The sequence below is a fragment of the Staurois parvus genome, unplaced genomic scaffold (assembly GCF_062004578.1).
Source record: "Staurois parvus isolate SC_StPar_1 unplaced genomic scaffold, SC_StPar_1.0 ptg000011l, whole genome shotgun sequence".
Lineage (NCBI taxonomy): Eukaryota > Metazoa > Chordata > Amphibia > Anura > Ranidae > Staurois > Staurois parvus.
In genome coordinates this window covers 19,245,791-19,354,312 of record NW_028317807.1, presented here as the reverse complement: position 1 = coordinate 19,354,312, position 108,522 = coordinate 19,245,791, and the positions used below count along the sequence as shown (strand labels likewise).

The 108,522-nt window shown below is 41.4% G+C and overlaps 1 protein-coding gene across 1 annotated transcript; it reads right to left on the bottom strand.

Moving 5' to 3' along the window:
- Positions 1–15,327: 15,327 nt before the first annotated feature.
- Positions 15,328–97,832, bottom strand: LOC149473822 (carboxypeptidase O-like). Its single transcript, XM_089671542.1, has 11 exons — positions 97,569–97,832; positions 76,441–76,516; positions 73,642–73,766; positions 71,074–71,188; positions 66,303–66,404; positions 65,327–65,431; positions 46,075–46,185; positions 43,848–43,938; positions 32,250–32,452; positions 26,393–26,477; positions 15,328–16,024 (listed from the first exon to the last, which is right to left on the bottom strand). Exons 1-11 carry the CDS (start codon positions 97,718–97,720, stop codon positions 15,753–15,755), a joined length of 1,437 nt encoding a protein of 478 aa, XP_089527668.1. The 5' UTR covers positions 97,721–97,832; the 3' UTR covers positions 15,328–15,752.
- Positions 97,833–108,522: the final 10,690 nt, after the last annotated feature.

The window sequence follows — 108,522 nt, the reverse complement described above, 5'->3', positions numbered from 1 at the left end:
GTCTTATACGCCGGTGCGAGCCGGGTGCCCCCCCTCCTCCTCCAACGGACACTAAGCACAGGGGTGGGCAGAGGGGCTGCTGTACCTTACCTGGCTCTGGTCCCACGACGATCCGGTCCAGGAAGCGCGGCTGCTCCTTCTTTCAGTTCGGCCGCTCGATGGTCACGCGGCCGCTCAGCTCCGCCTCCTCACCGGTGAGGAGGCAGAGCCGAGCGGCCCCGCGAAAATCGAGCGGCCGAACTGGAAGAAGGAGCAGCCGCTCCTCTCCCCCACTGACACTAACGATGGGGCACTATTCCTCCTCCACACTGACACCAACGATGAGGCACTGTTCCTTCTCCACTGACACCAACGATGAGGCACTGTTCCTCCCACTGATACCAATGATGGGGCACTACTTCTCCTCCCCACTGACACCAACGATGGGGCACTACTTCTCCTCCCCACTGACACCAACGATGGGTCAATATTCTCCCCACTGATACCAATGATGGGGCGCAATTCCTCCCACTGACACCAATGATGGGGCGCAATTCCTCCCACTGACACCAATGATGGGGCGCAATTCCTGCCACTGATACCAATGATGGGGCGCTATTCCTCCCACTGACACCAATGATGGGGCGCAATTCCTGCCACTGATACCAATGATGGGGAGCTATTCCTTGAACTGACACCAATGATGGGGTGCTATTCCTCCCACTGACACCAATGATGGGGTGCTATTCCTCCCACTGATACCAACGATGGGGAACTATTCCTCCTCCCCACTGACACCAACGATGGGTCAATATTCTCCCCACTGATACCAATGATGGGGCGCAATTCCTCCCACTGACACCAATGATGGGGCGCAATTCCTCCCACTGACACCAATGATGGGGCGCAATTCCTGCCACTGATACCAATGATGGGGCGCTATTCCTCCCACTGACACCAATGATGGGGCGCAATTCCTGCCACTGATACCAATGATGGGGAGCTATTCCTTGAACTGACACCAATGATGGGGTGCTATTCCTCCCACTGACACCAATGATGGGGTGCTATTCCTCCCACTGATACCAACGATGGGGAACTATTCCTCCTCCCCACTGACACCAACGATGGGTCAATATTCTCCCCACTGATACCAATGATGGGGCGCAATTCCTCCCACTGACACCAATGATGGGGCGCAATTCCTCCCACTGACACCAATGATGGGGCGCAATTCCTGCCACTGATACCAATGATGGGGCGCTATTCCTCCCACTGACACCAATTATGGGGCGCAATTCCTGCCACTGATACCAATGATGGGGAGCTATTCCTTGAACTGACACCAATGATGGGGTGCTATTCCTCCCACTGACACCAATGATGGGGTGCTATTCCTCCCACTGATACCAATGATGGGGTGCTATTCCTCCCACTGATACCAATGATGGGCCGCTATTCCTCCCACTGACACCAATGATGGAGCACTGTTCCTCCCACTGACACCAATGATGGGACACTATTCCTCCCACTGACACTAATGATGGGACACTATTCCTCCCACTGACACCAATGATGGGGCACGATTCTTCCCACTGACACCAATGATGGGGCACGATTCTTCCCACTGACACCAATGATGGGGCACTATTCCTCCCACTGACTAATGATGGGGCACTATTCCTCCCACTGACTAATGATGGGGCACTATTCCTCACACACTGACACTAATGATGGGGCACCATCATTGGTGTCAGTGGGAGGAATAGTGTCCCATCATTGGTATCAGTGGGAGGAATAGTGCCCCATCATTGGTGTCAGTGGATGAAATAGTGCCCCATCATTGGTGTCAGTGGGAGGAGTAGTGCCCCATCATTGGTGTCAGTGGGAGGAATAGCACCCCATCATTGGAATACCATACTGAAATAGCATACCATATTGAAATCAAATCTGATGTTTTTTCATTTTTATTTGGTCTGCGTTGGAAGAGGGGTAGTCTTATACGGCGAGTATAGCTCAAACCCTATATTTTAACAGGAAAAGTAGGGGGTCGTCTTATACGCCCAGTCGTCTTATACGCCGGAAAATACGGTATTTCAAAATATATATATCAATACGCACACACACACACACATATATATATATTCTGCATGTTGAAATGTGTTTTTTATATATTACAAAATGTATGAAAACTATTTTTAAAAATATATATTTTTTAAATATATTCTTCAGATTTTTCCAACATATAAAAAAGTAATTTTAACATATATTTTTACATATATTTGTAAACGCATTCCAAAAATGTAGATTAAATGTATTTTTAAAGACATACAGTATATTTAAAAATGTATTTTTAAAAATATTGTCATATATTTTGAAAGAAAATTGCATTTCAACATACAGTATATATATATATATATATATATATATATATATATATATATATATATATATATTTGTTGAATATATATTTTTAAATATATTGATTACTGCCAAAATGGTGGTATTTCAAATATATGTCAATATATTTGGGAAGAATATTTTTAAATTATATTAAAAATATATTTTTCATCGATGTGGGTATGGAAAGGCGAGTATAAATTAATTTGTGTCCTTTTACACCCGCCTACTTCCAAGTCTGTCCAGGTCCAAAAAAAATTATTCTTTCCCTACATCCTGATGTATACAGACAGCGGAGTTTTTTTTACATCTGACCCATGATAACATAGAGTTATCATGGGTCTGCAAATGTCTACTGTACTCAAACTGCACAAGCTTTGATTCAGCAGGGGATTGCTCATGGATCCCCTGTTGATTGGAGTAGACACCGCACTATATGAAAGAACCCTTAAGTTTAATTTTCAATTATGGTGCCAAACTGTACTTTCAGGCTAATTTGAAGCTGTGGCTAGTGTAAATGTCCAATCATGTGCAAGGAAACAAAAATGCATTTTTGCTTGCACCTGATTCATGATTGAAGGGATCATAGCTTCACTTTATTAATTACACTAAGTCCATATTCACATCCAAAGAAAGCATACTTATTGGAAATAGCCATTTACTTGAAAAATCTATAATTCTTTAGTAAAGCAGTCCCTGTATGTCTGTGTTCTTCATCTGCAATGTAAAACCACACCTAAATAACCTGTACTGTTATCATAAAATGGACAAGTTAAGTGTTTTGCTATTGTTAATGTTTTTATTAATATTCATATTTATATTATTTTGCATGTAAAAAATGTTTTAACTTACAAAAAAGTTCATAATTATTAATCACATTACCGAGTGTTTTTTGTTTTATAATATAGCCACAAAGAGAAGATACTTTTTTTTATATTACTAATGCTAAATCCAGACAGTATTTTAAATGCTACATTAGCAGGCACGGCAGGGAAGGTTTGGGTTTACAGCATCAAGCCCTCCAGCAGAAATATCAACTGTCAGTGACAATGTACTGTATTTGTGCCTGGGAGTCAGTTTCTGCTGCAATATCTGGGAACTGCTCTATTGGGACTAGAGCCATTCGCATTTTATTGAAGCTACTTTTTCTCTTTACATTATCTTGTTATTAAAAAAATATTTTTTTTTGACAGTCATATTAAATATATACTGTCATATAGGCAGAATTTTAAAATTGTGCTTATTACCCCAGGATTCTCTAGATCAGCTGTGGTTCTAAAGTTGCAAGACTTTTTTTTTCGATGGACACGTTTTTAGCTATGTGCCAATGTAATCAATAACATTCTTATGTCTTTATATTTGTATAAAGAATACCTAACAAGTTCAAATATAAATCAATATTCTGAATATAGCATTTGAGCATGCTGCATATCAATTAACAAACATTTATTTATACAATTTATAAAACTTGAGCATACAAAAATACAAACAATATGTTCTAGCTCATTAAACATTTAAAAACAAATCTAATTGTAAATCAAAATGGAATACTCACAGTAAACAGTATCCTGGCTCTGTAATATATACATTGATGAAAACAACAGACTTTTTTCACAGATGTCTGTGAAGAACCAAGTCTTAGGGCAAAACAATATCAAAATTAATAAATAAACTAGTACTCACTTTCAGGCTCAATAATGTGTAACAGTAAAATATGTAATGAATAAAGGGACTATCAGAGCTGAACTAAAGAGAAAGTATACATGTATTGGCTAGTGCAAAGTTAATGCAAACCCCAGGGAGGCTAAAGAAGGATTAGCTAGTCAAAGAGGTGGTTAAACCAACAAACTCATGTTCCATGTGTGTCATGTCATAAGCACTTTGTCAGGAGAAGCTGGGCTGCCCAGTAGATGTATTACAGAGGCAGGTTACTGTTTTCCGTTGGTTCTCTATTATAGTTTACAAGTGGGTTTTTTGGTTTGTTGTTAGGCAATCTGTGAGAAGTGATATCAGATGAACTAATTTGTTGGAATATGTGCCCTATAAATATTCTTCAGACATAATCCAATATTTGCCACTGCATACATATTGAAGAGCAAAACAGGCCCAAATGCTCAGCAAAGTATAAGATATGTATAATCCAAAAGATAAGGTGGCATTTACATGGCTTGAAAGGTAAACACTCAGTGATAATGTTTATTTCAATAATCTTCAAGTATATTTCTTTGAGATTTCAGCTCAGTGCATTAGACTCTACTATGAGTTTCCGATAAAGGAGTTGATTTCGACGTGATAAAGGAGTAGAGACTTTTGACTTTGTAGAGTGAATGTTCAATTTCACTTGTGCAGGATTAGGTGATCAAAGTAAATACAACATTATATGTGTGTGTCTCTCTCTCTCTCTCCCTATATATATATATATATATATATATATATATATATATATACACAAACAGTATAATATGTACACAGTGTATATACACACCGCTCAAAAAAATTAAAGGAACACTTTGAAAACACATATGGATTGGGTAATGTGTTAGGAACGTAAGGATGCCCCATTGTTTGATGTAAATGAAAATGATCAACCTACAGAGGACTGAATTCAAAGATACCCTGAAAATCAAAGTGAAAAAATGATGCAGCAGGCTAGTCCATTTTGCTAAAATTTCATTGCAGCAACTCGAAATGGTACTCAGTAGTTTGTGTGGCCCCCCACGTGCTGGTATGCATGCCTCACAATGTCAGGGCATGCTCCAAATGAGACAACAGATGGTGTCCTGGGGTATTTCCTCCCAGATCTGAACCAGGGCATCACTGAGCTCCTGGACAGTCTGAGGTACAACCTGGCGGTGTTGGAGGGACTGAAACATGATATCCCAGAGGTGTTCTATTGGATTTAGATCAGGCGGGCCATTCAATGGTTTTAATTCCTTCATCCTCCAGGAACTGCCTGCATACTCTCGTCACATGAGGCTGGGCATTGTCATGCACCAGGAGGAACCCAGGATCCACTGCACCAGCATAGGGTCTGACAATGAGTCCAAGGATTTCATCCCCATACCTAATGGTAGTCAGGGTGCCATTGTCTAGCCTGTAGAGGTCTGTGGGTCCCTCCAAGGATATGCCTTCCTGGATCATCACTGGCCCACCACCAAAACGGTCATGCTGAACAATGTTACAGGCAGCATAACATTCTCCGCAGCTTCTCCAGATCCTTTCATGTCGGTCACATGTGCTTAGGGTGAACCTGCTCTCATCTGTGAAAAGCACAGGGCGCCAGTGGCAGACCTGCCAATTTTGGTGTTCAATGGCAAATGCCAATCGAGCTGTCAGGAAATGCCTGCCAGTAGTCCAGGTCAAGCTCCGCGGCACACAAATATGCGCATGCGCAGGGTTCTGGTGAGCCGAACAGATGTGGGGGCGACTGCACAGAGTCACGTGTGGCTGCGCTCGTGCATGCGCACTCGCACACGCGGATGCGCACCTGTCACTAATACTGGCGCCAAGAGGGCTATTTAAACTGGCTGCTGTGGTTATCTCGTTGCCGTATGGTCTTTTCCCCTGCTCTTGTTCCTGACCTTCTGTGATTGTTTCCTGTTGCCAAAACCAGCCTGTTTCCTGACTTCTGATTGATTGCCTCCTGCCCTGACTACCGGCCTGTCCTTGGATTGCTCTTCTGCCTGCTTCCACTTGATTGATCTCCTGTTATTGAACCTGGCCTGTGACCCGACTATTCTCCTGCCTGCCGTCTAAGCCTGATCTGTCTTATCTAATACCGAACCCGGCTCGTCTGACTCTGCTTCTCTACACGGTGCTTCCGCATCCATCCGGCATGGATACATCTGCACCCTGCTCTGGTCTGCTACTCATCAGTCCAACTACTATCTCCGGAAAGATCTCAGGCCCTCATACCCCACCGTGCTCCAGTGACCACTGTCCCACTCTCAGCAGTCCTTGAGCCGGGGTTGTACGAGAAGTCTGCCTCTTCACGTCAGGCTCACTACCCAGGTACGTGACATGAGCTCTGTAGTTCAGGCAGTGAGCATAGGCCCACAAGAGGATTTTGGGCCCTCTGGCCACCTTCATGAAGTCTGTTTCTGATTGATTTTTCAGAGACATTCACACCAGTGGTCTGCTGGAGGTCATTTTGTAGGGTTCTGGCAGTGCTCATCCTGTTCCTCCTTGCACAAAGGAGCAGATACCAGTCCTGCTGATGGGTTAAGGACTTCTACAGCCCTTTCCAGCTCTTAGAGTACCTGCCGGTCTCCTGGAATCTCCTCCATGCTCTTGAGACTGTGCTGGGAGACACAGCAAACCTTCTGGCAATGGCACATATTGATGTGCCATCCTGGGATGAGTCAGCCACACAGGGCTGGGTCAGGTCCTGCCCTGCTTCTTCTTCAGATAGAGTAGACACATACAGTACCTGTCTTTATGGGAGAAACTCCACCATCTTGTGTCACTCACTTTTCTGGCCTGAGGCCCACCTCTGCACAAATGCCCAGCCTGAAGTCAGTTACCCATGTAGTGCTACCCCCGATGTCTCAGTTTCCCTTTACTTTGCCCCGCAGGCAGGCACAGTGTCTTCCTTCAGCTAAACACACATAAACTTCTGCTCGGTCAATGACCAGTCCAGGGGATGTTTTGTTTTTGGGGTTTATTGTAGAACTGGGGATAGGGATGGGGAATTGTAGTAGGATACTCCAAAATCAGAACTCCCCACACTGAGGACATCTATCTGATCTCTTCATTGAACACTTATAAAGTCTTGCCTGTCAGAAGATAGCATTCTTTCCTTTGTCACATAGAGGAGCAAGTAGTTTAGGAGTGAGCAAAGTCCCTTTAGTAGTAGTTACAGGGCTGAGCTCCTCAGGTATAAGCCAGTTACGACAGACTGTGACAGCCCAAAGGTAATGTAGCTATTCAAAGTCATTTTTGGTAGCAACACTCGGACAAGCTCTTCAGAACACTAGCCAGTGTTCCCTTTTTCCAGACCCATGCTGACTATCAAACCCCAGGGGAGGTAGCAAGCACACAGCATCCTCAAGTTCCTCAATGTCAGTACTCACAAGGCCCAAAGATAAAATGGTTGCCTCCCTCCAATCTTCCAAGCGAAACCCTCCAGTGATACCAGACAGAGCTTTGACAGGCAACTCCCCTCAGTTAGCTTCCTGCAAAACCAGGGACACTCTCTTTAATTTCAGGCCCTCAGGTCAACCCACCTGAGGCCACATGGCAGCAAGTGCCAGGTCAGGCAGCCTGCCTCCAACCTTAGCTGGTGCAATCCACACCCGGGAAAGACACTGATCCCATGTGCTCTCAGAATATAAGTACCACTCCCAGCATGCAATGGGAGTGCCTTCCCCTGCAATTGGCCAGGACTGTATGCATATTCATGTGGTTCATTTGCCTAGACTCTACCCATGTTCTGGAAGGCTCCCATTACTTCGTGAAGGCGGGCAGAGCTCAGACAAACTCCAACAGCATGAGCAGATCTGACTAATCAATCACAGCGCTCTGTTAAGCAGAATACCACACTGAATTTACCTGACAGCCTCTCTGGTAAGCAGGGAAACCCAGTTATGCTTAACTTAACTATACACCTCCTAACACCTAACTAGGAGGGTGCTATACCCAGAATAAAGATGGTCGAGTCCAAATGAATTTTTAATGCTTTACTGCATTAAGTCAGGTTCAAATGGCAACATATCTTCTTCATGGCATACAGTCACAGTACAAGACACTTGGTAAAGTATACAGTACCATAGCAACCAGCCATCTTTCTAGATGTTACCAGTCAGTCCCCACAGGTGGTTCCACACATAGGGTGGTCCACAAACCTAGGCCTAGAGGCCAACCTGATGCAAGCCACAGGATCTGCTATACGAAGGTCTGGGGTGAAAAGGTTCCTCCACCTTCTTCATATGTGCCCATTTCTAAAAAGGGCCATCTCACTTTCACCACAGGACACAAACCTACATGGTGTTGGTCAGGGATATCCTGTTCTCATACCCGAGCTGCAAGGACCCACCCACAACTGCTAATAAAAAGGTCATAGACTCCACCCTCTACATCACCAGAGGAGGGGCAACAATTAAAGGGCCCTAAAACTGCCGACATGTAGAATATACTATGGACATACCAATACCCCAGCTCTGAGACTATACAATAAATTAAAATCGCACCTGTCTGCACACTGCTTCTGCATATACTAAACACTTCTTAGTAAAACAATGGCTTTAACTTGGTCTCCTAGACATGAGAGAACCCCACTAACATGTTTCACCCAGTAGGGGCTTAATTGTACAGGCCATATAACATATTACAACGTAGAATTTGTTACTGTATAATTTGTTAACCATTGCTATTTGGTTATTTCCATTTTATCAGTGTTTTGCTTTTATGCGTTAACTGGGAATGTATCTCCTAAACCTTCATTCTGTGGTCTGCTCTTTTGAACAAGCCTAATACAGAGGGGTTACTAAAGAATCGTGCCTCTTTTATTATTGTTTTATACTATTGAATAATGCCTGAACCCAGAGTGTCAGCGGTGTTGGGAGTCTTGCAAGGTTAGGACAACCACTGGGGGCAAGCATTATCAAGCGGCCCATGCAGGGGTAGCGGTACATATTGTAGAGATAAACTGAACATGTTTTTTTTTTTTTTGTCCATTCATACACTTTGTAGGAACCAAAAAGCCCTCCACTAAACCAATATGAAACATTCATGAAAATAATGTGTCAATGCTGTAAAAAAGCCCCATGATTAAGCTCCAAGGGGCAGAGCGAAACGCGTTGGTGGCTTTGCCTGGCTGGAGACCGGGTTGAGACTGCCATTCATTGCACATCATGCACATGGATCTGCCTTAAATGTGCGGCTTATGTATCTTTCCTTCTTTAAAAAAAGTTTTTACTTGATAAACATCCCTAAAAACAGACGCATCCAATGTAGTAGACAAAAATTGAGTATTATATAAACAAAAAAAGGAGACAAAGGGGCAAGAAATGCAACATTACAATGAACCTGGTATTACTGTATACCGGGCTACTACTGATAAGAACCTTACAGATAAGATATACAATCCAGATTACAGTGGACCTTTTAAAGCGAGTATGCTGAACCGTGTGAAAAAACCCATCATTATATCTAATCAGTGTAATTTATCTAAACAGTGCATCTTGTAGTAAAAATCAATGTATTTTACTTTCATTTGAGTCTCACATGATTCCCCTTCTAGACGCTGCAGCTCACAGTGAGAGGTTTTTAGCAACAGGGCCCTTCTCTTGTCTAGTCCAGAAAGCAATGGGGAGATGAAGGTGGGGCTTTCCGCAACATTTTTTCACCCTAATTTAGTGTAAGCCGGCACATCCTACATGAAAGTGGCAACTCTGAATTCAGGAGCAGTGCAGCATTGTTGTTGCACCATCACATGAAACTGCATTAGACAGGCTTCACTAGTAGGATCAACAGGTATTTTTGGGATTTGCAGGGGATCTAAGAGAAAACTGCATGTACCAATGCACTTCTAAATAAGTTCTGCAGCACATATTTTTTTTTTATGGAGGCCATAATTCTATTTTGTTAATGTGTGACACAGTGAGGCTGATTTAGTAAAAGTGGAACAAAAACAAGTACAGAAGAATACTTGCTTAATTTACCAAATAAAATGGAAGATAACACTTATTTGCCTGACTTGATAAGATGGCAATTTTGTCTGTATGTCTTGTAACGTGTCTGTAGGCCGAGTTGATGAGAGGGCTTTCCTTGCAGCTCTGGTGCGAGCCCCCCTGAATGTGGTGACAGAGGTACAAGGCTCAAAGAAGCACTGGTGCTGGTAGCTTGATAGCAGGTGACTGCCATGGTCAGGGACATAGTCAAGGTGAGCCAGGGTCATACACAGTGAGACAGCAGCATGGTCAGGAAGCAGGCTGAGGTCTGTACTTGGTTAACCAGCAGGGCGAGGTCCAGTAGCACGCTGAGGTCAGCACCAGGAGATCAGGCAGAGAATAGTCAAAGGCAAGCTGTGGTCAGCACCAGGAGATCAGGCAGAGAGTTGTCTAAGGCAAGCCAAGGTCAGAATCCAGAATCCACAGAACAAGGTCAAGAACAAACTGGGTCAGAAACAGAAGATCAGTCAGTACAAACAGGAACACAGGAGCACAGATCGCACATCAGAATTAGCATTAACTGAAGAAGAATTAGCATTAGCTGTACTACTTTCCTGACACTGTTTTTCTTGCCTCCAGAATTAATGAATTACTCTCATTATATGCTAACTACTTGTTTGAGTGCCCCTGTGGACTCCTAAATATGGGCAATGTTTGGCCAACATTGCCACAGTTTTCTAACGCCTTGTTCACACATACTGCAGTGACCTGAATTTTACTGCACTGGAAGGATGCAAGCCATCACAAGGAAACAATTGTTTTCTATGTGTCCACTTCACACCACAATGCTGGTGTCATGTGCAGTGTGGTGAATTGTGTTAAAATTCTACATGTATGCATTTTAATGTAATGCACGTAAATGCTCATCAATGTAACATAAGTCTACTGAGAAAAAAAAAAGAAGCATTTTATTATTTTGTCCATTAAAAGGACCCATATGGCAGGCATTATAGAAGGGAAGTAGAGAGTGTGCAGTGGAAAGCTGGCTAGTTGGGTGTCTCAATGACTGGGTTTATAGAAATAGATGAGTGACATTGTAAATCCTGGTATAAGATCCAAAACTGCAATTTACTCTCACATTTTGCGAGCAATGGATGCACTCAGTAGTGCCATTTGGCAGTCTCCATATCTGCCTCCCCCCTCCTCCTCAATATAGCTAGCACCATCACAATGATTAGGGCTGTTACCCTAGACATCCTATTAGCTAATGTCAAAAATTTCTTTGCCTCTCTCTATATATATATTTTCTCCCTCACTCTTTCACTCCTTACAACAACTACACCATCTTTTTCCAGAGCAGCCTGTATTTCTTTTGAGGTTGCCTGTTGGTTTTTCTTTGTATCCCGAGGATAGTATTAATTGTATAAGAATTATCGAACGACAAAGCCTTTTTTTTTGTTTGATGCAGCAACATTGTAGTGTAGATTATTGTTGTTTATTTTTTCTGATCATGCGCAGCCTTTCCTATCTGATTCTTCTTGTACGAAAACAGTACACATTAAATGAAAAACGTTAGTTCTGTTCATGTATGAGAACATTTTAAAGTATGTCCCTTCAGAAATGTTTGTTTGGAAAGTCTGAATTAGATGTCGAAAGTGTACACACTAAATGAAAATCGAACAATCATTGTACAGAATTTTTCTTTAGAATTTCTGATATCATGTACCCAGCTTAAAACTGTGCTGTCATGTCCAGGTTATACACAGCTGTATCTGAGATTTGATTAATTAAATTAGCCAGCGGCAGGACATCTGTGAGAACAGGGACAGCCTCAGTAAAACTCCTGCCCCACTCTATTCACTGGTGAAAGCAGCACTATTACCAACTAATGAAAAATCATGTGTTTGCAAAAACTACCTGAAAAAAACCCTTTTTTTCTAAACCTAAATGAATCACATTGGGCACTGCTGCATCTAATCAAAACTATTTTTAAAATGCAAAAGAATAGCTCCAGAGTAAAGTATGTGCTGCAATGCTATGTTGTACCACTGAAGCTATCGGTGAAAATCATGCTTCTGTAGGTGATCATGTATTTGAAAATTTCGGGGCAGCCATTGCTGCTAGCTGCGGGGCTGGTTTTGCTATGAATACGTTTTAGGTCACAGACAAACATGCTATAAATAAGAGTCAGAAGAGCGTCAGAGCTCCTTTTTGTCTATACACGTTCAAGTCAGCTACTTTGACAGCACTGAAGCCAAAGTATTTGCATGGCAGCAAGACATCCCAAACCTGTAAATTAAAGGATATGTATATTGTATATGTCACCCTTTCAGCCAATGAAAATAATCCTCTCTCTGCTGTAAGGTACTTAAAAAAATTATATTGGTACAAGTTGCTTATGGCAGTGCCTAGGTTCCTGTGCCTTTTTGACAATAGCTTAGCTATTAGCCGTGCAAGGGGCAACAGGAGCATTTAACCCCCATAGACTTCTATGAAATGTTTGACAAAGTTTGGATTATCTGAAATTTTAGCAGGGTTCAGCAAGCCCTCAGCAAACCTGGACAGATTCACTCATTGCTAGTAGTCAATAGTATAGTTGACAAAAGAGTGACTTTACATATCTAGTGTACACAGATGTATAACAGAAGAAAAAGTATGTAATTTTGTGTGGTTCAGATTGAGTATTACTATCTGCTCATTATTTTTGCTTGAATAATGTGCTGCCTGTCATGGGCTACCATTTTTTCATTCACTTTGGTACTTTACCTTGGAAATTTAGTGCCAGTTAGCACCAGTATAGCCAACATATTGATAAGTGTATTTGGGCATGCATATAAGTCCAAAGCATAAAATATATTTCTTAGTTTCTGTCAGCAGCATAGCTAGAACCTTCAGGGCCCTGGTGCAAGAAACAATGAAGGGTCCCCCTGACTCCCAAACAGGGCCCTTCCCATTGAGACCAAGGCCCTTCCCTGCAAGCTCAGTGGCGGAACTCCAGGGCCCAAAGGCAAGTGTGACCTTAGAGCCTCTGGTAGTTCAGTTACTGTTATCAGTAGTTTTTTTTATTTTTATAATTTTCTTTTTTTTTTTTTTCCATTTTATTTTATTTTATTTTTTTATTATTATTTTTTGCAATTTTGTATGAGCCCATTTGGGGTGCTTTGGTGAAATACCAGGGGTCTAAACCCCTTGAGGCAGAGAAAAAAGATTGAGTGTACAGTCCTCAATTTCCATCTCTGCAGCTTCAGCAGCACAGAATGAAAGGACAGGAATAGCTCTGTACAGAGCTTCTCGTTTACAATTTAAATATTTGGCAGAACACCACGGATCTTCAAGTTGAGTGCTTTATTGAAGTGTGATCACATCACAAACAAGAGTGTGCAATGTTTCGGAGTCACGCAGGAATCTTTTGTCAGGCATGTGATGAATGAACTTCCTGTTAATTCCTACAATTTGCTATGCTTTAGTTATGAATGGATGGAGCCAGTGATATGTACTGACCATTCACTCTGTCCATTCAGAAAAGGAAGGGGCCAGTAAATGACATATTTACTGGCCCCTGACTCGGGGAGCCGGGATTTAGGCAGAGCTGTGGGGGGATGAGGAGGGGCCAGGAGAGCACACAGGGGCCTGGGGACAGCATACCTGGACAGGAGGGGTGGCGTGGGCAGCATATGAAGGAACCAATCCCCTCCAACTGCCAGTCGCTGAATGCCTGTGGGAGGGAGAGGAAGAGAATCAGGCTTTCACCGGCTGCAGGAAGACAATGGAGGGGATCGGTTCCTCTATATGCCACCCTTTCTGCCCCTCTTGTCCAGGTGTACAGGGGAGCTGCATGGGCCTCATAGAGCATGAGCCCGGGTGGCAATTGGGACCCCTGTAGTTACGGCCCCTGGTTTCTGTGCCTCATTGTATTACAGATATACCATTGGTTTACATGGGTAATCCTCTGACACCCAAAGATGGTCTGTCTGTACATAAACTTGCACATATACAGTATGAAAACCAAGTTATGGACTCACTCGCATGCACAAGATCAAAACATTTTAAAAGTTTGGTCAGTACAGCAGCTTGTACTACTTAGTAGTCTACAGTACTTAACGGAAACTACTGATAGAGATATGTAAGCTGCCAATGCTGGCCTTTCCTTCTGAAAATGCTTGTTGCCTGCAGGGATGCACTGGATGCCTTTACTGCCATTGTGCGCTTGCTGGTAGTCACGTACATCTCTGTGCCTTTAAGGAGAGATGGGCTCCCTCCAGGCATACCTGCTCTTAATCTATCCATTCTTATATGTGCTCCTACTATGGAGGATCTGAAAATTTAGAGGTAGGACCACAGTAAATACAGAGGTCCCTTGACATGGGACTGTGGCTTACACATATATTTCCAAATGCGTGCAAACAAAATCCTCAGTTTTTAATGCAAACAGTTAGACAGAGCCACTTTGGTTGTTTTTGCAGGCTGGTTGGTAAGCGTCCTGGGAAATCCTTTGTTTGTGTTGTGTATTGCCCTTCCATGTGCACCTTGCTATAAAGGCCAGTTATAGGTTGGGTGGTTGTCAATTTTTTGTACAGCTGGCTGCCATTCTAGCCCAGTAACAAAAATATGTTCATGTCTTCAGTGCAAATCCTTTGCATGCAACCCTCCCTCAGTCTCCCTCAGTTACCAGGGCTTAGAGTATTTCTCTTTTTGCATAAGGTTTGGAAAGCACCACCGTTACCCAATGTTTTCAATCCTAGTGTTGAAACGATTAACAAAGCTATGCCCTTATGTCATTATCAATACTTCTCTGTTGTACTGTTCTCAGATCTGAAACAATAAAGCTTTTGTAAAAGACAGTATTAAGGCCATACGTGCTTACTTAAAAGCAACAAAACAAAAATGTGAGGTTGGAAAGTGTATCTGGAGACTGGAATTATAATTTTATGAGGTGCTATAACAGAATTCTGTCAGTACACATTTACTAACTAGATGAGCTGATATATTACATTTATGTCATAAAATAAAATGTTCTATTTAGACTCCATGTGCGCTCTGGGCAAGTATAGGTGCAAAAATTCAAACACACATCTTCACAGACACAGTTTGATACTTGTGCTCAGAAAGTCTTCAGAGGTGCATGAGGTTTAGTATGGTAGCCCACTTTCTCCTGAATTGTGGATATAGGCACTAAGGCAATATGAATACGCTCTACCTGCTATCTCCACCTGCTATGATATGCACTGATCTTGACTATGCATGCATTCCAACCTGCCTTTAATATAGCGGACAACTGGGGCTACATATCAAGGATTGTTTTTTTCACATCACATTCACAGAGGATGTAGCAGAGTAGTACAGAAATGTATACTTTATTATAGATGTTCACCAATGGTTCAGTGAATTATTTCACAAGTGTATCATTAACTTAAGCCACAATTTTATGTTTCATTTAGGCATCACTAAATAATTAGACCCATTGTTATCAGTAGGATCACATTCAATGCATATCATACATCGATGTTATGTGGTGTGGGGTAGACATCATTGATTGCTTCTTTATTTGCAGGCACCAGTACACACCACTTGTGGTAAATTTGCTGAACAAAATAATGTATGTTCATGTGATATTTGAGATTAATTCAGCAAATGCACAGTGTTCGATGCTCACTGATAGTTGCAACCAGGACCGACATCAGCAATGCCTCATCTTGCATAAAGCCACTTTATAAATAGTGAGCTCAGAGACTGAGGGAGTAGTGTGTACTATGCCTAAGGTATTTAATAATTTATTGTATAGTATATGCAAATGACTGAAATAAACATATTGATCCAGACAGCAGTCACAGCTACACATCTGTTTTCAAGATAAGTGTCATGAACATATTCAACCATGGCCATTATTGCAGTGGTGGCTTCTTCACACGTAGGTTTAATTTGATCCTCTGGAAGCTGAAATCCATAGGTACCATTGTCTCTTAGTTCAATGGTATAAGAAAATGTTATTCCAATATCTGTTGCCCAATCACCAGATGAACCAGAATCATAATACCCTATAAGAATACAACAAAAAGCACATGGAATAAATAATTAGTGTGTGGCCATACACTACATCAGTCATCCTCAATCTAAAGCCCACAGTCTGGATATGGCCCCCTCCAATACTTTCTCTGGAACTCGAGTACATTAATGAGGCTGAAATAATAAACCTTACCATTACTGATGCCATCCCACTATTCATTCATCCTACTGGGTTCCAAAAAAAATCAGAAGCCTGCAATGGACTAATGCTACAACCCAACGCTATACTGCTAACTGTTGCTGCAGGTGTTCTACATCTCATTCTTCTAGTGTCCAGCTGTGACAGCAATCCAATATGGTTCAAATTAGACACAATTGTGACGTGTGCTGTAGGCCAGGGACCCTTAAGTCCATGGTTGATTAGGGGAGATGTCAGTAAAAGTTTCTGTATGCTAATAGGTCAACCTGCATATAAACAGGTTATTATTTATTTCAGGTACTTATATAGCACCATCAATTTATGCAGCACTTTACATATATATATATATTGTACATTCACATCAGTCCCTAACCCTCAAGGGGCATACAGTCTAGGGTCCCTAACTTACGTTCATACTAGGGCCAATTTAGACTGGATCCAATCAACCTACCAACATGTCTTTGGAGTGTAGGGGGAAACCGGAGTACTGAAGGAAACCCATGCAGACAAAGGGAAAAACATGCAAACTCTAGGCAGGTGGTGCTGTGGTCGGGATTCAAACCAATGACCCTTGTAGTGCCAGGTGGAAATGCTAACTATTTAGCCACTGTGCTGCCCCTGGTAACATTAACATATTATACAGGGAAAACTGCAAATTTTGTAGGCAAGCTGTGTGTAGGCCAGGAACGCTGACAAGTCCTAGGTTACTTCCGGAACATTCTACAAAGCCGTCTGATGAATGTACTATGAATGTACTGAAATGACAGTTCAATCACTACAATACCGGGCACTTTTACCCCCTTCCTGCCCAGGCCATTTTTCAGGTTTCAGCGCTCTCACACTTTGAATGACAATTGCGCGTTCCTGCAACGCTGTACCCAAACTAACCTTTTATCATTTTGTTCACACAACTAGAGCTTTCTTTTGGTGGTATTTAATCACCACTGGGGCTTTTATTTTTTGCTACATTAACAAAAAAAGACTGAAAATGTTGAAAAAAACCCCACTGTTCTTTGTTTCTGTTATAAAAGTTTATAACAAATAAATAATTGGTCTTCTTAACTTTAGGCCAAAATGTATTCTGCTACATTTCTTTGGTGTGAATAACCCAAATCAGTGTTTATTATTTAGTTTGTAGGAAAGTTATAGAGTTCACAAACTATGGTATATATCTGAAAATTGATCAATCCTGAAGTACTGACAGCCAATCTAATTTCTTGAGGCCCAAAAACAGTACAGATATCCCCAAATAACCCCTTTTTGCAAAGTAGACAGTCCGACGTACTTCATAAGAGGCATGGCGATCTGGGAAGGAGGCCATATGATACCCTAATGTAGGAATGAGAGTTTTGCCCAGCCGTCATTTTACTATATTCTGGGCGGTAAGTGGTTAAAGGATAAGTTCACCATTGGGAATATGTTCCATCCATATTTAGGGTGGAATATGTAACATGTTCCCACTCCTGCAGTCGCTCCCTGATCCCCCCCTCTAGAGATGAGCGAATCGAACTTGGCGAAGTGGAATTCGTTTCGAATATTAGGAAAATTTCGATTCGCGCCGAATCGGAAAATTAGCAGACTTTGGATGCGCGAATCGAAATTTTTCCAAAAATGGCAGCGACATGTGCGGCGACGGAGCGGGGATCTGTGGGAAGGCGCGCAGACAAGGCGCGCTGACCCATAATGCATTCATTCATGACATGTGATCGCATTAGCCAATCAGCAGCCAGCCAGCCAGCACTGTGTAATGGTCGAGCTATAAATTGCGGCCATTTTAGAATTCTCCATTAGCCTCCAGTCATTCAAGAGAGACAGACCACCTGTCTGTATTGAGGGAAAGAGTTAGGGCCACAGAATCATTACTTAGGGACACAGAACCGTTACTTAGGGACACAGAACCGTTACTTAGGGACACAGAACCGTTACTTAGGGACACAGAACTGTTATTTAGGGACACACAATCGTTACTTAGGGACACAGAACCGTTACTTAGGGACACAGAACCGTTACTTAGGGACACAAAATTGTTACTCAGGGACAGACACAGAATTGTTACTCAGGGACAGACACAGAATTGTTACTCAGGGACAGACACAGAATTGTTACTCAGGGACACAGAATTGTTACTCAGGGACAGACACAGAATTGTTACTGAGGGACACAGAATTGTTACTGAGGGACACAGAATTGTTACTGAGGGACACAGAATTGTTACTCAGGACACAGAATTGTTACTCAGGGACACAGAATTGTTACTCAGGGACAGACACAGAATTGTTACTGAGGGACACAGAATTGTTACTCAGGGACACAGAATTGTTACTCAGGGACAGACACAGAATTGTTACTGAGGGACACAGAATTGTTACTGAGGGACACAGAATTGTTACTGAGGGACACAGAATTGTTACTCAGGGACACAGAATTGTTACTCTGGGACACAGAATTGTTACTCAGGGACAGACACAGAATTGTTACTCAGGGACAGACACAGAATTGTTACTGAGGGACACAGAATTGTTACTGAGGGACACAGAATTGTTACTCAGGGACACAGAATTGTTACTGAGGGACACAGAATTGTTACTGAGGGACACAGAATTGTTACTCAGGGACACAGAATTGTTACTCAGGGACAGACACAGAATTGTTACTGAGGGACACAGAATTGTTACTGAGGGACACAGAATTGTTACTGAGGGACACAGAATTGTTACTCAGGGACACAGAATTGTTACTCAGGGACAGACACAGAATTGTTACTGAGGGACACAGAATTGTTACTGAGGGACACAGAATTGTTACTGAGGGACACAGAATTGTTACTCAGGGACACAGAATTGTTACTCAGGGACACAAAATTGTTACTCAGGGACAGACACAGAATTGTTACTGATTGACACAGAATTGTTACTCAGGGACACAGAATTGTTACTCAGGGACAGACACAGAACTGTTACTGAGGGACACAGAATTGTTACTGAGGGACACAGAATTGTTACTGAGGGACACACACAGAATTGTTACTCAGGGACACAGAATTGTTACTCAGGGACACAGAATTATTACTCAGGGACACAGAATTGTTACTCAGGGACACAGAATTGTTACTCAGGGACAGACAGAGAATTGTTACTGAGGGACACAGAATTGTTACTGAGGGACACAGAATTGTTACTCAGGGACACAGAATTGTTACTGAGGGACAGACACAGAATTGTTACTCAGGGACAGACACAGAATTGTTACTGAGGGACACAGAATTGTTACTGAGGGACACAGAATTGTTACTCAGGGACACAGAATTGTTACTCAGGGACAGACACAGAATTGTTACTGAGGGACACAGAATTGTTACTGAGGGACACAGAATTGTTACTCAGGGACAGACAGAATTGTTACTGAGGGACACAGAATTCTTACTGAGGGACACAGAATTCTTACTGAGGGACACAGAATTGTTACTCAGGGACACAGAATTGTTACTGAGGGACACAGAATTGTTACTCAGGGACACAGAATTGTTACTCAGGGACAGACACAGAATTGTTACTGAGGGACACAGAATTGTTACTGAGGGACACAGAATTGTTACTCAGGGACACAGAATTGTTACTCAGGGACACAGAATTGTTACTCAGGGACAGACACAGAATTGTTACTGAGGGACACAGAATTGTTACTGAGGGACACAGAATTGTTACTCAGGGACACAGAATTGTTACTCAGGGACAGACACAGAATTGTTACTGAGGGACACAGAATTGTTACTGAGGGACACAGAATTGTTACTGAGGGACACATAATTGTTACTGAGGGACACAGAATTGTTACTCAGGGACAGACACAGAATTGTTACTGAGGGACACAGAATTGTTACTCAGGGACACAGAATTGTTACTGAGGGACACAGAATTGTTACTCAGGGACACATAATTGTTACTCAGGGACACATAATTGTTACTGAGGGACACAGAATTGTTACTGAGGGACACAGAATTGTTACTCAGGGACAGACACAGAATTGTTACTGAGGGACACAGAATTGTTACTGAGGGACACAGAATTGTTACTCAGGGACACAGAATTGTTACTCAGGGACACAGAATTGTTACTCAGGGACAGACACAGAATTGTTACTGAGGGACACAGAATTGTTACTGAGGGACACAGAATTGTTACAGAGGGACACAGAATTGTTACTCAGGGACACAGAATTGTTACTCAGGGACAGACACAGAATTGTTACTGAGGGACACAGAATTGTTACTCAGGGACACAGAATCGTAGAATTAAAGAGTATGTCAGACAACACGCAGAGGAGTGGCAGAGGAGGCAATGTTTTAGGAGCGAGCAGACGTGGCAGCAGAGGAAGGGGTCGAGGCAGCACTAGTCGCAGCCAGAGGCCAGTGCTCCCGGTGTCATCCAGCGGTCGTGTCTCCACCGACAACCCTGCCGTCATCGATTGGTTGGCTCGGTCGTCTTCCTCTTCCCAGGTCACCTCTGACACCTACAGCCAACGGTCGGTGGGTACGTCAGACACAACCGTTAGTTGGCATGGCCCGGGAGCAAGCCCACTGAAATCACGTGTCCTCTACCTGCCCCTGTCCTTTGGTGTTCCCTCACCAAGCGAAGTATCGCATGCTGTGGGCTCAGCCCCACTGTACAGTGAGGAAGAGCTAACAGAGGGCGGTCAGGAACGGGGGGAGACATCCGCCTCTTCAGCAGCCAGGCGAAGAAGTACTGGCGAGGAGAGTGGCTCGGTAGCCGGTCTAGAGACAGGTCTGTCTCCTGACCCACACGCAGCCGAGGGGGCTAGTAGTGAGGCGGAGACCCTAATTGATGATGATGAGGCTGATCGCACTTGGCAGCCTCGTCGTCATCAGGCTATTGCTTCCGCATCATCAGGAGAAGAGGGTGCCAGCTTGGCAGCGAGCAAAACAGTCGGTGGGTTGCCCAGGAGGCAGCAGGGTCGCAGCAGTGTCAGTGGAGGCAAACGGCCACGGAGTACAGCACCAGCTCCACTGCAGCCTACAACCATGGCCAGTAGTGGTGCCGGTGTGCACGGAGGAAGTAGCAGTCAGCCAGTGAGGAGTAGCGGGGGCAAAGTTTCCTACTCGGCGGTGTGGCAACTTTTTGTCAAGCCGCCCGAGGAAGTAAACGTAGCCATATGTCGACTATGTGGCCAGAAAGTCAAGCGTGGCCAGGGGGCCCATGTTGGAACTACAGCGTTGCGTCAGCATATGCAGCGTCGCCATTTGGTGGCCTGGGAAACCCGTGATAAAGATACGGCGGTTCTGCCTGCCTCCTCATGCTGCTGCCAGGTCCAGAGTCTCTCATGGGTCCCTGTACGGCCTCCCATTGCTGCTGTCTCCATCGCCACACTCTGCCATGTGCCACTTTCAGGTCTCCTCACACTGCTGGTGTGTTCCATTTTGTCATAGGGTGCTGGCAGATTACGGGCCTCCCATTGCTGCTGCCAGGCCCGTAATGTGCCATGGGCCCCTGTACCGCCTCCTCATGCTGCTGCCAGGTCCAGAGTCTCTCATGGGTCCCTGTACGGCCTCCCATTGCTGCTGTCTCCATCGCCACACTCTGCCATGTGCCACTTTCAGGTCTCCTCACACTGCTGGTGTGTTCCATTTTGTCATAGGGTGCTGGCAGATTACAGGCCTCCCATTGCTGCTGCCAGGCCCGTAATCTGCCATGGGCCCCTGTACCGCCTCCTCATGCTGCTGCCAGGTCCAGAGTCTCTCATGGGTCCCTGTACGGCCTCCCATTGCTGCTGTCTCCATCGCCACACTCTGCCATGTGCCACTTTCAGGTCTCCTCACACTGCTGGTGGGTTCCATTTTGTCATAGGGTGCTGGCAGATTACGGGCCTCCCATTGCTGCTGCCAGGCCCGTAATCTGCCATGGGCCCCCGTACCGCCTCCTCATGCTGCTGCCAGGTCCAGAGTCTCTCATGGGTCCCTGTACGGCCTCCCATTGCTGCTGTCTCCATCGCCACACTCTGCCATGTGCCACTTTCAGGTCTCCTCACACTGCTGGTGTGTTCCATTTTGTCATAGGGTGCTGGCAGATTACGGGCATCCCATTGCTGCTGCCAGGCCCGTAATCTGCCATGGGCCCCTGTACCGCCTCCTCATGCTGCTGCCAGGTCCAGAGTCTCTCATGGGTCCCTGTACGGCCTCCCATTGCTGCTGTCTCCATCGCCACACTCTGCCATGTGCCACTTTCAGGTCTCCTCACACTGCTGGTGGGTTCCATTTTGTCATAGGGTGCTGGCAGATTACGGGCCTCCCATTGCTGCTGCCAGGCCCGTAATCTGCCATGGGCCCCTGTACCGCCTCCTCATGCTGCTGCCAGGTCCAGAGTCTCTCATGGGTCCCTGTACGGCCTCCCATTGCTGCTCTCTCCATCGCCACACTCTGCAATGTGCCACTTTCAGGTCTCCTCACACTGCTGGTGGGTTCCATTTTGTCATAGGGTGCTGGCAGATTACGGGCCTCCCATTGGTGCTGCCAGGCCCGTAATCTGCCATGGGCCCCCGTACCGCCTCCTCATGCTGCTGCCAGGTCCAGAGTCTCTCATGGGTCCCTGTACGGCCTCCCATTGCTGCTGTCTCCATCGCCACACTCTGCCATGTGCCACTTTCAGGTCTCCTCACACTGCTGGTGTGTTCCATTTTGTCATAGGGTGCTGGCAGATTACGGGCCTCCCATTGCTGCTGCCAGGCCCGTAATGTGCCATGGGCCCCTGTACCGCCTCCTCATGCTGCTGCCAGGTCCAGAGTCTCTCATGGGTCCCTGTACGGCCTCCCATTGCTGCTGTCTCCATCGCCACACTCTGCCATGTGCCACTTTCAGGTCTCCTCACACTGCTGGTGGGTTCCATTTTGTCATAGGGTGCTGGCAGATTACGGGCCTCCCATTGCTGCTGCCAGGCCCGTAATCTGCCATGGGCCCCCGTACCGCCTCCTCATGCTGCTGCCAGGTCCAGAGTCTCTCATGTGTCCCTGTACGGCCTCCCATTGCTGCTGTCTCCATCGCCACACTCTGCCATGTGCCACTTTCAGGTCTCCTCACACTGCTGGTGTGTTCCATTTTGTCATAGGGTGCTGGCAGATTACGGGCCTCCCATTGCTGCTGCCAGGCCCGTAATGTGCCATGGGCCCCTGTACCGCCTCCTCATGCTGCTGCCAGGTCCAGAGTCTCTCATGGGTCCCTGTACGGCCTCCCATTGCTGCTGTCTCCATCGCCACACTCTGCCATGTGCCACTTTCAGGTCTCCTCCCACTGCTGGTGGGTTCCATTTTGTCATAGGGTGCTGTATGGCCTCCCATTGCTGCTGCCTCCACCGCCACACTGTGGCTCCACACTCTGGTTTTGGCCCCGTGACTGCCCAAATGAGTGAAGTGCGCGGTGATTCTAAGATCGACGGCACTCATCTGCATGTCATACTGACTGACAGTATTATTTCTCTTCCCCAGCAGACTCCAAGGGCATTTAAATTAAAGGTACAGTGTTCTGCACTAATATAAAGGCTCTCTGAAGCCTAGAAACACCCTTTTTATAAGTTAAATTCGCAGCGAATATATTCGCATCGAATCGAATTTATTCCTCGAATTCGCCGAATCAGCCGAATCGAATTTTTGAATACTTCGCTCATCTCTACCCCCCTCCATGTGAAAGTGGGCTGGGGATCTTTTCCCTACACCCGCTGTCATTATCATGGAAAAGAATGTGGATGTGCGGGGCTCCATCCACATGGCCTCATCATTCATTCACAGAGTTCTGTAAATGAATTACCTGCAAGTACCGACAGCCTTTGCTGCTGATGTCTTGTAGTTGTCAATGAACTACCAGGGCGCTATGGAGCACTCTATTAGTTCATTGATTCCTCCTGTATAACTGCTTCCCCTTAGGGGCAGACAGCTTACACTGACAGTCTGCAAGAGCCCTGCATTGCACTGCTTTCCAGGCTCCTACAAAAAACAAAGTAAATGCATTTTTGTTTTACCTGAAAAAAGTGCATTTATTTTTTTTTAAAAAGGTGAATTTATCCTTTAATATGGAAGTAAATTAATTAAGACTAACGGGCAAGGGATTGTTAAACAAATGGCATGGGAAGCTGGACACTGCCCTGTAGGGCACTTCAAGTGAACCTGTATTTCCCCTCCAGTTCCCTTCTAAGTTTAATTCCAACTCTCCATCCTGTGACATGCTCTCTACCTCTTCTCAAAATTAGGGATGAGCCTAACTGACCTTGATTTGGTTCGTAAGTTCCGTCGTCAGTCTGAAACCCACTGAAATCAATGGAGCCAAAGCTTAAAAATCAGTTCTGGTAAGACTAATGGGCAAGGGATTGTCAAAAAAATAGCATGGGAAACTGGACACTGCCCTGGAGGACAAAAAATGTTTTAAAAACTAGTTTTCATCAGGGAGAGGGTATTTTTAGAAGGCCTAAATGGCAACATTGTAAATACTCAAATTATTCAAATTACTTTCTTGAGTGATGCCTACATAATTTTACATGGTTTTACGAAACATTTCAATCCTCTGGGAGAGGGGCCTCCAAACTATGGCCCTCCAGCTGTTGAAGTAGTACGAGTCCCAACAGGCCTCTGCCTCTGGGTGTCTTGGCTGTGGCTGTCAGAGTCTTACAAGACCTCATGGGACTTGCAGTTGCTAAACACCTGGAGGGCAATAGTTTGTAGACTCCTGCTCTGGGATATCATCAGCGATACCATAATCTGGCATTGAAAAATTGATATTATGTAATAATAAAGTTTATAGCAGCAGCAACCCACTACTATTGATTATGCCTCCCAAATAAACATATTTATTAGGTACTTTTTGCAAATCATGCTGATGGTGATGGGGAAGGGATGGCCTTCCAGGTGAAAAAAATGGTGGCTGGGAAGGCCACTGTCATTCATAGTTACATAGTTAGTCTGGCTGAAAAAAAGACAAACGTCCATCCAGTTCAATCAAAAAAAAAAAAAAAAAAATTATAATCCTATACCCACAGTTGATCCAGAGGAAGGCAAAAAAAAACTCAAAGCATGATCCAATTTGCTCCTGCAGGGGAGAAAATTTCTTCCTGATTTCCCAAGAGGCAATCGGATATTCCCTGGACCAATTTTACCTATAAATGTTAGTAACTAGTTGTATTCTGTGTTATATTCTGTCATACAGCACAGGCCTCAAAGTCATGGAAGGGGACAGACTCCATCAGCTAGAATGGCAGTAGCTAGTAGCCAGTGATTATGCCACGTTGGCATTTAGATGCTAACAAAGTTATTAATAAGCTGCCGCAGCAAGTACATCATTGCCAGTTGGTTCTCCCTGCCTGTTGTTACATCCTTCTATGATACCACTGCTCTCCTCATCATCCTTAGATGCAATCCATTGCTGTGCATCCTCTTGTAGGAAGTGACTGACTCTCAAATAATTCTGTCAAACAGTCCATGCCAAATTTCAGGGTATCAGCTGCATTAACTGTGGATGAGAAGAACGAACTGGCACTTTTGTAGTTGTAGATGACATTGCACTATTCTGTGTCTGGGGGAAAAAAGTAAGGGGAAGGCTTGGTTAGGTAGGTCACTCTACCATTTCTTTCATGTTCTTTGTGGCTAGATAGCATGCCCATTGTCAGGAAAGAAAGACCTACCTGCCCTGCCTCTTGATGCTGCACCCTGACCACCACTTTGGCCTATGTAGACCCAATGTGCCTGTCCCCAGGAGCTGCATGGCAACAACCTCTGCCTCTTTCTTTAGACCTTCCGGGCATGATGATAATGGGTGAAGCCCTAGTTTCATTAAAAGCTATGGCAAGAGCTCAATGGGGGATATAGTACTCTGCTGCACTTTACACTTTGGTGCCTTTGTGGACTATATTGCACCACAATAGTATACCATGGTCTGCTGCGGAGAAAGGAAAGATTTTGTGGTGTCATTGACAAGACATTCCCTGACTGGCAGAAATAAAAGGGCAGTCAGATCAAGATTTCAACCTCAGTCAATTAGGGAAATTGTTGTATGTATAGATAAAAATAGAAGGCTGTTCCTGAAAGTCCGAGATACTGTACACTTGTCTCTCTTTCTTTCCACCAGCAGAGGGGAAGTCACCAATACACATGCAGGTTCCTGTGAAACATACAAAATGTAATAATAACTTGCACATTACATTTACTCACCAATTACCGAAACTGAAGCTCCAGCTGCATATTCGTTGTTGTTTTTTTCCTTCATTTTTGCATTAGCTTTTCTTGCGACACTCATCTACAAAGATAATTAAAGATGTCGCTGATTTGCATCTTGCAAAAAATATGAGTTTTTCAAACATTTCTGCAAAGTAATGTTCTCACTGTACACAGAGGAAGATTTTTTATGTTTTAAACAATGTTCTAAAGTAGATATGTACGGAACAAAAAAAATTGTTTAGTTTCATTTCGATTAGTTATTTAAATAATTTTGTTTAGTTAAATTCATTTAATTTGTTTTCGGAAATTGTTTCGTTTTATTTTCAAATTCAATTCTATTCAAACTCAATTTGATTGAATTTGAATTGGCATCCGAATTCTAATTCATTTTATTTGAAATTCGAACTTTGGAAGATGGTTATATTCTTTAAATTGTATTCTATTCCCTTTTAATGTTCTTTCTATTCTGTTCTAAGCTATTCAAATTTGAATTTTTCTAATTAAAATTCAAATTTCAGAAGACAGTTTTATTCTTTCTATTTTATTCTATTGTTCTTTCTATTCTATTCTTTTGTAGTTCTCAGTTCTATTCAAATTCAAATTTATTCTAATTTGACTTTCAGAAAACAGTTATATTCTTTCTAGTCTATTCTACTCTATTGTTATTCTTTTCTATTCTTTTTTTATTTAAATTTATTCTATTTGAAATTCGAATTTTGGAAGACAGTTCCATTCTATTTTATTCTATTCTATTGTTTTTTTCTATTCTGTTCTAATCTATTCAGAATTGAATTTATTCTATTTGAAATTCGAATTTCGGAAAACAGTTATATTATTTCTATTTTATTCGATTCTATTCTGCTATTTTTCTATTCTATTCTTTTCTATTTTCTATTTTTTTCTATTCTGTTCTAATCTATTCTATTCTTTTATATTGTATTCTATTGTATTGTTTTTCTTTTATTCTCTAATCTATTCTATTCTAATCATTTCTATTCAAATTCATATTTATTCTATTCAAATTTTGGAAGACAGTTATATTATTTCTATTTTATTCTATTCTATTTTTTTTTCTATTTTATTCTATTCTATTCAAAATTGAATTTGTATTTATTCTAGTCGACATTCGAATTTTGGAAGACAGTTATAATCTTTCTATTTTATTCTATTCTATTGTTTTTTCTATTCTATTATTTTCTAATATGTTCTAATCTATTTAAATTTGAATTTATTCATTTTGAAATTTGAATTTCAAAAAATATATTCTTTAAATTTTTTTGTTTTTTTCTATTCCATTCTTTTCTATTTTATTTTAAATTCGAATTTTGGAAGACAGTTATATACTTTCTAGTTTATTCTATTGTTTTTTCAATTCTGTTTTATTTTATTCTATTCATTTCTATTCTACAGTATTCTATTCTTTTCTACTATATTCAATTCTTTTCTAATCTATTTTATTATTTTATATTGTATTCTATTCTTTTATATTGTATTCTATTGTTTTTCTATTCTATTCTATTATTTTATACTGTATTCATTTAAATTCTTTTATATTTTATTCTATTCTATTGTTTTTCTATTCTATTAATTTCAATTAAATTCTATTTTATTATCTATTCTATTATTTTCTATTCTAATATTTTCAATTTTAATATATTCTATTCTTTTCTATTCTATTCTAATCTATTCTATTCAATTCAAATTGATTCTATTTGAAATTCAAATTTCAGAAGACAGTTACAGTCTATTTTATTTAATTATGTTCTATTATTTTCTTTTCTATTCTAATCTATTCTATTCAAGTTTATTCTATTTAAAATTCAATTTTGAAAGACAGTTATTTTTTTTCTATTTGTTTTATTCCACTGTTTTATGAAATTTGAAATTGAGTCAAAAAAGTCAATTTGAATTCAAATTTCATCTAAATTTTGTTTAGTTATTTCAAATTCCTTACTATTGTAATTTGGAAATTCTGAGACTTTCGAATGTCCGAATAAAGAAAAATGTATTCGAATTCAAATGACACAAACCGCAAATGTCTATCCTAAAATATTTTTTTAAAATAGGTTTGGAAACCCATTATCATAAATTATAGGTTGAGATCAATCATGTTAAAATATTGTTCAAAAATGAGATATGCAAATAAGTGCTTGTAAATGGAAATGGCTGTTTTACTCATCAGAATAGATAATGCATTGTGATATTTAATATTTTATTTTTTCATTGGTTGTATTATGGTGATTCTGTTGAATACATTCAAATAAAATCTTATCACCTTGCGTTCATCATAAAAGCATAAAATCCCTACAACCTTAGGTTAATCATAGACGCATAAACCTTTTAACCTTAAGTTCATCATAGAATCCTAATACGTCAGGATGAAAAATGAGCAAGGTCCATCATGTGCAAACTATTCTGACATGTTTGATTGCAAAGAAGGAAAAACAAAATGACAGAAATCATATGCTAATTAAACTTTATAATGAATAAAATAAATCCTTCTTGGTGAACTTATTGGGTCAACAACTTATACATTTTGTAGCATACAATATATGTATACTATATATGAGAGGTGAAAATTGTACAAAACTGCAGTTTTTCCTTGTTTTTGACATATGCTGCAGCTCATTGCTAGCTAAATTAAGGTTTCCTCCATCTCAAATTCAGGAGGGTTAACAATGCACAAAGCCACGTGATGATCTGAACCACAGAACAAGAGTGCTGACTAAACAGCAGGGAGCGCTGGAGAGATGTTAGAGGAGCCTGTGGTGTGAGTCTGGAAAGTCTGTTAGGACTTCGGCTGAGAGCGCTGAAGCACTGCGAGATGGAGCCTGGAAGGGAAAGCCTGGCAATTTTCTCTGCCTATGATTGACAAAGGAGCATGCCGGTCCTTGGATTCTGCGCATGCTCAGAAACTCGCCGCATGCTTATGGCATCACATGCCATCGCCACTGCTCTGGAGTGCAGAGAAAATTGCTAGGCTTTCCCTTCCAGGTTCCATCTCGCAGTGCTTCAGTGCTCCTCTAACATCTCTCCAGCAGTCCAGTCGAAGTCCTAACAGACTTTCCAGGCTCACACCACTGGCTCCTCTAACATCTCTCCAGCACTCCCTGCTGTCTAGCCGTAGTCCTAACAGACTTTCCAGGCGCACACCACCGGCTCCTCTAACATCTTTCCAGCACTCCCTGCTGTCCAGTTGAAGTCCTAACAGACTTTCCAGACTCACACCACCGGCTCCTCTAACATCTCTCCAGCACTCCCTGCTGTTCAGCCGAAGTTCTAACAGACTTTCCAGGCGCACACCACCGGCTCCTCTAACATCTCCCCAGCACTCCCTGCTGTCCAGACAGCACTCTTGTTCTCTGATTCAGATCATCACCTGGTTTTGTGCATTGTTAACCCCTTATCAGCCTTATCTTTACCATCTACATGTGAGTGGTTTTAATCATGTTCACCATTAAATACAAATTTTAACAGTCTACACTCAGAGGTGCTGTTTTTCTCTTTTTACCTAACAAGCATGCAGCCTGTCTTCTACATGGATACCAAATTATAAAATGTCAGAGCTGGTAGGCAAATTTTCCAAAACTATTATACAATAACCACCTCCAATTATTGTGACTCCCCTACAACACAAATCAACACCCTTCCCTAAAGGTGTACCAAATTATATCAATGAAAATGTTTTCATTGATATAAATTTTCCAAAACCACTATATTCTTACCTACAACTCTTTCACAGGGTGCTAGTGCTCTGTCATATGGGACATGTCATTCAGGAGACACTGCTTTGTATCTGAAATGAATCTGACATCTATAAATCTGCAGAGGTCATATATTCATCATTTGTCTATAGAGACACTGGTCATACCACTTGGCATCTGTCTCCATTACTAACCCTATCACATTTCAATACCAGCAGATGAAATGCTAGCATATTTGGTTTTGGATTTGTTGCATTTGTTTTGCACTACAACTAACACATATTTAAAGTTGAACTCTGGGATCTATATAAAAAAATACCCTTGCATTGGGGCATGTGAAGTCTAGAGGTAGAGGAATTAGCTCTTATTTCTTAGCTTACTCCTTACTATGGCAGGCTCTGGTGCTCTCCTTTTCTGCCCCACACTCCAAGTTGTGGGCCAACTTCATGTACAGTGCAGGATTGCTAGTCCTGCATAGTGTATGATGTCATCAAATTGTGACTACTATCCAGAGCGCCTTAGAGAAGAGACTTTGGGTGACCTGACACAGGTGTGGAAGAATCCTGCCAAAGTGAGGAACAAAGTAAATATAGAGCTTGATAAAGGAGCACATCCCCTGGTTGGGGCTCATGCTCCGAAACATCATCACGTCACTTCCGGTGACGCAGTTACGCCATACGCTGCGCACCATCTGCGTTCCACCATTGCACACAGCGGTCTTCCGGTCCCATTTTCTGACAGCCTGCTTCTAGTCTTAGGAATTGGACGCCCTAACTCGCAGCAGATGCCAACCATTCCCGGATGCCATTGTATTGGACTATAGATGTGCATTATTTTGTCCTTCACAATGTGAGTGTTCATTCACACTAGTTTTCACAATTAAAGTATTAACGATCTGTACTCAGTGACCCCTTTTTTTATTCCTTTTTTACATATGACATTGGCGATGTATGTATGCTTTGCTTTGGAGGCTGCCTTGAGGTATTAACTGTTCCTTGGTCCCTCGTGGTCTTTCTTCTGAATCCAACAAGTGGTCCCTGTCCCCTCTTCCTCTCCCCCCACTTGTATTTTTTCCACCCCCCTTCCCCCTGTGGGACTCTGGGCCTAATTATGGACAACTAACTTTGCACCAACTCATCCCATGTATACAAAGTAAATATTGCAGCTTATTCCTCTACCCCTAAACATCACACTTGCATTACGGGAGCCCGGCAAATGCATTTTTAACATTTTGCACAATGGACATTTCATATGTAACACAGAAAGCCAAATTTAGCTCTTTTCCATCTGAAATGACTTACTGACTTTCCAGAAGGTTTTCAATGTATAGAAATACAGTAGCAGTAACCACTCTGCATTATTGCTGAATACAAAAATACAATACTTGAACAAATTCAACTTGGCTCTTGGGCAGCTCTCAGTCTGTATACATTTTTACATTCTGAAGTAAGAAGAGTTAGAGAAAAGTTGTGCCACTTCCCTTGTCCTCAGACAAAATGGCTCATTATTTTGCCAGTACTCAATTCACATAATAGAGATGAGTGAAGAAAGTGAACACTGAAGCTTTCATCTTTGCTCTTCTCAGTCTTGCTATTGTCCTCCAAATGGCATCAACTCATAGGGGCACATTCATAAAGTAGTGAATGTGACTTTCACCAAACATTCACTAGTGGTGAATGAATCACTGTAATTTGAATAGCATGCTACAGAAATATTCACCTGCAGTGAATGTTCTAACATTCACATTGGTTTGTAAATTTGCCCCATCGTGGTTTTTTTGTTTTATTGTGATCTATCATGGGGGTGCAAGACTAGTAAATTGAGGTTTGGCATATTTTACAGCAACATTTCTTTAATTAGAAAAAAAAAAGCAGTGATTTATTAAATCTTAGCAGGGAGAGTAGGTAGTGTTTTAGAAAGCAGTCAAATTACAGCTGTAACCTTTTCACATATTTTTATATCTATATGTATACCATGAAATACAAATACTATATACAAGGATAATTTATTTTATTGCCTAATAAATAATATCAAATATAAAAAAACAGACTTATTTTACTTATACAACATATGGCAGTATTGTGTAATTTTGTTACTTGATGAGGTAGCTGCTAATGAAGCTTGCTTAAACAAATGCTCTTACTCACCAGTAATTCATGGTCTTTGGAAACCTCGTCTTTGTAACCATATGGGAGAAGGATCATTTGCCCATAGGAATGCATAGTGAGATAAAACAAAATATCAGATTTGATGGGTTCTATAAGACCTGCTAATGCTTTGGTTTCTGGTTCTGAGACTGCAGATGGTCCACAAAAGGTATTGCTGGAACAGTTTTTTGAAGCACCAATAGCTGGACAAAAGTAAAAATAATATATCAAATGATACAGTGGGGCTGAAACACGTGATTAAGTATTCTTTGCAAAGTTAATATCATAATCATACAGTACAGGGAAGGTGATAGCTTTACTGGGAACACCCTCAGTGCATCCTCATATAAACTCACCCACTCAGTGGGACTCCAGTATTTTGCTAGTATCTTTAGATCATTGACCTTTTCTTTTTATGGCACAGTCTTCTAAACCATTGTTTTTAAATTTTTTTTCACTACTTTCATTGACGCTTCTATCAAAATCTAACTGATGATTGACTCAGTATCAGTTTTGAGACCAGATACTCTGCATGTATGTATTGGGAACTGTACTCGGGCTCGGCCTGTAATGTTTGCTTTGGGCAATAGATCCTGCACCTTAGCACATGGTTGTATTATCCAGTTCCTTCAAACTTTTGGTCAGCTAATCAACTTCAAGAAGCCTGCACTCCAGCTTTCACATCACCTGGAATACCTGAGGCAGATCCTGGACACAGCTCAGGCAACAAATTTCTTTCAGGAAAAGATTGCCTCTCTGAGATCTCACTGTCGTGTTCTCCAGACAACCAGGCATCCTTCAACCCCTTTCTACATGAGGGTAATGGGTCTCATATTAGCCTCATTCAAGACCATTCTCTCTGATCAGTTCCACTCAAGACCATTGCAGCCCAACATTCTCAAGATGTGAGACAAGCAGGTCCTTTCTATGATTCACCCAATACTACCGTCCAGCCAGGTAAAAATTTTCCTGGCATAGTGGATTGTCAACTCAGCTCTAGAATCTGCGAAAATGTTCCTTCCCCTTCCCTGAAAGGTAGTAAAGATTGATATAAGCCTGAGGGGCTGGGACAGAGTCTACAACTTCCTGACTATCCAGGGAATCTGGTTCCAACAGGAGTCCAGGCTTCCCATCAACATTCTGGTACTGAGACCATAAAACTGATTTTTCTACTCTAGACCCCTATTCTACATGGTCACATAGGATGCATTCCAGTCAGACAATGTAAAAGCTGTGGACAACATAAGCCATCAAGGGGGTACCAGAAGTCAGAAAGTCATGAACAAAGCAAGCCTATTTTTCTACTGGGCAGAGAGCCATATTCCACCTCTTTCCAATAACTACAAGCCAGGAGTAGATAATTGGCAAGCAGACATTCTGAGTCACTAATGCCTTGTCTCAGGGCAGTGATCACTTCACTCTGAAATCTTCCTTATGCTCTGTCAGAAATGAGTATAGTACTCTCTAATTTAGTTTGAATTTTTGTGTTTAGTTAGAGGCTTGCTAGAAGCCTGGGTATGAGTCAGCCTGGGAGTGGTACTTTCTAGAAGAGGGGTGGAGGAGGCTTGGATTTGCATGTTTGAGGGGATTTGGTCAATCCCCAGGCAGCAGGCTAGGCATCGTGGCTAGGACAACCCTTAACTATGGGAGAGCCTGATCAGCAGGAGAGTTGGAGCAGGGTGGAATATGGAATGAAAGTGCTGCTGGGAGGGGGCTCCAGAGAAGGGTGGCCTGCCTACAGGTTGAAGCTGGACAGAAGGACCTTCAGTGTCTCACCATCTACCTAGGAAAGACAGCCTGTGAGCAAGTAAGAAGCCATCCCAGAGAAAGGCCCGAAAGCAGCTGCAACCCATTAAGCTATAGGAACAGGACAGTGTGAGCACTTCAACACCCCTTAGGCAAAAGAAGGGAGAGGGCGGTCAGGTGCAATACCCAACTAGTTCTCCCTGGAATTACTTAATTTGTTCATCTCGGAATCATCCAGCCGAGTGGATGAGATTTTCATCTGGGGTCTGAGGAGGTTCACCAAGGGGACCAAGTGCTGCTTGCAAAGACTGTGTGCTGATTTTCGTCCTTTTTTTAACGAAGTTTGTCCTCCAAAAGTGTACAGTTCCTTTGGGCATCCCATGTACCCCTAGATCCTATCCAAGTTGTTAACCCCTAATAAAGCAAAAAAAAAAAAACAAGCTCCAGGACTGTTTTACTGACTTTGGATGAAAGCGTGGAAAATGCGCATTGCCTGGCTGTGCAGAGCTTGGAAGAACCCAAAAACTCAGCGGCCCTTCAGGGGGTAGCACTACATGGGGAACACCAGATGTGTGCATCATGGCCTCCAAATTCAACAAGGAGTTGGACAGGTTTTTGGCCAGGTCTAGGGAGCCCCTGGCTTTTGCGGTGGATGCCCTGGTTATTTCTTGGTCACAGTTCAGACTTTGGTATGCATTCCCTCCAGTGAAGATTCTCACCCAACTGCTTTGCAATATAGAGGAATAACAATTTGATTCAATTTGATCCTCATCACTCCAAATTAGCCCAGGAAAATTTTGTGGACGGACATACACAGACTCCTGGCAGATAAGCCTTGGACACAAACAGGCCAGATCTCCTCTTAGAGGGCCCTTTGTTCCAACCCCCTTCTTAGTTGCCAGCTTTAATGGTATGGCTGTAAAAACCCAGGTCTTAAATTTTTTCTAAATATTTAAAATTTTTTAAATTAACAAACATGCTATATTTACCTGCTCTGCTCGATGGTTTTGGCACTCTTCTTGAGACCCTCATTGGCTCTCCTGGTGCCTCCCCCTGTGAGTGCCCCCATAGTATGTAACTCCAGAGCTGGCTCTGTGTGTACATTGACACACAGAGTGTGGCTCAGCCCCCCCCCCCCCCTCTCTCCTCAGTGGCTGTAATTGACAGGAGATAACAGCTCCCACTGCTGCTTTTCTGTCTGACCATTGCACCTGGACACCCTACTTTGACTGCAGGAATACTGTATTCTGTATCCTGGTCTTCCTCCAGTCTGGCCTGGATCAGTAGCTTGCTCTTAGTACTCTAACAAGGCAGGTTTCTGCCTTATCCATATGTAACACCCTCCTAGTTAGCTAGGGTCTAGCTTCAATTGTTAGACAGAGGCTGAGCAGCAGCCCAGGTGCAAATGTCAGAAGGAGGTTAAATTTGGGTCAGAGCTGAGAGGCTCTGCAGGCCAGCCCTCTGGAATTTCCCCCTGCTCTAGAACTTTTGAGAAAGGTCTAGAAGCAGTGATTGGATCTGAGAAGTGCCTGGCTTGTACTCTTAAGGGATCCTGGATCCCAGATGGGAGAGGCGCTCACCTACAAGTGGAAGAGCTGGACAGGAAGAAAGCTTTCACCCTCACAGGCACCCTGAGAGAGGAACACCTGAGCAGCAGAGGAGGAGCGTCCCAGCTGGAAGGCCCATATTTGAGGTCTGGAGAGGTGCACTGGGAAATGCTGGCTAGCTCTACAACAGAATCCCTTTTTGCACTCCCTGAAGGACCCAAGAAGGGATATTCTTCCTTTTCCACCATTGTTAGGTGACTCCAGCTGCCCATTTCCATAGCTTTTGCCCTCAAAGAATGGATTCCTTCCTTCCCAATTAGGGCCCATTCCACCAGATCTTGTATCTTGGGATTTTCAGCAAGTATCTGTTTTACAAGGTTTATAAGGCTGCTACATAGCTGCCTCTTCATTCCTTTTCAAAATTTTACCAGGTGGATGTTCAGGCCTCTGCTGAGCTTTGGGCTGCAATGTTCTTCAAGCCTTCATCTGAATGCTCTGAGTCTGTTGACCCTTTCATTTTGTGGACCAATTTCCTGCTGTTTGCTATGTTATTGGCCACTCCTCCTTTATTTCTTGGAGATGGACAATGGTCTATGATGTTGTTCTGTGTTGTTGTTCTATGTCCTGTACTTTATTTATTTTTTATTTAAATCTTATTGAATTTTTCATTACAAAAAAAGGAAAACTTAACAATATAACATAATCATCCAAAAGACAAACGTTTCACCTGAATTTTCTTCCCCCCTCTTTCTTTGGAACATTAATATTCAAGATCTCTGATTTTGAGGTGTTTATTTTCAGGTTTGAAAGCTCTCCGTATCGTTTTAGTAATCCCATTAAGTTGGGTAACGTTAATTCAGGGTTCACAATATAAAACAGCATGTCATCTGCGTATGCCTCTACCTTATGATCTATCTCTCCTTTCTTAATTCCTCTGATATCTACACTCTTTCTTACTGGTGCCAACAGAGGTTTCAGGGATATAACAAATAACAATGGGGATAATGGACATCCCTGTCCAGTGCCGTTGTACATCATAAGAAACCTTGAAAGGGACCCATTTACCTTAACTGCCACTGACGGACTATTATAAAGCTCCTTTATCCACTTTAACATCTTAATCCCTATTCTCAAGACCTCTAGAGTATTTATCATAAAACCCCAGTCTACCTTGTCAAAGGTTTTTTCGGCATCAATCGACAATATAATTGTCGGTAACTTTTCTCTCTTCGCTTTGTGAAGAAGAAGCAGTGTTCTTCACCTCCCTAGCGGTTTTTTGTTTGATTATACTATTTAATTAAATTTATTATTATTATATTATTATTTTTTATGATTTTTTATTAAATTATAATTTATGATTTCGTGTTTCAAATTTTAACATCCCCGGGGTGTTTACTAGACTCTTGCTCGGACAGATTTCAGTAAGTTATTCCTAAAAATTACAGGCCTACAATATAAAAAAATACATATTTTCATGCAAAAAATTTACTTATTTTGAGCACAGAAATATGGACATAATCAGACCACTAGGGAGGTTAAACCACTATCCCTCCTTTTTCTTCCTGGGACAAATCCAACTTGATCTAAATGTATCGATTTCGGCATCAACTCTTTTAACCTAGTAGCTAGCACTTTAGCAAACAGTTTTGTATCTGTATTTAATAATGATATAGGTCTATAACTAGCGCATTGTGAACTATCCTTTCCTTCTTTGAAAATAATTGTTATATACGCTTGTAGTGATTCTTCTTCTTTTATTCCCATTCCCTCTCCTAAGGCATTCATATATGTACCGCATAATTACAAGCTCCAGCGCCTTACTATCAAATCTGCTGCCATCCGGGCAGCAGTGAGCCATCGGCGGGCATCGGAGGTCTCCTCGACCCTGCCCGCACCTGGAGGAGGGGAGCGGAGCAACTTTGGCCCCTCTCCGTGGCTGCAGCCGTACCCGGCCTGGCGGGGCCTACTGCGGCCTGCCAAAATCTCTTCTCCAGATCAAAATCCACGTTTTTTGAAAACCTGATGTAGCCCTCTTTATTGGTGAGTCTGCGTAATACCAAGTTGGATAGTGCCTCGAGTATAATTTAACATTAGTATCATATGATAAATGTGTCTCTTGTAAAAACACTACATCAGTGGAAAGTTGGTAAACTTCCCTAAGTATCTTATGTCTATTAGTAGGAGAATCGAAACCTTTCACATTATATGTTGTAAGATTAATCAGGCTCATAACTATCTATTATTTCTCTTCTCTTTCTGTTCAAAGGAAGAGAGATATAGACTACTCAACTCGTGGACCTTCTCCCTTCCAAACCCCTCCCATATCCCCTCCCTACCACTACTCCCCCACCCCCATCCCATCAGTTTTTTTCATATTCTTTCTTTGTCCTCATAATGATGGAATTGAACAATCACGTCTCTTGGGATGTCTGATGTTAATCCTGGCAGGGGTCTTAATCTATGTATTCTCTCAATCTTTAAAGGATCTATGGCTAGTCTACCTATCATGGGATTGAACACTATTTATTTTTTTTCCATAGGTCCTCATCATGTGTATCTTCTGGCAGGCCCCAAGCCCTTAGATTATTTCTTCTCTCACTGTTTTCTTGGTCCTCCAAATTAAATGAGAGCTTCCTCTGTTCTCTTCGCATCTCCTCCATCTGCATCTTCAAGTTAGTTATCTACTGGGCCTGTGTCTCCATTTTCTCCTCCACTTCTTCCACCCTTGTTAACATTCGTCCAAGATCTTTATGGATCACCGCCATTTCATATTTCAGAGAGAGTTCTAATTTTGCAAACATTTCTGCCATCTCTATTTTTGTAGAAATCTGTGATGTTCCTTTCTGTTGTTCTGAGGCCTTTTGGTCATTGACGCTATCGACGTTTATAGCTTTATTGGTCTCATTCCCTTCCCGTGTCCCAAACAACAATTTGGACTACTCACTATCATAGTTTCTACTTCCTTTCTGTTGTTTCTCCATACTTTGTATCTCTGGGCTTTTTTTTCTTCTAATGGCATATATTTCTTTATTGTGCTGGTATTTATATTAGGTTGCAGGATTTTTATACCCCCACCTTTCGCGGGTCTGTTCTTTATATTGACTAAACTTAGCCGCTGATTTTCTACTCAATAATCAGAAACTTTATTATCACACCTGGGAAAAGTCCATCCTTCTTATACTTCTGCAATAGCTTTTTCAGACCCAGATGGCTTTGGCACACTTTTACATTACATACGTAACACTTGACCTCTGGGATCCCCCCACTCCTTGGTCTTCTGACAGCCGAGCTCCACAACTTAGGTACATTTACTAGCAAATTTACTAGCAACAGAGACAGTAATAATTTAAATCTCCATCACCCTCCGACCTAGGGTTCTGGGTAGCTCCTTTGTCCCGGACAGGGTCTCAAATCCTGATTTGCGGGATCTCCTGAGGGGGGTCTGGGTGGGTGCTCAAGATGTCCTGTGGTTTCAAATGTTTCTGGGTCTCAAAGTCTTCACTGTATGCTGCTTCTCCCAGGTCATTGGGGCATCTAGCCACTGAATTCGCTCAGCCCCATATGGACTTTCCCTCCCAGGGTCCCTCCAACACCTCCATCTTCTGCCTCTCTCAGGGGAGCCCTGCACTCTAGGGAGCACCTCCGTCAGCCAACGTTGATCCCTCTGAGGCTCTGGGATCTGAGCCCTGGTCCGCAGCAGCACACTCCATCTCCCTATGCACACCCCTCCGCCAGCCGCCACGTGATCCCAGCACACTGGGGTGCAACACAGGGCTCCAGGCAGGGCCATCAGCGGGGTCAAACAAGCTCTCAGGGGTCAGGCCTTAGCAGTTTCCACATAGCGGGTAAAAGGAGCTCCCTCTCTCAGCAGTCTCCCAATGCCATGGTCAGGCCCCCCCCCGTGTCCTGTACTTTATGATTAGGATAATAGAAATTTTAATTTAGCATTAAATTCAATTTTGTGGAGTACAATACAGGACACTCTACTTCCTTCTGTCCTCTGTTTATCACTTTTTCTTGCTACAAAACTTGTGGGTAGGGTTATATGAGGGAACATTCTCAGCAAAGCTTTTGCAGGTATCCAGTAACTTGAAGGTAACAGCATATAACCCTCAGGACCCTCAGGACTTGCTGTCCTGTATCCTATACTGTACTTCGAGCTATGGAACTTTATAGTCAACATTCCCATTTTTCATATTGTTTTGCCTAGGGTCAGTATATTCAAAATCATCTTTTTCAATCCTGTGAATTTTTTCTTTGAGATGTGCTGTTAAACTGAACCTACAATGGAATTGATTGATTATTATTTATTTTTTTCTAATTTATAAGGTTTTTTTTTTTAATGAAACTCCAGGAAATAAAATGCATCTTTAATTTCAGAGAAGATATTTCTAATGTTGTGTATGCTACATGCAAATATCAACTGGAGATGCTAAAAATTACAGATTTTCAATGATGGATACTACTGTCATCTGTTAGCTTTTGGGCCCACAGTTTTGACTAGTGTACAGTGAAATATCAAGTAGCATGCTCTCCCCCTTCCCCTCCGCTCATTCTTTCACCAAAAGCATTGTGTTTCTTTGTCTGAATACAAGGTGTTCTGTGATTGCATTAAGGGAGAATGGAGAGAGATAGTGGGAACTCAATCCTTCACTGTACACTAGCCAGAACAATCAGTTTCAGAGTTGGAATAAGAATGCTGACAGTAGTATTCAGCATAATAAAACTACAATTTTTAGCATCCTCAGCTGCCAACTGGACAAATTATTCACAGCATTAGAGATAACTTCCCTTGCCCAACCAAATTTTAAAAAGCACTTTACTTCACAGAGTTCCCAGATTACTTTAACACTTTTTATATATACACAAAATCTTTGTTTAACAAGTAAATATTTGATACATGACCAAGGATTCCCAGAGCACTATGGGTTTATAAGATAGCATAGCAGAGGCTGTCTGCCATCAGGCTTATTTGGTCTCACTGGAACCATTGATTGAGCCCTGTGGAGTGAAGTGGATAAATCACTATTTTGACTCATTCTCTTGTGTGTAATTGTAAGCTTTTTTTTTTTTTTTTACAACAAACAAGGTAATGAGACCCAGGAAAACACAAAAAGAGCCAAGAACACTATTTGCTGTCTAAATAAAAACTGATAGATATGTATATGTACTATTTCACATTTACCTAACTAGAAGAAAAGAAAAAAAATAAAGACGTTCTAATGGATAAAGAAAATATACACACACCACTACACACTCCCATTAAAAGAACAATGGATATTTTCAGTTCTACTTTTCCTAGGACATATTAGCCTTTATCCTTCTGCAAACGTATTAGCAAAACAGTTGTACATATAGCAAAAGCAGCTGTGCCTAGACAAGTTCCTAAAATACATATACAGTATGTTGTATAAATTGCCAAGGGTCTACAGCCGCAGAATTTAGACGTGGACAACAACAGTTGTGTCCTTTTGTAATTTCCTTTTTATTCAGCCTTTTGGCCTGTACACACAATAACAACATTGTAGGAAAACTTCTGTACGAGGAACAATCAGCCGATTATCTCATAGTTAGTAAAGTGCTTTCAACAAAAACTGAGGGTGAAAGCTACTAGTTTTTTTATCATACGTGAACACAACATCTGATTTTCTATTAATGTGTATAGTAATCATACGGAAATAACTGAGTAGAAAAAATGGATATGATCAGAATCATAGGACAACCCTAGACTTCCTCTTCTACTACTTTAGTACATGGCTATGTTTTTTTTCGCACTGGTCAATACCATTATGACTACATCATGGTATGCACTTTTGTGGCAGATTGATTTTCTCATAGTGCATACTGGGCTTTACACTAGAGATGCTTGCCTACAAATCTCGCAGCTATCAAGTAAGGAGGCAATCAAGTTACACATGTAAGCCTAGTTAATCAACACTGTACTAGGAAGAAGTAGAAAGAAGTCCACTCTCTGGGTATACATATATACATGGTGACATTTGCATAGTGGCATATCTAAACCCGAATGAGTCCCAGTGAACTTTCAGGACTGGAAATTTACCTTTGATATGGTCATTGATTACCTCCAGGCTGTATTCACTGCCTCCTCCTCCCTACTTTTCTGCCAAGACTTGCTAGTAAAGCATACAGCAATGCAAAGTACAATAGGATGTTTCATCAAAAAAAAAAGAAAATTGTTTGGATTGTTGGATTTAGATTTACACTAACAAATTGAAGCCTCACTCTGGCTAATACTTTCTAATCAGTTATAGCAAACAGGTTTTTTTTTCCTTTTGGGATAAAGGTTTTGCATGAATTAATAAAAACTGATAATTTTAGGCACCCCTGCCAGTGCTAATGGTGTGTCTCAACCTTGTAACTGCAAGTAAGCTTGTTCTGATAAAACACAACAGACTTACTGGCAAGATCACCAAAATTAAACTAATGCAGCCATCACAAATTGCTAAATCAGTAAGCTGCACTTACTGGGTTTAACACTTCTTGAGTTTAAATAGAGATTCAGTGTTTCTCAGTACTGTATGAACTGCATGTAACTACATACAGTATACAACGCTGTTTGCTGGCAGAGGAACGGGAACTTTCGGTGCCAGACCTGGAACAAAATTGAGTAGGGCTTACCACTGATCAGACATTTACAGGAAGCTTTGCATTTTCTGAATGAATACAAAGCTTCCTCTGATTGTCTAAGGCAGAGAGGGGTGGGCAATAATATTACATCCAGAATTCAGTACGACTCCATTTTGTTCTGGGTGTGGGACAGGAAGTTCCCATCCCACAGTGCTGACCGTTGCTCTATCTCTTTAATTAAAAAAAAAGGAAATCTTTTTAAACTTCACAAAAACGGTAGATGATCTTTAAATTAATTTAGAGACCACGGGTGATATACTGTATATGTAAAACTGGTTATCAGCAGAACTATTTTAATGAACAAGGCTAGGTCCAAATTTACTAGAGATAAGAAGCACAGGTTGGGTTTTACTAAAAGAATTAAGAAACTGCAGTCCCCCATCCCCTCCCTCCAACACTTATCTTCCCTCTTCTCCTATCTCCCTCCCCTTCTTTGTTCCCTCTCCTCCTATTTTTTCTTCCTTTTTTTCTGGTGGTTTCTGGTGATTCAGATTCTCTTAGTGATCATGCCACTGCCTTTTATCTTTTTATTCTGGATGTTTGTGGGTGCTGTCAGATTTTCTTATGTAACATTTAAAATGATTTTCAGATGACAAGGCATTTTCACCCATGAATGTGCTGCAATTGTAGTTATGAAAAACCTGTAAATAAAAAATGTACAAAAAAAAATATTGCAGAGGATACAGCAATGAAAAACTGACAAGCAGCAGGATAGATTTAATTAGGGAAAGTAGGTCATAAATATGAGTGATGCAATGTTGGGTGGTTTTTCAGCTATCAACCTAAAGTATGAATGAAACTCACAAAAGCCCCCTTATTTGACTTTATAAATCTCCTGGCCATGGTTCAAGGCAAATGCAATGCATTATGGTTTAAAAAAATTCTCCTGGGCGATTCTGCACATTCATTTTCTGGGATAGCAAATCTTGCATTTTCCACGATGACACCCATGGTAGCGCTGATCCCTAACCTCATCCCTGGTGCTTGGGAATCTGACTCCATTGTGATGGTAAGATACTATATTCTTGTGTTTATGTGTGCAACAGGCTTGCAAATCCAACTCAGAAAATCCTGCAGTTTCATGCATGAACCTGCGCAGTTATAAGGAAAGTTTAATTAATTTTGCTCTATTTTAAATTAGATTTTAATCATTCAAATTTCTAATATGAAAACCCAGCATTGTCTCCATGTTTGTTGGCAACCTGGGTAAAACTGATTAATCCAGATCTTTCTGTCCCCTATAAAGAGAGAAAGTGAGTGTGTCTCCACTCTGAGTCATTATCCCCACCTAGCTGTAAATTATCTACAAATCTGGAGCAAATGTGACAATATCCTGCTGATAAAATAATTTATTAAATCCCAGAGTCCATTTTATATTATTCCTTCCTATTATATCCCTCTAAACTAAATATTCATTATATCCTTACGCAGACTTAACAAAAGGAAATCAAGCCATGTATGACTACCTTTAGTAATATGAATGTTCAGTTAACTTAGTAAATATGGTGAAGCTGTGTTCACTGTGAACTAAACTTTAAGAAGTGAACATGATTCATTCCTTTAGTGAATCAATATAGGAAACCCTCAACTGTTGTTATACAGTAAACCCTACTACTATAAACTTAACCTAGCCAGGCATTTGAATTAAATCACTTACTGCACCACTGGGCATCAAAATTGCGATTTAGATCCACCCCATAGCAGGTTCCATTATTGAATGGCGCACGATTTTTTCTCCAAAGACGTTCCTGACGTTGAAACATTACACTTTTTATGTAATCTATTTTGTGTTAATATAAAATGCTGCTTAAACGTATAATAATTTGTGTCACCATTTAAAGTTAAACTTCACTTTTGTTAAAAAAAAATATTAAAACATAAATAGATTTTATCCAAGCCATTTTGAAATTTCATATTTAAAAATTACCCTATAATTTTGACTAGCTATGATTTCATATTATTGCCAAAAAAAAGGACCCTTCTTTTTCAACATGGCAGTTGGTGATATTTTGGATGTATAGACCTCCCCCTGAAATGTAACTTCCTACTCTTTGAATTGCACACTGACTTCCCCAGAATTTGATTTTCAATGACAACCCTGCTACTGATCAAACCACTATAGCAGACAGACCTTCCCACTCAGAACAGAAGACATAAGAAATTAATAGAATAAAATAAAATGGCTAAATGCTTTGTAATATATGATGTTTATTTAAACAATTTTGCCAATAAAATACAGTATGCCCTAAAAAAAGGGTTTTTTTTTTTTGGTAGGCAAAATTGGTCGTAGAGTTTTAGTCAACTTGACCAAGGCAGAAATTACATAAATCCAGTATGGCAATCTATAATCGTTGCAATCTAAGACTGCTTAAAGCAGAACACCAACCAAACATGGTTTTATTAAAATGTGCTTTGTAAAAAAAGTTAACTCTCATGAGGTGTATGTCACCTGCAAGATTGTTTCCCTTTCTTTATAACTACAGTTTCAAAAATACATTAAAGAATACAGGAAATGGACTTTTGAGTTACCCAAGGAATACAACCAAATTCATAGAAAAATATAAACATCTTTTTTTTAATCAATATTACTTTGTAAAACACAAAAACAGGATTGCATTCACAGAACCAGATCGCTTGTGGTATGTAGGTGTCCAGACTCATTTTCACTAAATACTTCATGTCATCTTGAAACTGTCAATTCACTATACCTTTCTGTGGTATTTACCACAAAACACTCAGTAAACACAGCAAGAACAGATGTTAAACTCAATTCACAGAAATAAATAAATAATTAAATGCATGCAGTAATTAAGTAGTGTTTGAGGCATGTGGCATTTAAGGAATGTGTACTGGTTGCTATGGAGTGGGTGGCCGCTGGCGTCCTTAACAACCAGTTACTGTCATGGTTGTTAAGGAGCATGCGGCTGCCATGTCAATAACAACCATGACAGTTTCTGTTTGTTAAAGATGCCAGCACTTCCTGCTTCTCAACAACACGGTATGTTTTCACTACTAAGACACCACATGACTTCATAAAATAACTCATGCGGTACAGGTATTTTAGTAGTGCTTTAGTGAAAAACACTTTTTGAAAAACACTGTGCAGTATCTTGCCGCATACTTGTGGTAAAATACTGCTTTGTGAATGGTGCCCACAGTTATCAGAATGTCTCCCTCACATAAGTGTCCAATATGCATTCAAATTTAGTAAGTCAATCCAAAACATCCACATTTATACAAGTCCAGGATCCTTATTCAATTTATATGTTACAAATATTTGATGTTTAATGTCTGCTACACACTCAAAGACTGTAGATTCCAGTGCAATTGATTGCTAAACAAATTCCAAGGGGTGAGTGCAGGGACATCATAGAGAACACCCAACCTGGGGGGGGGATGGGGGAGGTCACAGGGGAGTCACAGGACATAAAAAGAACCTACTAAAAAGACTATCATACTTAAAAAAATACTACAGTTAGTTTTGAACGTTCCTCCTGCTAGTCTGAGGTTATGTCCCTGTGTTCTTGATCTCAGCATATTAAAAATACTGTCCTGACAGTGAGGAAAGGGGGAAGGTGAAAACACTACGGATTCTGTGTAGGAGAGCTGAAGTTTTCTTAGCTGCTGTGGGCAAGAAGAAAAGAGACAGCTATTGCATACATCCTGGCATGAATGAAACTGGAAATATTAAACAAATATAGAAAGGGCAGCAATTGAAAGATACAGCAATACAGAAAGGAAAGGGGCATGCACCTCATGAGATTCCCTTTTACATAGCACATTTTAGAGAGGAATGTTTACCTGGAATTCTGCTATAAATGCTGTTTTCTACTTACCCAGGTCCACTTGGATTTACCAATTTTTTTTTTATTTCTTCAGCTTACCGTTGTCCACGAGTAAATATATCCATCAATATTAAACACAGGTACAATGTAGAAATCAACTTCTTTTAGGACTTTGGCAAGAATAGCATCAGTTTTATGAGTTGAAACAAGCTGTGAAATGGAATATAGCATATGTGAAAATTGATAATTATTGGCATTAAATTATACTTTGCTTTAAAGTACTTACATTATTAAATTTTTCTTGTTGGCATAATGTAATACATATGCTAGTGTGGATGTCTCTGAAAATAGGATTCTTGAATGTTAAAAAAAAAACTCAAGACAATTAAACTGAGTAAGGCCCCTTTCACATGGCTTTTCTGATCGGGTCCGCCTGCCTGTTTTTTAATAGGAACCTCCATTCTCCTCTATGGAACGGCGGGTGTAAACGGACATTCACGGGTGTCCATTTACACAAACTGGTACAATTAAGAAATATGTGTCACAAGGAAATGTTACCCCAGAAAGAACTCAGGGAATAAATGAAAAAAGTGAATTGGATATAAGTGTGGATAATAGTCCGAGACTTTCCCTGGGCCCAGTTTATAACAATCAAATGGAAGGTATTGAACCAAGAGAGTTGGAAAGAGATATGCAAATACCTAACAAAAAAGAAATGGTGGAGATGTTTAAAGGTTTGGAAAACTCAATAAAGCAAGAGATGGGGATGATCCGGGAAGATCTGGGACAACTGTTAACTAGGGTGGAGGAAGTGGAGGAGAAGGTACAAGCCCAGGCTCAGAATATCCTAAAATTAGAGAAATGGATAATTGAAGATAAAAAAGAATACAAGAGATTGCTTTATAGGATGGAAGAACAAGAAAATAGAGAAAGGAGAAATAATATCAGAGTAAGAGGAATCCCGGAACTGACAAAGGGGGAAGATTTAAAAGAATTATCTGGCAAAATCTTGAACTTCATAATGGACAACTCGGATGAGGAGATGTTCAAACTGGATGAAGTATACAGGATTGGGAAGTACCAACAAGGAAAAGGGGTAGAAAAACCGAGAGATATAATTGTTAAATTTCATAATTATGGAGATAGAGAAGAGATATGGAAAAAGATCAAAGGAAAAACAAATATTACATATGGAGGGAAAAATATCCAAATTTTTGCAGATCTGACAGCAGAGACTCTGAGAAGGAAGAGATCACTGAAACCCCTATTAGAAGAGATGAAAAAACAAAATGTGAAATACAGATGGGGTCGTGACTTAAGTTTAATTGGGTGGAGGGATGGAACTACAGCTATTTTAAAATTCCCGGAAGACATGGAGGAATTTTGTGACAAACTTGGACTGCAGAGACAAACGATACCTGGTTGGGAAGTGGAGGAGGGAGAGTTGGATTTTTGTGGGTCAGGAAAGTGGCAGCTGGTCAAAAGAGGAAATAGAGAATTAACAGATAAGGGGATATTGGGGAGGAGGGGGAGGTAAGCGGTCATGGGCAGAGTCAAACCCCCATAGAGGGATCAAAGGTGGAATATGATCCAAAGGCATGGGAAGCCTGGGGGGGGTGGGGAGGCGGGAGGGAGGGGGGGGGGGGAGCTGGCAGGGGGGGAGGGTTAGGAAGGGTAGGGGTTGGGGAGAGTTGAGGGAGGGAGGGAGGGAAAAGAATAATAAAGGAAATACTCTGCAGGATAGAGAGAGGTATAAAAAGCAAGGGTAAGGAGAAGGAGGATAGTTATGTGATCTCTAAAAAAAAAAAAAAAAAAAGATGGAAGATTTACAAGTTATCACTTATAATGTAAAGGGATTAAATTGTCCTGGGAAGAGATTTAGGTTATTTAAGGAATTACATCATCAAGCAGTTTCGGTGGTCTTTTTGCAGGAGACACATCTTGAGATAGAATCTAAGGTGAAGCTGAAATCTAGAGATTACCCAATATGGTATTTTGCAGATTCCCCAATTAAGAGAGCTAAAGGGGTGGCAATAGGGTTCAGAAAAAATATAAGATTTGAATTAAAGGACAGAAAAGTAGACCCAGAGGGGAGATATCTGTTTTTGAAGGGTAAAATACAAGGGGTGGAGTGCACAGTAGCTAATATATATTGTCCAAATAAAAAACCAGAGGAGTACTTGAAGGGTGTGTTAAAAAAGTTGATGGATTTTAAAGAGGGTTGTATAATAGTGGCGGGAGATTTTAATTTTTGTATGGATCCACAAATTGATACAAATTCTAAGGTACAAAGAGAGGGGAGTAGATCTCTAAGACTATTAAAGAAGGTGATCCATGGATGCCAATTGGTAGATTCATGGAGAATCTTGCATATGAAAGATAGAGACTACACATTTTTCTCAAATGCACATCAGATATACTCAAGGTTGGACTATATATTGATAGAACATCACTTTATAGACTCAATGGTTAAAGCAGATATAGGAGTAATGACGCTCTCGGATCATGCCCCTGTTGTATTGAGGATGGGATGGGGGAGGAGAACAGAAGGGGTAGGTTGGAGGTTGAATGAAGCACTTCTCATGGACAAGGATAATGCACAGAGGATTGGGAAGGAAATTGAGAGATTCTTTAAAGAGAACGAGACAGAGGATGTGTCTAAAGCAACAGTATGGGAGGCTCATAAGGCATATATAAGAGGAGTTCTGATTGCAATTGGGGCAAGAAAAAAAAGAGAAAGAAGAGAAAAAATTAGTGGGTTCTTAAAAGATATATCGGAGTTAGAACAACTATATAAAAATAAAATGCTAAAAGAAATTAAGCAGAAGATAATAAAAAAGAAAGAGGAACTGGAAACCCTGATGGAAGAGGAGAGAAGGAGAGTGTATAATAAAGTGTTAAGCGAAAACTATAAATGGGGAGATAGGCCAGGAAAATATTTAATGAGAACCTTAAGGAAAAAAAAAAATAGGAATTATATAGATAAAATAAAAAGCCCTAAGGGAGAAATGGTCCACTCAAATAAAGAAATTGCAAAGACGTTCGCGGACTATTACAGGAAGTTGTATAATATCACTCCATATGATGAAGTAAATAATATGGATAAGGAAAAAAAGAAAAAAAAAAGGAAGATTTATCTAAAAAATGCAGGATTACCAAAAATAAAAGAAGACCAACTAAACTCCCTTGAAGCAGAGATTACACAAGAAGAGATAAGGATAGTAGTAAAAAGTATGGAGATGGGGAAGAGCCCAGGCCCAGATGGTTATACAGTAGGGTATTATAAAAAATTTAGTGAAATATTAAACCCCAAACTGGAAAAATATATGAATGCCCTGGGAGGAGAGATGGACATGAGGGGAGAATCTTTGCAGGCTCATGTGGTACTGTTACATAAAGAAGGGAAAGACGTCTCGCAATGTTCAAGTTATAGGCCCATTTCACTGTTGAATTTGGACACCAAGATATATGCAAAGGTCCTAGCGAATAGGTTGAAGGAGTTTATGCCTACATGGATACATGGAGATCAGGTGGGCTTTGTCCCAGGAAGAGAGGGCAGGGACAATGGGTTGAGATCCCTGATGCTGATTCAGAGAAGTAAAAATGGGGAGGTACCAGCGGTGGCCCTTTCAATTGATGCAGAAAAGGCCTTCGATAGAGTAGACTGGGGCTTCATGATGGATACCTTAGAAGATCTAGGAATAGGAGGTAGAATGAGGGAATGGATTGGAAAACTGTATAGTAAACCCTCGGCAGTGGTAATAGTAAATGGGGAAAAAACAGAACCCATTGGGATGTCAAATGGAACGAGGCAGGGCTGCCCTTTGTCTCCCTTATTATATGTTTTGTCATTAGAGCCTCTTTTATCAACAATAAGGAAAAATGGAGACATAAAGGGAATTCAGATAGGAAGTGTAGAACATAAAGTGGCAGCTTTCGCTGATGATCTGCTGTTTTATGTGGGGAGCCCCAGGATCACACTCCCAAATCTAATGAAATTGTTGAAGGAATATGGAGAATTATCAAATTTAAAAATCAATCCAACAAAAACTGAGATCTTAAACATAAATATCCCAAAAAGTGAACAGGAAAAAATACAAGAAGAGTTTCCCTTTATTTGGAAAGAAAGTGATATAAAGTACTTGGGTGTAAGGCTCAGCACGTCGTATAAAAACTTGTATAAGCTAAACTATATTTCACTATTGAATGAAGTAAAAGGGGAATTAAAAGCGTTAGAGAGAGGAACCCCATCGTGGTTAGGACGTATAAACTTGGTAAAAATGATAATCGTACCAAAAATTTTATACAGATTCCAAATGATACCAATTAAACTCCCGGAAGCTTTTTTTAAAGTGATAAAAAAAATGATAACGGGATATATCTGGAGGAAGAAAAAACCGAGGGTGTCCCATGAGGTATTAAGTAGAGATAAAGAGCAGGGTGGCCTGGGAGTTCCAGATATAAAGAGATATTATAAAGCAGTAATATTAGGAAGAATCTTTGATTGGACGTTCAATGTAGAGGGGAAAAGCTGGGTAAAAATTGAGAATACACTTAGTGGAACTAAACTGAATAGTATAATATGGTTACCGACACAATATAGAGGACTGAAGGAGGATTTAAGTTTGTACACTGTAAATGTATTAAGGGAATGGGATAAAATGCACAAATATATGAGATGGGAATTTAACTCTATACTTATGCCACTAAGAAATACAGAATTTTTTCCACCAGGTAGAGAAGAAATAGCAGGTAGATGGTTTACAAAGGAGGACGTCCAACTCAGAGATATAATGGGGGATGGGAAATTGAAGACCTTTAAAGAGCTGGAAAAGGAAAAGGGAAATATTTTCACTAGGCTGGATGAGTGGCGATACTATCAATTAAAACGTTTTTGGGGAAATCTAAAAAAACCCCTGAGAATGAAAGAGGATTGGAATTTGTTTGAAAGGTTGCTGGACACACGGGGTGATGGGAAACATGGAATAGCCAAAGTATATAGAATCCTCACAGATTTAGGCACAAATATTAAACCACTGCACATAGTGAATTGGGAAAGAGACATGGGGGTGGTACTAGATGAAGGAAAACAGAAGAAAATAAATAGATTAGTTCACGGAAATGTAAGTTTGAGGGATGTGGAATTAAATTATAAATGTCTGACAAGATGGCACATTGTTCCGAGTGTGGAGGGAAAGATAAGTGCGGAGAAATCACAGTGGTGTTGGCGAGAGTGTGGGGAAGTGGGGACAGTTTATCATATTTGGTGGGAATGTCCAAAGATTCAAATATTCTGGAAAAAAATAATATATTTAATAGAGAACATCATTGAAATGAATATCGGGTTAGACCCTGGGATATGCCTGTTACATAGTTCAGAAATACCAATTAGTAAATATAAGAAATTAGGTTTAGGGTACTATTTGAACGCAGCAAAAAGCCTGATCCCCAAATATTGGAAGAAAAGAGAAATACCGAAAGAGGAGGAATGGATAGAGAGAGTAAACTGGACTAGGGAGATGGAGAGGATATTTTATATACAGGAAGATAAGATGGAGATACATCTCGCAAGATGGGAAAAATGGGAAAATTTTGTAACAAGTAGGAGAAATTGAAAAATAGAACGTCATAGAGAACAAACTAGTAGGATACGCTTGCTTTGGATACAAGACAAGGGAATGCAGAGCGGGGGGGGGGGGGAGGGGTCAAGGTTTTAAGAGGGGGGGTTATTGAAAACATAAGAAATAATTGTATATTTATGAGGATAGAGTTGAAAATGTCTTTTTGTTATTTTTTTTCTATTGTTATTTCTGTGCAAATACTAATAAATATTTAAATAAAAAAAAAAAAGACAATTAAACTGAGTAAGGCCCCTTTCACATGGCTTTTCTGATCGGGTCCGCCTGCCTGTTTTTTAATAGGAACCTCCATTCTCCTCTATGGAACGGCGGGTGTAAACGGACATTCACGGGTGTCCATTTACACCCGCCGACATCCAATTCGTTCCGATCTGCAAAAAAGAGATGGATGGGGATCCAATTCCCCTTCCGTCAGTTGGATCGGGTCGGATGGAAACAGACAGGCGGTCCGTTTCCATCCCACCGCCCATTGAGGACAGCGATCTGCTCTACGTTCACTCTGCAGCAGCACAGCGCACATAGACCTATCATCTGGTTGCTTAGCAGGGATCAACGGAGAGTTCCCCCACTGAGCAAGCAGGTACGCAAAACAGGTCTGTCCCGTGTGAAAGAACCCTAACAGCTGTTTGCAGCATCTCCAATTTCTGCGTTCTGCAAGTTTTTATAACTGTTACATAAAACTATTTCAAAGATAACTACATACTAAACATTATGCAAATTGAAGTAGATTTTTTTTGTTATAAGGATATGGAGGATCGACTGGAAAGAATCAACATACATTAAAAGAAATAAAGGGCAAGAGGATGAGGATTGTTTTTTCAACCTGTGTTATTTATTCAATGCAGTGTTTTACTAGGACGTTATGTTTATTATAGTACAGCATTTAATTTAGTTTATCATTTGTTTTATTTGAATTCATATTATTGTATATATTAATTTGTTGCCAGTGGTAATTTATGTTATGTTTATTATTGTGTTTTAGTTTTGTTTGTTATTGTGTTTTGCTTTGTTTTTCTTTGAGTTCAATTGTATCTTAAAGTATTCTGAATCTGAATTAAGCTTTTGCTAATAATGAACAGCAGTCATTTAGCTAACCTACATTTATTATCCATTTTATATTTACTATATTTGTTGTTTTTTTGTTGTATAATGTATATACAACTGACACAAACTAAGATAACAGGTATTTCAATAACAGTTGGAACAGGATGTCAAGCTGAAGTGTGGATTGGATTGTGATGGAACTCTTACACATCTTCAGTAATCTGGAATAGATTTATTACACATATTGTATTGTGTGTCTATTCTCTTGCAATTGCAATAATGACACCATAATTTTGGGTCCACCAACTAGCTATATAAAAAAGAAATCCCTTACAGTTTTTTTTTTTTTTAGAACAGCTATTATAGTGATTATGGATGGGGTGAATATACCTAGGTTTAGTTTGAGGCAGGCTCTGTGAACATTACTGAAGTATGGTTGTCAAAACCAAACCCCAATGAAGTCAACGGGAACTGAATGCATTATCGGCTATCATCTTGCAGTCATCAATGAACTGAGAGTGCCGTGGTAGTTCATTGAGTCTTCCTGTCAGCAAGTATGGGATGTATGAGCAAGTAGATACACTGACAGTGTACAGGAGACCTGCATGGCATCAGTGATCTGCTAATCACTGGTGCAATGCTTTCCAGGTTCCTAACACAAAAAATAATAAATGCACATTTTTTACCTGCAAAAAAATTAGCATTTATTATTTTTTGTGGAAAGGTGAACTTATCCTTTAATGAGCATTTTCTAAGCGAATGAACAAGGAATTTTACCCCACTGGGCACTGTAGTGAGGAACACGTACCAAGGCAAAACAATTTCTTTTAAAATTCTGCTTGATGAGGAGCAGTAATTTTTTTTATTAATGCTTAGAGTGAAACATTAAAAATGCTAAATTTCTTAAAATACATGCCAGGGGCTGCCCTTAATCCGCTTGTGAAGTGGCACATTGGTATAATATATGTAACCTACTACAGCAAAACTTTCACTGACAAAGTAAAAAAATACCATTTACAGTTGCAAGAAAAAGTATGTGAACCCCTTGGGATTATGTGGAGTTTTGCATGAATTGGGCATAAAATGTGCTCTGAACATCATCTAAGTCACAACAATAGAAGAACACAGTCTGCTGAACATAATACTACACAAACATTAGATGTTGCCATGGTTTAATTGCACATAACATGTAAACATTCACAGTGCAGGGAGGAAAAAGTATGTGAGGCCCTAGCTTAATGACTTCTCCCAGAGCTAATTGGAGCCAGGAGTGAGCAAACCTTGACTCCAATCAGTGTGATGATATTGGATGTGTTGCTGACAGCTGTCCTGCCCTTAAAAAACACACACCTGTTTTGGGTTTACTGGTTTCAAGAAGCACTGTCTGATGTGAACCATGCCTCGCAGAAAAGAGCTCTCAGAAGACCTACGATCAAGAATTGTTGACTTGCATGAAGCTGGAAAGGGTTACAAAAGTATCTCTAAAAGCCTTGATGTTCATGTATCCACGGTAAGACAGACTGTCTACAAGTGGAGAAAGTTTAGCACTGTTGCTACTCTCCCTAGACATGGTAGTCCTGTAAAAATGACTGCAAGAGCACAGCGCAGAATGCTGCATGAGGTAAAGAAGAATCCCAGAGTGTCAGCTAAAGACCTACAGAAATCTCTGGCACATGCTAACATTTTTGTTGACACATCTACAATAAGGAAAACATTAAACAAGAATGGAGTACATGGGAGGACACCACGGAGGAAGCCATTGCTGTCCAAAAAGAATATTGCAGCACGTTTGAAGTTTGCAAAAGAGCACCTGGATGTTCCACAGCACTACTGGCAAAATATACTGTGGACAGATGAAACCAAGATTGAGTTGTTGGGGAAGAACACACAACACTATGTGTGGAGAAAAAAAGGCACAGCACACCAACATCAAAACCTCATCCCCACTGTAAAACATGGCGGATGGAGCAGCATGGTTTGGGGCTGCTTTGCTGCCTCAGGGCCTGGATGGATTGTTGTCATTGATGGGAAAATGAATTCCAGAGTTTATCAAGACATTTTGCAGGAAAATGTATGACCATCTGTCCGCCAACTGAAGCTCCGCAGAGGATGGGTGATGTAACAGGACAATGACCCAAAGCATACAAGTAATTCAACAAAACAATGGCTGCAACAGCACAGAATACGCCTTCTGGAGTGGCCCAGTCAGAGTCCTGACCTCAACCCGATTGAAATGCTGTGGCATGACCTTAAGAAAGTGATTCACACCAGACATCCCAAGAATATTGCTACACTGAAACAGTTTTGTGAAGAGGAGTGGTCCAAAATTACTCCAGATCGTTGTGCAGGTCTGATCTGCAACTACAGGAAACGTTTGGTTGAGGTTATTGCTGCCAAAGGAGGGTCAACCAGTTATTAAGTCCAAAGGTTCACATACTTTTTCCTCCCTGCACTGTGAATGTTTACATGTTATGTGCAATTAAACCATGGCAACATCTAATGTTTGTGTAGTATTATGTTCAGCAGACTGTGTTCTTCTATTGTTGTGACTTAGATGACGTTCAGAGCACATTTTATGCCCAATTCATGCAAAACTCCACGTAATCCCAAGGGGTTCACATACTTTTTCTTGCAACTGTAAGCTGCTGGCAAATAACAGTTCCTAGGGGACCCCACACATGAAAAAGGTATTTGTTCCCATAAAATTGCATAAAAAAACCTTTATTAAGGGTAAGGGTCTGGCCCTTAGTTTTGATGAGGGTCTGGTATGGATGTCAAGGGGACCCCACACAAAAAAAAAGCTAAAAAAGGTGTGAGGTCTCCCTCCACCCAATTAAATGCCAGACAATTGCAATATGGTATGGAGGGAGCTCCATACAGACAAAAATTGACGTACCCCAAAATCCATACCAAACCCTCATTCAAACATACAGCCTGGCAAGCCAGGAAAGGGGGGTGAATGTGTATCCCCCTCCTAAATCATATTATGCAACATACCCTCAACATAGGGGAACCTTGCCACGGGAGCCCCCCATGTCGGCCAGCTGGCTGGACAGCCGAATAAAGCCAGAATGGGCTTTGATCGGTTCTTCTTTATAGTAAACCAACATCACATCCAGTTTACTCAGAAACATTTGGCTTCATTTTTAAAAATCTGAAAGCATTCAAAAACACAGATCTTGGTGTTTTGAATGCTTTCAAGTGCAGAGAAGGAATTCAAAAGTGTGTCATGTTTGGTATCTATTTACTCAGAGTAGCATCACCTTTTATATTTTATGAAAAAAATGGGTCATGTATTGTGTTTTTTTGCAATAAAATTTAAAAAAGTGTATTTTTTTCCAAAAATTGTTTGAAAATGCCATTGCACAAATACTGTGTGACATAAAAAAAAATGAAAAAACCAACAATTTATTCTCTAGGGCCTCTGCTTTAAAAAAAAGTAATGTTTGGGGGTTCTAAGACATTTTCTAGCAAAAATACTTTAAAATGTAAACAAAAATTTAAAAAAATGGCTTGGGGCTGAAGTGATATAGGAAAGCTTGTGCACCCATGTGGACAATGTGGAGGAAACCTAGCAAGACTCAAGGAGAGAGCCAGAATGCACAAACAGATGCCAAAGAAGCACAAGAAATGAGTCAGAGGGATGAGTGACAGCTAGTTCTTGCTCGCCTAACAAAAGGCATGTAAAGAGTTAGACTTGCTGGGCTTGCTTACATTGCAGCCATACAACTGACCTCATTATTGGTGTTTAAACTGAGGTCAAGGCGTTCAGCCTGCACCTGATCAATGGTCTTGTTAGTCTGTAACCTGCCCAACTATCCTGTAGTTGAACTGTTTTTTAGATTTCAACCCTGAAGTATATTTTTTTACTATTCCTTGACCTTCCTTGACCATTTGCCTATCTTACCATACTCTTGTTTTATTATTTAATTCTACACTTGATTTGCCTGCTAGTTGGCTATTATTATCTAGGAATTCCCATTTCTTCTGCTTTGGTGTGGTAACAGTGTAACATTCACACAATCAGTGGCTTTAGTAAAGACTAAATAGGGTTGCTATTTGGAGAGAGTATGCATCCTACTGATCACTTGGAGGATCCCCTTAAAATTGACTCATACTGTACCTCCATATAGATGACTGCTAACCTGGATGATTGCTTGGGTGACTGCCCCTAATCTTTATTAAATAGATTCATATTATTTCAAAATGGATAGTGATTTCACAGTATTCTGGGAGTTCTTCACATGGGTGATGAACCACAGAGTGATGAAGTTTATGATCAAGAATTTTCATTTTCAATGAGGGAGGCAGTCATTTGCATACAGCACAGAACAGCAGGGGAGAGCACAGCATAGGGAGTAAATCTGCTGCAATGTAAAGCTGAGGTGACCTGAGTGAATGTATTTTTGCATGCAAATTAAAAAGAAAAATGCACTATAGCCTCAGATTGTATCTGCATGCTCTAATTTGTATTTTGTTGCACAATTTCAGCCTAACAGTGTGTTACAGTAGAAAAAGTCTACACACCCCTGTTAAAATGTCAGGTTTCTGTGAAAAATTAGACAAAGATAAATCATTTCAGAACTTTTCCACCTTTAATGTAACCTATAAACTGTACAACTCAATTGAAAAACAAACTGAAATCTTTTAGGGGGAGAAGTAAACATAAAAGAATACAATAATTTAGTTAAATAAGTGTGCACAACCTCTTATAACTGGGGATGTATCTGTGTTCATAATTAAGCAATCATATTCAAAATCATGTTAAATAGGAGACAGTATTGCTATAATTTATAGTGACTCTGATTAACCCCAAATAAAGTTCAACTGTTTTAGTTGGTCTTTCCTGACATTTTCTTAGTTGCATCCTACAACAAAAGCCATGGTCCGCAGAGAGCTTCCAAAGCATCCAAGTTATTATTGTTAAAAGGCAACAGTCAGGAGAAGAGTACAAAAGAATTTCCAAGGCATTGGATATACCATGGAACACAGTGAAGACAGTCATCATCAAGTGGAGAAAATATGGCGCAACAGGGAAATTACCAAGAACTGGACGTCCCTCCAGAATTGATGGAAAGATGAAAAGAAAACTGGTCTGGGAGGCTGCCAAGAGGCCTACAGCAACATTAAAGGAGCTGCAGGAATATCTGGCAAGTACTGTGGTACATGTGACAACAATCTCCTGTATTCTTCATATGTCTGAGCTATGGGGTAGAGTGGCAAGACGGAAACCTTTTCTTATGAAGAAAAACTTCCAAGCCTGGCTAAATTTTGCAAAAACACATTTGAAGTCTCCCAAAAGCATGTGGAAACAATGTGTTATGGTCTGATGGTCATAATTCCAAAAGATATGTTTGTTGCAAAAACAACACTGCACATCACCAAATAAACACCATACCCACAGTGAAGCATGGTGGTGGCAGCATCATGCTTCAAGGCTGTTTTTCTTTAGTTGGAACTGGGGCCTTAGTCAAGGTAGAGGGAATTATGAATAGTTCAAAAAAACAGTCAATATTGGCACAAAACCTTCAGACTTCTGCTAGAAAGCTGAACATGAAGAGGAATGTCATCTTGCAGCATGACAACGACCCAAAGCATACATCCAAATCAACAAAGGAATGGCTTCACCAGAAGAAGATTAAAATTTTGGAATGTCCCAGCCAGAGCCCAGACCTGAATCCGTTCTAAAATGTGTGGGGTGTTCTGAAGAGGGCTGTGCACAGGAGATGCCCTCACAATCTGGCAGATTTGGAATGTTTTTGCAAGGAGGAGTGGGCAAATATTGCCAAGTCAAGAAGTACCATGCTGATATCCAGGAAGACTGAGAGCTTTAATACAATCAAAAGGTGCTTCAACAAAGTATTAGTTTACTTATACAACCATATTATTTTAGTTTTTTATTTTTACTTCCCTCCACCTAAAAGATTTTGTTGTTCAACTAAGTTAAACAGTTTATAGGTTACATTAAAGATGGAAAAAAAGTTCTGAAATAATTTATCTTTGTCTCATAATTTTACATGACAGAAACCTGATATTTTAACAGGAGTGTGTAGACTTTTTGTATCCACTGTATATCAGTACTAAAAGATTGGTTTATTTTTATTTTTTGTTTTTGTTGTTTGCTTTTCGGGTCAGGTTTCTTATATTGTAACACCTTGTGTGCATAATGGTTTATATGTTTTGTTGCATATTATGATAAGGCATCCCAAGAAAAGCACCTGCACTACTTTTGGCAAGACAGTACACCACAATGTAGAATGCGCCTGCAGGTTGTTGCACGCTTTGGCGCAGGTACATTTGTCTTTACTGTATATGTGTGTTGGAATGCCAGTACCATTACAAAAAAGTAACTCCATTTTTGTTGAGAAAAAAAATTCCTTTCATTGAAAGGATTTTAACAAACAGTGTTGCAGATTCCTACCTTTTGCTATTCTGAAGAAATAGGTGTATGTTTGTCTGTGTCCATGTGCAAAATGAATGTGAATGGGATTGTGATTTTATAATTATCAATTAGATGCTGCACTTGCAGGGTTATAATAAGGAAAGTTGCAGGGTCTGCATCCCTTTAGACGTGATTTCCCTTTGTATCTCACCAAAAATAAAATTTTTTGCAGGGGATGTCCAAATTCTGACTTATATCTTACTGAAAACTTCTGGGAAAATCTGTAAGCCAATCATACAAGCAGGAAATGACATTGCTGGGGGGCATTCTGTACACTATCTGTATACAGAATGCCTCCAGGTTGCCATATTGCATTGCATTTTACAGAAATCTACAGCACTGCAGATTGAAAAAGAAAGGTCATTTTTAATAACATTAATTTACAATATGCCACAACTGTATATGATATGTAACAACCACCTAGTTCAGCTAGAGGGAGCTAGATCTTCATGGTTAGACAGGAGCTGGTTAGCAGCTCAGGTGTAATAGCCAGAGGGGTCAAATTGTGGTCAGGGCTGCCCCTCTGGAATTTCCCCCTGCTCTAAAGCTTTTGGAGGAGGGCCTTGAAGGCAGTGGATGGATCTAAGGAGAGGCTTGCTTCTCTCGAGGGACCTCAGCCAATCCCCAACAGAAGGCTTGACAAGGGGCTAAACCCCCTTAAAGTGTAGGAGCCTGCTCAGTAGGAGGGGTGTGTGGAGAGTTGGGTGGAAGAAGGAATAGGAAGTTATGAGGCTGGAGGAGAGATGCTGCCAGGAGGCCTAGTGGAATGGGGCTTGCCTGCGAGCCTGGAGCTGGAGAAATGGAAATCGTAGAGCTCACTGGCCCCCTGAGCAAGGACCACCTGTATAGCAGGGTTGGAGCAGCCCAGCTGATAAGCCTGGTAACAGCAGGCAGCCCACAAGTGGTAGAGGAGAGGATCTGAGTGAGTACACATGCACCTCCTGGGCGGATAGAGGAAGGAGCACTCTGGTGGGAAACCAGATAAGCCTCATACTAGTGACTGTTCACCTCATTTAAAGGGACAGGAGCCAGATCACCTCCTCAGGAAAGTCTGCAGATTTCTGGGTGAAGAAGAGTTCATCTAGGGTCTGGGATGGTACATCAAGGAGATGCTGGCTAGCGCTCCAACAGAGTCTGTGTTGCAGAAGACAAGCTTGTGAATAGCTTCAGGAAGTTTGTCCTCAGTTATTGGTTCCCTTGGGAATTCTATACTCCCCTTACCCTATCCCAGTTAAATCCCCTCAATAAACAAAACAAAAGCTCAAGGACTGATTTTTTACTTTAAATGGAAGCTTGTGTGGAGAGTGCGGATTACCTGACTGTGCAGGACTATAGGGGGACCAATTCATCAGCAACCCTTAAGGGTACAGCTATACTATTTTTTAATTTGCTATATTTTTCCCACAAAAGTGGAGTTAAACGTTAAGAATAAATTGTAGTGCACCACAATGCACTTTTCCGTATTTTGTGTTAACACTTAATAAAATGTGGATTTTAATGTGTGTTATATCATGTTTTCATGTGTCATTTTAATGTAGGTTTTAATGTGCATTACTATAACTGCAAAGCTCAAAAAGAGAAAGTAAAAAGAGATATGTTTAGAACATGGCAAGGTTCCTACAAAGACAGCAATCAATTTGCCAGTTTAAAGTCAACCATGTAAGAGGCTCTGAGAGAGTACTAGATCATCACATTACTGCAATTTGACAATACCATCCACTACAATCTTGGAAAGAACTTGACTAAAGTGGATGCACTGACTTAAAGTCCACTTGACAATCTTGAGACCACACTGAATGAGAACCATAAAGAAAATAAGACTCAATGTCTTTTCTTATTTCAATAATAATCATACATATCAATAAAAAATAACACGTGAAGAATAGAAAAGAAAAATTAAAAACAGAGTTGTATTGCAGTAAAAATAATCCTTCAGATGGTAGAGGCTTCCAAACTAGAAAGAGTTTGGTTGATTCCCCAAGATAGTATCTCGTTGGCAATAGGGCCAATGAAAGATAACAGATGCTACAGTTGCTGAATACTAAAGCTACCTTGGAAGTCTTGTGAAGTTCTTTAACAATATTATTTTTGAAATATCTAAACACCATTTAAAGTAGGTGTAACACTTAACTGAAAGACATTTAGGTTTTTTAAAGCACCACAAGACATAAATAGTCGTCCTATCTTTTATTATAAAAATAAATATATTGTCGTGCTAAAATAAATTGGGATAAAGTGACCTGAACTGAATCATGTGTTAAAAATCATAAACTAATACAAAGAAATAAACAGTGCATACATGAATATATAAAAAAAATAAATAATTGTAAGATCTGAATCATAAGTATAAAAAGTTCTATATGAAAGTTCCAGTGATGATGTGCAACATAGTACAAAGGTCTTTGTGTAGCCACACCTCTTCCAACCACCAAAGTGCACCACCACCGTATATATATAATGGACTCTTATCAGAGCGTGTGGACTATTTTGGGGCAAACAAAGAGTCAGAAAGGCATGTATTTAAATCATCTATACTTGATCTTGCAACTCCTCCACCTCTCCATATATAGCCATCAACAATAAATTTCCTGTTTTAAATCTCCTCCACTACTCTCTTCAAAATCAATAAAGTACCACCTCCAATAATATTAGATGTCATCCATGTCATGAAAAGAAAGGAAGCGTACATAGTGTAAGACCATCGATACAAGTTTATTTAAAATATGTGGATTTTAATGTGTGTTATATCATGTTTTCATGTGTCATTTTAATGTAGGTTTTAATGTGCATTACTATAACTGCAAAGCTCAAAAAGAGAAAGTAAAAAGAGATATGTTTAGAACATGGCAAGGTTCCTACAAAGACAACAATCAATTTGCCAATTTAAACTCAACCATGTAAGAGGCTCTGAGAGAGTACTAGATCACCACATTACTGCAATTTGACAATACCATCCACTACAATCTTGGAAAGAACTTGACTAAAGTGGATGTACTGACTTAAAGTCCACTTGACTTATATCCACTCACATGTCATTTGATTACAAAGTGCCTATCAACATAAATACTGGTCCAGGATCTGATCTGGACTTTTTCCGTATACCAACCAGCATGATGATGTCATGAGAACAAAATCCGTCCTACGCGTTTCATCACAAGTGACATTGTCGGGAGCACACCGATGTATTATGCAATTCTTGTTTTCTATTTCTTTTTCATCTTTTATTGCATCTTAGTGCTGCTGTTCTTATGCAGCTTTTTTGCAGAATTTTCCTGTCTACATTAATGCTTTCCATTAATGGATGCATGCCATTTTTCAGGGTGGGTTTCCTGATGGTGATGATACTGGACCATTAATGTGCAATATGTGTTGAAACAGTTCTGTTTAGTCTCCATTGCAATCTTTTGTGACAGGGCATGTTAGCATGCTGTTTTTACATACAGATGTAACAGCCATTCTAATAATATACTGTGATGAGTAACTCTGCCTCTAGGTGGTAGTATCATGATTAATGATTGTATAATCTAATGTTCTTCCTAGTGGAATTACATGATGAATTTCCTGTCCCTTTGTTCCTGTTGTTTTCCAATAAATGAAATCAGGGCTCAGCCATATATCCAGCACTATCTTGGCTTGCAAAAGATCTGCATCATCTTTTCAACAGGGTGAAAAAGCAGGAGCATAATTATTAAACAGCTACAGAGTGCTGTCACCCTATAACAGGAAGTTTCTGAACAAGGACATTCAGGAAAAGCTCACTAGGTGTTATTTTAATTAAATGTACTGATTTTAAAATATATATTTTAAATAAAATAACATGCTATAGCTTTTTTGAGAGTTTAGTTACTGAGTTCACTTATATCATAAGGTTAAGTAGGCCCTTTCAAGGAGAACAATTAATGTGATAGTATCATTAGTGCCCACAACCGGGATAGAAAGAAGGTGATGCATACATAGAAATGGAGGTTTAAATTCTTAAATGAAGAAGTTATGCAAAAACAAACACACATACTCACCCCTATGCTGCAGCTGTCCCACATCGGCTCTAAGACCGAGAACTGAGTGATCACATGACCACTGATCACTCTGTCTTCTCGGAGTGCAGAGCAGTCACTGTCAATCAGGCAGCTGTGTAGATCCTGATAATATGGTTTGTGGATCAGCCGGGTATAGCATGCTATAAACTGACTCTGGGTCACAGGAGTGCAAAAGCGCATTAAAAATTTTTTGGGAAATAATAAGGCTGATTTATTAAAGAAGTTATTCACATTAATTATTCAATCACATGAAACTACCTGTTTACTTTTTTCATCTGCATATGAATGGATATTGGAAGTGAGAAGGAATTTACTTGTAACAGGATAATTGAAGTGAATATTTACACAATTTATTGTGTGAAGATTCTCAACTCTTAATAAATCAGCTCAATTTAGTTTTGGTGTGTAATGATCACTGTACTAAGACTCCACAGCCCAGTTGCTTAGAGCCCAAATGATTTATGTTGTAGGTATTATTAGATTAGGGTCAAATTTAGTATTGCATTTAGTGAAACAGTTGTGCAAGATAAATGGAATTAAAGCTGATGAGCCACTTCTTCATGACATTATCATTCCACTGCAGAATTCTGGAATCTGAGAGGACCCTGCCATTGGACAGCCAATATGAAGTGTCCACTTCACTCAGGCAGAGTTTTAAGAAAGACCCTTCTTTTCTGTAGGAAATCCTTCGTGTGACCACAGGTTTAGGTAAGTAAAAAAAAGTCTTAGCATAGGTCTTTTTTTAACTAACTCAGTGAGTTAGTTGGGGGGATAGCAAATGGTAAGTGGATTTGAGCTTCAAAGAGAAACTATAATGGTTTGTGGTCTTATTTTAATGGTCTTATCTAGTCTTATATTAATGGCTTCTAGTTTTATTTTTTCAGTTTAAACTGTTGTTTATATTTATGAAAAATCTAAGCTGCACATCATAACAGCTCTTCTTTCTGCATTTAATTTGTCAAAAAACACACCATATATTGGTGCCTTCACCTGACACCAACCTTCCTTGATGTGTTTTTCCACTTCTGGCTTTCTCACAAGGATAGGGAAGAACTAATGACTTCATAAGTCAGCGGTGGTGAAATGCATCAAGGAAGGTTTGTTTTGGATGAAGACATCGATGTATGCAGTCTATTTTTTTAACAAATTAAACACAGAAAGAAGAGATATGTTCTGGAGTGTGGCTTATAGTTTTCAGACTTTTGATTGAGAGTGGAGACAGGCTGTGGTAGCAAGCACCTGGTTGTCCATGTGGAATGAAAGGATTAAGTCTGGAGTTGAGCCATGGATTTGGGTATGTTCTTGTTGTTTATATTTGTTTACTGAATTTCACACATAAATATTTACTACAAGACAGATAATTCTCAGAGCACTATTAGTTAGCTAAAAAGAAACAAAGCCATAAAAATCTTCTTTCAGGCAGATTGGCTGTCTTTAAAAACCTAGCCATCCGGTAGCCTAAAGCTCAACCTGGTGGCTAAAAGAGAGCACAATTTTTAATAATCAAAGTAATAGTAAACAATGCTTCTCTGCCCTCACCTCCTTCCCAAAATAAGTTGTCAGCACTCTAATTTTTGTATGATGCAAGCACACTGGCAGAAGCTGTCAGTGTTAGCCAGCAAAGCTGAAAGGATAGGCAACTTTTCATGTGAGTCTCGTTTTACATTTTTTTTTAAATTAAAGTTGCTTAAACAGAAAGGATGAATTGGGTGACCAAAGGTGCCACTGGATTAAAATTTTGACATGTTTGATTGTGTTTATTGTGTTTGTGGAATGACATTCTAAAAACACAGGAAGACACTTGGTTTAGACTTGTGACATATAATAAGTGTGCAAGGGAATATATACTGTATGAAGATGGGGATTCGATTACTATGATTGACTCTTCATAGCTCCAGCTCTGATTGTCAACTGCACTTTATTGACTTGACTTTTTATTTTTTATGTTGACATTTTCTGAACATATGCTTTATATATATATATATATATATATATATATATTTAGTGCTAGGTGGTTAAAAAAAATTGAGAAGCTGGGACATGATTTTTAAAATTGTATTTACAGCAATAGCAGCCTTTCCTTCTTCTCCTCTTGCTTTCTTCCTACTTGAAAACCCCTGGTTATTTATGGTAACAGAATCTCATTAATAACAATTTAATGTAATTTAAAAATTACATTTCCTGTTCACCTCTTTTACGAACCACTGACAGAAAGCTACAGAGATCCATTCTCTAGCATGAATTCCACAATCAATAAAAATGATTTTTTTCTTCTTTTCAGATGGCCATCCAACCTGTGAAAAAAAATACTAGAGTATTTAATACATGCACACAAACACACACAACCTACAATTATGAAGGTGTAGTAATCAAAATGATGGACATCAGATTGGTATTGTGAATGCTAAGAAACAGGAACTTTAGCTAGATTGCTTTTAAGATGGACATTAGGGCATCTCGCCATTCCCCGAACATACCTTTACGGTTGAATCCCAGTGCCCTAGAATTCCACTTTATATCCAAACTGTCCCTATGGGCATCTAGGGGTGTGCATTATTTGGTCCACATATGTGAGAATGGCACTTTGAAGAAGTATTGATGCACTGAAGCAACATTCCATAAGATTTGGGATATATGGCTTGAATCCAAAATGATAACTGTAGGACATTCTGGGTCTGATAGCAACTGAATACTGTATGCCCTATGGGTATTTTCTCATGTTTTTTTTTAGTTCTTTCCTAATGAGGAGAAATCTTTTACACTGTCTTTTGTGTCTCATGGGGTGTGCCACTACATGGCTTTTACATATTTCCTGCAAATGATTGGGATGGCTATGATTTTTCTTTTGTTTTTTCTCCTCACTTACATACCTTGGTGAATCTGAAAACGTTACTTAACACTCTATGAGCGGTAATTAGGCTTTGTTTAAAAAGTTTTAATTGCTTTACTATTTTATTGTGTATTGTAAGTGCCTTTAACCTGGGTATGCCCAGAATGCTCTGTTTTGTAAACTTTCTTAATAATTTGCAATAAAAAGAAGAAAAAAAAAAAGAGATGGACATATGGGTGAGCCACTAGATTGTCCTATGAGGGCATTATAGATTCTTCAATACAGCTAGAATATCCTATCAGAACAGTGGTGGAATTAACATTTTTTGAACTTACCCTAAAATAGTATATAGATCGATGTTCATAGCTTTGTCCTAAATACAGTTTAGTCACCAAGTCATGGTAGTTTTCTTGAATCTGTTCCATCCAGTCACTGATCTATAATAAAAATATGCTAGACTTTCAATTTGAAAAAATAATTTAGCTAACACAAACTCAAAATATATTAACAATGGTACTTTTACATTTCCATTCACACTTGTGTGTTGCAGCAACATTCCCATTGTGTGTGTCAATAGACACAGACAGCAAGGCTTGTGAGCGAGCCCGTATGAATGTCCCCATAGAAAGGAGCTTTGCTAAAAGCAGGTAAGTATAGATATGCTTGTTATTTTTTTTTTTTAAAAAAAGAAGAATTTACAATCACTTTAACCTCATTCATGTGACTCAAGGGAAAATTCCCTTTCGAAGTGTAACTTCCCTTTCAAACTGAGCAACATTTTTGTCTTTAGTGAAACAACACCCTATTGCACAAATGAGCATGAAAACAGGAACGTGCAAAAGGGGTTATGCGCTTTGCAGACCTTGATGTAAAATGAGACATACATGGGAACTTACAAAACAGAATCTCTTTTGGCCCTTAGATCACCTCTTTAAAGATTTACGATACGCCTGAAACATATTTCCTTCTTTAAAATCCCTGGTAGATTTACATTTGCTCTGGCTATGATGAAACAGCCTCAGTATGCGCTACACCAATTTCAGTTTTAGTTTCATGGTGTACATCCTGACTTTACTTGCTGTCCGAAAAACAGAATTTTGTTTGTCTAAAAGCTTGGAAGGTTTGTTAATTCACCATTTCCCACCCCGTACTACTTGTGAATTATTTGCTTTTCACCATAAAATGTTTTCTACCTAATGCTATTACCAACCTATTGAGGCTGTTATTGTGAATCTACCACTCCTTTCTACTTCAAGACACAACCAGTAATGGAAAAAGCATGGCTGACATTTGGGAGTGACCCAATGTTGAGTTCCAAACATTTCAAACAGCAATTCTTCCTGCTTAATAGACATGCTTAATGATTGATCCAGATGTCTTCTTCATGAAATAGTAAAGGATTACCAGGAAATTTACTAAACAGTTGTATGTGTGTGATTACTAACATTGGCTTTATAAAAAAAAGTCATGAAATGCAAAATAAGATAAAGCTGCACAATATTTAGCATTTATCATACAGTATATGCTTACTTTAAAAGGAGGTAGCTAAATGATTAATTCTGCTCATTGACCAAGGGTCCAGAATATGCAGTTACTTTTTACCTTTTCTGTATGAGTGAAGTAAGACTATTTCCAGCTTTAATTTTCAGTATAATTGCATAAACATCTCATATAGGCAAAAAATAAGTTTAGTCACTCAGGAGTGTTTATTTTTAAATTGCATCTATAGCTAACACCAATTTTATTTTCTATGCAATCTAGTGACAAAAAAAAATGTAACAAAACTGAAAATATTTTCTTCTAATTTGATAAATATTAGTTTTCTAAAAATGAATATTGCGCTAAAAAATTATTTATTTGTTTATATATTTTGTCTCCTTTTATAACGACACTAAAATTACAATTCTGTTTGCATTGTTATTTATAAATTAAATATGTCTTTTTAATTTGCCAATTTTGAATGCAACACTAAAAAAGATGAACAAAGTGGATAAAAAGGATAGTGGAAAGATTAAGAACTACCAACCCCCCCAAAAAACACAGAGAACTCTCCTGTTCTATGAGCATAGGAAATATAATCCTACAATGTTGGCCACATCATTTCTGTCATACAACATAAGTTTGACAACTCCCCAAGTAGGTCATCTGATGATCCTTTATAATATGAGAACGATGTATAGTGTAATATCTATTATCCTAATAAAATAGTTTTGCAGGAAAAACAACTGTAGGAACCACCAAGACAAGCAGTGTTAATGTGGAATTACCTATTTATTTACTATTTATTGCTATTACTATTTACTGTTTAGTTTTTATAGAAACTCTTACCCTATTAAATAATAATACATTTTCTTCAATAAAAAACATGATGAAAGTATTCATGGGTCACAGACTTTCCCAAAAGAAAAGAAAATTATTACATGAGCTCAGAATAAAGAACATTGAATGTTGTCTGGTTACAGTCACTGGTTGGCCGAGCTACACTTTCTGTGCTGGCAGAGTGACTAATTAGGGGGAGCCATTGAAGTGAATTGCACTGCACAAGCATTTACAGTCTTTTTCAGTTCAGTACACCACTTTAGCTGTGGCAGTTAAGTTGAGTGTATGGCAGATGCAGAAAACATGTGCCAGTGTTCCATTGTACTTTAATTTTGGATTTTTTTCTTGCCTCCTGTCTTTTTGACAGCAGTCAATGGGGCAAATATAGTTGCCCAAAAGCATCGGTTGTCATCACACTGCACCACATGATCTGCTCCTATTGGTGCCCAGCAAGCTAATAACCCAATGCTTCTGCCAGGCAAGTAATGGACAACACAAGTAATGGAGGAGCAGAGGATCGGCACCAGTCAAAAAGGGCAAATAACTGGAAAAGAACTATTTCTGGCTGACAAATAATAAAAAAAATAATACAAATGTGAACTATAAAAAAAAAGAATACTAAGGAGAGTGCACAATTAAGAAAACAAAAACAGAAGTAGAAGTGAAATCAAAATCAGAAATAAAATAAAAAAGTAAAAAGGTGGTGAAAAAGAAAAAAATGGTAGTAAAAGACAAGTGGGGAAAAACATGGGAGGGTGACGGAAGATACAAAAAAGGGAACGGGGATAAGGAACATAAAAGGGAAAAAATAAAAATGTGATGAAAAAACAAGAAAGGGGTAAAGGGAAAGTGAGTGAAAAGGGGAAAAAGGGTGAAGAAAAAAGAAGCAGGTAAGGGGAAAAAGGGGAGTGGGATGGTAAGCAGGAAAGGAAAAAACAAAAACAAAAGAAAAAAGCAAGAGAAGTAGATACATAAAGAAGGAAACAAAGTTATATTGAGTCCTCTAAAATATCCAGTGGGAAGACCTAAAAGGCTTCTTTTTGTAAGAGTGGTTGTGGAACCTGGTCAATGCAACTCTAATGTCATTATGCTGTTTCCAAGAATCTATGTTTAAAATTTCTTGTGGTGTTTTCAATTCAGACCAAAGAGCAATACCAATTTTATGATAAATGCAAAAGTCAGTATCACAATTAAAACATTTTCCATTTGTATACATTTCTCCACTATGTGGATATGACAAAATGACTACCACATATTACCACACTGTTCACATTACATTTATTGTGCTGGTAATAGCTTTTCTTAGTAGAAAATGAGAATAGTGCTGATCAGTAATTTTTTCATGAATTGGCCTAACCAAGAGATTTTTTTTCATGTTTTTATTTCTTTTGTAGATATGTAAAGAAGGAATTTTAATTCAGCCACAAATATGAAGAATGCTGATTCTATTTAATGTTTCCCATGCAAGCCATGCTAAATGATTGTACACATTGTACTTATAGATTACATTCTAGATTTGTCTTGTTGGTAGTTTCTCTCAGAAATCTCTTTATGACCTGATCAAATGACTATTTCAGATATTTTCTGGGGTATCCCTATATTGAAGATTTGTGGCATATATGAATAATTTGATTTTCGCAATTTGTTGGGTTAGAGCAGATATGTAACATACACAAAAACTGTGATAAGAGTATAGTATCATAAGAGATGTCTAGGATTTGCAATGGGGTCACCAGTTCAATTTCATCATCAAAAAATATCCTTGAGGCAGAAAGTTTAGGATTAAAACCTGAGACGTGTTGTCTCCAACTGATTACAATACCAGAGTTACAGTATATCCTGTATTTTTGTTTTAGAACTATTTTATTCTGGTTCAATAATTTCTATATTTCTTGTGATTTTGTTTGCCCCTTTACATTTTTTACTATTTTTTTTCTTTTTGAATTTATTACTTTTATCTATTATTTTTTTCTTTGTTAGTTTCTTCTTTATTCACCTTCTTCTCTTGCTCTTTTGTGTTGTTCATTCTTTTTTTCTGTTACTCCCCTTTATTATCCCATTTCTACCCCCTTGCCTCTGTTTCCTCTTTGGCCCCCTCCTCACTTCCTATTTCATCTTTTCCCCACTTTTTCCCATCCTCCCCAGTCCCCCCACTCTTTACCCCTTTCACTTTTTAATCTCTTTTTATTCATCCCCTTTTCCGTTCCCTGTTTTTGCTTCCCTTCTACTTTTTTTTATTTAATTTCTATTGTCATGTTCCCCTCTACTTTTATCTTAATTGATTTCTTTATTTTTCTTCAAGATGCATTCCCATAGTGTTTTTCTTTTCTTTTATAGTATACATGTTTTTGTTAGTTGTCAACCATAAAAAAAACAAAAATGTTTTAGCCATAAAAACATCATCCTTTACCTAGCCCTCCTTTAGAGAGCTTTACTTGTCCTGTTTACACTTGAAACATTGGGTTACTAGATTACTGGCAACCCATAGGGACAGATTATGTGGTGCAGGGTGATGACATATAGCCTTCACCTGGTGATTTCCAGGTGGTGTGGGACAACTGTGGATCAGGGCAGAGGTGTTTATTGTCTGACACTACAGGTCAATTATTTTGCATCTTTCTACTGGAGGGGCTGCATGAATGCAATTAAAAGAGGGTTTCTTCTCACTGTGGAGAGATTCCCTTATACTTCCCGTTGCATTGCCAAGAGAGTAGTTGAGGGGAATCTTCCCATGAAACACTCAAAATGGTATAGCAGAAACTGCATAAAAATAATTGTAATTCTTACCTCATGCATTGGGTGATACTTAGTATAGGTATATGTTTCCAAAGACACTGCCTTCATGTTTTTATTATGGACCTTGTTCATGTCTATGATTTGTTGTACATCATCAATTAGTACACTAGAATGGAAAAAGAACCATATTTATTTATGACCATTGTTTCTCAGCAGTTTATTTAAAAAAAAAAAAAAAAAACTGTTGTTAATAGAATAGTTGTAAAGGACAACACAAATGACGAATAGATACAAACATAGATAGATGTGTCAAGTTTACATGTCAGGTAAAATTCTATTTTATGATGATAAAACAAAAAAAATGAAGTTTCAAGCCCAGGTCCAGGAATTAGAAAAACATCTACCCTTGCAATAGCTTCCACACCGAGTTAAATGCTTGTTATATCTAGGGGTGCCAGATTAAGGGTTCCATCAGTAGTGCAACTGTTCCCCCCTGTAGTCTTGCATGCTCATTCCTACCATGTAGAATACAGGGTGCAATAGGGTATGTAATGCATTTAACCCCTGCTGTGCAGGAAAGCCACAGATTTGTTTCTAATTCTTGGAGTTGGGGTTTATAGATACATAGTTATTTACACAGTATACAGTATATAAAGTAAAAGCGTAACATGAACAGTAAAGATTAGGGTCAACCTAGTACATGTGAAAAACAGAATACAATATTTCTAGAACATATAAAGATGAAATTTGTATTTATTGATCATGTGGCAGGCTCTTCCTGGTACCATACAGTCCTCACTCTTCATTATGAGAAGGTTATAACAGAAGATGGGAAAGAGAAGAGAAAAACACTGTTCGCTTTCCCAAAACAAGATTTTTTATTATGCATGTTCTTGTCAGGAATACCAGGTGTCGTTATCATATGAAACAGACATGACCAGAAATGTATGAACCTACACAGAGAACACCAGGCACGAGTATGATATAAAATAATGTGTGTTATTAAGGGATAATACCAGTAAAACAACAATATAACACACATGCACCAAGATAACCAAACCCCAAGAACCTAAACCAGTGAAGCCTAATGGGTGAGAGTGATCATGATTAATAAACTAAACCAGATGACTGAGCTAACTAGCTCAGATGGCAGGGTAAGACTAAAGAAGTAGCCAGTATCAAAGCCAGGGTCATACATGGAAGGTCAGGCAGAAGGGAGCAGGGAGCAAGCCAGGACAGGGAGAGGTTATGAGGGAGCAGGAACAAGCAGGTAGGTGAGGGGTCAGGATGCAGATCGGGATCCAAGTCAGGATGCAGGAACACGGTATACAGAGGCACATGGACAAACACCAAGGCACTGAAAAGTAGCACACGCAGGGCTTAACCACGTGCCTACCAGGCACTTTTACTCCCTTCCTGCCCACGCCAATTTTCAGTTTTCAGTGCCTGTCACACTTTGAATGAAAATTGTGCGATCATACAACACTGTATCCAAATTACTTTTTTTTTCCATTTTTTTGCGACAAAGAGAGCTTTCTTTTGGAGGTATTTAATTACTACTGGGATTTTTATTTTTTGCTAAACAAACAAAATAAGACCAAAAATTTTGAAAAAAAAAAGTTTTTCTTAGTTTGTGTTATAAAATTTTGTAAGTGAGTCTTCTCCTTCACTGATGTGAGCTGGTGAGGCTGCGCTGACGGGCACTGATAGGCTGCACTGATGGGCACTAATGAGGAGGCACAGATGAGGCTGCACTGATATGCAACACTGATAGGTGGCACTGATGGGCACTGATAAGTGGCACTGATGGACATTGATAGGAGGCACAGATGGGCACTGATAGGTGGAACAAATGGGCACTGACAGACATCACTGAGGAGGTACTGATAGCCAGCACTGAGGGACAATGAAAGGCAACACAGATGGGCACATAAAGCCAGCACAGATGGGCACTATTGGCCACACTGATGGGGCTACACTGATCATCAGGACACTGATGATCAGTGCCCTGATGATCAGTGCAGATGTCCCCCTGCTGTCAGCTGTCCAAGCTGTCAGTGTGAGGAGAGAACTGCCAATAACCAGCATGTCCTATTTATACTGTGATTAGCTGTGATTGGACACAGCTGGTCACATGGTAAAAGGAGGCTCTGATTGGCCCTTTACTTGGACATGTGATCAGCTGCATCCGAGGGGCACAGCAATCACAAATTGTGCAAAGCAAGGGGAGGGGGGTGTGTTTCTGAGAGGATGTCCATGCATGCCCTCCCAGAACCAGCTGGCCGCACTGTAGCCATTTTTTGGCTATATCGCAGTCGGAAAGTGGTTAAATAATCTTTCTGTAAGGAGCCTCAGGTGTTGACTGATTACCATGAGCTTCATTCTGCTGAGAGACACCCGCTGGTTGACATTGGAACTGCAGCTTATACATCTGAGGGCCACAGTGCCATCAGCAGGTGAACTCATTCCTGACAGTTCTTCACATTCATATTAACTCATTAGGATAATGGTAGGCTTCAGAAATGTTGCAACAGTTTTGGGATTGGACTGATATGCCACAGCTTGTTCTGAAAGAGATCTCTGTTTATATATATGCAGATTTATTCTCTATTCTCCTACCTATATGGGATGTCATATTCGAGAAGCATATTTTTAATTTCATTAACATTAGAAGATTGAATTCGGACATGAACCTCTTTTCCAGCATGTATTCCTTCAGGAATGTTTGGCTTCCACAAATCCAACTAGAAACAGAAGAAATAATCCACACATCAAAGATAAGTCAGCATTTTGGCTAAACTGAAGTTCATGATTATGTTGAAAAAAGACTTTTACTCAGTTCAGTGCAATCTAACGTATCTTGTTTTCACTTTTACCCATGATCTATCCCCATTTTGTAGAATTTATTTGGGTGCCTACACAGTTTAACAAATGCAAAATGTAGGCACTCCCCACCAGGTATTGTCATACTTTATATACAGGGTCCCATCCAATATTCCAGATAAGTAAACATATATTCATTGATCTTCTTGTGTTTGTGAATGCACCTGAAATTTTTCAGTCCTGAGTATTTGTAGGGTCAAGACAGGACTAACTACTGAATAAGAAAAAATTACAGTAATTACCCTTAATTTTTCATCCACAGTACACAAGGGAGTCATCAGGGATCTGGTTAGGGCCCTGTTGTCTCCATTAAGAAGTGTTATCCCCTTTTTGCATACCATCTCATAAAGATTTATCAGTGCCATTATTACAGGAAGGGCTCAAGTAGATGGGCATTCTTGTCCTTATTTAAAAAAATGTTCATTTGAACATGCTGCATCCAAAGAACCACAGCTCAACACAAAAATATCAAATGTAGCTTCTGAAATTGTTAGGAGGATCTTCTGGCCTGCTTTTAATGTGTGTTTGCATTAATGCAATAATATTAAAATGTACATATTTATTATGGAAAGTAACATTTGCACTCTTAGGCTACATTTTCTATATTTTTTTGTAAGTGGAATATAACAGGCTAAGTAATTTATGAGTCCCATAATCTGAAAAACAAGCAGACCTAAGAGTTCACATTACTTCCTTGAGGCACCCATCTTTTAAAGTGTTGCAAAAACATTTTTTCTAGTTTTTGGTAGAGTGGGAAAGGATTAGAACTCCTGTTGGGTTTTATTATTATCTTTGGCTACATTTTCAGATTTGCCCTGTTCTGTTGACAATGGGTTTACCAGACAGGAAAACACATCAAATATAGGAATTTTTAAGTAGACTTGGTAAATAAATTCTATACAGCTGAAATATGTACTCTTTCTCAAGATATCAAGATATCTTGAAAAGTGACATAGTAAGGGGTCAGGCAGTGAGTCGAAAAATTACCATACACTGTACGTTTTTTTTTGTTCAGCTAGAGGACTGAATGAAAAAAAAAAACATTACTCAGACACCCGCACCCACAGCTCTCAGCTCACACCAATCAGCCTACTATTTTGACTTAATATATGACCCTGAAACAGGAAGGGGGGGGGAGGTTATTGACCATCTATCAAGATCTGCAGAAATTTATTTTAAGAGAAGGAGAGGATTTTGTTGATATAATGTACAGTACTTACATAAAGAAGGGGTCAACTGGATCTGCAAATAAGAGATAGATCTAGAGGCCCATTTGAATTCAAGTTCAAGTAAAGCAGTGATAGTGTTGTAGTCATTAAACTAATTTTAGGGTTAGAATTTTTTAACTGAAAGGTTGGAGCTTTGAGAGAATGTAACCATGTAAGCAAATTGAGAATAGTTATGAGAGGGGACTATATTTACAAAAGGATGTCATCTGCAAAAGTGTACATTTATATTTCAGCTGGCCACATTTTACACCCATGATATCAGGGTTAGATTGAATAGCTATGGTATGGGGCTGCATCTCCAGCACAAACAATAATAGCGATAAGCAGCACCTCTGTTGAGTGCCTTTCTGAATATCCCTTAACTTATTTATATCCCCTTACTGATATTTGAGCTGTTGGAGCAGGGGCGGACTGACAGCTCATGGAGCCCCTGGGCAATAGGGGTCATGGGGCCCCTGTGTCCTTGCCCAAACTCAAAAAAGCCTATGAAAAAGGTACTGTATCAGGGGCATCTCATGGGGCCCCCTACTGACCCTGGGCCCTTGGGCAGTGCCGAGTTTCAAAATGGTCAGTCCGCCCCTGTGTTGGAGTATTGTAGAGGGCCTGGAGTATTGTAAGAAAAACAGAGCCAAACTCCAAGGAGTTTTGTGAAAGAAGCATGGCTTCTATATGGACAGAGGTGACCCAATTAGAATAAATCACTAACAAAAAAGTCAGTGCTCTATGGATTTTACCTGTTGGCCGTGAATGAACCCCACTTCAAAGTATTAGGATTTAACACCTGATTCATTGTTGACTGTAATAATATTTATTTTTTTGTTCAATAAGCTGATTATATGCTTTCCTCAATCATGAGGAAAGGTGAATCAAAAAAGTCTGAACAGTGGTTTTGTGCACAACCCAATTAGTGATAGGAGAAATATACAATTTAACATATTTTTAATATAATACATTATGTTTATCCAATGGGGTAAGTAAGATTTTTTTAATCTGACCTACATCATGACTGCTACGGATCCCAACACTGCTGCCATGGTTTATCTCTGATAATATTTAGAGTTTGAATTATCCTCCAAAAGGTATCAAAACATTTAACTATTATCATTCCTTAGACATGATAGCCATTCAAGAAACGCAGAACTGATAAACAAACTGGACAATTTTTTCTTAATCTGCTAAAATTTTCAAGTTGCTTGAACTGAATAGTATTCTGAGATACACATTTCCTCATTACAGATAGATTACCATTTCAAATGTATATTATTTTTTTATGCAACCACTAATAACTACTATGAAATTCACTTACCAGCCAGATATTGGTTAATTCTTGCAGATACTTAGCATGCTTTGCTGTCTGTGGGATGATTCGGAGCACTTGATCTCTGTAATACATGGTATTGTAAGCAATTTATTTTGTAATTCAGTAACAGAATCTAGTAACAGAATATAAAGAGTATTTTTACAAGACAAATGGGTCAATTCAACGCAAGTGTTTTTTTCATTATCATGTGTAATTAACTATTTCTTACAAATCTTCATTTGTGTATACAGTGTACTGTTTTTACTGGACAATCTGATAGATTTTATTCTCTGAATAAAATCTAGCAGATCGTCGCTGACAGAACACAGCTCTGCCAATCACAGCAGAAGCGGCACTCCGGTGGTAAGCACATGCTCCCCAGCGAAGGAAAAGCAAAATCACGTTTATATATGTCAATTTACACAAAACGCCTGCCCTGTAGCAATAGATATGCTATAGGGTAGCTAGAAAGTGGAGAATTATTGCTCTCACTCTAACGTTCGCGGATATACCTCATAATTGTGGTGCGATCGCCGTGTGCAAATTTGGGTGGGACCGATACGATCGGTTGTATTTGTGAACAAGCAAAGGGGAGTGGGGATACTTAAAAAGGTGGTGGCAAGAAGGGGGGGACCCCCTTTCAGCACCCTGTAAAAGTAATCCAGCAGCTGTATAGCAGCTAGGATTACTTTTACAGTGAAGGGGAAAAAAATGATATCTACTCATCGATGCAGCAGCGATGACTGAGATGACAAACTGGTATACAGTATCACTGGACAGGAAGTGGTTAAACAAGTGGATATACTGATGTCCTGATTTTATGTGGAACAATAGGGCTTCCCACCTCAGCTTAGCTGCCCTAATGCTGGATAAGCAATGTTAATGTGGAAATCTCCCATGCTATGTTATTGTGTTCTGACAGGACTACCAGCTGATTTTCCAGCATGCCCATTTATCAGAAGCCAGTCTTAAGACTGGCTTCTGTTGGGCAGAGAGCTGTACACACAGGTCAAAAGTCGACTGGTTCCTGCTGAATGTACTGAACCAGTAATGTGTACTGAGTTTAAGGCAGCATCTGGCCTCTGGTGGGTTGTCACTTCCAAAATGTTTTCAATATTTCCTGGCAGGACAGCTCATCCATGCACATAATTGGTTTGCACTAAATGATACCAATGTGTCTGTGGTGACAGAGACGGAGGTCCTAGGCTCTAATGAAACACTCCAGCTACTCCTCTATAGAGGCCCTCAAGCCAAATATTCTCTCTCTCAAACTCTGCGTTCCACTACCAAAGCATGAAGCAGAACCATTGTGCCTCTCCTAACCGATACTAAGTGGTCCCTGCACAGTCTGCTATGGAACAATCCGAATCCCCAGCATCTCTGCTCTCGATCTGCTCTGGGCGTCAAGGGGAATTAAGGTTTTGGGGGACTAGTTTCTGGATTCAACTGTATCATGCATGTACTGATGTTTCATTTAGCTTCTTTTCTTATGGTAACGAGTATGGAATTTCCCCTGCAGGATGACTCTTTGCATAAGGCTCATTCCACTGTGCACAAAGCATTACAACAGCCTGCATCAAAGGGGCTAAATAAATGCAGGGCACAGTGGGCTTTGGACCTTAGCTAGGGACAGACTTGTACAATTTAAAATTGTTCACTGATACCATCTCATGCTAGCCAGGGTGGGAAGGTCTTGGGTCACTAAGTCTGGTGACTGCTGTAGGTGCTCCTGCATGAATGAAGATTTTCTGCACATCTTCTGGACATGTTCAGTAATTCATGTGTACTGGGTACAGGTTTTACATTCAAGCAGTAACAGCTGTTCAGGTGCCCCAGGAGATTGCTCTTGTTTGTTGGGCATTTTAGATTCCCTGGCCAATAAGAAAGCAACTGGGATATTGCTTGTTATGTTTTTCTTTTATGCTAGGAAGGCCAACATCCTTAATTGGAAATCTCCTACACCACTGACCTTAAGTAGTTGGTCTATTGTATGTCTATTGTAAATGCTGCTCTTCCCTTGTACAAGGCCACATATAATAGCAGAGGATGTCCCTCTAAATTTGAGAACATGGTCCCCCTGGCTGGAGAACTGTCACATACCATGGTTGGAGGCCGACCCTTGTGGCACTGATTCGAGAACCCCGAAGGTGGTGACAGAGGTACAAGGCTTAAAGAAGCATGGGTGCCAATAGCTGGGTAGCAGGTCACTGCCAGAGTCAGAGACATAGTCAGAATGAGCCAGGGTCATACACGATGTGGCAGAAACATGGTCAGGTAGCAGGTCAGGGTCAATACCAGAGAAGCAGGTAGAATGAGGTTCAGTAGGGGGAGGAAGAGAACAGTCAGAGGTAAGCCAAGGTCGGTAACCAAATCCACAGAGCAAGGGCAGGAATTAGCCGAGTGAGCAACAAGAGATCAGTCAGCATATACAGGAACACAGGTCACGAGGAAGCTGAAGAACATCCAGCGATTAGCACACACCAGGGTCTCCTTTAAATAGGCAGCTTGGTGCCAATGCATGTGGACATGCGTGCTAATGCGCACTGGTGCCCAGAGATGCTCCTACGTGTCAGTGCTTGCTGGATATTAGCCTGAGATTGTCAGGTGCATGAGCATTAGCTGCTCCGGAAAGGGAATTAGCTGTAGTATTAGTATTAACATTGGCTGTGCTAGTATTAGTCCTCTGTCAAGAATTCTGATACTGCAGTTCTGGCTTGAACTCCCCCCTTTTATTTATAATAATTGGGTGGTTGGGAGACCCTCACTATATATAAAAGAGATTATCAGCGAGCGCTACTTCTAGATATAGTCGCTAGAACACCAAAGGTAACCAAAAAAACCTTCAAATACAAACATTGATAAAAAAGGTGCAGCGCTAAAACATATGCATATTAAAGTGCAAAGTGATCAGAACATATTTAAACATCCAAGATAGCCTAAAAGAACATATGCATAAAATATAAATATATAAAATACATAGAGAAATATTACCAATATCCGTGTATGGGTAATAAATCCAAGGGTGCCAGATGCTGTCATTAGTTAAATGCGCACTCACCAGAAGTGTGCTATAAACACACATTTTAGATATTATCCTGTCTCATCAGGTATGCGCAGGTCATCTGTCCCGGATTCAGCCAGGTCCACATAACACAGGATCTTTAGGCAGATGTCATAGTCCGCACCCTATGACTAAGTGCCTAGCACGAAACGCGTCAGAGGGGGCTACAGCAACTGAGACTTTACACCACCGCAGGTGGCCATCCTGAACTTTTATGGTTAGTGTATTTTCATTTCTTTTGTTTATGTTACTTGATATCTGTGGAATAAACTACCACTCAATACAGTATCACGCTATGTGGTGTCCTTCATTGGACTCTCCTTGTGAGCGCCGTCATTTGCAGAGCCCTCTTTAGTGATAACCCAACACAGTGATACACACTAAGGGACCCCAGAGAACCTTACGCAGACGTGACCAGACACTGTGACATCTGCCTAAAGATTCTGTGTTATGTGGACCTGGACAGATGACCTGAGCATACCTGATGAGACAGGATAATATCTCAAATGTGTGTTTATAGCGCACTTCTGGTGAGTGTGCATTTTGCTTATCTAATCACGGCACCTGGCACCCTTGGATTTATTACCCACGCACGGATATTGTGATCTTGAAAGGATCCTCACGTCTCTTTTTGGGACATTTATCACCAACAAATTTATAGCTAGGATGGTCATAGATATGTTAACACCTCACACACCATTTAAGGTGATGCTGCTCTTTCTGATCTCATTCTGAAAATGTCATACTCACAGATACAGTACTTCCCATATAACCTGTATTGATTTATCTTTTTTCTGAAAATATCTGTCTGACTGACATACTGTGAAAGACAATGCACATGTGTTGCAGCACCACCACAATGCATGATAATGCATTATTGTGTGTTGTGGTGCTGCATATCCCTGACACAATATAAGCTAATGTTACACACAGGACAACAGAGAACCTGGAATGGATTCTCAAAGCCATCTTAAAAGACTTTCTTGTGCATGCCTGTGGCAGTTAGCAAATCTCCCTATGCAACTATATTACATGTTAAACTGTACAAAAGGGTGTAACATGTAATATGATCTAAAATATTGAGTTTTAAGGCATTCTGACTTTCTATATCATTTACTTTGCTCGTTGTTTTCCTTTCTTCCATTCTCCTAACCTTTATTTTTATTTTTTTATCTCAGAAAACAACAACCAACCGACCATGCTATAGTAGGCAATCCATAATGGGACTCACTGGGGCTAGTCCCGGGGTGTCCAACCATGGTGCTCATAACTTATCAAATTTACTGCATCACACTCTGTGCTGATAAAACTAGCGCTCAAGTCAAGGCTATCTCCCAGTTGGGATATCCATTCTGTTGACTTCCAGCGTTGTAAAATTAATTTATGGGCCTCGAAAAGAACCTTGGCTATGGCTTATCTAAAAACATCCTCTGTGGGAATGTCACTTAAAATACCTACAAGGCATTGTTTAGGATCCTCTGGAACAGTGACATTAAAGACCTGATTGATAGTATTTATGACCCCTTGCCAACATACAGTTGTGTTCAAAATAATAGCAGTGTGTTTAAAAAAAGTGAATAAAGCTCAAACTCCTTCTAATAGCTTTTATTTCTATACACACAATGCATTGGGAACACTACACATTCTATTCCAAATCAAAACATGAAGAAAAATATATCAAATTTGTGTTGTTCCTCTAAAACAATTGAAGAAACGTGAATATTAGACTGTTCAAAAAAATAGCAGTGTTTGTATTCTTCTTTACAAACTCAAACATTCACTATATAAACTGAAACATGTTTGAAGATTTTGCTTTCCTTTGAATCACTTAATAAATATTTAGTTGTATAAGCACTGTTTCTGAGAACTGCTGTACATCTGTCAGGGCTCCCAGGTGTGACCAGAGGTGTGTGACTGACGCAGGGAAACGCAGACTTCAGATATGTGATAAACAATATAGTTTATTAACACTAACAATACAAACATAAACGCAGTGCAATACTAAAACATAATACAGTGCAAACAAACCAAACCAACCACCCACAGATAACAGTACATACAAGCAAGCGTCGTCAGGCAGGCCGGGTCAATATCAATTGGGCAGGTAGGTACAAGGGGAGCAAGCGGAGATTGGTCGGGGTCACAGGCCAGGTTCAGCAGGTAGCTAGCAGCGTAGTACAGAGGGTCAGGCAGAGGGATGGTCAGGGTCACAAGCCAGGGATCAGAACAGGTAGCAGGCAGCGTAGTACAGAGGGTCAGGCAGAGGGATGGTCAGACAAGCCAGAGATCAGAACAGGTAGCAGAGAATCACACAGGAACAGAGAGCAGGAACAGGATACAGGGCCCAAGAGAAACACAACACCAAGGCAGAGTCTGCAAGTCTGGCCATCCCTTAAATACCCCAGCATAATCAGTTCCAGGTGTTAGCTGGCTGCAAAGTTGAGTCTCTGATTGCTGGGAGTATCCGCTGGCCAGCCCTGGTACTGCAGATCAAAAGGCAGGTGAGTCCCACCAATGCTGGCTAGTCCATTCCTGACAGTACCCCCCCCTCAAGGAGCGGCCTCAGGACGCTCCAAACAGTCCTAGCTGGGCAAAATGTTCCACCGCCCGGGTCTGGTAACTGGCGGGATATCAAAGACTGGCACACCGGGCAGGACTCCGGGCAGGGGCACACCGGGCAGAGGCATATTGGGCAAAGGCACACCGGGCAGGACTCCGGGCAGAGGCACACCGGGCTGGACTCCGGGCAGAGGCACATCGGGCTGGACTCCGGGCAGAGGCACATCGGGCTGGACTCCGGGCAGAGGCACATCGGGCTGGACTCCGGGCAGAGGCACATCGGATTACCAGGCGAAGCAGCAGGCAGCGGGCCACCAGGCGGAGCAGCAGGCACCGGGCCCCCGGGCGGAGCGGCAGGCGCCGGGCCCCCGGGCGGAGCGGCAGGCGCCGGGCCCCCGGGCTGAGCGACAGGCGCCGGGCCCCCAGGCGGGGCGACAGGCGTCGGGCCCCCAGGCGGGGTGACAGGCGTCGGGCCCCCAGGCGGGGCGACAGGCGTCGGGCCCCCAGGTGGGGTGACAGGCATCGGGCCCCCAGGCGGAGCGACAGGTCTCGGGCACTCAGGCGGAGCGGCGGGCGCTGGACCCCCAGATGGAGTGACAGGTCTCGGGCCCCCAGGCGGAGCGACAGGTCTCAGGCCCTCAGGCGGAGCGGCGGGCGCCGGACCCCCAGATGAAGCGACAGGTCTCGGGCCCCCAGGCGGAGCGGCGGGCGCCGGACCCCCAAGTGGAGCGACAGGTCTCGGGCCCTCAGGCGGAGCGGCGGGCGCCGGACCCCCAGGTGGAGCGACAGGTCTCGGGCCCCCAGGCGGAGCGACAGGTCTCGGGCCCCCAGGCGGAGCGGCGGGCACCGGACCCCCAGATGGAGCGACAGGTCTCGGGCCCTCAGGCGGAGCGGCGGGCGCCGGACCCCCAGGTGGAGCGACAGGTCTCGGGCCCTCAGGCGGAGCGGCGGGCGCCGGACCCCCAGGTGGAGCGACAGGTCTCGGGCCCCCAGGCGGAGCGACAGGTCTCGGGCCCCCAGGCGGAGCGACAGGTCTCGGGCCCTCAGGCGGAGCGGCGGGCGCCGGACCCCCAGGTGGAGCGACAGGTCTCGGGCCCCCAGACGAAGCGGCGGGCACCGAGTCACCAGGCACGACAGTGGGCACCGAGTCGTCTGGCAAGACTGCGGGCACCGAGTCGTCTGGCAAGACTGCGGGCACCGAGTCGTCTGGCAAGACTGCGGGCATCGAGTCGTCTGGCAAGACTGCGGGCACAGAGTCGTCTGGCAAGACTGCGGGCACCGAGTCAACTGGCAAGACTGCGGGCACCGAGTCGTCTGGCAAGACTGCGGGCATCGAGTCGTCTGGCAAGACTGCGGGCACAGAGTCGTCTGGCAAGACTGCGGGCACCGAGTCAACTGGCAAGACTGCGGGCACCGAGTCGTCTGGCAAGACTGCGGGCATCGAGTCAACTGGCGGAACAGCGGGCACCGAGTCGTCTGGCAAGACTGCGGGCACCGAGTCGTCTGGCAAGACTGCGGGCACCGAGTCGTCTGGCAAGACTGCGGGCACCGAGTCAACTGGCGGAACAGCGGGCATCGAGTCAACTGGCAGGACTGCGGGCACCGAGTCGTCTGGCAAGACTGCGGGCACCGAGTCGTCTGGCAAGACTGCGGGCACCAAGTCGTCTGGCAAGACTGCGGGCACTGAGTCGTCTGGCAAGACTGCGGGCACTGAGTCGTCTGGCAAGACTGCGGGCACCGAGTCAACTGGCGGAACAGCGGGCATCGAGTCAACTGGCGGGACTGCGGGCACCGAGTCGTCTGGCAAGACTGCGGGCACCGAGTCGTCTGGCAAGACTGCGGGCACCGAGTCGTCTGGCAAGACTGCGGGCACCGAGTCAACTGGCGGAACAGCGGGCATCGAGTCAACTGGCGGAACAGCGGGCATCGAGTCAACTGGCAAGACTGCGGGCACCGAGTCGTCTGGCAAGACTGCGGGCACCGAGTCGTCTGGCAAGACTGCAGGCACCGAGTCGTCTGGCAAGACTGCGGGCACCGAGTCGTCTGGCAAGACTGCGGGCACCGAGTCAACTGGCGGAACAGCGGGCATCGAGTCAACTGGCGGGACTGCGGGCACCGAGTCGTCTGGCAAGACTGCGGGCACCGAGTCATCTGGCAAGACTGCGGGCACCGAGTCGTCTGGCAAGACTGCGGGCACAGAGTCGTCTGGCAAGACTGCGGGCACCGAGTCAACTGGCGGAACAGCGGGCATCGAGTCAACTGGCGGAACAGCGGGCATAGAGTCAACTGGCGGAACAGCGGGCATCGAGTCAACTGGCAAGACTGCGGGCACCGAGTCATCTGGCAAGACTGCGGGCACCGAGTCGTCTGGCAAGACTGCGGGCACCGAGTCGTCTGGCAAGACTGCGGGCACCGAGTCGTCTGGCAAGACTGCGGGCACCGAGTCGTCTGGCAAGACAGTGGGCACCGGGTCATCAGGTATCGGATTGTCTGGCTCGACAGCGGGCATCGGGTCACCAGGTATGACAGCGGGCACTGGGTCACCAGGCATCAGGTCATTTGCCTTGCCAGCGGGCACCGCGTCATCTGGCAAGGCAGTGGGCACCGGGTCACCAGGTATGACAGCTGGCTCTGAGTCAATTGGCACGACAGCGGGCACTGGATCAGGTACCGGATCATCTGGATCAACAGCGGGCATCGAGTCAACTGGCCTAATAGGATCGTCGGGCTGGATCAGTTCATCATGCTGAGTAGCGGCATCAGGCTGAATGCAGGCATCAGGCCGAGTAGAGGCTTCAGGCTCAGTAGAGGCTTCAGGCTCAGTAGAGGCTTCAGGCTGAGGAGAGGCTTCAGGCTGAGGAGAGGCTTCAGGCTGAGGAGAGGCTTCAGGCTGAGTAGAGGCTTCAGGCTGAAGAGAGGCATCCGGCTGAAGAGAGGCATCCGGCTGAAGAGAGGCTTCAGGCTGAGTAGAGGCTTCAGGCTGAGTCACGGAAGGCAGGTTCACCGGTTTGGATACTGGCAGGATGGTATTGGTTGGAAAGAATTTTCGCTTTTTTCTGGTTTTAACTACTGGAGCCCTGCAAGTAAACGCAGGTCTGCAAACGAATGGAGCAGCTGGAGACAGAGAAAAACTGGAGGATGGAACAGGAGAGGGAGCAGTTGCTACAGAGGGCTTTTTTACAGGGTTAAAGGCAGGATAGGTGCAGCGAGTGGGAACAGGGTACTGACATGCGGTAGATAGCCAAGTATACTGGGCTGTAACTGGAGGAGCTGGTGGGAATACAGGAGTAGAGTTAGAAGCAGGACTGGGTCTTTGTAAGCTGACTGAGGCTGGGTGCAACAAGTCTGTCCATGTCTGCAGTATGGGTTGAACAAAGCTGAGCTTACACAAAGCCTGTCTGGTCAATGACTGCACTGCGTTTATACAATCTCTTAGTATCTGTGGTGAACATGTGGAATAACGCTCCAGAAAGTAACCCACATCATCCTCTAATAACCACACCAGGGACTCTACCTGGTCGGCACTAAATGGTGGCAAAAATTCATCCCTGCATTCGGGGGAACCAGATGAAACCAACTCAGCACAAACCTCAATCAATGGCTGCACCTCAGAGAACTCTGTGCCCTGATCTACTAGAACATGAGCGAGCCATATACATTCTAGTAGTTGATCCCTGGGATACTCCTTCAGAGTTTGATAAGCATACTCCCTGTCATCAAACACTAGCAGATATAAATACACAACCTCATCCAGATCCATCCTTCCCAGCAACAAGCCAAGATGGCTTCCCTGTGCAGCCACTTCTGGTCAGGATTGGCCTTGGTGTAATGTCAGGGCACCCAGGTGTGACCAGAGGTGTGTGGCTGACGCAGGGAAACGCAGACTTCAGATATGTGATAAACAATATAGTTTATTAACACTAACAATACAAACATAAACGCAGTGCAATACTAAACATAATACAGTGCAAACAAACCAAACCAACCACCCACAGATAACAGTACATACAAGCAAGCGTCGTCAGGCAGGCCGGGTCAATATCAATTGGGCAGGTAGGTACAGGGGGAGCAAGCGGAGATTGGTCGGGGTCACAGGCCAGGTTCAGCAGGTAGCTAGCAGCGTAGTACAGAGGGTCAGGCAGAGGGATGGTCAGGGTCACAAGCCAGGGATCAGAACAGGTAGCAGGCAGCGTAGTACAGAGGGTCAGGCAGAGGGATGGTCAGACAAGCCAGGGATCAGAACAGGTAGCAGAGAATCACACAGGAACAGAGAGCAGGAACAGGATACAGGGCCCAAGAGAAACACAACACCAAGGCAGAGTTTGCAAGTCTGGCCATCCCTTAAATACCCCAGCATAATCAGTTCCAGGTGTTAGCTGGCTGCAAAGTTGAGTCTCTGATTGCTGGGAGCATCCGCTGGCCAGCCCTGGTACTGCAGATCAAAAGGCAGGTGAGTCCCACCAATGCTGGCTAGTCCATTCCTGACAACATCTGTGTTGCATGGAGTCAACCAACTTCTGGCACCTGTGAACAGGTATTTCAGCCCAGAATTATTGGACTACATTCCACAGTTCTTCTCTATTTCTTGGTTTTGCCTCAGAAACTGCATTTTTGATGTCACCCCACAAGTTTTCTATTGGATTAAGATCCGGGGATTGGGCTGGTCACTCCATAACGTCAATCTTGTTGGTCTGGAACCAAGATGTTGCACGTTTACTGGTGTGTTTTGGATCATTGTCTTGTTGGAACACCCATTTCAAGGGCATTTCCTCTTCAGCATAAGGCAGCATGTCCTCTTCAAGTATTCTGATGTATTCAAACTGATCCATGATCCCTGGTATGCGATAAATAGGCCCAACACTGTAGTATGAGAAACATCCCCATATCATGATGCTTGCGCAACCATGCTTCACTGTCTTCACAGTGTACTGTGGCTTGAATTCAGTGTTTGGGGGTCGTCTGACAAACTGTCTCTGGCCACTAGACCCAAAAAGAACAATCTTACTTTCATCAGTCCACAAAATGTTGCGCCATTTCTCTTTTGGCCAGTCAATGTTCTCTTTGGCAAATTGTAACCTCTTCAGCACATGTCTTTTTTTCAACAGTGGGACTTTGCGGGGGCTTCTTGCAGATAGCTTGGCTTCACATAGGTGTCTTCTAATTGTAACAGTATTCACAGGTAACTTTAGACCTTCTTTGATCTTCCTGGAGATGATTGTTGGCTGAGCCCTTGCCATTTTGGCTATTCTTCTATCCATTTGAATGGAAGTTTTTCGCTTTCATCCACGTCTTTCAGGTTTTGGTTGCCATTTTAAAGCATTTGCGATCATTTTAGCTGAGCAGCCTTTTTAATCAAGGTACGCTGTTCTTCTGAACATTGTCTGGAATGACCCATTTTCCTCTGAATTTCAGAGAGAAATGCACTGTACAACATTTGCTGTCTTCCTTCCTTAAATAAGGGCAATAATTGCCACCTGTTTTTCAAAGAATGAATGACCTCACTAATAGAACTCCACACTGCTATTATTTTGAACATGCCCCTTTCAATTAGTGATTCAATTACACAGAATCAGCAGCATGCATGTCATGACTGTTGGATCTGCTCGATTTCGTTTACTCTACTACACCTGCTAGTAATTTATTTGCCATGTAGAAATATAATTTCTACCAAAAACAGTGATTGATCAGGTTAGTGATGTCTGACTGCAATTATTTTGAACACAACTGTATATGGCGTTTTGGACAACACCATAATAAATGTACCAAGTCACCATGATCTCTACTACAGCTTGTACACACTGGATCATCTTGCACCCTCATATGAAATAGCCTCACTGGCGTAAAATGAACCCTTAAAAGGAGATACAACTGTGAGAAATGTTGGGTAACATGAAGGGAACATTAATGTACTGCCAGCAGAGCCTCCTCCCTCTGCTCTTCCTCAAAAGCCCCTCCATTATTATTTTTAATTTAATTTTTCTTATCTGGGATTCAGTTCTGGAACTATTACAGGCTCTCTGTTTGGCTTTATTATGTTCAAGGACTTTAGATTTATCATTTACAGCTCAAATTATATGCAGGTTTGCAAAGTTATGCTGACTTTGTACATTCAGCACAACAGATCCATAAATGAGCACTGAAAATGTGTAATGATTAAATGCTTGTTGTCTGGGTTAATGACTTTTATGCTTAATTTATCTGAGCATGGACAAGCATTTTTTTATTTGAGATATACTGTGAAGTAAAGATGCCTACAAAGGCAAAATTGCCAATTTTTGGAAGACTGGACAGTGACTAGAACATGAATCCGTCTACAGATACATCTGGAAATTAGGATGAAATTATTTTCCTAAATGATTGTTAGTCAAGATAAGGCTAAGATAGGAGGTGCCTACTATGAACATAAGTATGCACACAGGAAAAGAGATGAGCAAAATGTATATAGTAAAATCTGGTAAAAAAATAATTTGGTAGCCAGACCATGCATGCACTGTCCAATGTACACTTTTTAGTCTATGTTGCTTTTATATATAAATTCAATAGAGGGATATAACTACAGTGGTCGCAGGGGTCGCAATTGTGACCCAGACCCATGCTTCAGTAGGCCCATGCGGCTCCCCTGTACACCTGGATAGGAGGGGTGGTGGGGGCAGCATATATAGAAAACAATGTTCTCTATTTTCCTCCTGCAGCTGCTGAAAGCCAGCTTCTCCTCCTATCCCTTTCTCAGGCTTCAGAGGCTACTGGATTAAAATGGAGGGGATTGGTTCCTCTATATGTCACCCCTGCCACCACCCCTATTCAGGATATTTGTCGCCTGATATCCCCGGGGCCCCTGTGTGCTTTCTTGACCCCCCGCCCTCCCACCCCTGCTGGCTCATTTTCCTCAATCTCTTTTTTCTGTCTCAAAGGTGAAATATTAGAGGTATGTGTAGACCCCTGATAATTCAGCAAGACCCTCAATTGGGCTCCTTAAATAAATGTAAAGAATAATGAAATATGAACTTGTAAAAAAAAAAAAAACTAAAATAAAATGGTAAAATAATACAAAAATAAAATAAAAAAAAAACCTACTGGCAGCAGTGGTGAAGCTACCAGGGTTGCAAAGGTTGCACTTGCAACCAGGCCCTGGTGTTCTGCCACCATGGGGGGGACCAAGAAGACAGGAAAGGGACCTGCTGCAGAACATGTGAAAGGGCCCCACTTCTGGAACCTAATAAAGGGTCCCATGACTGGAGTAAAGGACCCCAGGATCAGTGGGAAAGTACCCAAGTTCAGAGGAAAGGACCCCAACCAGAGGTCAGAGGGCCCCTTTATGTTTTTTTGTACTGGGGCCCTGAAGGTTCTAGTTACGCCTCTGATTCAATAACAATGTGGATAAATATCTATGTCGCACCAGTCTTTCTTCTGTGTTACATGTCACTTTACTTTTGTCAATTTTTAAAAAACAATTAGCCAGCATAAATTGAAGTTCGGATTCACCATTACCATAGGTTCATGGCAGATCCAGAGTGTAACCATAATGCACTGTATGGCCCTTTAAGTGAGGTCATCTGGCTTAGAAGGGCTAATAATGGGGCCTTTGTTATGTGCCAGCTACCTCTCTATAAAAGGGTGGGTCTCCAGCAGCCATTTGACAGTGTTGGAGCAGTTTAGGGAGAGCTGTTTGTGTAGGAAGAGTTAATTGCTATACAAAGCTATGGTTCCTCGCAGAGCTCTTTGGGAGCAGCATCTTAATGTGACAAATCAGTAGCAAAAGGTCCACTCTCTTCCTCCTAATTGTTTCCCATTTCCCATATCTTCCTCCCCTCAACAAGATTCTCTTTCTGCATCCACCGCAACATCTGTGATCTCTAGTGACAGGGATGGAAGAATCAAAAAGGGTTGCAGAGGTTTAGGATATGCCACATCAAGCAGTAAAGAGGGCCATTGGGGCAAGATAAGGAGGGTCAAGCAAAAACCTGAGCCTTTGCTGAACTCTCTCTCAATCCAATGGCTCCTGCTGCTGTCAGCCAAGCCTGTGAGACAGGGGAGAGGGGGGAAGAGCTGCTGCAGACATGCACGGCGCTGGATCGCAATTGGGCTCTGGTAAGTATTTAGGGGTGGGGTTGTTTCTGCATGGGAGCTGCTATGAAACTTTTTTTTAACTTAATGCAAAGTATGTATTCAGTTAAAAAAAAACAAACATTTACCTTTACCAACACTTTAAATGATGTGATTAATATAAAAAAATCATAGTTCATATTACATTATACATGAGACAAAACTTAAATACTGTAGTGTGTTTAGATGGACAGCAGAGGGTAATACGATCACAGTGTTTGGTCCTACTTTGTAGATATAGACACAATATACTGTGACTATTCATTTCAGCTTTTGATAAAGTAACAATTGCCAATGTGAAGACTCAACAACTAAAGCAAAGGTTAAAAGTTTGTCAAAAGAAGATAAAACTGGCACTAACCTATGTAAACAAAATGATTGGTTATTTATAGAATATGATATGCCTTCCTCCACCACACATTAATAAGAAATATGTACAAAAATACCCAAAATATGAGCATCATACATCTAGAAAATATTAATATAGTTAAAAACATAGAAACCACCATGAAATAATTTTCTCTTTGCTTTCCAAGCTACAAGGGGGAATAGATTTACCCGTACTTTAAGGCCCTCAGTTGATTAATTATGTTAGTGGGTGAAATGTTGTGGGACGCTATCAACCAGGCTTCCTTACTCTGTCAGTTGCCCATCCTGCCAACAGCTTCATCTGTGACATCCACATGCACTGGAACTCAACTTTGGCCATGTTGTAGAGGCTGCACCAGCAGCGATATGCCATCGATACGTACTTGTGTGATTATGGTAGGAGGACAGTCTCTGGGTGCTGTGGTTCTTTTCACTTTATCAATTGCTTCTCATTCAGGAAATACCGTATATACTCGAGTAAAAGCCGACCCGAATATAAGCCGAGGTACCTAATTTTACCACAAAAAACTGGGAAAAACTATTGACTCGAGTATAAGCCGAGGGGGGAGGAATAGTGCCCCATCGTTGGTGTCAGTGGGGGGAGGAATAGTGCCCCATCGTTGGTGTCAGTGGGGGGAGGAATAGTGCCCCATCATTGGTGTCAGTGTGGGAGGAATAGTGCCCCATCGTTGGTGTCAGTGGGGGGAGGAATAGTGCCCCATCGTTGGTGTTAGTGGGGGGAGGAATAGTGCCCCATCATTGGTGTCAGTGTGGGAGGAATAGTGCCCCATCGTTGGTGTCAGCGAGGGGAGGAATAGTGCCCCATCATTGGTGTCAGTGTGGGAGGAATAGTGCCCCATCGTTGGTGTTAGTGGGGGGGAGGAATACTGCCCCATCGTTGGTGTCAGTGGGGGGAGGAATAGTGCCCCATCATTGGTGTCAGTGTGGGAGGAATAGTGCCCCATCGTTGGTGTCAGTGGGGGGAGGAATAGTGCCCCATCGTTGGTGTCAGTGGGGGGAGGAATAGTGCCCCATCATTGGTGTCAGTGTGGGAGGAATAGTGCCCCATCGTTGGTGTTAGTGGGGGGGAGGAATACTGCCCCATCGTTGGTGTCAGTGGGGGGAGGAATAGTGCCCCATCATTGGTGTCAATGTGGGAGGAATAGTGCCCCATCGTTGGTGTCAGTTGGGGGAGGAATAGTGCCCCATCGTTGGTGTCAGTGGGGGGAGGAATAGTGCCCCATCGTTGGTGACCCCTGCTCCAGCCTGGGCTCACTCGCTCGCTCCCTCCCTCTCCCATGGTACACACTTACCGGTCAGATCTCTTCCTTCTCCGGCCGCTCTCCTCCTCTTCATTCGCTCGATCTTCGCGGTGCCGCTCGGCTCCTCCTCTCCAAGCTCCACCTCCTCGCCAGTGATTGGGCGCCTGTGTGCCTCTCCTGAGCTACAGTTCCGGCGGCCAATCACCGGTGAGGATTGATCCCGGGGGTGTGTCCAGATGACAGGGACGGCATGTCATCTGCAGACGTTGACTCGAGTATAAGCCGAGGGGGCCGTTTTTCAGCACAAAAAATGTGCTGAAAAACTCGGCTTATACTCGAGTATATACGGTATGCAGAATTTTGTTACCTTTTGAAGAGGCAACAAAAATGATGAGCCACAAGGAGTTAGGGATCGCAGACACAATCTTTCTTGCATTCCTCCTGGAGTACACACTGCATTGCGTCAGACATTAACTCTAGAGACACAGCAGCTGGAGGAAGAAGAGTACTTGCTTATTTCTGCCAGATCCTTTACCCACTGCCTCCATCCGTGGCAGAGGAGGAATAAAAGAAGGGTTGGGGTGCCAGAGGTGAAGAGGTAATAGGGCATGTTTCTTCCTTACCAAACCCTATGAGTTGTACTTGAGTGGAGTGATATTGTTGAGGACAGCGACATTGAGGGCTTGGGGTCCTCTTCTGCAGGCTATTTGTGCTGAATGTTCTTGCATAAAGACATCAGGGTTCAAGTAATTAGAGAGGGACCACTACTGGGTGGCCACCCTTTTGATCATCGATACATGGGAAAATGGCCAATCTTCTGACACCAACCCAGAGGGAGCCTTAAATGTGGTAATTTGAGGAGGTACAGCCTTAGAACCTCTTTGTCACATTTCCTGGTGGCACCTAGAGCTACTCGACCAACATGCCTTTGATCCTCTAATCACTGAAAATATAAGCTTTGGATGTATTGTCTGCCTAAGCCCCAGTTTATTTAAAAACACAGTGACTCAGGCTTGGCTACAGACAGAAGTCGCTGGCAGCTCTTGAACCACTTGATTGCTCACTATATTGGGTCCAGAGCAGATGTGGACACTCTCAGAGCTGAGGACCCCAGTTGCAATTGGGTGTCCAGGCTGAACCACTAGCCGGAGCTTGCACAGTATGCACTGGAGCTTCTGGCTTGCCCTTCAGCCAATGTGCTATATGAGAAGGTCTTCAGCAGAGCAGAAGATTTTGTTTCTGCTAGAGAAATCTGCCTGTCCCCTAACAATGTGTCCCACTTTTATTAAAATGAATCAGTCTTGGATTATCAATTATTAGAAAATCCCTGCTGTTGCTGCTACAAAATTGTGTTTTAAATGTCGTTGGGCCTCCCCTCAAAAAAGTGATATTTGCAACCATTACCAGTTCCTGCTGCCTCTCCTGGCATATTAAGGAGCTCTGGCACTGTAAAGATGATACACCATATTTCTACAGCTGTCAAATTTGCAATGTTTGTTGCAAGATAAATCTTGCGTTTCACCTCATACCTTGCAGTCTTTTGCAGTTTTCTAGCACTGTAAATGTGCCACACAATGTTTCTAGAGCTGCCAAATTTCTGGATTGCGCCTTGAAATGTGCAGCCTATTTGGGGGCTATGGCACTGTACGGGTGCCACACAATGTTTGGCAGCCGCACTTCAGCTGCCAATTTCTAATGTTTTTATAATGTTTGCTGCCCAGTAAATACTGGTTTGTGCCACAAAATGTCTCTGAAGCTGCAAATTTTCTTATGTTTGAAGGTAAATCCCTCTTTGAGTCTTGAGTTTACGACCTTTTCTGGTGCTCAAACACTGTAAAGGTGCCACACAATGCTTCTACAGCTGCAGCTCAGCTGCCAGTGTTTGCTGCGGGGAAAATCCTGCTTTTTTTTTTCAACATTTGTGGCCTATTTCCATTCCAAGGCACTGCAAATGTGCCAAGCAATTCCACATCTAGAAAGTAAGTCTACTTTCACACTAATGCATTTTTTCTGTTTTTTTACCATGCTAAAAATGCAGCAAAAATGTAATCCCTTTAAATCCTATGGGACTTTGCACCACTGTGCTGCAGGTTTTGAAAAGTCCTGCTTGTTGCATCTTTGGTGCAGTTTTCAAAAAGTCAAAAACTCTCCTGCATTGCATTTTTTGGTGCTTTTATTGAGACACATGCAAAGGTTTCACAGGAGCATGCTGAGTAATAGGCATCCAGAAAATGCATCAAAAACACAACAAAAACACTGTACAAATGCATATCCATTTAAACTGTGTTTTTCTATTGGAGCAGTGTGAAAGCAGCCTAAATATTAAAAGTTCACTCATAATCAACATCGTCTATTTGTAATCCTTATGCTGCTAGCCTTAGTACATAGATAGAAAAGTATATTGTATTTACTTTTTTCACACTTCTTCAGTTACTTTCTGGATTACAGGCCTAGGCAAACTATGTCATACATCCCAGGAGCCTACAGGCAGGAGGAGGGGTTTTCTCAGCTAAGCACAACCTCCTGCCTGCATACCTGAGCTAAGGGTAGATGGATTCCAGGAAGTAAATGCTACGTGAATCATCTGCCTTACTCAAGATAACCATGACCAGAAATGCTAGGGGGTCAGGGGCGAACTAACCGATCGGGCATTCGGGCATTGTTCGAGGGCCCGGGGTCAGTAGGGGACCCAGTGAGAGGTTCACTCATCCGAGTATGCCGTAGGATACGGCATACCATTTTAAAAAAACCCCAATAAATTCACCAAAAACCGCTACTAAAATACTGCATGAGTTATTTTATCAAGTCATGTGGTATTTTAGTAGTGAAAACCATGCGTTCATGTTTCAGCTGTCAGCGGGGTTCCCCACTAACAGCTGAATGTAAAAGAAAGAATTGCCGGCAATTAAAAAATAATTTAAAAAGGTGTGGGGTCCCCCCTCCATCCATATCAAGCCCTTTAGGGTCTGGTTTGGATTTTGAGGGGAACCCCCACGCCAAAATGTAAAAAAAAATGGTGTGGGGGGTCTCCCCCAAAATCCATACCAGACCCTTATCCGAGCATGCAGCCCAGCAGGTCAGGAAAGGGAGGGGACGAGCGAGCGCCTCCCTCCTCCTGAACCATACCAGGTCACATGCCCTCAACAAAGGGGGGGGCTTTGGGGCATCAATCACGATGGCCACCGCTGCCGGTACCCAAAAAAAAGAAGGCTCCACTCCCAACGCTGGCTCCCAGCCATCTGACTGCTCCGCTGGCTTGATAGTTCTTAAATATGTAAGGGGCAGGGCCACCCGGGGACATCACGTGTGTGACCCCGTCCCTTGTGGCATCATCAATCACGGCATGCTGGGTCAATGATATTACAAGGAGGTGGGGCCACATGCATGATGTCACTGGGTGGCCCCACCCCTTACATATTTAAGACCTGTGAAACCAGCAGAGCAGTCAGACAGCCGGGAGCCAGCATCGGGACCAGAGCCTTTTTTTCCCCTTTCTTTTTCAGGTAGCACCTGCCATCGTGATTGACGTTGCATCTACTTCGGTGGACATTCTTTTATTTTTCTTCTTCAAATAAAGGACTTGTCAAAGACTGTCTCCTGTCTTTTTTCACACTACACTTTTTTTTTGTGAATGGGTAGCAGTACCATATACCCCATAACTCATTCACATGGGGAGACCGAGATCTGGGGGCCCCCTTGCCAAAGGGGGCTTCCAGATTCCTATGAGCCCCCCACCTGCAGACCCCTACAACCACAGGCTAGGGTTGTGGGGAAGAGGCCCTTGTCCCCATCAATATGAGGACAAGGTGCTTTGGAGGGGGGAATCTCCCCAAAGCACCCCCCAAGTTGAGAGCATGTGGCCTGGTATGGTTTGGGGGGGGGCGCTCGCTCATCCCCCCCCCCTTTTCTGACCTGCATGCTCAGATAAGGGTCTAGATCTTGGGAGAGGACCCCACACCGTTTTTTCTTAATTTCTGCATAAGGGTTCCCCTCAAAACCCATATCAGACCAGAAGGGCTTGGTATGAATGGAGGGGGGACCCCTCAGTGTTGTTTTGCTTTTTAAATTATTTGTAATGTCCTTTCTATGCAGCTGAACTGCAATATGTAGGTGGGGTGTTGTGTGGGTGTGGCTTTGGCTTTAGTGTAGGCAGAGACACAGGGGGGCCCATAATCTCTTATTGCCTGGGGCCCCATGAGTTGTCAGTCCCCCCTGTAGGGGGTGTTATTCAAAGTGATTTCTCAGCAAAGTAAAGTATGGAGACATAGATGGATGGGATAGATTGCTTTGAATATTAACAGTGAATTAAATAGCATTTTTGGTTTGTGGTGCTCAGATGTAGTATAGTTTAAATAAAACCCCTTCTTCCCTTACAACTTCTTTCCACATCTCTGGTACTTTGTAGTGTACTGACTATACCAACAGCTCTCTTGCTATGTGTGCTTGATTTACAGTGGATATACTTTATGTTAAAGGGAAACTAAAGTGCAAAAAATAAACATTTGGAGCAGGTATACTCTTTATTGCAGAAGAGACATGCAATATCACTTCTACAATAAAACAAACTTGCCTGCCTATTTTAAATATTCTTTAGCATGCACTGAGCTGTGCATATGCAGCTCATTGGACATTCTTGGCATAGTTCAGTGTTGAAGGAACTCCTATGTTTGGGCGTAATGCCATTCTCAGCTGGCCAATTAGAATGGTGGAACCACATGGATGAAAAGATGGTGGCACTGGCAAGGAAGTGAAAGGAGTAAATATCTGTGGGCTTTAGTCTGGTTTAGGATGGATGATGGCAGGAAGGTTTCCAGGGAGGCCCATCATAATGTTGCCATGGGAATCCATGATCTGTAGTTATGCTCCTGTATGAAATAGTTGTATTATTCTTTTTGTATTGATGGTAAGTGAATTGTTTGTAGCTAGGGTACAATTTTTTTTCCATTTGTTTACCATGTATTATGTGACTGATACAAGGTATGACTTCTGAAACATACACTGTTTTAACTAGCAGCAAACATTACTGATTAAGCCAAAGAAAAATGACCAAAAAGCCAATATTCCAAAAACCGCAAAGCTATCTAATAGCAAGCTGTATTTTTATACCAGTAATTAAAACTCATGCCTAGTACACACAATGAGAAAATCAGACAAAGAGCACTGCTTTCAAAGCAATCATACGATAATCTGATCATTAGTACACAGCTTTCGAGAGCCGATCACGACAGTTCATGCTAAATTATCCAAAGGGACGAACACGAACATTTTCCTGTACCAAAGTGAACAATTTTCATTTAACCAGTATAGTATTTGTTCGAAAAAAAATTCAAGACCAAGACCACAAATGCGGAGAAACGAAAGAATACATTACATTACACTACAACACATTACATCACTTTTGAAGTTGTATTCTGTTGTACAAGAATTTTCATAACTTTAGTAACCTCTTCACTTTGGATATGAGACTAGCATACGAAAAAAAAAAAAAAAGGAATGGTCATTTGTCCAATATTCTCATCATGTATACAAGGCTTTAGAGCTAACTTTCCGTAGAAAGACGTTGATGCCTATAACACAAGTAGTGAACATTTTCCTTCAAGTTCAGAACAGCGTGTCTTCTGCTTTTGGTATCATATATTTTAGAAAAAACTAAACAAAAGTAGCTTATTCACATTTTTAGGTTGATTGCTGCCATTTCTTAGGTTGGAATACATTACATACAATAATCTTTTATGTTCTTTAAATATTATAAAAAAAAAAAGAATTGTTGCAATACTTACCCATTATATTGCACCTTTTCACATGACCCCCTAAATAAAAAAGTTCCCAGCAGACACACTATCCAGAGAATAAGCTTCATCTTTGTTAATTGCTCTTGCGTGATGTGTTGTGTGATGACAGCTATTGCTAAACCCCTGTTAGTTATCTGCATAGATTTGTGACCTGGCTGATCACATTCATATAGCTAATGCTTACTTTATCACCCTGCAATAAGGATTGCACATGGGCAGTAAAAATATATATGCTCCACCCGAAAGCCTGGCTTTATAAATATTTACCACTGTTGTATATTTTATGTAGGCATGCAAGCAACTTGGACATCTCTGCTGACACTGCAGCCTCCCAACTGAAACTATTATCAGCATCACATTTAGAGATAGAGTACAGGCTTTTGAAATTACATAATCATTAATTTTCCACGTTTTTGTCATGCATTTACCATGTGTTTGATATGAGATCACATTGATGTGCATGGTGGAATACACTGTAAGCAAAGCACAGACTGATCTTATACTAAGCTATGCCAATCTCAGAAGTCCATGTATGTTATCCGTTATAGAGATAACCCATAAATGCTGGATATAACACCAACAATCATTACTGTTGCAGTTTGCATCCTTAAGTTCTATTAATAAACATTGCACACAAATCAAGCAGAGGGAAGAAACGCTGGTGGATGACTAAACAGGCAAAGGTTTACACAAGATGACAAGTTGTAAGCATTTTTCTCCATTATCATCATGTCTGTGTAAATTAATCAACTGTGGGTATAGGATTATAACTTTTTTTTATGATTGAACTGGATGGACTTTTGTCTTTTTTTCACCCAGACTAATTATGTAATATATTGTACAGTGCATCCATAAAGTATTCACAGCGCTTAACTTTTGCCAAATTTTGTTATGTTACAGCCTTATTCCAAAATGGATTAAATTAATTTTATTCCTCAACATTCTACAAAGAATACCCCATAATGACAACATGAAAGAAGTTTGTTTTGAAATCTTTTTATTATTAAAATTTAATTTTTATTAAAAATAAAAAACGACAAAAAACACATTAGTACATAAGTATTCACAGTTTTTGCCATGACACTCAAAATTGAGTTCTGGTGCATCCTGTTCCCACTGATCATCCTTCGGATGTTTCCACAACTTGATTGGAGTCTACCTGTGGGAAATTCAGTTGATTGGACATGATTCGGAAAGGCATAAACCTGTGTATATAAGGTCCCACAGTTAACAGTGCGTCTCAGAGCACAAACCAAGCCATGAAGTCCAAGGAATTGTCTGTAGACCTCCGAGGCAGGATTGTATCAAGGCACAGATCTGGGGAAGGGTACAGAAAATGTTTTCCAGCATTGAACTTCCCAATGACCACAGTGGCCTTCATCATCCGTAAATGGAAGAAGTTTGGATCCACCAGGAATCTTCCTAGAGCGGGTCGCCCGACCAAAATGAGTGATTGAGGTAGAAGGGCCTTAGCCAGGGAGGTAACCAAGCACCCGATGGTCACTCTGAAAGAGCTCCAGCATTTCTCTGTGGAGAGAATAGAACCTTCCAGAAGAACAACCATTTCTGCAGCACTCCACCAATCAGGCCTGTGTGGTAGAGTGGCCAGACAGAAGCCACTCCTCAGTAAAAGGCAAATGGCAGCCCACCTAGAGTTTGCCAAAAGGCACCCGAGGGACTCTTAGACCATGAGAAATAAAACTCTCTGGTCCGATGAAACAAAGATTGAACTCTTTGGCCTGAATGCCAAATATTATGTCCGGAGGAAACCAGGCACCGCTCACCACCTGGCCAATACCATCCCTACAGTGAAGCATGGTGGTGGCAGCATCGTGCTGTGGGGATGTTTTTCAGCAGCAGGAACTGGGAGACTAGTCAGGATCGAAGGAAAGATGAATGCAGCAATGTACAGAGCAGGGACGGACTGACAACTCATGGGGCCCCCGGGCATTTAGGGATCATGGGGCCCCTGTGTCCTTGCCCAAACTGAAAAAAGCCTATGAAAAAGGTACCAGGGGCATCTCATGGGGCCCCCTACTGACCCTGGGCCCTCGGACAGTGCCTGAGTTTCCAAATGGTCAGTCTACCCCTGGTACAGAGACATCCTTGATGAAAACCTGTTTCAGAGTGCTCTGGACCTTAAATTGGGGTGACGGTTCATCTTTCAACAGAATGACGACCCTAACCACACAGCCCACATAAAAAATTAGCGGCTGCGGGGCGAACTCTGTGAATGTCCTACAGTGGTCCAGTCGGAGTCCAGACTTGAACCTGACTGAATATTTCTAGAGAGATCTGATAATGGCTGTGCACAGACGCTCCCCATCCAACCTGATGGACATTGAGAGGTACTGCAAAGAAGAATGGGAGAAATTGCCCAAAAATAGGTGTGCCAAGCTTGTAGCATAATACTCAAAATTACTTGAGGCTGTAATTGGTGCTAAAGGTGCTTCAACAAAGTATTAATCAAAGGCTGTGAATACCTATGTACATGTGATTTTTTTCATTTCTTATTTTTCATAAATTGCAAAGATTTCAAAACGACCTTCTATTACATTGTTACTATGGGGTATTGTTTGCAGAATGTTGAGGAAAAAAAATGTATTTAATCCATTTTGGAATAAAGCTGTAACATAACAAAATGTGGCAAAAGTTAAGCGCTGTAAATACTTTTGGATGCACTGTGTATGTATATATGTGTGTGTGTGTATGTGTATATATATATATATATATAAAATATGTACTGTTTAATGCAGAAAAGACATGTTTTGGTTCTTCTGCATTAAGCGTACCTACCTGCCTGTCCTCCTCTGAAAGTCTAAGCCAACTGAACTCCAGTATATACATGGGAGTGGTCAGTGGGGAGCTGCAGGAATAAGCACCAATAAGCTAAGAAACTGTGGATATAGCCATCAGTGACATCACTAGGGTTGGTGTCACCCAGTGCGGTAAAACACCAGGTGAAAACCCCTGGTGACATTCAGTGACACCCCCTGGTGACATTCAGTGAGACCCTCTGGCGCCGTTCTGTGTGCAGCTCCCCCCCTCCTCACCTCTCCGGTTCAGCTCTCAGTGTCCTCCTGGATCCAATGCATCTCCGGCCTGCCGCTCAACTCACACATGGATCTAGAAGACGGACCTCCTAGACTCCTCCCTCTATTTCCTCTTCACTGCCGGCCACCTCAGCCAATCAGTGGTGCCCACCCATTATGGAGACTCCCTACACACCCTGTCAGTATCACCATTGAGACCGCTGGAGGGGGGTAAATGATGCGGTCAGTGTCACCTCTCTGGCAGGTGTCACCCAAATGCAGTTCGCACCCCCATAGCGATGCCACTGATAGCTATAAAAATCCACCTATTGATTTTGTTGCATGACCATTTCTATGTTTAAAGTGGACCTTGCACCCAAAATTCAAGGTTTGCTTATTAAATGTGTCCCACCTCCCCCATGCTAAAAAAGTTAGTCAAAGTGTTAAAAAATTACTCTCATGGAAAAAGTGTTAGAAAATATACTAACCTTTCCTCCAGTGGCTAGGAAAAATAGTGACATTATGCACCTTCCAGTGAGATCTTGGCAATGCAGAATAGCCAAATCTTGTCTAGGCAGGAAGATGATGTCACCCTCTGCACTATGGCAGCCAAAGTTTATTAATATAATATCTAAGGGTTCACATAGATGGGCATTCTATTCAAAAGCTGCATTTTCCTTTTGAATGAACGCTGCTGTGGTCAAAAGAAAAATGCAGCATTTGACATAAAAATGCTGTGATTGACCTGCCTTGCCTATAGATCACTGGCCACTTTATTAGGTACACCTATTAAATTGCTGGTTAACACAAATTGCTAATCCGCCATTCACATGACAGCAACTCAATGCATTTAGGCATCTAAACGTGGTGAAAACGAATTGCTAAAGTTCAAACCGAGCATCAGAATGGGGATGAAAGGGGACTTTGAACATGGCATGGTAGTTGGTGCCAGATGGCCTGGTCTGAGTATTTGAGAAACTGCTGATCTACTGGGATTTTCAAGCAATCTTTTTAAATAGCATGCATTTTCTCACATGGGTATATACCATGGGGGCTTCAGCTTCCAGTGAAATACATGTTATAGTGATATACATATATATATGTGACTTGTCATAATATGTATGAAATCCTATAGCACAATACATTGAATTCTAAACACATCACATAATGCACAAATCTATGTTAATATGTATGTGTAACTCTCAATAAAATAAATACAAATATCAATTCAGTAAATATATTACACATTTTAAAATAACATTCTGCTTTTTAAGTAAACTGGAGTACCTACTAAACCCATACTGGTGTTTTAGGAGAGATTTAGTGTATATGCAGAATAACATTTTAAACCACCATTACTTCCACTTCTACATTTTTATAGAGATAAACATTGGTCTTCCATGAACTTACAACACCAGCTTGAATCAAAGTTTTGGTTAAGGTCCACCCCAAAGCATGTTCCATTGTTATGGGGTGAACGAGTTTTTCTCCAGAGACGTTTCTGTGTAATCAAAGGATAAAAAGAAAATGAAAGTAAAATCTTTAAAGTGCTACTAAACCCATTACCCTGAATTCACTATATCTGGTCTCCCACAGTACACAGAACATGGAAATGCAATTATTTTAGTAAATATAAACTGCCAAATACCTTTTTTCATCAACAAAATATAGCAGTCTTGTGACTTATATCAGTGTCCAGCTGAGCACTGGTTAAAGCTTGTATGGGGGATTTTCATTCTACTTTGACTGTCCTATTAGGCTCCATAACCCCTGACCCTCTGTCTGGACAGCGCTGATTGGCCCTGTGCTTATCATATGCACTCTCTAGCAACACACACCAAACTGAGCATGTTCAGAGTGACTCGTAGTACTATCAGAAGATGGATTTCAGACAGTAGAATAAGGGAGGATCAGAGAATAAATGATAAAAAATCCTTTTTACACAATGCAGAGGATTAACCCCTTAGGTTCTACAGTGAGCATAACAAGCATGCTTTACTACATATACAGACTGATTTTTCTGTTGTGGGTTTAGTAACACTTTAAGTGATAAATTGCTTAAAGACACATTATCACCAACTTAAAATATACAGGTAAAAAAGGAAAGATCAAATATTTTAAATGCCAAATTGCAGTGTTTTTCCAAATTTTTAATTCACTTAAAATGTGCAATTGAACTTGCTTGAACATTTGTAAACCTTATTTTCCTTTATTTTCACCTGTAAAATCATGTGAATAATGTACTTCCTGTCCTTGAACTGCTGTGCTCATTCTTCTACTGCATCTTAGGAGGTCACTCAGGCTGTGCTCAATATATCTATCTTTGTTCATCTCAATTACATAAGAGATGGGGAGATTAGAACTTTACAAAAGAAATACAGGTTTGTTGAGTTTACAGAAGTGACATAAACACCACATTTCTGACAAGATCAACTGGTGTTTTCTGTACTTGCTGAAAATGTGTTTAGCCTAACAAAAAGAAAGCTAATGCAGTCACTGCATCTAAGAACTGGTAAGCGGCAATATATTCATTTTCTGTTTTTGAGTTAGATATATTTTAGTTCGAATCAGCTAAATACATGACAGATACTCAAAACAAATGTTGTTTTGATAGTTTGTTTTCATTAGAAAACAGCCACAGCTTGAATAGAAAAGCTTGTCCTTTGCCAGGCTGTCCTGTGCAGACCCTATAAATATAATACCGAGTCTGCCTGCTCCAAGTCTGTATAGTTTATAAGCCCTAAGAATGCTGGAATGTTGGAACCACAAAAACATGTTGGCTGTTTTATCTTATCTAGGACCTTATTTCTTTGAACTCCATGATCATTAGTCTTAAGCTTTTACATATTTTTACAGTAATACATTGTAACTTAAATATGTGTTTAGTTAAGAATACCCTTTAAGGTTTTAAATGCTAAAATATGGTATTAACATTATCAAACTGTGTATGGGATTTTGTCAGTTGAAATTTTCTTACCGTAGTCCAGGAGCATACAAATCCATCAATATTAAGGACAGGGACAATATAAAAGTCTGTATTTTCAAGGGCTTTTTTTAATGACATTATTACTGTTATGTCGCTCAGGTAGCTGGAAGTGAAAAATTAAAAAAGTGATTTTTTTATCAAAGGCTCCTTGATCAATAATAAATATAAAAACAAGTAAAACTTAGAATAACATAAAATAGGAATTCTAAGATAGCAGCTCTGTCTTCATTTGTATTTGTTGCTCAGAGATTAGTGAATCTTCCGGGGTTCGATTTGTAAAGGTTTCTGAGAAATTAGAAATTTGGTAAATCTGAACTTGGCAGTGAATCCCAATGAAGTCTATGGGGGAGGGAGTCCTGCTAGTAAATTATATTTTTTTGGCTAATAGACATGCTATTATTAAAAAAAAAAACATATTTGGTTTTGGAATTATTTGATTTTTTTTTTACATACAGTACAGCAACCATACCCCAGTTGGATGCATCTCATCTTTTAATAATGCTTACTTTCAAATAGTTTTTAGCAGCGACACATGCTTTTTCATGAAGTGTTATTAGGCCTGCTTTGACTAATGAATAACAATTGGCCAGTGGTTCCCTGTTCTTACATCAAAACCCATCTTCTGCTGGATAATTTCTATCAAACTCTCACTATAGTGTAACTAACGCAACAATTAAAAGAGAAGTATGGGTTAAATAAAAATTTAAAAAAATACTCACCTAGGTGCATGCAGCATCAATCCAATGCTGCATCTTACCCCCACGGCTCTAAGACTGAGAACTGAGCAATCAAAGACCACTGATTGCTCAGTTCTCAGTGTTCCGTGAGCAGAGAGCCAGGGATTGTCAGTCTCCGACTAAGTGGCTGGCTCAGGCTCCCAGCAGATCACTGAGAGGCTGACACAGGTGCTGTACCAGGCTTCTGGGTGGATACTGAATATATTAGTGGAATTTTTTCAGAGCCTGGACCGGCTCTGTGACATCAGTCTCTGGGCTTTTCTCACCATCGGCTGAAAATGGGTCAAAGGAGTGCATAACAAACTGCACTCCGTCAATCCCCAGGAGAAGTACAGCCAACAAAGCTTTGGCTATACTTCTTTAACCTCCTTAGCGGTAATCCCGAGTGTAGCTCGGGGTAAAATTTCTATACCAAGAGCGGTAACCCCGAGCTACACTCGGGCTTACCATGCGGCGCTGCTCTGGGGGTCCCTGCAGCACTTACCTTGTCCTTCGCTCCCGCAATGTGTCCCCTACAGCGTCCCCGGCCATCTCCTCCGGCTGATGCCGGCATCCGGCTTCTGTGTTCCGGTCCCTGTGACGTCGGGACGTACAGGCGCCGGCGGCAGGAAATTAAAAAATTAAAAAAAAATGTCATTTTTTTCCAAACAAATTTTACATAGTAAAACATTGCTGTTTCAACCCATTTCACATACATTTTGTCCCTAGTGCTTTGTCCTGTGACCTGCCTACATTTTGAATGTTCTTTCTGCCTGGAAACTTAGAAAAGTCCATGGCGTCCAAAAAGCGTCCCTTTACGTCAAAAGCGGTTTTAGAACAGCGATAGTAAATCAGAACCACTTGCAGAATTGAGTGGAAATGATTCGTGGGGAAATTCGTCATCAGACACTGAAAACGATTTTGCGACTTTGCTCAGCGATGTGCGAATTTGCCTCTGTATTTCAAATTTCAGTGTTTTTGGTTTGACTATATTATTGAATTAAATTTATTATTATTATATTATTATTTTTTATGATTATTTATTAAATTATAATTTATGATTTTGTGTTTCAAATTTTATCATATCCGGAATGTTTAATAGACTCTTGTTCGGACAGATTTCAGTGAGTTATTCCTAAAAATTACAGCCTACAACAAAAAACTACATATATCCATGCAAAAAAATGGTACCGCTTTCAGCACAAAAAATCAGAAAGAATCATACCGCCAAGGAGGTTAAAGTGTTTCCCAAATGAAAGCCAATATTACACATTCTTCGTAGCAAACCATAAAGTTACAATATAACAGTCCATTCTTGTTGTCTTTTAAAGTGTTACTAAACCCACACCAGTAAAATCAGTCTGTATATGCAGTAAAGCATGCTTGTTATACTCACTTTAGAACCTAAGGGGTTAATCCCTGCATTGTGTAAAAAGGCCATTTGATCCTGTCTTCTCTGCCCCTCCTCTTGTTCAAATGTCCAGGTCTTATCTCCTGATAAGACAGACTAAATCCGTAACCACATGCATATGCTCAGTTTAGTGTGTATTGCTAGAGAGGCTTTTTTCTAGGGAGAGTGCATGTGATCAGCACAGGGCCAATCAGTACAGAGGTCAGGGGTTTTGCATCCTCCTAGAGCAGAAAGAAAACTCCTCCTACAAGCTTTATTTAGTACTGGGCTGGACACTGATAGAAGTCACAAGACTGCTCTCACATCTGATGAGAAAAGGTATTAAGCAGTTTATATTTACTGAAATAATTTCATTTCCATATTCTGTGTACTGTGTGAGACCAGATATAGTGGATGCGATAGGAAATGTACAAAGCATCCAGGCAGTGACAGGAGCACCAAAGAAGGACTCTCCCACCCTACAGTTCGGAAGATACAGTAGAAGATTCGGGACCCAGAATGTTATGTGAACAGAAATTAATATAAGTAAAAGGGCCTTTCTTTTTCTTTCTTTTTTTACAATGTAATTGACTAGAGAACTGGTGGAGGTATTTTTTGTGGATGGGTGAAGATGTTCCTTGGTTATACCTTGAATCATGCATTTTTTCTTTATTTCTATTGTATAAATGAACCTGAAATACCTGTCAACTCTGAAATTCCTGAGACACTAACATTTCACTATGTGACTTGTTTGTCTTCTTCCACTTCCTTTGATATTTGGTCTATCATCTGTTCACCCCCTCCTCTAGTCAGTATAGTGTTTGTTTTCTCAGATTGATCTTTGCCTCTGTATTTCCAAATCTTTTCATTAGTGTGGTTCTTGGCTTGGCTTCTCCCTAAACACCATCTTCCAGCATCTACAGTATCTATAAGTTTCTATTTTAGTGTCCTGCCTGGTCTACACTTTTTTAGTGCAAAATTTCCCAACATTGCTCCTCTTTTACAGTGAAAACGGTAGTTATTGAAATAGCTTAAAGCGGAGTTCCACCTGAAAAAAAAAATTAAAGTCAGCAGCTACAAAAACTGTAGCTGTTGACTTTTTAAATACAGCCACTTACCTGTCCCTCGGTCCAGCGGTGTCCTCACCACCGCTGGTTTCACCGGCTGTCTTCTCTCCCTGGTGCCGGCATCGTCAGTGTGGGCACCCGGCTGTGACAGCTTGCGGCTTCACACCCCGGTGCCCACTGGACATATTCAAGAAGTGCTGCGCTTTGTGAATGACCCCGTAGTCTTTTGGGACCTGCATACATGTCCCAGAAGACTACAGGGAGGGAGGGGGGAAGACAACTTCCGCTTCCGATCGCCTCGGCGATCGCAGCGGAAGTGGGAGCGGTACCTGTCAAATTCGGGTACCCACTCCCCCCGCTCCCCAAAAGTGCCAATTCTAAATGGGGAGTGGGGGACAAAGGTTTAAAGCGGAACTTCTCCTTTTGGGTGGAACTCCACTTTAAGGAAAATTATCTTCTTACCTCATGTATAAGGTGATACGTTGTATAATCAAAAGTGTCCAAAGACATGGGCTTCATATTTTCATTATAGACCGTATTTGTATCTATCAATTGCTGAACACACTAAAAAGACAAAATATGAGTTAGGTTTTTATTTTAAAGGGGAACTCCAGGATTTTTTTTTTTGGAATAACAGAAGTGTAATAAGTTACCTCTAATGAGGAGCATCATATGTCCAGATTTCTAAAGTTTGCTGTGAAAACTTTAGCTTTATTAACACTACAGGCAATGGGGGTGATTTACTAAATCTGGAGAGTGCAAAATCTGGTGAAGCTCTGCATAGAAACCAATCAGCTTCCAGATTTTTTTTGTCAAAGCATATTGAACAAGCTGGATTTAAAAGCTGATTGGCTTCCAATGCTCAGCTGAACCAGATTTTGTACTCTCCAGTTTTGAAAAATTAACCCCAATGATTTTCTTGTAGCCCTGCAGCTGAGAAGTCTCATCGTTCATACAGTAAAGGACTGAGACTTTCCCTTTCGCATCATCCATTCACAGAAAGCCTTGTACTCTTTTCACATTGCTTGAGGTGATTGTAGCTGTATTAGTGCACTTGCGACAAAAACAATTAAGTACTGACGTGATACTTTTTTATTTGCACTAACATACAATTTTGTATGTTACAAAATTGTATGTTAGTGCAAATAAAAAAAGTATCACGTCAGTACTCAATTGTTTCTGTACTCTTTTCATAGAATGCAAGGCGTTCTATGAATGGACATGGAAAGATCCAGTGTCAGGAAGGGCATAAAAGCACACAAGATGACTCTTCCAGACGGAATCCTGTGAATACGTGCAGGCTAATTCAGCTTCCTTTAAATGCACATAGGAAATGAGCTAGTGCTCATGCACAGGCACACTCGCATATTCGTATGCATGTGCGTACATCTATTTCTCACGCTCGTGCATCTGTTGCTTGCATTGGTGCCAAGTGGGCTATCGAAACTGAGCCTGTGCTATGATTCAGTGCTGTCTTGTCTGCAGCGTTCCTGCTACTAGTTACTCTGCATCTGGTTACTGTTACTGACCCGGCTTGTCTTGACTACTACTGAACATCACATGCACTGACCCCGGCCTGTCTCTGATATTGCTTCTGCCTGTGCCCCTTTCTGCTGCTGACCTGATCTGTTACCGACTCAGCCTGTAACCTGACTTTGCTCCTTTCTACTCATCTGCACCTGATCCATCTGTTGAAGTATGACTATGACTTGAGTATGGCTCGTCCTCAGCACTGCTGGACTGACTGCTGT

Coding starts and splice junctions, on each gene's coding strand:
- LOC149473822 (XM_089671542.1), bottom strand. CDS start 97,720: ATGCAGATAACTAACAGGGGTTTAGCAATAGCTGTCATCACACAACAC. Junction 76,517..97,568: donor GAAAAGGTGCAATATAATGG/GTAAGTATTGCA, acceptor CATGTATTACAG/AGATCAAGTGCTCCGAATCA. Junction 73,767..76,440: donor AATTAACCAATATCTGGCTG/GTAAGTGAATTT, acceptor TTCTGTTTCTAG/TTGGATTTGTGGAAGCCAAA.